At 37.4% G+C, this 144179-nt stretch overlaps 1 protein-coding gene across 3 annotated transcripts; it reads right to left on the reverse strand.

The window, feature by feature from the left end:
* Positions 1-5081: 5081 nt before the first annotated feature.
* On the reverse strand, positions 5082-83632 carry FBXL4 (F-box and leucine rich repeat protein 4). Of its 3 annotated transcripts, XM_033234667.1 has the most exons (10): positions 83436-83632; positions 63847-63964; positions 56693-56810; positions 55467-56050; positions 46413-46758; positions 38710-38954; positions 31696-31909; positions 12702-12773; positions 8017-8329; positions 5082-7041 (listed from the first exon to the last, which is right to left on the reverse strand). In XM_033234667.1, the coding sequence occupies exons 4-10, from the start codon at positions 55976-55978 to the stop codon at positions 6878-6880; spliced, it is 1866 nt and encodes a 621-aa protein (XP_033090558.1). In that variant the 5' UTR covers positions 55979-56050; positions 56693-56810; positions 63847-63964; positions 83436-83632; the 3' UTR covers positions 5082-6877. The 3 variants fall into 3 exon arrangements, with proteins under 3 accessions (XP_033090558.1, XP_033090559.1, XP_033090560.1); XM_033234668.1 differs by lacking the exon at positions 63847-63964 and having other exon boundaries at positions 6519-7041; XM_033234669.1 differs by lacking the exon at positions 56693-56810 and having other exon boundaries at positions 6532-7041; positions 83436-83591.
* Between the last annotated feature and the right edge of the window lie 60547 nt (positions 83633-144179).

The following is a 144179-nucleotide window of genomic DNA, read 5'->3' on the forward strand; positions in this document are numbered from 1 at the left end:
AAATTTCTACTTTTTTCTATTACTATATAATGGATGGTTAAAATAGTTTATGGACCAGCACAACATGTAAATATTCATTAAAGCACTTGACAGTTAAATCCTACATACAAATATTCATATTAAAATCATCAGCTGGAACAGCAGGCCCTTAAGGTATTCCCAATTACTAGACTACGAGTTGGATTTCACAGAATTTTATGATACTAGAAGTAAATGAAAATTCTAAAAATATAATACATTAATAAAAAAATGGACTTAGAAATTATGGGTCAAAATAAAAAGTAATCACGCTCAAAAATATTTTTAAAATCACATCACCAAAATATTAGTAACTTCCAATGATTCTTCTTAATAAATAAAAAATACTTTTAAAAGAAACAAAATTACAATGCATAATCTTTAATGAGAAGGTTAAAAGTGACCTTAGTGAATATTTTTCATAATATATCCTATAATGCTGTTAGTGGTATTTTCCAAACTGTGCTCTGAAAAACTAATTTCTAAGAGAAGTTGATAGGTATTCACAGAAGTCTGGCAAACAGTACAAATCTTAACTCACCTTCACAGTGTCTGTCCATTAGCCTTTTAAACTCCCTGAAGTTCAGCAGTAAAGAAACCTAAATGTCTTGATGCATAACCATTTTGGGAAATTGTACTGTGGTTGTTTGTATGCCTTTTCTATATCCAGCACCCTTACCTCAATCTGTGCCTAGCTCAAAGCTATCAATGTATTTTTGTTGTCAATATATATTGACTAAACAGTGTCATTCATTCCATCCTAGCTCACCAAAAGTAGTTTGGGCCTACGAACTGTGGAACGGAAGAATTATAGTAATGAAGGGATTGGTTTCTACAAAAGGCCAATACATGATGCTTTGGGAGTAAAAGGAGGAAAACGCTGTATCCAATTTTGGTTTAAGTAGCAAATCAAACTTCTAAGTAAGTAAATCTTAATTTGGAGGAATGATTGAGAAGGTGGAAATAAATAACAGTGTGAACTCAGTTTAGAATGTAGTTGCAGACTCCTGTAATCTTAGGGTTTAAAATGCACCCAAATTGATGTCATTTCACAGCACGTGGATGGATTGTTAAGAGTTCTATACACAGGCGATGGCTCCTCATCTAGGCTGATAATTTCATAGGAGCTCTGACACAAACCTATTTTCCCAAACCTTCCGTTATGTTCAGCGGTGTCCTGAAATGATCAATTTTGAAAGTGAACTAAAGAGATACTCAAACTTATTTTACTACTCTAAAGTACAGAATACAAACAACAGAAATCATCAGATATTGAACAGCATTTTTATGTAAATAAAATTAAAATATCTCAGTTGTCTGTACAGACAACTTCATTTGTAACAGAGACTTGTTTTATCTTTGGTATATTCTATTCTATCTGATATGACTATTTTGCTTTTAAATGTTTTCCTTAAAATTTTTATAACTAATACTTCACTAATTACTTTACCAAATACATAGATTAAAATATCCCTAAATGTCAATTTTAGCAGGACTACCTTTTTCCTTTCAAAATGTAGTTAAATATACCTTTAACAGTATTTATATGCACAAAATTTAAGCCAAATATTCAAGCTTACAGGCACAGACTTTGATTAAAGCAAATGACTCTTAACAGAATGTGAGTTATTGCCAAAAAATCACTCTAACAGCTATGGTTTTATACTCACAGCCTAAGCTTCTAGTAGTATGTTGTCAAAAAAAGGAAATGAGGTGATGATTGGCAGTTAATGGTCACTGACAAGATTTTAAGGGTAGTTATAAAGTTTCTCAGAAGTATCAATATCAAATGAGCTAAAGGGAGAAAAGTAGATGCAGCACTGATGTGTCAAAAATGACTTTGAAAATGAAAATTACTGTGTCTGTAACAGGTATCTTTTACTAGCTGAAAGAAACAAATGAAAAGTCAAACATTCACTACTAACATACATGGGGCCGGACACAGTGGCTTATGCCTGTAATCCCAGCACTACAGGAGGCCAAGGTGGGAGAATTACTTGAGCCCAGGAGTTCAAGACCAACACAGGCAACATGGCAAGACTGTGTCTCTATAAAAAACTTAAATATTAGCCAGGCGTGGTGGTGTCTGTAGTCCCAGGTACTCGGGAGGCCGAGATGGGAGGATGGCTTCAGCCTGGGAGATTGAGGCTGCAGTAAGCTGAGATCATGCCACTGCACTCCAGACTGGGGCAACAGAGTGAGACCCTGTCTCACATATGTAACACACACACATACATACATACGTATATACATACATACGTGGTAGCCAAGTGTAATTTTTACTGACTCTTTGGTTAGTGTCATTACACTTGCACATATGAGTTTCTAGTCTTCAGTTAATTCCTGGGAAATGCCAAAAAATAAAAATACTGCCACAGAGAAATTAGTTTTTCTTTTCTACATATTGGCTCAAAATTAAGCACCTGAATATTAATTGTCTACATTTTGTACTTTTAAGATCTTATTTCAAAACAATTTACACTGAGAGGATTATTTATGTTTTCAAACAGGATCAGGGATATCTTTATTTCTAGACTCTGGGAAGATAATTTACCTGAGCAAAATGCGAAGATAAATAATTATACAAAAATTTAAGTCAGTTGTCAAAGCTAACAATGCGTCATCTGGCTTCAAAATTTAATGAACACAGAGTCTACATAAATATCTTTCTTGTCTACATATCTTTCTTGTTATAGTAAACACTTTGTTTTCTCTAACAAAACACTGCTCTTCATTTTAAAACCTAAAAGGCAAAATAAGAAAGGTAACAGCAGATTAACAGGTTTGAATGTGGTTTATAAAATTTGGAACTGACAAACATGGATTAACTGACTCGAAAATACTCTGGAATAGGGGTAACAAATTTGGTCCACAGGCCAAATCCAGCCAGCTCATAAGAATAGTTTTACATTTTCTAATGGCTGAAAAAAATCTAATGGCTAACAGAGCAGTATTTTGTAACACACGGAATTGTGTAAAATTCAACTTTCAGTGCTCATGAAATTTTATTGGAACATGGCCACACTCATTCATTTAGCTATTGTCTATGATTGCTTTCACAATAGAATGGCAGAGTTGAGTAAGTGCAAAAGAGGCCTATGTGGTGCTGTCATCATTTTGCACTGCTCCTTGGCACACTAAAAATTGCAGTAATGCAGTTACCAACATTTTGAGTGCTACATATATTGTCATACCACAATATTTTAAAATTTATTACTAGTGCTTACCCGTAACATCAAAACAAGAGAAAAAAAGAAAAGTAGACTTGAAGTGACATTTTTAAGGCACATTAGTATATGGATTTTTAAAAATCAGATTAGACGTCAGAGCATGATGTTTAATAGGCAATGTCATTAGAGCTGTTCTTAAAGAATACTATATAGTGCAGTCAGGGGCGGTGGTTCATGCCTATAATCCAAGCACTTTGGGAGGCCAAGGTGGGTGGATCACTTGAGGTCAGGAGTTCATGACCAGCCTGGACAACATGATAAAACCCCATCTCTACTGAAAACACAAAAATTAGCTAGGCGTGGTGGCTTGTGACTGTAATCTCAGCTACTTGGGAGGCTGAGGCAGGAGAATCACTTGAACCTGCAGGGTGGAGGTTGCAGTGAGCTGAGATCGTGCCACTGCACTCCACCCTGGGCAACAGAACAAGATTCAGTCTCCAAAAAAAAAAAAATCAAAAATGAAGATAAAGTCGCAGCCAAAGTGATTCAGTTGTTAACCAAGCAAGGAAAACATTTTACTAACGATGACTAAATTGTGTTTGATTCCATCAGCTGAAGGAACGTGCCCAAAGTAAACTTGCTTAAGACTATTAAATTAGCCTTTTGGCAAGAACGGTTGCTTTAAGAATTGAGAACACTGGGAACAACATCAATAGTCAATAAAAAACAAGGCAAATGACCCTGAGTGGTTTTCCTTGGCTCTTGATGAGTCAACAGATGTTACTGATACTGCCTAGTTAGTGATTGCTTATTTGATAAGTCAATGCCAATGTTGAAGTGACTGAAATTAGTCTCTATAAATTATCTGTGTGGAACAATTACAAGCATGAATATTTTCTAAGAAGAAAACACAAATTTCATGCAACCTGAAGTAGAATCTGCTAAGATGTGTTACAACTGGTGGTGCTAAAATGTGTGAAGCAAAGATTTAAGTTTGTCAAATTTTTAAAGCCAGTGAAAAGGTAAGAAGGTATTTAAAATCTATGGTTATTTACTGTATTATTCATCAGCAGGTACTTTGTGGGATATATTTGACTCAACTTTGTATTACTGAACTACTAGTATCAATGGTGAACTTCATTTGCTCTCATAGTTTCTGACAGATTAAACATCAATGGTTCAGTTATCTTTTGTCAGATACAGAAGATGAATATTCCAATTTGCCCAACCACACTGGCATAACAGTGTTAATTCTATTATGAGCTTTTATGTTCAGGGCTGATATTGACATTTTTCTGAAAAATAAGACATGTCCTCAACCACTATTATGGAACACTGAATGGCTTTGGAATTTAGCTTTTGCTCAAGACTTAATAAAATTTTGAAATGAATTCAAGCCAAAATTACAAGGCAAAACAAGTGTTTACATGTGAAACATGTCAACAAAAGTCATTTTGATGACAACACTATTTGAATTACAAGTAACAACAAGCTGCTTTACACATTTCCTGTGCTGCTTTACACATTTCCTGTGCTATCAAAAGGTAAGACAACAAAGCGGGATCTCCATTCTCACACAAATTTGTAGCTCACACTATAGTTCCCGCAGTATTTTTTGGAGTTTGCAAGTGCAAAGGAAATTTCCATTTTTCAAAATCGATTTAACCCAGTGCAGTTGAGAAGCTTCTACCTAATCTTCAATTGGAAGTGATTAAGCTGCAATGTAATAACATGCTAAAAGGAAAATATCCAAAGAAGTTACCTTCGAAGTGATGAATATGCTCAACAAAAATCATATTCTCATGAATTAAGTATTTAACAATACCTATCTGCAAGGAATTTTCAGAAGTAAAATATGCAAAATCTTATTACAGATCAGCATTAACAAGTAAGTACTTATAATCAACTTTAATGACATGAAACATTAACTTTGATCCTCCCCCTAAATAAATTCTTTTCATTGGTAAACCCATAATACAAAAAGATAGTTCTCAATTATTGTTTTGAATTTTGTCAATAAAATTTTTGTGCAAATGTTATTTCTCTCCAGTTATTTAAGTACCTACATAACAATCTCAGTTTTACCTCTTAGCCCAGAAAGCCTAAAATATTTACTATCTGGCCCTTTATAGAAAAAGTTTCCTGACCTCTGCCCTAGACCCAGAAGCTACCCTGAACATTTAAAAGTACAGGTTGAATGCAATGCCTCAGAAGCCAGATGGCCCAGGTTTATATGTTGGCTCTGCCACTAGCAGCTTTAGGATCATGAGTAAATTCTTCAATCTTTTTTTGCCTCAGTTTCCTCATCTGTAAATGGGGGTAAGTAATGGCATTTATCTTACAGGGTTGTTGTGAGAATTGAATTAGTAAATGCAAAGCACAAGAAACAGTGCCAGGCACAAAGGAAGCATTATCCTCATATGACTACTGAACCCTTGACATGTAGCTAGTGCAACTGAAACAGTGAAGTTCTACTTGAATTCAATTAAAATTAATAAAAGAGCCACATTACTGGCTATTTCAGTGGCTCCAGTATTACCACAATTCTACAGGATCATGCTAGGGTGTGCGGATGCTGGAATATAACCATTTTGCACTGAGTAGGACAATGAATTTCGTTTACTACAGTTAATATTAGTTTTCTGTTCAAAACAGCTGTGCCTTTTCGTGCCACAAAATATTTTCTGCTTTCTCAGTAGCAGAATTAATTCATTTTTTAACAAAACACTGTATGTTTTTGTATAATTTGTATAATTATATATATATATATCCACATTTATGATTTTTTAATATATAAAGAAAATCCACATATTCAGAAACCTCAAAACTTTACCTTTTGCAAAATGTTAAGGCATCTGCTTCTAACAGTTGGAAAGCTTTTTTATTTAGTAGTTTACCTCTTATTCTTGATTATACCAAAATTTTTATATTGGCATTATCCAGTAGTGAAATAGACAAAAATATCAGAAGAAAAGTGGAAACACTACAATTTTCTTTAAGAGAAAGGGACTTGCTACATTGCCCAGGTTGGAGTGCAGTGGCTGTTCACAGGTGTAGTCATAAGTACACTAGAGTCTCAAAATCCCATCTCAAGTAATCCTCCTGCCTCCACCTCCTGTGCCACTAGGACTACAAGTGTGTGCCACCACACCTGGCTAGAAAAACTACAAATTTTCCAGTTGAACAATTAATTCAGAGAAATAACCAAACAGCTGGAAAAGCATGTCTCTTTCTCCAGCTAACTCTGACCATTTTGTACATACTGAACAAAACACTTGCCAGGTCACAGGCTTAATAAGACATCTTTATATGGAGGTGTAAAAAATTACCTTTTTTTTTTGCATAAATACCATGATACTTTATTGCTCAGTGTTCCTTTGAAAATAAGTTAGCATGTTTCCATGTTATTCTTTTATCAATCATATTATTGACTAAAGCATATCACTGATTAACATAAGGTAAAAATATCATCCACTCACATATTCTTGAAGAGAAGTGCTTGCAATATTTTATGAAAACATTTGTGCACATTTTTACTTGAGTTAATGGACAGTCCATTTCATATTTTTCTTTAAAATCTACAAATATCTTAATTCTTACCATTAAAACAACTAAAACCAAAACCCAAAACCAATCCCAAAATAAACCCCACCAAAGCACATTAATTTTATTACAGAACATATATTAAGTCACTGAGTAAAGCTCTTTTTTATGAACACTTTTGGAAAGCTTGCATTCAGTTCTAGCACAGCTCTGTTATCAATCTGCGAACAGAAGGACACATCAAGTAAAGAAAGATCTTTACAAGATTCCAGGAGTTTTCTTAAGGATGCTGGACTTACCATTCTTGTTCCTATTTAGGGAAAACAAAACAAAACAAAACAAAAGAACACCTTAAGTATAACATTTATATGAAGTGCTAACAATTAATCCATTCATGATTTATTGTTTGTAATGAACCTGAAATAATGCTTTACAAATTAAATCATTTTTTCAAACATAACTTCATATTGAAATCATTTTGTTAAAAAAAAATAAAAGTTGAATATTCCAGCCAATTTAGCATCTAGAACCTGAATCTTGCCAATATTCTACCCACTATCTTCATTCCTACCTCCTACCCCTTCAAATCAACTCCTCCAGACTTTCCTATTTCTGTCACCCCATTTCAAAATGGTTTTCACCATGCATTTGATGTAAAATGTGCAAGTGCGATGTGACTTCACAAAGTATCAATTGTGTGCACAATGATAACTACTGTGACACTGCTGGCACCCCTGGCTAAAAGTAAGAAGTAACAAAATTACATAGGGTTCCTTTCTGATGAATGTAGTAAGGATACAAGAAATTCCACAGTTGGAAAAGATTTTCAATAGATCTGCATGGGGTAGAACTATTCCTAAACACTAAAATTATCAGGGATAAAGATTTCACAATATTCCTTAATCAAGAATTTTAATTAAGAAACTTAAAAAAAAAGCTTGAATTCATTAAACAAATCAATTTCTTTTCTCTCCTTAATAAAAATAGAGAGCACAGCTCATGTAAATTCTCACTCTTCCAAGTAGACCAAGAATTAATGGTTAGAGTTTCTGATAGTTTCAACTATAAAATTCTGTTACTGTCCTCACTATTTTATTAAAGTACATATATACTTATTCCCTATATTAACTGATCTATCTTGCATTTCCTATCAAACCAAGTAGTCTTATCAGGACAAAATTTTTATTGAATCCAAAAATTTTCTTTTTCCTTACAAAAAGTCTGAGATTGGCTTTTATGTCAAGGAAACAGACATTTAAAACAAATTCATACATTGCATCCTTACCTAGTATGTCCAGCTGCTGTAACCTGGTACAATTACATGCCAATTCTTCAATGTCTGTGTCACATACAGATCTGTTAGCTGTAAGAAAGAGTTTTTGCAAGTGTGGGAGCTGGCGTGCCAGTCTGGTGAAGCACCCGGTGCTGCTCTGCAGAGTTGGGCACCAGCCGAGGTCAAGTTCCTCCAGAAGTGGACACCCAGAAGCCAGTTCTGCTATTCCATTCTCAGTAATATTCTTACATCTCCATAGATCCAGGGTCCGGAGTTTTTTACACTTGGCTCCTATCATGCTAGCTATCACATCATAGTCTTCAATCTGGAAATCAAATAATTCCAATCTTTTACGTGTTATGCTCAGACATGCAAACTGTTAAGAGTAAGTCAGATTCTTAATTATAACCTATTGCTTTGCTCCCATTTAAACAAATCCACATCCTTGTTAATACAGATCTGCCCACTCATCTCACGGATCTGCCACTGTTTTATAAAACAGCCAGGAGTACTCATTTATTTAAAAATCCATTTAAGAGAACTCCAGACAGAAGATGTTAATGAATTAAATCCCAAAGCAGTCTGAAGTCTTTGGTCTCTCACGAAGAATTAAAGGATTATGTGTTCTTCTTTTATGCCCACCATTTCAACCTTGCTGCTGCTACTCATTGACAGCATCTACTTTCTTCCATTTTATATATGGCTAATATACTTTGGCAGGTATATAAGAGTTCCCTGATGTGCATCTTGTAAGCTCTAAAACACTATGTGGAAATGCTGATAATACTAATAAGGATACTAGTTTTGGGTTAAATGAGGCATTTGGGGACTGCACATACAACATGAAAATAATGTAGATTACATATGTTAATCAACTGTCAGTTATTGGAGGTGTCCAGTGCTTACCTCGTGATTACAGGATAAGACTCTACTAATCAAGAATTAAACATTTCAGTTCTTGGGCTTTATATGCTTTAATAATGTTCCTTTAAATAGGTTATTTTAAGAGGTTCATTTGATTTTGTTAAAATCAGATATTAAAATTACCACAAGAAATCAAAAGGAAACAAAATAGTAAACAATTACAATGATTATTTCCTTTTGTTCTTTTAATTGTATTTTCAACAAACATTTATGCACCACTCAAGATGCTAGGACCAGCAGTAAACTGAAAAAAGGAGACACTGTCCACATTTTTGGGAAAGATACACAGACTAATTAAGTAAGGAAAAAATATATTCAAAGAGTGACATATGGTGGGAAAATAATAAAACAGAGTGATGTGAGAATGATCAGAGTGTAAGGGGTTGACAGAAGAGGTGGTAATTGCTGAAATCTCCAGGAATGAGGTTGATGCATTCGAGGAACAAAAATGAGATCCATATGGCCCAAGGGTGGTGAGGGAGAGGACGGGCTATGGAGGGCAGAGTCACGCAGTGGCCAGGCCATTTAGACCATGAAGGAGTTAGATTTTTCTTTCAAGTACTAAGGAAGTCAATGGAGGGTTCTAAGCAAAGGAGTGACATATTATTATTGACATAAAAACCGATGCAAAACCACCTCTGGCTTCTGTCTGGAGGATGGGCCGATGGTGGGGAGGGACAGAGGAGGAAGCTGATTGAGGAGGCCTGCAACAGTGTAAAGGACAGATGACAGGGGCTTGGATTAAGGTGGCAATGGTGGAACTGTAGAAATCTGATAGATTTGGGGCTGTATTTCTGAGGTGGAACCAAAGGCTGACAGATTAGATATAGGCGTAATGATTTCTAAGGTTCTGGATGTCAGTGTATGTATGGTGGAATCATGCTGAAGTCTACGAAAACAGGTTTGGGGGAACATATTTCCTTCAGCGAGTATACCTGAACAACACAAAACTGTGGGTTTGATAATCAGGGCAGCCAATTAGCTTATTTAGAAAAAAAAAAATTAAAAAACTTTCTGAAACCCATGATTCTGATTGTGCCCAATCTGTGCCTGGCCAATCTCAGCAGTGTTTGAACAAATTCTCTACCAGCAGAGAACACAGTGAGAAATTCCTTCAAGACTTTTTTGTTGTTGTGAAATTTTCACAGCACTACTCACGCCAAATTCAGGGCTGGGAAAATAAAAATGAAACTAAATACTTTTTACTGGAACAAAGGCAACCTATCCCTCCTTTATTAACTATAATTCCTTCTAAATTTTAGATATTATGCAGGACTCCTTTTTCCCCCAAAATAATAGACATATTTATTTTCTTATTCATTATCTAATTTTAAAAATAGGGCAAATGCCACAGAGGAACCATCAGCAAGAATTTAAGGGACCTGACTAGGATCACATAATTAGTAGGAAACTTAAGAAAATACCAGGCAGGTCTTACGATTCCTTAATTTAGGCAACTTTAAATCACTTCGATCAGCACTATATAATAGTGGAATTTAAACTTTTTAAAGTCATTTTTTAAAAGTAAAAAGAAATAGATAAATTTTGTCTCTTTCTCAATCAAGAGGAAAAATAAGTATTTCTAAGGAGTCCTAAAAAAATGTTTACGGCATTAACTAGAATATTCAGGTTTATTACAGGTGAGACACTACTCCTCAGAAGTTCTTGTCACTGCAAATCTAACTGGCACTTGTGGCACAAAGATTAGTTTCAGAAAAAAAGTGGCACAACTAATTTAGTATCTATATTAAACTCACTACAGAGAAAGTATGCCATGAGGCGAATACTCAGCAAAGGTATATAATAGACCACAATCACCATGGCAAAGTCAACACAGTGCTCTATGTGTGTATACTGTGAACAGTTGGCTTCATAAATATCACAAATCTAAAAATTGCTATTATATTGACAGTCAACAATAAAATGTAATATAGAAAAATGAGTGCAGTAGTCAGGCAAGGTTTGAAAACACTGGTTTTAGCAAAAGTAAACAGTTTGTTGTAGGACAAACCATTGTAAAACTCTAAGACCAGGCTGGAGTGCAGTGGTCTAACCATAGCTCACTGCAGCCTCGAACACCTGGGCTCAAGCAATCCTCCTACATCAGCCTCCAGAGTAGTTGGGACTATAGGTGTGAGCAACCATACCTGGCTTCATAATTTCATTAGGAATCTCCACTCCACTCCCAAATACACAGCCTTTAAAACTGATTATCCTTTAGAGCTAATTTTCCACAGGTCAACTCTGGAAAATGCTAACTTAAAATAATATAATTCCAACCATAAGCATATACATAATTCCAACAGTAAAGCGTCTATGGTCAGAGGCTTGATTTTCTAAGGAATGTTGCTCCAGTTTAAGGGGAGGTAAAGAACAAGCAGAATAAGGTATGTCTAAGCAAAGTTAAACGGTCCTTACCAATCTAAAGAGGACAGGCTAGCAATAAGGAAGATGCAAGTGGCAGTAACTGGCTGGTTTGTTGTGACAGAAATGGCCATCAAATGTCACTGGGCCCATCAAGAAGAGTCACTAGAGAGACCCACAGAAGCCTATCAAATGGCTTACTATGGAAAGAATTTGACCAGAAGTGAGGAAAATCTAGTGGGCTCCCAAGACTATTTCTAGAGACTGAGACGACCTGTGCCCATACTTGGGGTTTAATAAGACCTAACCACGGAATTTTAAAGACTATGGGGACATGGAGATAAATATGTCATCATAAGAGGCCTACTTAGTCTACACTGCCAAATCTTGGGGCATTTTTGAAGCCAGGCTGAGCTCTAAGAGGTGTTCAAATGGGACTTATTTTAGGTCAGGGACACTGTCTATTGACTCTAAGCCTAGCATACCAGAAGTTTTCTAGAATCTTGCAATCATTTTGCTTATTCAAGTCTTCCTACTAAGTGAATGCAAGGCAAAACTGGAATGGTCTGGGAATCTCCTAAACCTACATTGTTTTAGGGAACAGAGGACAAGTGAGGAGGAATGAATTCTTCCAGTTACACTGGAAGATTCACTTACGGCATGTGTGCACACAAACACACACACGCACATGCACACCTTCTCCACATAAGATTTCTATTGTCCTTTACATCTCAGTATTATTTAAAAGCTATGTAATTATGTGGTTAGATTAAAAGATTTAACTCTTCCCATGAGCTCTTTCAAGGGCACATAAAATCATATTTTAAATCTGGAAGGACTTTAAAGTTTATCTAGTCCAACAGTCCCTAGGCTTTTAGATTTCACAGACCAGTAAAATTTCTACACACAAAAAAGAGTTCCAACACAGGGTGTTAATCTTTCTGTTTTGACCAATAAGGACAGTAAAGCAAACACAAAAACAAACAGATAAAATAAACCTATCTATTATCATGAAAATTTCAAGAAAATTATCTCGGGATTTAAAAGCTAAAATAAGCTTAGTGAAAAACTTACTAAACTATTGGCATTTGGATATGACTAACATCTTAGTGTGTGAAGAAACCTAGAGAGGTGATTAGCTGTCGGAGACAGCATCTGGTTTGAGGCAGAACTATACTATATTCCACCACACTATACTTCTTTCCTTGTTCTCCTGGACAAATAACATCAGTGTTTCAAAGACATACTTTCCAATTTAAGAAAAATGTTTGAAAGCAAGGGACAAAGAGAACCATAAATCTGAAAACCTGTGGGTGTGTACGGGGTAGGGTGAGTCAGGATATATTTCACCCAAAGGAAGAAAAAGAGAACAAGTAACTGAGTAGTATAAAGAATTCTCAAACACTTACCATGACACAACTGCCCAAACTGAGGTGCTGAAGCTCTGAACAGAAGTTCAAAATGCTGAGCAGTGCTGTTTGCTGCCATTAGGGATCACATCAGAGGCAAATATGGAAAGTGAATGAAAGTGAAACAAAGAGAAGAGGTCAATTAGACATTAAAGGCTGTCACTGCTTTTCCTGAAATGCAGCTCAAAAGCTAGGTTACAGAGTCCACAAATGCCATTTAATGAGTCCCCAGAGGCTCCATCATTGATTGGCTTGGAGTCAAGGTAATCATTACTAGTCTCCATGTAAGTCGTCACTTTGTATATGGTTTTGGATGCCCTAAAAATACCTATATTCCCTATGACCTCTCAGTTCATTTCCCAAAGGTAAGCAATTTGAAAGTCTGGCTAAGATTGAACACCAAGACAAGCTAAACCACTCCTCCCTCCACAAACAGAAACAAAAAGACAAAAAACCCACAGCAGGCTGGTGACACTCCTGAAGAACAGCTGCAGCTCTGACATTCACTGATCAGCTGCAGCCTGATGGAACTGCCAATAGAGTCACCCCAAATCAGGATTGAGCTGGTGACTTTAATGTCAAAGGATTCTCTTTGCTGACAAGGATACCAACAACCATTGAGCACCTGTCAGTAGCAACATGCTGACTGAAATATATATAACATGCACTTTCTAGTCATGTTCCTGCCATTTAAGCCCATCTATCCTGTGCAATGAAAACGGTCTCACCACTAAAGAAACCCAAAGACTGCTACATAATCATGGCACTGTAAAATATTTTTTAAAACATGTCTGCCTTGAAAAATTGTGAAAAGCAAAAAATGCAAAATATTCAAATTTCTAATTTTTCTTTTATCAATTAAGGAGAAAACTATTCAAACTTACATGGCAAAATATCTTATACAATTTTAATGTATTTAAAAATTAAGATGTTATACAACTTCTGTAAAAATCTATTCCAAGTGTTCAGAAACTAAAAAGTATCAGTTGAGGGAGAGGTGAAGAATGTGTCAATGAAAATGTAAAACATTTGGTCAAACCCCAGATAAGATTCTCATTGAGAAAATAAAGTAATAAAATATTTCTCATAATGTAAGGTTACTCAAAGCAAAAATAATAATAGTTACAATAGGTCACAGAGGGCTATTATACTTAAGTCTAATTATTTCATCGTTGAGCATTTCTTTGAATTTAAACAAAAAAGTTTATATTGATTTTATACTTAAGTTTCAACATAACAACATTTGTAAAACAATCCCATGTAGCTCTCAGAATGGTAACATTAGAAAGAGTATATAAAGATAATTTAATTTTCAGGTTCTCCACAATACTCAGCCATGTGAACTTATTAACAGATAGGAACATAACATTAGGTTTGTTTGTTTGTTTCTTTTTTTAATTACAGGACCATATCCATATTAAAAGGTTGTTTTATAAGATTTACCCTTAAGTAAGATCCAGAGAATATTAGATTTTTTTAGAAAGAATCTCATAAATTTTTGTTGGTAAGAAATTTTAAATTAAAAAAAATACATACATACACACATACATGTAATTCACAGGACTTGTTTGGTAATTTATTTTTAAATTACTTCCTATGAAGAATCTCAAATACACAAATAAGTATAGGTCCCATGTAGCCACCACTCAGTTTTATCAACTCTTAACATTTCGACATTCTTTGCTTATCCGGCTACATTCTTGCTTGGCTCCATCCATTCACATACTTCCTCAGAGGTAACCTTTATCATGACGGTGTTTAAAACATGCTTGAAAGTATATAATTTTACAATACATTATGTATCCATAAGTAGCACATAATATTGTTCTACATGGTTTCTACATAAATGCTATTACAATGTCAATATACTTCTACATCTTCTTCATCAGTGTGAGGGACCTGTCCATGTTGATACATATAGCTCTAATCCACTAATTTTTAATGAAACTTGTTTGGTAATTTATTTTTAAATTACTTACTATGAAGAATCTCAAATATACAAACAAGTGTAGGGTCCAAAAGAACACCTATAATAACCATGTAGCCACCACTCAGTTTATCAACTCTTAATATTTTGTCTTCTTTGCTTATCTCACTACATTTTTGTATCCCTCCATCCATTCACGTACTTCCTCAGAGGTAACCTTTATTAAGACTTGGTGTTTAAAACATGCTTGAAAATATATAATTTTAGTATACATTATGCATCCATAAATAGCATATATTAACATTAGAAATTGTTGTATAATATTCCATTATGCAAATACATTACAGCATACACCCTCATTTGATTGATATTTAGTTGCTTACAATTTTCACCATTACAAACAGTGTTAGAATAAACATTCCTTTATGTGCTTCCTTGTGCATTTATAGAACAGTATTTCTCTAGAGTACATACCAGAAGGAGAATTTCCAGGTGTTTATGTATTCTTTGACTTTATTTGGCTTTGAAAAATAGCTCTTCTGAGTGCTTAAATCAACCTATTCTCCCATCAGTAGTGTAAGAGTGTTACGTCCCCACATCTTTATCAACATACGTAGACTTTTCATCCTTTTAAATGTCTGCCTGTCTGATGAGTACAGAATAGTATAATTTGCATTAGTCTGATTACCAGTGAGACTGAAGATCTTTTCATATGTTCATTGGCCATTCATATTTCCTGCTATGTAAATTGCTTCATCACATCCTTTGCTGATTTTTCTTTCCATTGGGTTGTTTCTTCCTTCTTGACTTTTGGAATTCTTTATTCATGCTGGATATACCAATCTTTCTCAGTTATATCAGCTATAAATACCTTCTCTGAGGCATGTCTTTTCACTGTTTACTGGATTTTCTGAGACATGAACATTTTAAATTTTAATATGACTATATTAAATGTGGCATTAATCCTTTTCCCCTTTATGTTTGTATTCTGTTGTTTTTTCCAAAAGTTCTTCTTTAGCTAAGGGAGAATCTAAGATTCTTCTTTTTTAAAATCAGAGTTTTAGTCTTTCTTTTTTGCACTTAGGTTTTTAACCCAACTACAATTGATTTTTATATGGTAGGATATCAAATTTCATTTTCCCCACGTTGTTCCAGTTTGATTTACTGAAGACTCCATTGTATCCACTGATTTGTAATGCTTTCTATCATATATAAGGTATCCATATATGCATGAGTCTACTTCTGGGTCATTTTGTTTCACTGGTCTATTTTCCATTCTCTGTACCAACATTTCTGTCTTAATTATTATAGTTCATAAGTCTTTAAATCTAGTATGGCAAATAGCCTTTCCTCATTCTTCAACCATCTCTTAGCTGCTGTTGGCCCTTTGCTCTTTCATGTGAACTTTAGAATCACCTTAAAGGTTTCAGTTTTTAACTTTTAGAAATAATACAAAAAGATTAATTTTTCTTAATCTCCTCTCCATGGTCATTAGTTAATTTACTAGCCTTTTATCAATTTCTGTGTCATATTTTTTTTTATATCTGATACTTCCTTACAGAATTTTTCTTTATGTTGAGAAATATTTTTAGTCGTTCTGAGTGTCTATGGGTCACAAAATCTTAACAACAAACATTTACTGAGTACTTATTAACATGTCAGACAGCATTGCTGTAAATTCTTTATATATATAAATCCTCACAACAATCCTATTAACTCATCCATTCATTTAATAAACTGTTATTGCATGCCTATTATGTGTTAGGCACTATTTAGGCACTTAGGATGTAACAGTGAACAGAAAAGTTAACAGCCTGTAAGGTAAATATCGTTATTTACTTATCCTATCATTATAAATGGGGAATCAGAGTGACAGAAAGTTAAATAACTTAGTTTAATATTTACCCCCAATCTTTTTTTTAAATAAATTTTATTCTGCATATTTGAGATTTGTCCTCAACCTTGAATGAAAGTTTAGCTAGACTTAGAATTTTAAGATGACAGTTACGTTCTTTCAATACTTTGAAAACATTACTCCATTGCTTATCAGTCTCTTACTTGATAAGAAGTCTATTGTCAATCTAATTGTTTTCCTCACCTGATATCTTTTCTCTCTGATAGCTCTTGTCCCTTTATTTTTGATCTCCTACAATTTCATCACAATCTGTCTAAAAATTTATTTTCATTTATTTTGTTTAAAACCCCAAGTGCCCATTTTGATTTGAAGACTCATATCTCTCTTCATGAAAGATGACGATTCTAAACATTTCTCTCTTCAAATATTACTCTACCATTCCTTCCATTTTTTTCTTCAGTAACTTCTATTCAATGAACACTGGAGTCTCCTAGTACCAGAGGTTAGAGTGGTTTGAAAAATATGTCCACATGTTACTCTATACGCTTTCCTTCCAGAGGTAGAGCTTAATTCTTCTCCCGTTGAGAGAGTGGGCTTAACTTAGCAACTCCCTTTTAACAAACAGTATATTGTAGAGGTGATATAGGTCACTTTGAATATTACATTTATGATAGTTAATTTTATGTATCAGCCTTACCAGGCCATGGGGTGCCCAGATATTTAGTTAAACATAATTCTGGGTATTTGTTTGTTTTTGAGACGGAGTCTCACTCTCTCCCCAGGCTGGAGTGCAGTGGCACAATCTCAGCTCACTGCAACCTCCGATTCCCTGGTTCAAGCGATTCTCCTGCCACAGAATCCCGAGTGGCTGGGATTACAGGCACGTTTCACCACACCCAGCTAATTTTTGTATTATTAGTAGAGACGGGGTTTCACCATGTTGGCCAGGATGGTCTCGATCTGCTGACCTCATGATCCACCCGCCTCGGCCTCTCATATTGCTGAAATTACAGGTGTGAGCCACTGTCCCCTGCCAATTCTGGGTGTTTCTGTGAGGTTGTTTTTGGATGAGATTAACATTTAAATCAGTAGACAGAATAAAGCACATTGCCCTATCTACTGTGGGTGGGCCTCATCTAATCAGTTGAAGACCTGAATAGAACAAACAGGCTGACCCTCCCTCAAATAAGAGAGAATTCTTCCAAATTCAGGAAAAAACCAATGTCTGATGGCCTTCAAACTGGGACACTGATTTCTTCCTGAATTTGGATGTAAACTGAAACGTCAGCTCTTCCTGGGTCTTAAGCCTGCCTGCCACCTGTCAGACTAGAACTATACTAGCTCTCCTGGGTCTCCAGCTTGCCAATTCGTCCTGCAGATTTTGAGACTCGCCAGCCTCATCATGATGTCAGCCAATTCCTTATAATAAATATCTTTACCTCCTATTGGTTCTGATTCGGAACCCTCCTAATACAGTTATAAAAAGGCTGTGGCTCCTGTCTTGGCTTCCTCCCTCCCAACTTGTTCCCTTGGAGGAAGCCAGCTGCCATGTCATGAGGACACTCAAGCAGCCTGTGGAGAGGCCTGTGTGGAGAGAACAGGGGCTTTTGGCCACAAGCTGAAGGGAAACTGTAGCAACATCACCCTGAGTTTGGAAGCTGAGCCACCAGCCATAGTCAAGCCTTGATATGACTGGAGCACCACATAACAACCTGGCTGCAACCTCCTTAGAGATCCTGAGCCAAAACTACCCAGCTAAACCACTCCCAGATTCCTGACCCACAGAAAACATGTGAGATAATACATGCAGGTTGTTTTAAGCCACTAATTTTGAAGCAATTGATATATAGCAATGGATAAATAACAGAGTCACTAGTATATAGTAGGCACAATCTCTACTAAAAATACAAAAACTAGCCGGGCGAGGTGGCGGGCGCCTGTAGTCCCAGCTACTCGGGAGGCTGAGGCAGGAGAATGGCGGGAACCCGGGAGGCGGAGCTTGCAGTGAGCTGAGATCTGGCCACTGCACTCCAGTCCGGGCGATAGAGCGAGACTCCGTCTCAAAAAAAAAAAAAAAAAAAAAAAAAAAAAAAAAAAAAATGAGTAGGATTGCCTTGCCTTAGGAGTGTGTGTATGTGTGTGTGTGTGACAGAGAGACTGAAATTGTGTGGGTGTGTATAAACCTTACAGCAGTTCCTGACATACCTTTTACAAATTTGAGTACATTCCTCAGACTTCTCTTCTAATTTAGCAATCCTGTGTCCAATTTAGAATTTATCCCATCTATTTATTAGTTCCTAGTAACTATTTGATAGATTTCTAATCAGTTTCTTTCACAACTATGTGTTCTTGTTTTAGTCTATTTATGTTTCAAAATTTCTAGTTCTTTTTCACAAGGTGCTTTCACTTATTTCTTTGAACTGCCATCTCCCAACCCCATCTTTTTTTATTCCTCCTTGTTTAAGGGTCTTGCACATTGCCCCCTTCTAGAACCAGGACTTCTGCTGAAGGTACACAGGTCCTGCTCTGCAGTGGCACTGTGGATACTGCAGGACCAGTAGAAGACTTAGCTCAGTTGTGACCAGAAGGCATAGCCAATGGCAGGTTACTATACACTTTTTGGTGTATCTACCCAGAACAAAATCTCTTCTTTCTCTAAGACTTCCATCCAAACTCCTGGGTAGGGTGGCTTGGAACACTGTCACCTAGCTGATTATCCCTAGACTGGGACAATAAGATTCTCATGATATAGTTTGAGATAAATTCCCTATAGAATCAGTACTTTCAATTAAAAGTAAGAGTAAGGCCAGGTGTGGTGGCTCATGCTTATAATCCTAACACTCTGGGAGACCAAGGAGGGAGGATAGCTTGAGTCCAGGATTTCAAAACCAGCCTGGGCAACATGGTGCGACCTCATCTCTATAAAAAGGTATAAATAAATAAAAATAAAAACATTAGCTAGGCATAGTGGCACATGCCTGTGGTCCCAGCTACTTGGGAGGCTGAGGTGGGAAGATTGCTTGAGACCTGGAAGTCAAGGCTGCAATAAGCTGCAATCATGCAACTGTACTCCAGCCTACGCGAATGAGCAAGAACTTGTCTGCAAAACAAACAAACAAAAAAAGTAGGGTAAGAGTAAGAAAAAAATATTTATTGTCAAGAATACTATATTAACCTGTCTGGACTGTTCCTCAGGGAAATCACAACTTTTGCTTATTGCGTATCTTAAAGATTGTAACTTTAAGGCACAGACCTAACAGCATATTGTCCTAACTCATTTTTGAACTAAAGTCTAATTATATATGTCTAGAAAACATTTGTGATGCATTATTTTCTCCGGGAGAATTTCAAGTAGATGCATTATTTTCTCTGGGAGAATTTCAAGTCATAGAAGAGGAATTCACAGCAAATATTTTACAGTAACTTATATCAGTCTGTACATTAAACTGGTAATTAAAAATCATTTAATATTAGAACTATCATTTTTAAAATCCTCAACTTGAAAAGGAACATAGAACAAGAGATTTATGTTGAATGATATAACTGACCTTTCTGAATAAGAGATATGAGATCAAACGCTGAGACCAAGATATTGCGAGATGGAGGTGATGGTAATGGAAAGAACGACAATGACCTTGGAAGAGATACTGTGAGAAATTAACAAGAAGTCAAATAGAGATAAATCAAAGGGCTGACAGGTAGCACTGAGGTGAGTAAGCACAGATTAACACAATTTCATGGCTTTCTCCAGCAAAACTCATCAGTGAAAGCCAGAGACTGTGGGAGTACCCAGGTTTAGAGAACATGCCTATGGAACCAGTTGACAACGTCTTTAAATCCAGTTAACCCATTTCCTCCGAAAATATCTTTAGAATATTCTTTCTCCATGCTATTAGTATTCAGAATTAAAATGTTGTTACTGATGTCAAAGCAAAGATAATAAACTACAGAGAAATTAACTCTTCATTTCCGGATATAAAAGGGCCTGATTTTGTAGAGAGCACCAACTCAATAGTTTAGAGCAGAAGTTGGCAAACTACTGTCCACAGGCCAAATCCAGTCTATTGCCTGTTTTTGTAAATAAAGTTTTATTGGAACACAGACATACCCACTCATTAATGTATTGTCGGTGACTGTTTTCACACTACAACAGCAGGATAGAGTAGCTGTGACAGAATCCATGAGGCCTGAGAGGCCTAAAGTATTTACTACCTAGCCCTTCACAGAAAAAGTTTGCCAATCTCTACTTAGGAGAACAAAACAATTCTATTATAATGAGTATATGCAGCACTGCTACATATCTAGGACACACAAATGGATGGATCAAAGCTGTATTATTAGGTGTACTGTGAAAATGGCACAGTATTTTATTTATTCAGAAATGAAAAGTGAATAATTATATGAACCTCTAATTCAAGACACAAAGTATCTTTCAGGTCCCCAAGTCTACATATTCTGTGGTTACGTCTTGAAAACTCATTCAATGGAAGTACAAGAGTAGTTCTATAAAACTAAAACATAATTAAAATAGCAGCTTTAATAATGTAAGGCTCATTTCAAATGAGTTTGTAATTTTCAAACAAAGGGCAACCTTACTTAAACAACTATGGCAAGGAATTCACTAAGGAGTGACTGGGTCCATAATTATTTCTTCTACAGAATTACCAAAACATACTCTAGGTGCACACTGTCATTTAGCAGTAGAATACATGTTCATAAAGAAAGATTTATTTTACATTCCACCTAAAATCTACGTATTAACCCTGTTCAGCAGCTTCAAAACCCAATGGATAACTTTAAGTAATAAATTCAACAACTCCCCACACATCCAGGTAAAGAAGCATGCGCTTCTCAACCTGGGACCAAACTGGAAGAGTAAACACATAATTAAATATTCAAGTGGGTTACATGACACTCAGCCATTTTGGATAGCGAAATGCCAAAGGTAAAGAAGTAAACAGCAAAATATTATAACAAATTATAACTGGAGAGAAAAGCAAGAGACAAGTTCAATGTGAACAGTTTTTATCAATGCAATTACGCAAGAACAACTGTAAAGCATGCTTACAGCATCGGGGTTCCAGACCATCCTCTACAACTCACAAAAAGACTGTAAAGGAATTAGTCCATAAACATTATACTCTGATGATTGTAACAGGAGGAAGACTGTTTCCCCCTACTTTCACAACCGCCTTCTTGTTTGTTTAGCAATTTTATTCCCCTTAGCGTCCTTTAGTGAAGCCTCCAAATACTCAAGACTACTACAATGATTACAATGACTATTCCTAAGAAAATGATTTCACTTTGGAAGACTGAGGTGGGCAGATAGATCTCTTGAGATCAGGAGTTTGAGACCTGGGAACATGGCAAAACCCCATCTCTACAAAAAATACAAAAATTAGCCTGGCACAGTGGTGCAAGCCTATAGTCCTAGATACTTGGGAGGTTGAGTTGGAAGGATCACTTGAACCTGGCAGGCAGAGGTTGCAGTGAGCTGAGATCATACCACTGCACTCTAGCCTGGGCGACAAGAGTGACACCCTGTCTCAAAGAAAAAAAAAAACAAGAATGATTTCGATTTCAAAAACAATTTAGTTAGTGACATGATGGATAACAGATGTGGAAGTTTGGTGTATGCAGATATGAAGTGCCATTCAGTTATAAAGAATATTATTAATGCCTTTACTTGTTACGAAGAAATTTATTAATAGATAAAAGGCATGAATTCAAATTTTCATTGACAGCTTTTTAAGAAATGCTATCCATAAACTTCATAACTTCCCACCCTCCAGACTTCTAAAGTGCTAATAAGCAAAAATACTTAATAAAAATAACTGATGTTTATTATACTCACATATAACTTTTAGATAGTCCAGATGTATAGCTTAGAATTATATTTATGCATACCTGTACATTTTATAATGTACTGAGAACCTTGTATAATTAATGTATGTAGTAATATGCTTGCTATTTTACATTAATGTAGGTTTTTAGCTGTTAAAACTAGTTTATGACCTTTTTTATTCAATGTTAAGAATTGTTGGCTATCTTTAATAAAGAATGTAACCCTTAATTATAACACTCAATACAGGACAGTAGGATTCCAAATTAGTATTCTCCATTCTAAAATATGATTCCTAGAAAGCATATTAATAAGGTCCAGGTAACAAGTGTACATATTACAAAGACTAGCTAAAATATAGACTAGTTATATAACATCATCAGAAACAAATGTACTTTCATTGATTATAATACATTTCAAACACATCAGAGCACTATCTCTGAGTAAGAAGGTGAAATTTTATAAAAGTATATTCACTAAATGAAAATGCATAAATTTGCATAACAAATATCTCCAAAGAAATCCTAAGAACACAACCACTCAATTACTGGAGTGTAAAATATATATATAAGTGTAAATCTTTCTCTAATTAAAAATTGTTTTGCTCCTCTTCCAATTTCAATAAACTTGGTGAAGAAGAATATAGAATAAAAATTGAAGGTCAGGTGCAGTGGCTCACGCCTATAATCCCAGCATTTTGGGAGGCTGAGATGGGCAGATTACTTGAAGTCAGGAGTTTGAGACCAGCCTGGCAAATACGGTGAAACCCCATCTCTACTAAAAATATAAAAATCAGCTGGGCATGGTGGCACATGCCTGTAGTCCCAGCTACTCGGGAGGCTGGGGAAGGAGAATCGCTTGAACCAGGGAGGCGGAGGTTGCAGTGAGCCAAGATCGCTCCACTGCACTACAGCCTGGGCGTCGCGAGACTCTGTCTCAAAAACAACAAAAAACAAAAACAAAAAAAAAAGTTGAAGTATTTTGAGAACTATTTAAAGTACTTGAAACTAAACATATGCAGAAATAATCACCATTTTAGAATATTTAAATTCAATTACTTTATCCAGATTTACTATGAACCATCTACTAGAAGTTATTCTTTTATACAGTTCAAATACACAATATGGTATAGATTATACACTGATACATAATCACAACTTGAAAACAATATTGTCTTTCACAACTTTAAGATCAACATTGTGGTGGGGAGTTAGAATTCTGACAGAACTCTAAAAAGAAAAGGCTAAATATCATAAATCATAAAAATTAATAAAGCTCCTTACACTGCCTTTGAGGAAAAAGAAGAAAGTTCTCTAAACCTAACTGTAGATGTTTAATAGCTACCCTAGACTACAGACTCAGAATTTTAGCTCTAACATACAAGTTTCAGTTTCAGGTTCAGATAATTTGTCAAATTCTTAAAATTCTTGTGTGTGATGAAACAAAATCTAAGACTAAATGTTCACACACCTTTGCCTTGCCCTGCAGTCTCATTTTGAAGCCTATTTTTATCACTGTATTGGATCTTTCCTACAATAATATAGTCGAATACATCTTTCCTCATAGATACTCAACTGATCAACTGATCAATCAACTGATCAATTTGTATAACAACCTATAATGGATGCAGAGATTTGCAGTCAAAAAGACATGGGACGGGGTGTGGTGGCTCATGCGTATAATTCCAGCACTTGGAAGGCTGAGGCAGGAGGATCACTTGAGCCCAGGAGGTTGAGACTAGCCTGAGTAACACAGTGAGATCCTATCTCTACAATAAAATAAAATAAAATAAAATAAAGACATGACAGTTTACAAATTTCAGTCCTGTAACTTTAATTTGGCTTTCCTCAGGACATGCCAACAGAGAGGATAGGCTAATCAGCCATCTCTAATGAATGGTGTCCTTTCCAGGTAGATTTCTTATACCTGGCTTATTGGTCACTGTCATGGTTGTGTTTGATAAGGAGTCTGCCCCCATTAAAAGATGATCTCCTCCACCACTGCACTCACAAGTTAGGCTTCTTGACTGTAACTCAACTACAACCCATTCATTCAGGGCACACATACCCCACCAAGTCGCCTATTCCCATTGAAAGTTCTATAAGGCCAATCAGGATACAGAAATATAGCCTACAGACACATACCAAGGACTCTAAGAAAGTTTGTTATATCTGTGATAAAAAAGTTTTATCTGTGATAATTACTTATTATCAGCTATTAAAACTACTGAATCTTGATTGTGTTTAAGAACAAAATAATTACTAATATCTTTCTGTTTTATATATTATCTAGCTATATTAACATTTCTGTTTTAAATAGACTGCATTTTAGACGACAACTAACAACAGCGTGCATTAGTTAATTTAGGTGACCGAAGCCGGTTCTTTCTATTTTAATTTCTCACCCTCGTCTTAGTTATCAGCACTGGCTCTGTAAGTGAGAAGCCACCCTCTTCATTTGCCAATAAGTTTGGTCTTATAGTCTGACTTGGTTAGTTGCCATGGCTCTTTTAAAAGAAGGCCATCCCTGCTCTACTTATCAAAATACAATAATGTATTGTTTAAATCAAATAAGAATGCAGTAAGGAGACCACCACATACACATGTCAGAAAACAAATTCACAGCACTAAATTAAATCGCACTCTTTCAAAAGACAGTTAATACATCTTTTGTAGAAAGCCCAACCGCTTTCATCAACAGTCAGGGTGGTGTGCAATTTTACTCATATATATGATCTGCCAAATAAACTGGCACAGAAAGAAAAAAATAGGAGAGTGTTAATATCCTACAGAAATAAAGATCAACTTCTTTTGTTGTCTTCTAGTTCATGAAGATAAAAGCAGAGGGGTCCTTGAAACTGTCGACACAGCCGAGCAGGCCAACTAAACAGATGCTGAACCATACTTACGGATTACTGTCATATACTAGTCCCCCACAATACCTATCATCAGTTTTTTCACTTCTTCAGATTCTTTCAATTTATGCTCTATCATTCTTGAAGTGAGGCAATCAAAACTGGATGCAGGTGTTCCATTTATAACTCCAACTTTTAAAAAACACTCCTGGTTTTCTAGTCTGCTGCTAAGCAACAGAAAAAATTCTTACTGAGCTACCTATCATGCCCCACTCTCACCCCTGACTCCAGATTTTTTTTTCCCCAAACAGAGGAAAGGTAAACAGAAACAGGTTCAAACTTCTAACACTAGTCCAGATTGTTTTAGTACATGTGTGGGACTTATCTTAAAGACACTCTCATGCACTGTGTTAAAAAGATTTTCTTATGCTATCCTATACAAGGTGTGTATTACTTTTCTAGGGCTGCTATAAAAAAGTATCATAGACTAGGTAGTTTAACCACCAGAAATTTACTTGCTTACAATTCTGGAGGCTAAAAATCTGAGAACTAGGTGTCAACAGAGTTGGTTTTCTCTAAGACTTCTCTTACTGGCTTGTAGCGGGTCATCTTCTTCCATTGTCTTCACACGGTCTTCCTTGTGTGTGTGTCCTAATCTCCTCTTCCTTAAGGACACCAGTCACATTGGATTAGGCTCCACCCTAATGACCTCATTTAACCTTAATCACCTCTTTAAAAACCCTGTCTCCAAATACAGTCGCATTCTTAAGTACTGGGGGGTAGGATTTCAAAGTACGAATTTTGGGGAGATATAATTCAGCCCATAATACAAGTATCTGAAAGTAGATTACAGATACATGCCCTTTCAGGGGCAAATTATGTCTTTCACTTATAATGCCCCAGGGTAAAGGGTTATTATGTTTTCAACTTATTTTCAAATGGTTCAATAAAACAATTATGTATTATAGTAAGGGAACCTGGGTGAAAGTACAAAAGAAATCATTTTTTTTCAATTTCTCTGTAAGTCTGAAATTATTTCAAAATAAGTTTTTTTCAAGTATCTAAAAATCTATTTAATGAGTCAGATTTATTTTATTTTTGAGACAGGGTCTTGCTCTGTCACTCAGGCTGGAGTGCAGTGGCACAATCACAGCTCAGTGTAGCCTTGACCTCCTGGGCTCAAGTGATCTGATCCTCCTACCTCAGTCTCCTGAGTGGGACTACAGGAGCATGTCCAGCTAATTTGTTAAATTTTCTGTAGCGATGGGGTCTCGCTATGTTGCTCAGGTTGGTCTTGAACTCCTGATCTCAAGTGATCCTTCTGCCTCAGCCTTCCAAAGCGCTGGGATTATAGGCATGAGCCCCTGAGCCCAGCTGGATGGGCTAGATTTTTACAGCTGTACTTTCACGAAAATACATTATCATGTATGGTTAAAGAAGTACTTGCAATCAATGTTTTATCATACATAATAAGAATCTTATGAATAGAGAAGAAAAGAACCAAAAAGACTGAACTTAACTCCTTTAAATCATTATAATACCTAATTATTTCCTTGCCACGGATGGTAGAAGAAACTAAGCACAACTAGAGTGTCTTTCCTGTCTAAGTTCCCATCTGTTGCAGAAAGTGCTGTCTATTCAACTCTAAAAGATGCACCAATTTCAGGAGGAAAAAAAATTACCCTATTTACCGACCCATTTCACTAGTAATTCTGGGATCACACGGTAAACAGGGCATAAATCTCACTCAATGGTAATTTCTTCTAGAAAGGTTTCCCAATGCAGATCATCCTCCAACTAAGGACAAGCCTGTGACAATGCTAGCATATATTTGGGCTTACTGTATACCTGTTCACTCTGTCTTTTATTAATGTAATAGTATCTTGTTCTTTACTAGACATGTATTTAATGCTCTGCATCTAATGAAATTCAACAAATACATGCCACTGACTCTGCACATAGCTTACTTAGTGAATTTTCTTTGCTAAATTAATAAGACATTTGTTATTTCTCTGATGAAGTCATTTTTCATTGTAATCCTAAACACATCTAAAGAAAGAAAAAGATCTCATGAAATAAATTAAGAAACCAAGCTGAACTATATTTTACTATCTTATAAGGCTAAAAATTCTGAATGACCACTGATGCAAGGAGGGACCACATCAGCATCCCAGAATTTACCTACCAGCATACAAGACAATTCTGACTCTGCCACTGTTCTACTCTCCTGACGTCTCATTCTTACTGAGTCATCAGACCTGCTGCATGCCTGGCTATGGCTAACCACTTAAGAACACATCACCTAGCTATCAACAACATATCATTTTACATGTCAAAATTATTTTGAGGATTATCTGTCTCAATGCTGCTCTCCATTACAGAATAATATTGAGAGTAGGCCTGTATAAACTATTTGCTTAAAGCAGTTAATTATGTATTGATTCTACAAACTTTCACTTAAATGTTTCTAAATGTAATTTGAATAACAAATTGTGATTTATAAATTCAGAACAACTAAGACTTCAAACTAAGCTTGTTCATAGTAAAAAGACAAAAAATCCATTTTCCTGCAGAAGATATTTATAAAATACAAACTTAATAGTTTGTATTTTATCATGGATTATAATGTTGTATATGTTAGTTACTATGCTGTATCTCCTTACCAACTACAAGTTAGAAATAATAAGTAGTAAAGAAAATCTTTGTTTTAGATAAATAGCCAAGCTATCAGAATAACTACTATTTATGCTTTTATATATCTTATGATTTTAACTACCACATCAAGGCCACAAGACCTGAGTTCAAATCCTGACTCTATGGCTTGTGCCAGTAGGCAATTTATTAATCTTTTGAGACCTTAATTTAATTATGTGTAAAGATGAGAATACCACCAACCCTATTCAGACTGGTATAAAGAAATAATAATGCAAAATGTCTAGGACAGCCAACAGAATATTTTCAGTAGGTTTTCCCAAACTTTGGGACTAAAAATCCAGGTCTCCAAAATCCTCAAAAGCTTTATTCACTATGCATATGGACTTGTCTAAATCTTGTAAAATGGCATAAATATACTATACTTACTAATGTAAATTATGTAAAGGCACATAAACTGTAACTGTATTGTATCATAAACTGGTCTCTGTGAGGTTAACATGCTATAATACAATCCATTATTTTGTCATACTAATTTTTGCTTATTTTAGAATTTTGTAGGGTTCAGAAAAACAGGGTTAAAGTGGTACTGGATAATTTGTAGCCCTTTTAAAACAAAATAACATCTCCCAGAAAACTACAATTGTTATCTTCTTTTTCTTTTCATGTATGTCCTTAGAGCAAGCAGAGGCATTTGCAATCAAGTACTGCTCCTTCTTCAAAACAGAGTCTAGAATATGAGAATATACTGCCAGTAAATATGTGGAACGTTTAAAGAGAGACCAGTCTCCTACATCTTGCCTTCTCATTCTCTGTTTGCTCTCATCCACCAACATCATTAGGTGCAAGGTGAAAGGTGTGTATCAAAGAAAGAAGGAGGTGACATAACACTTTGCTTAAGTGACAATGGAGGTGTTTACAGATTGATATGAATACCAGTGCTGTAGCTTCTGTTTGTTTTCAAAGAAACCAGCTGATTATTTTGCCATCTCTCCTTTTTCTGATTTACTTAGTGCCCATGTGGGACTCTGGTATAGATCTCAAGGATGAGGAGATAATAACAGAAGTGAGTGAAGTATAGGTAGAAAGCAATGAGTTGGGAAGCATTAAAAGTAAACACTGCCTGGGTAAGACTTTCTCAATTTCACATTTGCCATTTATATCACTAAAATAACAGCATCTTTAATTTTAAGTCAACCATACATCAATGAAAACTCAATTTTATAGTTTTTTTCTACATATTCAATGTCAGAAAAATTGTGTAGTATTTATGACATTTTACCAGATGGGCCAATAAAAAAATGTAATAGGAAGTAACAGAGGGTACAACCTAAATTTTATTTAATACATTCATACAATGATTTTACATCCATATTTAAGTAACTGAGGAAAACCAGAGCTTATGCTATCTAGACTTAGGTACATATGTATAAATTTCCACTCTTGAGATATGAAATCTTCTTAATCCTCACAAATCACACTTAAAAAATTCAGTCATATCTATCAGTCTGAGACAAATTCAAGAAAACTGTAGACTATTTAATAATTCTCTGACACTTAGATCACATTACTATATAACATTTCAAAAACATCTCATGGGATATATTTTCACAAGCTACCATAGATATAAGATGCCTAGCAAGTTAATTTTTTTTTGTTTTTACCCTATTTTTCTTCTCAAAGGCTCATTTAATAATTATGTGTGCTATATTTCTTATTAATCAGAAATTTTTAAATGGGGCATTTAAATCTTCCTTGCTCAGAGGATTTCAGTTTATAGTACACAGGCCCATAAAATAGTAAATGTGCCAATAAAAAGCAGGCATGGCATAATTTCAGAATGAACAGTCCTACCCAAGAAAAGATAGCTAACAATTTTATACCCACACAAATGGGGAGTCATTTCACCACAGACCAATGAAAACACAGGCTAGTATCATCTGGCATTCTGGGACAATAATTCTTTCATTTTACAAAGAACAAATCTGGAAATCTGAGACAATGTCTTCACCTAGATTACCAAGGTTATCGCTGGCAGGGCTAGAACTAGAATCAAAGTCTTTTTTCCACCATGCCAGGTCACCTGCCAAAGTCTAGCTAAATATTCTGCCCAAAATTGAGAACAATGCCATCTTAGTTCATTCGTTGTTGCTATAACAAAACACCTGAGGTTGGGTAGCTCATAAAGAAAAAGAGTTTATTTAGCTCACAGGTATGCAGGCTAGGAATTTCAAGGGGCATGGCACTGTCATCTGCTCGGCTTCTGGTAAGGGCTTTCCTGCTGTGTCTTAACATGGCAGAAGATCAAAGGGGAAGCAGACAGTGCAAAGAGGTCAAACACAAAGGGCATTCTCACTTTACAACAACCTGCTCTCTTGGGAACCAAACCATTCCCACCAGAACTAATGCAGTCTCCCAAGTCACTGGTATATCATTTTGGAAAGGTAATTTGGTTATCTTTATTCATTTACTTAACACATATTTACTGAACGGCCAATCTTTACCAAGTACTATTCTAGATTCTGGAAACACGGCAATGAAAAAGACCGACAAGTCTTCTACCATTATATCCTAATGTGAGAAGAATGAAAATAAGCAAGAAAACAAGTATCACGTCAGAGAGTGACAAGGATGTTAAAAAGGAAATAAAACTGAAGGAAACAAACTAGAAGGGGTGCTATATTTTATGAGTGTCCAGGAAGCTATCTCCAAAAAATACGCAAGTTGAACATTGAGCTAAAAAAATGGCAGCCATAATGAGCTAGACAAACATTTCAGATAGGCAAAAGAACAAAAGCCCTGAGCTGGGACCAGGTCAGAACATTCAAGGAATAGAAAGAAAGCCAGTATGTGTGGAGCAGAGGGAACAAATACATGACAGTGTGTACTACAGGGGCCTAGTCACATACTCTTTAACCTAGCAGTACCACCTCTAGGACTCTATCCAATAGCAGTAATAGTAAGTATGTGTAAAACCATGCACAGGCTGGTGGTGAAACCCCGTCTCTACTAAAAATACAAAAATTAGCTGGGCATGGTGGCAGGCGCCTATAATCCCAGATACTCAGGAGGCTGAGGCAGGAGAATCGCTTGAATGGGCCAGGTGGAGGTTGCAGTGAGCTGAAATCACACCATTGCACTCCAGTCTGGGTGACAGAGTGAGACTCTGTCTCAAAAAAAAAGAAAAAAAAGAAAAAAAAACTACACACAGAAGGATCTTAGTGCTAGGTAGTTTGTAAAAGGAAAACCACTGGAAAAATCAAACGTTGATCAACTAGTCTATTGATCATTTGGAGAATGTTAAATAGATTATGGTATAACATATGCTATTACAGTAAAAGAGTTAGATAATATATGCACTGACCTGGAAACATGTTCTACAGATATTATGTGAAAAAGCAAGTAGACTAATATATATGACATGATTCCATTTCTTAATGAGACTCATTAACTATGGTATTACAAATTTTAACCCCTAAGTCTGGGCAAGGATAAATACCACTTTGCTTCCCCCCGCTGCAAGCAAATGTCCTCTTGCACACTATCCTCCTACCTTTCTCTAATTCGTTCCCTGCCAGCATTTTGGCTGACCTCAACCAACTGTTTCTTTCTTTTCCTGGGAACATGAATAGCATCACGAAAATTTTAAGAGCACAGAGAAGAACATTTCCTTATAATTTCAAAACACATTAGGTTTGAAATAACTTCACAATGACTGAATCAGCTCTAATGATTTCAGAGTAGTCAGATGGCATCATAAACTTGATTTAAAAATTAAAAAAACCCACTATGAGTAATTAAAAAAAACTAAATATTCAGTGGGCTACTATAATAACAATGATGAAAATTATGAATTATTCTTACCTCTACTTTTGTTCGATAAAGAACAAGTCGTTTAAGGCTGCATAACTTGGCAATGTGGTTGAAAGCTTGAGGTGGTAGCTTATCACAGGAGGAGAGATTTAAGGCCTGTAGATTTGGACACATCTCAGAAATAACTTCTAAGCAAGTTTCATTAAGAAAGTGGCTGCAAGACAATTCAAGGCGTACTAATTCAGATCCGCAAACCTTCAGAAACCTGCAAAAACAACATTCCATGTGAATTTTATAAAACTAAAAGATATTTTTGCAAGAACTTTGCAATTTTAGCAACTCTAAGCAGATACATTTAAAAGGATAGATTTCTATTAGGGAAAATGTAAAATTTGTTTTGCTTAAATTCTTATTTACTGCATGCTGAAATATGAATGGTTAGGCTAAAAAAATCAACTTGAGAGGATAAAATGAATTCACATCATATAAAAAGTCAGCTAATGCTAAGTGGAAAATTAAGAAAGTATAAGATGTATTTTCCCTACTTACCTAAAATTCACATCTGAGTTGGTAAAGCCAAAAAAAAAAAAAAATCAAAACATAACAAAACTCTAATCTCTTGGGAGATATTTCCCCCTCAACAGTACCTATCCAATACTGGATAATATATTTTGAACACTGCACATAAAAGTGACAACTTTAATTAAGTAACCTCAAAACAAATCAGACTAGGCTCCTCTCAGAAAATGTCTATGTGGGTTTAACTAGAGCACTGTTACGGTCCTTGCAGCTGTTACTATTTAGCAGCTAGACTGCTTCATGTTGAAAACATTCAATTACAGCTTCACATAAAATATATATAAATCATCCAAGATGAAGGTCACAAAATGCTTTATCAGAGCAATTATCACAATATTTATCTCAGTTATATTATAGCTGGGGGAAAAATAGTCTTGTCCATGATCACCCCCTGAAAACAATCTAAAAGTAAACATGAATCTAGGAGTATTTGAATCCATGAAACTTTATCAACTAAGCAAACTGAACCCTCTTAACAGTGCACCAATTATGACTGTCCAGGTCTCTTGACATAATCTTCCCACCAGTGTCACATCAGCAATATACTGTTAGTCAATTTATGCCACGTCTTTATTCCTAAATGATTTAATGAGCTTACAAGTACACATACAAAATAAAATTGACTAAATCAGATTAGTTGTGTAAATAAATCACGTAACACTGGTTAAAAGATGTGGTTTTTTTGCATTGTTCTACTAGTTCCTAGCAGAGACCTTGGAAAAGGCATTTACCCAAATCTTAGCATTTCCTCAGCTGTAAATGCAGACTTGAAGTATGTAACAACATTCACCACACTGCCTAGTGGAATTGAAGCTGAAATACTATGCAAATGCAGTTTTTAAAGGTCAAAGCACCCCATAAACATTAAGTATAAGTTAAATCTTGGCCAATTCACATTTAAACAATAAAAAAATTCAGTTGCTGCAAATTTAAATATTGTAAATAACCCAGTAGCCCGCACATCTTATTTACACCTGAACACCCGTTTATTCTAAATTCAAACTTGTATTACTTAATTTTTGACATTTCATACAACTGCACACTCCTTCCTTAAAAGTCTGACACTCCTCACGTAACTGCCTCTCTTGGATCTCCTCCAACTCCTCTCACTGCTGCTTCCTTTGCTAGCTGTATTAGCTAAACTGCAGTTCGCATGAAGCACATTCATTCATTCATTCATTCAACAAATATGCACTGAGCTTCTACTATCATCCAGGTAGCAGTCTAGGCACTGGGGAGATAGCAGTGGACAAAACAAAATCCCTGCTCTCATGAAGCTTACTAATGTTTTGAAAAGAGAAGAAGATAACCAAATGCGTACAGTAAGTCGCAAATTCGTGAAAAGTGCCCAGGAGAAAATAAAAGCAGGGAAGCACAACAGAAAGTGTCAAGGATGGACAGAATAGTCAGAAAAGCTTCAGAGATGTGGTGAGTAAAACCCTGAAGGAAGCGAGAGGGTGACAAAGCAGGTATCTGGAGGAGGAGCATTCTAGGCAAAGGGAATGGCAGTCCAGGGCAGGATAACAAGCTGAGTGAAGAACAGTGAGATGGGGGATACAGGAGGCACAAAATGATGGAGAGATGAGTAGATCAGAGATGAGGGACAGTTCACATAGTGTATGTTACTATAAAGACTCTGGCTTTATACCAGAAAGCAAACTGTTAGCAGACAATAGGAAACTTCCCAAGTTGATTTCATGAATGATAGAATTTGAAAGCCAATGAGATAAAGTCTATACCTATACTACCTTTCTTTCTTTCTCTTTATCAAGAATCCTGTATTGCATATTTTTACTCTGAGATTATTTGATTAATACTCTCATATTATCTCTACTTAAATTTTCAAAATGTATACTACCTACCTTTTCATATCTACATCCCAAGAGGGCAGAGACAGTAGCAGACTCAATTAGCTGCACACAGCTCTTACTTCGTTCCTTAATGCTCCTCATGCAGGTTTTATTTTAATGCATAATTACATATATGTATTTATTCATCTCAACTGTGCCACTGATCATTTGAAAGGAGAACTCAGTTTGTTTATTTCCTGCAGTCAATTCATTCTACATTGTGCTCATAAAGTATTTTCTTACACTGAAGATTTTATGAGAGGACCTAAGTTCATATAAACAATCCCAGACTAGTCTCCTGCTATGAGAAAAGGAATCTCTGGAGAGAAAAATAAATTGCTTATCATTATGAGGTGAATTAATTTGTCCAGAACAATACAAGTACATAAGAAGTAATTTACTAAATGGTAACTTGCACCCTAAAATAATTAAGATCACATGAATGAACAATTTGAGTCTACTTATCACAAAATAAAAGGTAATAGTCCTCAGAAATTGCCTGAAGTATAAAAAGTAAGAGAAGAATGATATAAAATATCTATGCTTCTGAATTCCTAATCTCATGGTTTTTAGCTGACCCTCACCAAGTTTTCTAAAACAGTAAATTCAGGATAATCTTAATCCCAAATAACTTGGAACATTATTTAACATAGTGATCCAAAATAAAGCCATTGAAAACAAAACTTCTGCTTAATTGTATAGGGGTACTATCCAACAATGATAGAAAGAAGGGAAGGCCAGGCGCGGTGGCTCCAGCCTGTAATCCCAGCACTTTGGGAGGCCGAGACGGGCAGATCACGAGGTCAGGAGATCGAGACCATCCTGGCTAACATGGTGAAACCCGGTCTCTACTAAAAATACAAAAAAATATATTAGCTGGGCATGGTGGTGGGCGCCTGTAGTCCCAGCTACATGGGAGGCTGAGGCAGGAGAATGGCGTGAACCCAGGAAGCAGAGCTTGCAGTGAGTGGAGATCACGCCACTGCACTCCAGCCTGGGCAACAGAGCAAGACTGCAACTCAAAAAAAAAATAAGAGAAAAGAACATCTTAAAATGGTCCCTACTTTCTAGAGTTGACAATCTAAGACACAACTGTATAAAATATAGGCAGGCAACTGAATAAATATATTAGTAGAAAATAAGCTCTTCATATCATAAAACTTTAGCTCTATGTCAAAATACCTAATAAAGTTCTCGAATCTAGAAAGCATCCAAGAATGTTTCCTAAAGGAGTGAATATAAACTACTGAGAACAAGTAAGAGGGATTTAGAGTAAAAACCCACACATAACTGAGGGGGAGATCAAGGCCATTCAGCAACTATTTGAAGAAAAATGGTAGGGAAACAATGAACCTAAGGCTTTTTGAACAGAATGATACAATTAAGTTCTAAAGCACAAACAGGCAGGCAGGCAAAGGAACATCTAAGACTTCAGGGAACCATATTAGAAAAGCGGAATTATAATAGATGTGATTTTAATGAGTAATGATATGCATGAACAGCACTCAAAGTAGCAAATCACAAATCTGTAGCTAGATTAAGATTTTAATAACTGATTAAAAGTTTTAAGTTCTCTTTATTCCAATGTAACCTATTTCTCTGCTATGATGAATAATAAGAATTCCTAAAAAGTTATTTAAAATCCAGTTAAACGGTTCTGACTTGTAAGATAAGGCTTTTAAGCAACAAAAATAAACTGCATCAAACTTTTTCCCAAAGATTTGTTCAAAAAACAGCTCATCAACATTGGTCTCTAGTTTTTAAATGTGCTTTTCTTCTTTAAAATATTACAAATAAGTCTTCTTCATAGTAATGAGCATAAATAGGCCATACTTAATCATAGATTGCTCATTAATAATCAAGCCATGCATATTTATTATTTATTCTAGGAATGCTGCCTACAAGCCATAGTAACTATCAATTCAGCCGTCAAGTCATGGGGGCCAACAGTAATCAGTAGGGAAAACTCCAACACGCCCTGCCCAAGAAAAGGTTCTCTCTCCCTCTTACTTCAACTTTTTCTTTTCTTAATGGGAATAGTGACTACACTTAAAGGAATGCCATCAAGATTTATGATTTTACTTGCTGAAATACTACAGTAAAATATAAAAACTTAAATCTATATATGGCTTGTTCTGATTATTCAAACTGCTCTACAGCAACTACCCTGGGTGAGTTGAAAATGGAAGACAAATTGTGGGTTAGAAGTAGACAGAAACTCTAACTTTGCAAAAGATCTTTATGCATTACTAGTACAAAAATTTTTTAAATGGCATGGCTAAGTTTTCTTCTTATAACTGATGTTTCTTCTCATGCACTAGAAGCAGCTACATAAAGAAACTTAAAAATTGATTAATATTAGCTTTATATTTTACTCATTATCACAGTCATATGCAGCACTTTGCCAGTGAAGCTGGACTTCAGTCATTCATGACCAATGTTTTCTTTAATGTCTATACTTAGTTACTACCCTGTTATTCTGTTTATAAAAATAAATAAGGGATATGCTTATATGTTTATCTTAATATCTTTATCTTCTCTGTAGCCTGAAGGCAGGAACTATATTATGTATCTCATATGTCTCTGTATACGATCAACACCCACTGAAACTCCTTGCACACAACGGGTGAAAACAAACATTTAATAAATTCTTTTTTTTTTTCTGAGACGGAGTCTCGCTCTGTCACCCAGGCTGGAGTGCTGTGGCCGGATCTCAGCTCACTGCAAGCTCCGCCTCCCGGGTTCACGCCATTCTCCTGCCTCAGCCTCCCGGGTAGCTGGGACTACAGGCGCCGCCACCTCACCTGGCTAGTTTTTTGTAGTTTTTTTTGTAGAGACAGGGTTTCACCGTGTTAGCCAGGATGGTCTCGATCTCCTGACCTCGTGATCCGCCCGTCTCGGCCTCCCAAAGTGCTGGGATTACAGGTTTGAGCCACCGCGCCCGGCCTTAATAAATTCTTAATAATGGAAAACATTGGGAAAGAGCTATGAGGGTGATTAAAATACCCCAAAGGTCTATATAATGTAAAATAATGCTTACTGACACCACTTGTTCTATCTGTTCTCATATTCAATTAGTCTTGGTTTATGATAATGTATGCTCTAAATATTCACAGCCTTCATTAGCTTCAGTTCTTTCTTAGTCCTACTAGCAGAGAAAAGAATTTGAAATGTGTGTGTTTGGGGCAAGGGGAAGTAGAAAGGACTAAACTCTGTTTCACTGGACAGCTGCCAAATATCTAGCAATGAACCCCTTCCCCTGGCTCAATTTCTGGCAGAAAAGAAACTCAGTGCATCCACGGTTTCAACACGTGCTACTAGACATTACTGCTTGGTTTATTTTTCACTCTGATGCATAAACTATCAAGGTCAGTATTTGGAACACATTGTTACTATTTCAAACATCATTACTTCATTTAAATCTAATAATATCAAATCTTTATTTCTGGAACTGCATCTTTATTTTTATAACCTGAGTTAAGAGGAAACAAGGCTCTACATATGAATTTCTAATTCATAAACCAGTGTTCTAGAATGTATTCACTGGGGATATGTGTAGGGATTACTATAGTTCATTTTTCGTTTTTAAAAATAGAATACATGAGTATTCATTAATTAAAAATAACAGAAAATTTCTCTAAAGTTTCTACTCCTTCATTATTTAACTTCGTGAAAATGCTGGGATTGTATTTAACATACCATGACAAAAACCATGATCAAGGTTAGGAGAAAAACTCCTGTTTGTTGCCTAAGAAAAATGACTGTGGTATTACTAAATGAACATGCACTTGTGCAAGCTTTCAAATACTTAACAGGTGACATTTAATAGTAAGGAAACGAAATGCTTAAATAGAAAGGAGCAGAAACACCTGGGCAGGTCTGCAAGTGTGGTCGCCTATTTAGCATGCAATTGCATTTTCAACATAATTAGTTTAAATGAGCTTCTAAATCTGGGTGATGTATTGCACATGTAATTAAGATTTAATTAAAAATGTTCTATAATAAATTGTTTTCCATTTCTGACAAATCACATTAGAGAGGTAGATTTTGATTTGGAAATAGTTTTTAAAATGTGTTAATCATCTGTGCTGAAAATATGAGAAAGAAGAAAAGAAACAGGAGCCCTGAAGTAAACGGTATAGTTTCCCTTCATATTCATATAAAATTTAGCTGAAGGGGATAGTAAAACACTCTTTTTTTTTTTTTCTTTTTTTTGAGATGGAGTCTTGCTCTGTCATCCGGGCTGGAGTGCAGTGGCCGGATCTCAGCTCACTGCAAGCTCCGCCTCCCGGGTTTATGCCATTCTCCTGCCTCAGCCTCCCGAGTAGCTGGGACTACAGGCACCCGCCACCTCACCCGGCTAGTTTTTTGTATTTTTTAGTAGAGACGGGGTTTCACCGTGTTGACGGTGGTTCATCGAGGATGGTCTCGATCTCCTGACCTCGTGATCCGTCCGACACTCATTTTTTATAGGCAGCAGCATTCTAAACATGACACTCAAAATTTGTTTCCTTTTTATTTTTGTAATGTACATGTTACATAATTTCAAACTTTTATTATGAAAACCACTACATAGTAAGTATAGGCTGCTGCTGGGGAAAAACAAAAAAAAACTTCATCAAGCCTTTGTACTAACCTGCTAAATCCTGCAACAGAGATGAAGCCTCTATTGCCAGTCCAAGATAAATTAAGCCACTGGACAAGAGTGCATCGAGACTGTAGAAATTCCAAAGAAGTGTCATCTAGTTTTGCCCAGTATGGTTGCAGATTGAGATGGATGTATTGTAGAGGATCACAGCAATGCTGGCTCAGTAGTTTGCAAGTCTGTGCTAATCTACACAGGTCTGGTAGTGTAAGATGATTCAGAATCAGTTGAATAAGCTAAATAAGACAGAGAAACCAAGATCGTCAAGAATGAAAAGCAGTATCATTTTATGAAACACATAACATGATCTAATAAGGAATAAAATGTCATACATTTTATAACAATATTTTCATATAGTAAATAAAAACATTCAACGGAATTATCCAAAGAGAAGAAATCATGCACGCATTTGACTATAGTACATTTCAAGACTGTTCAAAGTATACTCAGCACATATTGCCTACTCATTTTCTTAGGTGCAAAGACACATTTTGGTAATCTATTGAATAATACAATTTGTCATACTCAACATCACTGAACAGCTACTACATGCCAGACACTGGGGACAGAAAAGAAAGAGTACCTATTCTCAGAGTGCTTACAGTCCAGTGGGGATTGGTAAGGACAATGATACATTTTAACAGTTTTGACAAAAAGAAACACAGAATGCTACTAAAGCCTAGCAGGCCTAGCTCCAAAGTGAAAGTGTACCTGTGCCAGGAACACTCAGCTTTATATATATATATATATAAAATATATACTGTTAAGTTCTGGAGTACATATGCAGAATGTGCAGGTTTGTTACATAGGTATACACGTGCCACGGTGGTTTGCTGCACCCATCAACCCATCACCTACAGTAGGTATTTCTCCTAATGTTATCCCTCCCCTAGCCCCCTAGCCCCCTAGCCCCTAACAGACCCCAGTGTGTGATGTTCGCCTCCCTGTGTCCAGGTGTTCTCATTGTTCAACTCCCACTTATGAGTGAGAACATGCAGTGCTTGGTTTTCTGTTCCTGTGTTAGTTTGCTGAGAATGATGGTTTCCAGCTTCATCCATGTCACTGCAAAGGACATGAACTCATCCTTCTTTATGGATGCATAGTATTCCATGGTGTATATGTGCCACATTTTCTTTATCCCGTCTATCATTGACGGGCATTTGAGTTGGTTCCAAGTCTTTGCTATTGTGAACAGTGCTGCAATAAATATACGTGTGCATGTGTCCTTATAGTAGAATGATTCATAATCCTTGGGGTATATACCCAGTAATGGGATTGCTGGGTCAAACAGTATTTCTAGTTCTAGATCCTTGAGAAATTGCCACACCGTCTTCCACAATGGTTGATTAATTTACATTCCCACCAACAGTGTAAAGGCGTTCCTATTTCTCCACATCCTCTCCAGCATCTGTTGTTTCCTGACTTTTTTTTTTTTATTTTAAATACACTTTATTGTGTAAGTTTTAAGTTTACATCATAATATTATGGGACAAATAGGGTAAAATGGTTGCTATAGTGATGGAAATTCACATATATTGTTGCATATACTTTTTTCTTGACAAGAGAAGTTAAATTTACTTATTTAACACAAATCTCTGATCCAATACAATTGTATTAACTATAATCCTCATGTTATACATTATATCTTTAGACTTGTTCATATGACATATCTGCTATTTTGCATGTTTCAACCTATAATACATATACCATATACTCATTTCCTCTGGCCAAATACCCCACTTCTAGTTGCTAATGTTTTATTTTATTTTATTTTTTTAAATTGCAAAAGTAAGATTTTTATTATTATTATACTTTAAGTTCTAGGGTACATGGGCATAACGTGCAGGTTTGTTACATATGTATACTTGTGCCACGTTGATGTGCTGCACCCATCAACTCGTCAGCACCCATCAACTTGTCATTTACATCAGGTATAACTCGCAATGCAATCCCTTCCCCCACCCCCATAATAGGCCCTGGTGTGTGATGTTCCCCTTCCCGAGTCCAAGTGATCTCATTGTTCAGTTCCCACCTATGAGTGAGAACATGCGTGGTTTGGTTTTCTGATCTTGCAATAGTTTGCTGAGAATGATGGTTTCCAGCTGCATCCATGTCCCTACAAAGGACACAAACTCATCCTTTTTTATGGCTGCATGGTATTCCATGGTATGTATGTGCCACATTTTCTTAATCCAGTCTGTCACAGATGGACATTTGGGTTGATTCCAAGTCTTTGCTATTGTGAATAGTGCCACAATAAACTTACATGTGCATGTGTCTTTATAGCAGCATGATTTATAATCCTTTGGGTATATACCCGGTAATGGGATGGCTGGGTCATACGGTACTTCTAGTTCTAGATCCTTGAGGAATCGCCATACTGTTTTCCATAATGGTTGAACTAGTTTACAATCCCACCAACAGTGTAAAAGTGTTCCTATTTCTCCACATCCTTTCCAGCACCTGTTGTTTCCTGACTTTTTAATGACTGCCATTCTAACTGGTGTGAGAGGGTATCTCATTGTGGTTTTGATTTGCATTTCTCTGATGGCCAGTGATGATGAGCATTTTTTCATGTGTCTGTTGGCTGTATGCATGTCTTCTTTTGAGAAATGTCTGTTCATATCCTTTGCCCCCTTTTTGATGGGGTTGTTTTTTTTCTTGTAAATTTGTTTAAGTTATTTGTAGGTTCTGGATATTAGCCCTTTGTCAGATGAGTAGATTGCAAAACTTTTCTCCCATTCTGTAGGTTGCCTGTTCACTCTGATGGTAGTTTCTTTTGCTGTGCAGAAGCTCTTTAGTTTAATTAGATCCCATTTGTCAATTTTGGCTTTTGCTGCCACTGCTTTTGGTGTTTTAGACATGAAGTCTTTGCCCATGCCTATGTCCTGAATGGTATTACCTAGGTTTTCTTCTAGGGTTTTTAAGGTATTAGGTCTAACATTTAAGTCTCTAATTCATCTTGAATTAATTTTCGTATAAGGAGTAAAGAAAGGATCCAGTTTCAGCTTTCTACTTATGGCTAGCCAATTTTTCCAGCACCATTTGACTTTTTAATGATCACCATTCTAACTGGCATGAGATGGTATATCATTGTGATTTTGATTTGCATTTCTCTAATGACCAGTGATGATTAACATTTTTTCTTATGTTTGTTGGCTGCATAAATGTCTTCTTTTGAGCAGTGTCTGTTCATATCCTTTGCCCACTTTTCGATGGGGTTGTTTTTCTCTTGAAATTTGTTTAACTTCTTTGTAGATTCTAGATATTAGCGTTTTGTCAGATGGATAGATTGCAAAAATTTTCTCCCATTCTGTAGGTTGCCTGATCACTCTGACAATAGTTTCTTATGCTGGAACATTCAGCTTTAACAAGTCAGGGGCAAACCAGGTGAAAAGAGAGTCTAGTGGTAAAGACTGTGTTATGAAAGCCTCACAGAGGAGCTTGGGTTTATCCTGAAAGCAATAAGGAGTCCTGAAGGGTTTTAAACTAGAGTGACATGTTCACATTTGTGTTTCAGAAAGAACACTGTGGGAGTGCTACTGGAAGCAAGGGGGCAGGAAGAGAAACCAGCCATGGGGCTAATACAGAATTCTAGGAAACAGGAAATAAGGGGTCTGCTTAAGGCAGCTGGCAGTGATGATGGAGTAGCAAACAGATACAAGAATTATTAAGAAGGCAGAATTCAAAAGATTGCTTTCTCTAATTAAAATTATCTTATTGAACTACTGCAAGATTCATTTTTTCTTAACAGTTGGGGGCTTCTAGTTTCAAAGAACTACTGCTTAAATAGCCTATTCTGAACTAAGAACTATAAAGAAAAAGACACTAAATATTTGCTAAATGTTAAACATCTTATTTAGATGAGAGAGGGGTTTTTTTAATTTAACGTATTTATCTAGCTAAATTTTTTGTTTTGCAATTAACCTAAATGCTCTTCTTCAATTTATTTTGTTATCTAGGCTCAGTATTAATTTCAGTCAGGATTTCACTGTTTTAAGTCAAAATATCACAAAACACAGAGTAACAACAATAAAATCTTTAAAATAAGTTTAAAGAGGATGTAGCCAGAATCTCCTTACTCCTGATGTTTCTTAGTAATTTTCTACCCAGTGACTCTCCAACCTGCTCCTTGGCTATTAATTCCCACTTGCCCATGCTGTTGAACCCAATCTCCCTCTCACACTGCAAAATCCCATTGTAGTGGTCCCTATACCTAGCACGATTGAATAATTTTTCTTTAACAAATCTCATCATCCAGATACACCTGTTGATGTGTAAAATATCACACGAACAAAAATCAACAATTTCAAGTAAAAAGTAAACCCAAACATTGAAGAAAGGTCTAAAATGAGAAGTTTCTGCCTCTCTACACTCAGTTCTAACCATCCCTCTCCCCGAAGATAAGCATTGTTAAGTTTTTCTGATCTCTTCCAAATAAATGTATACGAAATTCTGTTCTTGAATTTGCACTAAAACAATGATACTATATACACCATTCTGCAACTTGCTTTTCTCATGTAATTATATCTTGTAGATCTTTCTATATCTGCACATACAGACCCACCTCCTTCCATTTCATAGAAGTGACATAATTCAACTAGTTTCTCATTGATGCATTTCCTGCTTTTTTTCCTATTGCATATAATACTGCAATATCATTGTGTGTATGTACCACGCATGTATGTTCATCTTGGCAAACTTTGAAAATATATCCTTATAGTAAATTACATGCATTTAAAAGTTTTGATGGAAGTGGAAAATTGCCATTCAGAATGTTCACATCAATTTATATATCCACAAAAATTGTATGAAAGTACGCTTTTGTGGCCGGGGGCAGTGGCTCACACCTGTAATCCCAGCACTTTGGGAGGCCAAGATGGGCAGATCACGAGGTCAGGAGATGGAGACCATCCTGGCTAACATGGCGAAACCCCGTCTCTACTAAAAATACAAAAAAAATCAGCCGGGCATGGTGGCAGGTGCCTTTGGTCCCAGCTACTCAGGAGGCTGAGGCAGGAGAATGGCGTGAACCCAGGAGTTGGAGCTTGCAGTGAGCCGAGATTGCGCCACTGCACTCCAGTCTGGGTGAGAGAGCAAGACTCTGTCTCAAAAAAAAAAAAAAAAAGTAGCTTTTGCTTCTATCCTAGACAACACTGGTGTCAAAACTTGTTTATTCCAAAAGGCAAAAAAGGAAGAAAAGGTATAAAACTGTTTTTATTTCTGTTTCTTTTTTTTTTTAACGACATAAATATAACAGCTTCCCAGAGGAGCTGTCAATACATTTCCCTCTATCCTCTTGGCCTGTTCCTGGACTCTATTCTGTTCCATTTATCTATATGTTATTTCTCCCATATCAATAGTCTTCAAAATAAAATAACTACGTTTTTTAAAGTGTATGTGTTCGAATGCCGTGGATTGTTTGGCTGCAAATGAGAATCAGGACTAATACCCCTCTATCACTCTTTTCCAGAATTTTCATGAGTATTTTCATATTTTTAGGCAAACTTTTCAATTTAAAAAAATTCTGCCAGCATTTTAATTGGGACTTCATTGAATACACTAAGGAAAACTGATATTTTTATTTTATTATATTTTTCTACTCTAGGGCATGTTCTAATTTTTTAGCAAAAGTAAATTATCTGTAAAGTCTAAAGTAATTGTAACTCCCCTTGACTAATTTGACTGTATACTGGACCACCCTGAAGACCACTGGTTGAAGGGATAAAATGCAAATCTCTTGGTGAAACCCAGACAGCCCTCTATGATGCAGCAGAATAGACTCCACACTGCCAAAGACAGGGGGTCCCAATCACTGTCATCTATGTACATGGAGCTGTGCACTAAGGCAGCCCTGAGCCACCATCCAATTCCATCTCTTACAGTTTTCCCTATCAAAGCCTATGTTTTGGCCACACTGAAATACTGGAGTTCCCAAACAAGTCACACAGTTTCACTTCTCATCTTTGTACCTTCTCTTCCCTTTGCCTAAAGTGTCTTCTGGCCTTCATTCAAATTCTATGGGTCAAGCATTTTATCAGGTCTGGAAAAAATTCAATAAACTGTTTAAGATGTATTTGCTGAAATTAAACTTCTATTTTACAGTTTTTGCAAGTGGGTAAGAATCAAAGCAGCGATTCACTCTACTCCAGATGAACTGCTCCCACTGCTGCCACAACAGACCCTCCTCAGAGCCCTGAGGAGCAACACTGTCAGTATCTCATGCTCCTCTCGTTCCCCAAACCCAGCTTTTCCTTCATCTTTCCTCCCGCCTCCCAGTAAAGGCCAGTCTTGTCCAATCTGTGAAGCTTCCTTTCCATCACATGGGGTCTGGGTGGGATCCTGGTCCCATGGCTTAAAGACCAAATTACCTTGGACACTTAAATTCATCTTTATGTGGCAACTTTAGCTACTTCACAGGACGTGCCATGGCATTTTAACTGTAATATGTTGGAGAGGCATTATAGCTACTATTACTCTAACACATTCAAGAGGCTATCTTATTGTTTCATGAAAGTTAAGCTATTTGTGTTATTTCCATGAAATCTGAAATACCCATCAATTTGGAGGAGGGATATTTCAGTTGGTTAAAATTTGAGTCTATAAAGTTTTCTTAAAAAGAAAACTGATTATACATTTTTAGCCACACAGTAGTTTTCAGTGGGAGACAGAAATGCTTGGCCCTACTCTCACCCCTAGGAATATTTCGAAACTGGTGGGGAGAGGTTTTGGTGTCACAAGGTCCTGGAATGCTACTAGCACTTGACATCTGGGAGCCTGGGAGCTAAATATACCTCAGAAACACCCCAGTAGGGACACACTGAAAACAAGACTTCAGACTAAACACATAAAAAAGTATTAATAATTCCAGGCCGGGCGCGGTGGCTCACGCCTGTAATCCCAGCACCCTGGGAGGCCGAGGCGGGCGAATCACAAGGTCAAGAGATCGAGACCATCCTGGCTAACATGGTGAAACCCCGTCTCTACTAAAAATACAAAAATTAGCCAGGCGTGGTTGTGGGTGCCTGTAGTCCCAGCTACTTGGGAGACTGAGGCAGGAGAATGGCATGAACCCAGTAGGCGGAGGTTGCAGTGAGCCGAGATTATGCCACTGTACTCCAGCCTGTGCGACAGAGTGAGACTCCATCTCAAAAAAAAAAAAAAAAGTATTAATAATCCCAAGGTAAAAGCACTACCTGCCTAGATCAAAAATTGCAGTTAGGAGAACACAGAATAGAGTTAGTACAGAAAAAAAAAAAATGACACTAAGAGAAACTATGGATTAAATAGAATAAGCATTCATCTCACTATCTTAATATTCTTATTTTTAACAGCAAATCATCTTTAATATAACTAATACAAAGTTAAGCATGTATTACCCATACTTAAACTGTGTAATATGAATTAAAGTGGATTGTTACTTATTACTGATTTTTGTATTTGGTTATTATTAGCAATATGAAAATATATACTTAATAGTTTATCCAGAAACACTAAAGCCAAACCAAAACAAAAGTAGTGAAATTAGTTAAAACATGATTTTGTCTAGTTTTTCCAAAATCAAAATATACAACACATCAAATTATATATACCTTACCAATGCTCCATTACCAATACTCAGTAAACATTAATATCTAAAGATTAAAAATCTATAGTGTTTTATCCAATACTGCTGCTAAATATTATTGGCTTACCTCATAAGGTAGTTTATCAAAATATCCATTATTTGGCCCTTCCCTGAGGACAGCACTGCTAAACTTTTTGTTAAGATTGTCCATTCCACAACCATCCTTTTCTTCATAGGCATCGTCTTCTATATCATTCATGTCAATAAGTGAAGTCTTGAGAGAAAGCACTGGCTTGTCCTTCACACCATGTAGCACAACTGCATCTAATTCAGTGTAATAATCCAGAAGAGAACTATTTACTTCCAGTCGTATAAGATTTGTGGGAAAATTTATCTGCTTAATACAAGGTTTAAACTGGCGAGCTTGGGAAGCATTCAACTTCGTAGGTCTCTCTGACCAAAGAATCTCCCATCTGCCAAAAAAAGAAACTTCCCTATAATACAGTTTAGAATGAGATCTACTGGTCCCTTAAGGTTATAGCCCCATGCCCAATATGTCACAGTGTGAAACAAAGTAATCAAAATAAATAGAATCCAATATAAGTATTGTTCCCAAGATATAAAAAACTTTAAAAAACCAAATGCCACAGACCTTATTACTTAATTTATTTTTATAAGTCCCCAAACAGTCCTTTTTTTATAGATTTCACATTGGTCAGTTTAAAAACTGGAACATGTAGTTAGAGGTAGCTGAACAACATTCCATTTTACAAGATAAGTAAACCCAAAGTAAGAATAAAACACACGAAGATGAAGCTCTCCTGTGTACACGGCTTAAACCAACTGCAGAAACTAAACTGATCATTTTGCTTCACAAAGGTCTCCTACTCCAGCTTTTCCATTTCTGTCACTAGCCTCATATAAATGCAAAATTTTCATATTCTTTTTCTCTTTATTTTATCAAATCATGAAGTTTCATCAAATTTTTCAAGAAAGTGTTTCTTATATATGCCCTTCTCCTGAATTTCCATTTTTGCCATCTTTAAGTTATTCTTATATCCTTAGTATCTAGCAAATATCTAAACACATAAAAGGGGAATAACATTCTCCTATTCCTCCAAATGAACTCCTGCTTCCCAGCCAGATTAATCATTATTTTCCATGCAATAAACTTATTTCCACCTTTATGTCTTTGCTCGTGTTATCTTCCTCCCCATGAAATGCCCAACCTACTATTATCTGCCTATCTATTCTTCAAGGCCTAACTTATCTCCATATAAGTCTTCTTATAGAACTATTTTCCAAAATTAAAGATTCTTCATAATCATAGTATCATCAGGTACTTAATATACTCATATGTCAGTTAACTATTTCTCTAATATTGTTTCTAATAGAGAAGAGAAAATTAGAAACATTTAAAAATACTTCAATTATCATCCTTTCTCTATTCCTAATTATTTACTGTGGCTAGTAAAATTTTTTAATAAAGATTTTACATCAAAGAATAAGAATATTTTTAAGTCTCTCAATATACACTACAAATTGCTTTCAAAAAAGCTTATGCCAATAGTACATAAGAATGATCACTGAAAGCATTAAAAATAATCTCTAGTTTGATTGTGAGCCATATTTCCTTATGATGTAATTTGTAATTCACTGATTACTAATGACACTTAATTTTTTTATATACTCATTAATTACATGATATTTTTTTCCACCAATAAATTGTTCGTTTATTTTCCTGGCCCAATGACCTACTGAGATCTAAGTAAAAACTGATAATGGCAAAGCATAGAGGAAACTGAAAAAAAAAAAAAAAAAGAATTTGAAATTCAAGGGAGAAATCAGAGCCAAAACTATAGAAGCCATCAACATATAGGTACTCCAACTGTTTTTAGGCCCAAGAAAGGACCAAGAAAAGCATATAGCCACAATCTTGGAAGAATGGAGAGGGAAGTATGGCAATTTCCACCTCCAGGAATAAAAGCAAGCTCCAAAGGAATTCTAATAAACATATAACGAAGGGAATCAGGAACCACAGAACAGGGAACTTTAACAGTAGGGACTTTTATTAAAGTGTCTAGAATGTTTAAAATCCCATACTTGCTATTTTTGCTGATTCTCTCCTGAAATGTAGGAATAAAATGCCTCAAACATAAATAGCCTGTGAGTACTTGTATTCAGAGGCAACAATAAAGTAGCAATGGAGAACTTAGTTACACCCTATAACCAATCTTGCAAGGCAGGGAAAGAGTTCCAAAGAATAGAGCAGGCTGTGGCAGGTTTATGAGGAAAGAGAAGCAGGTGGGTATCTTCTTCCAGTGACAAGGCAGAAAAACAAACCTGGAGTGCCAACCTGAACCTAAGAAGTGTCCCTAGAGATTAGCTTGTAAAATCAAAGGTTCCTAACAAAGGAATTGATTTGAATAACTCTAATGTAAATATATGCAGTAAAACAGAGCTAGTCATATAGGTGCTGGGGAACAGAAGCATGAAACATCTAAAACAACGCTGGTGAGAAAATTCAAATTTTGGTCTTACTCTTTTGTCACTACTGCAAATTGACACCAGACAATGCTGGAGGAACATCTCCAAGAAACAAGGACCCCTCAAGACCCTGTGAAATAACCACCTATACTGGTTTACAGCACATGTGAACCAAACCAATCTTTTTGTTTAGTTTCAATGGGGAGTTTTGTGAGGCCTAAGAAAAACACTGAAAATATAATATAGAAATAACCTCTGCCAAGTTCTTAGCAATAAATAAATATGCACACAATACAAGTCTTCATGTATAATTTGAAATGCATTATAATGTAAATCAAATTAAAAAATTATAAATATAAGTATAAAGACATTGATTAGAACATAAATATTCCATTTTAATAATGTATTAATCTACAAAACTCCTCTCTAGCTACGCTGCAGAACACGCAAAATATACAGGGTTGAGATGATGCTTTAAACCGACTTCCTTAACATTTCTAGCATGTTTAAACTTATTAGGATTAATGTTATTTTAGTATCATTCTTGCTTCTGACTTCTATATAGCATGAAGATTATTTAGTTACACATATATCAGAAGCTGCAAAAATTATACTTAAAGTAGAATATCAGGATCGTACCTGTCTTTAGAAAGATTTAAAAATATGTCTAAATATTAAAAATTTGCAAGTAAATCATTAGCTTTTATATTTTACTTTTATTTTTCTTGATAACCTAAAAAGCAACAAGAAAAAAAAGACAAAAATTATTTCTAGGTCTGTGGACACTTGAATTAATATTAACTATGAGACCAATACAAACAGATTTTCTGCTCTCTGCATTAAAGTTTTTGTTTAAAATTCCCCAGCAGAGCTAAAATGTATCATTTCAAAGTTAAAAAGAGAAAGGTATCTATCTTACCCAACAAGAGAATATTCTAATTTCTTTTTATTCTGGAAAACTAAAGCCAGAATAATAAAAACTAGTCAGTGACAACAAGAAAACAAACATAAACACATGCACATGTACACAGGGGTACACACACATACACACGCACAAACACACACACATTCTGGAGAAAGCCCGACTCTTTTAATTCTCTAGCCCCAGGGCAGAGTTGATATGATTAAACTCCTTTAAGTCATGGCCTTTGTAATATGTACATTTACATGTTTAGTATTATGTTCATACACTGTATTTATCTACTGGACAAATCTGACAAACTCTAATGTACTCTTTAAGTATTTTAAATCTCGAGTATCACATGTGCAAATTTCAGCCTAGAATGTCTTTGAGACTAGGCTTACAGTCTGCATCTGGAGCACTCAATTCTGGGATGGTAACCAGCACAGTCCATTTTTAATGTTTTCTGTTGATTGTACTGGATGACTACTATGTGTCCAGTGCTCAGAAACAATAAACCATTCTCTCTATGACTGTTGACTTGCTGTTATACCACTGAGAAACCTTCTCCAGGGCAACCAGGAAGCAGTGGGTAGATGAGAGGAAGAGAGATGTTTCATTAATGGAAACCAAAGAAAGCAAGTTTTCTAACCTGTATTGAGGCTTGAAGCCAGACAGATGAGTACAAAAAGGTTCCCTGCAACCAAAATTTATCCTAGCTAGTAAGTATATCTAGTAGCCAGCAAAGAAAGTTATCTTGCCAACCCTGTTCCATTTCACTAGCTGAAAGTAAAGGAATAGTATAGGAAAACAGAAATAAAAGTAAAAAGTATTCTGACAGGTCTATCTATTCACTCCCTGCCTCCCAGACCATTTCTAATTGGAAACTAATAAACTAGCATGTACTTAAAAAAAAAAAAAAATTAACTAGCGAAGAACTTGGTCAATTCTGAGTTAAATGACAAAATCATGTTTCTTGGCCCACAGAGTCGAAAGGACCAGGTCATGACAAATTTGTGAAATCGTTACTTAAGCAACTCGATTTGGTAGCAAATTCTATGAAAGCCTCTTTTTTTCTCCCTGCTTTCTTATTTCAATATTATATAGTTGGAGTGCTTTGTACACTGAAAAAAAAATTCTACATCATTAAATTTCATTCCCAAATAACTTTATCCCAATTGGTTTCTTTAATCTGACCTCTATTTGTCATCATCTTCTTCCCCTTTTCCTTGTCTCTCTCTTCCAAATGGTAACCCTGACCTAGCCTACTTTCTGAGTCTTACATAGGCATCCATTAAGATATTATTCAGAGGACTAGGGCACTCTAAAATCTGCAACCTCCACCTTCTGGTTTCAAGCGATTCTCCTGCCTCAGTCTCCTGAGTAGCTGGAATTACAGGCGCCCACCACCATGCCTGGCTAATTTTTGTATTTTTAGTAGAGATGGGGTTTCACTATGTTGGCCAGGCTGGTCTCGAACTCCTGACCTTGTGATCCACCCACCTCGGCCTCCCAAAGTGCTGGGATTACAGGCATGAGCCACCATGCCCGGCCTTTTTCTTTTCCTCTTAATAAGGTATTAGGCAAGAAATGAAAAGACTTTAAGATCTGGTAGAACTGCCTGTAACTTTTCCACTTCATTTACTGAACAAAGAAATGCAATCACATGAAATAGGAAAAGACTGGTTTTAAATTTTAAATGTTCTGGGACTAAAAGTAGTTAATTTCCTGCAAATTCCTGAGCTACTCCAACACACTCTTGTTTGTTAACTTCTAAAGGGGGATATAAAATTAAAATAATAGGCAGTGCAGCCCAGTGGTTCCCAAACAGTAGTACAAGATGGAGTTTTCCATCACTAAATGTGAGAATGCACATTTAGTATGTACCTATCACACATATATGTTCTTATAAAATTGAAAAAAATCTTTATTCAAGATTCTGATCATGCTAATTTCTTGGTACAAACTGAGTTGCTTAAGTAATCATTTCACGAATTTGTCATGATCTGGTCCTTTCGACTTTGTTGGCGAAGAAACATGATTTTGTCATTTAACTCAGAATTGATCATGCTCATCACTGGTTAATTTTTTTTTTAAACAGATGCATAAACTTTTATGAAATGATGGTGATGATAGATAAAATTGGTATTTTGTCTTTTCACTGTACATTAATTTAGCACAGTAAATAATCTGACAAGTCTATGAGTTCCCTAATGTTTATGATCATTATTATGTTACTAGTTTATTGTGACTGACTCCCCCCACCTGAACTCCATTCACCTGCACACCCCCCATCTCATCAGTTCTATGTGCCACCCTGCACATGGGCTTGCTTTGCTCCTAAGGGTTTACACCTACAACCTTCTTCACAAAACTACCTTGGGCTTCATCTAGGGAGTGACATGTTGCCTGGAAGTTTGGCAGTCCCCATTCCCACCCTTCCAGCCCATAGTCAAAGTCTGGTTGGTGCAGGAGTACGAGAGCCCAGCTCTCTAGCAACTTTGCCTCCCAGCAGACTGGGACTTCACACGATATTGCATCCTTGCTTGACTTTTTCCCATCGTGCTTTCTCTACTTCCTTACTAGCTTCTCCCACAGTTTTTTCATAATAAATTGCATAGGAATAGTCGCCTCAAGATATTCTTCTGGGAAGCTGGATCCAAAATATCTATAAAATCTCAAAGTCTAGAAACCACGAGTTTAAATCTTAAGAATGTCACTCCCGTGTCTGTATTCGCCAATAGCTTATTCTCTGCATTCTTGGACTTTTCTCACTTCTTCAAACACCATGATCTTAGCTCACGATCTCACCTTCAAATGTGCTGTCATCTCTCCTCCTTTCCTATCCACACTGGAGCCTCACTTAACCCTCAGGTCGCAGGTAAGTCACTTCCCCAGGGAAGCCTTCTCTGAGCCCCTAGTTTAGGTTCTCCCCTCTGCCAATACATGTTCTTCATGGTCCTCTTCTAGGCTGGCCTGTAAGCTCAAAAAAGAGCCATCTCTGTCTGACTCTCTACTTGGTTCCTAGCAGTGAACTAGCAGAGAGGGTGTTCAATAAATGTTTCTGATTGTATAAAAAAATTCACCCAAATGTTAACAGTTACTGAATTTGGGCAAAAGAATTACAGATATTTTTTCATATATATTTTCCTTTTTTTGTATTTTCTAGCTTCTTTCTAAACAATGAAACAGCTATTGATTTCATAATCAGTAAAATTTAAAAAGGCTTTTTCATATACCTTAATAATATATTGGTCACCTTTTTTTCTCTTAAAATGTAATGATATTTTCAGTAGACTAAAGCTGAAAATAAGTAAAGAAAATTAGAGATACATGTATAAATAGAGTTTTAACTTTAATCACAATCACACACCAATAACTCTCAGTAACCCAAGAGCATGATTTATACTTAAAATTAGTTATGCAGCTGTTAAGTTTTACACTGGAGAAAACACATTACATGTTCCATTGATCTGATCCCTAAATCTTTTCAGATTCTTGGAAAAAAGTGGATAACTTTGTAAGAAGATTGACAGAGTCCTAATAAAACAATTCTCATGTAAGAAAAGATCCTGCCATGCACGGTGGCTCACGTCTATAATCCCAGCACTTTGGGAGGCCGAGGCGGGCGGATCACCTGAGGTCAAGAGTTCGAGACCAGCCTGCCCAACATGGTGAAACCCCATCTCTACTAAAACTATAAAAATTAGCCAGGCATGGTGGCACACACCTGTAATCCCGGCTATTCAGGCGGCTGAGGCAGGAGAATCTCGTGAACTCAGGAGGCAGAGGTTGCAGTGAGCCGAGACCATGCCACTATACTCTAAGCTGGGTGACAGAGAGAGAGACCCTGTCTCAAAACAAAACAAAACAAAAGATCCTACCCCAGTAATACTTTTTTCTTCTTCTTAGGGAGAAAAAAAAAATCTGATTTTAATTAAAGTATGCTGGCTTTCTGAGTTTAAAAAATGACTAATAACATTATTTGCAATGAATTATTAGGTAGTTCTGGGGAAAAAAAGTTAAGATTATACCAGCAATCTTCAAGTTGAGCTGTACTCTGTATGCTTTCTGGCAGGCCCTGGAAGTGTTCCCTTAGAGATGAGGGGACAGAGACATCAGAGGAGCAGCATGTTACAGAGGTAGCAGCTGACCCCTGCCTACCTCCTCCTGCACTGGCAGCTGGCCATCCTACAGTTGAACAGGTGTCCTGATCTGCTCTCAGGCTAGAATAAGCTCCTGAGAGCGGGGATTTTTATTTATGTTGTTCATTGCTCACTGACACATCTCTAATACCTAGAACAACACCTAGCACATGGTAGACACTAAAATATTTAATGAATGAGTGATTTAATAAAGTGATATAAAGTCCTAGAAACTGCTAAGATTCATAAGTAATAGAAAAAATCGGCAAATAATATGATCAGATAGTTAAAGGAAAAAGAAATATAAATGGCTTTTAAACATATGAAAAGACTTCAGCCTCAGAGATAATAAAAGAATTTTAACAGTTAACATGAGATAACATTTTTCACCTATTAAATTGCAAAAATATTGAAATTTATTAACATACTCTATAGGCGAGGCTTTGGCAAAACACTCATGTACATGCCCTGCTAGTGGGAATATAAATAGTACAGACCCTTTGGAGAGGAATTTGGCATTATATATCAAAATTACAACTGTTAAAAATTAAAATTAAATGTAATTAAAAATAAATTGTTAAAATGCAAAAACAAATGTTAAACATTACAAAATTATCAAATTATCCTTGGTTGAGTAACCTTCTTCTGGGAAATTTATCCCACAGATATACTTGCACACATGTGAAGTGACTTATGATAAGGTAATTCCCTGCATTAATGTTTATAACAGCAAAAGACTAGAAACAACTAAGTGCCCATCAATGGGGGACTAGTTAATAAGTTGGGGTTCATACACACTATGCATTACTTGCAACTGCAGGAAAAATGAGGACGCTCTCTTTGTACTTACATGAAAAGAACCAATATATACTACTATGTGAAACAAACAAGGTACAGTACAATGTGATAAATATGCTTACTTTTATGCATAAAAAAATTATATTTGTATTTGCTTGTATCTGCACAAAGAAATTCTGGAAAGATACAAAATGAGCTGATAAAAGTGGTTTATTTGAGGGCAGAATGGGTCCTAGGCACATGGAGAACAGGGTATGTGCAAGACTGCATTATATTAATATTTTTTTAAATTAGGAGGTTGAATGACAAAAATGAGAGCCAAGGAGCTGCTATGCGCAAAATAGGCTTGTAGGGAGAATGCATGAATTACTTAAAGCAACACTGATTTTTAAATGAATATGCTTGTTGCAAAAATATTCAACTAACATTAAACCAAATCCCCTAAGGACCTCCTCTGAAGTATCACTCACAGGCCTATTGTGAGTTGTTGAAAAGATTTAAAAGTAGTAACATGATGCCGGTTTGAAAATATTTTCAAAGTCATATTTCATACTAACATCTCAGAATGGTCCCTATGAGTTCAAATTGTGTGTTTTGGTTTTGGTAAATTTTATGAGACGCAAATAGCATAAGCCATGAATATTATAGTGTGAGGTATTGCAGATATAAAGCCTGCATTAAATCTTTATATGAGTGATCTCTCTTCCCCATCAGAAAACTAAGGAATATTTTCAAAATCAAATCCATGTAAATCACTAAAAAGAATGCTTGCAATAAAAAAGATACCCAATATTAAAACAACCAAAACCTTTCTACTATATAACTTAGGTCATTAAAAAATTAGTCTTACCTTACTTCAGTTGGTGGATTTGGGGAATAAGGATTTGCAGAACAAGCGAGAATTCTGATGACTGCTCCAGGATGATAGGTTTCTAGAACATGAACAGCTGTAGGATACACCTGTTGTTCAAAAGTAAGTTCCACATAGTCCTGGCTCTGAAAATTAGGTGGCGTCCTCTTGAATGGCAAGGAAGCACTAGGACACTGATCCCACCATGTCCCATAAGTTCGAAACACAGCTGTCTGAGTAAAGTCACCAGAACTTGGGAATACATTTGGTACGCCAGCCAAATTCCACATAGTATAGGACATACTATTCTCACTTCCATAATGGGAACTGAAATCCACTACTTCTTTGGCATACTGGACCACCTCCGCATTGAGAGGGGAAGTCCGGCTGTTTGATTCTATAGTTCTATGGCTGTTCATCATCTCTCCTCTTGTAGCTGTCCTGGCTCGGCGCCGAAGGCATATATAATAAAACATAGTCAGAACTGTTAACATGGGAAAGACCGGTGACATCTAGATGTGAATTCTGAAGCTTCAAAAGGTCAGGTGTCCTCAGTAAGACGCATGAACTCTTTGAAGGATGTTCTAAAAAAATGAATGGCTTCGTGAAGTAAAATAATTTAAATAAGCCGAAAAATGCATGGATAAGGTAACAAACAGGCTCTACTCTCAATGTAATTTCCCAGAATGAAACTAAAAAAACAAGTTTTAAAATACAAATGTGAAGTCTGGTATAAATAAATGTTCTAATGTATTTTTAAGAAGCCTAAATATTGTTATGTATACAATACGGGAAGCAAAACTATATTATAAGGCAATGGAAGATATATAATCCAAAAAGCCGTATTTTATACAAAATTATCCATCACTCAAGAAATACTAAGTCTTTGAATCTGAAATTAAAATTATTTAAATTATATGGTGAACCACTAAAATACTGCTATAAATTCAAAAGAATCTTAGGCATTGCTGTAATTTTACATGTTAACGAATAATTCCCTACTGTTAATTATTACTCTCTTCCAAACATACTAAATTCAGATTTCACATTATGGGAATATAGTTTTTTTGGTGCTGTCAGTTAATCCAGATGAACTAAATTAACTGCCGTACACATCACAGATCACCAGACAGTGTTTAATTTATAACTCTTAGCATTATTTGTTAGGGCAGTCCACGGCTGGCTGGCATCTGGTTTGTTGCCAGCTACTCTTAGAAATCACTCACCCCGGATAGAATGGCCACAGGATACACATGGGAAATGCAAAAGTTGGCATTCATCCATGTACCCTGAAATTTGCATGCTGACTTCAGGTACAAATGCTGACATGTGACATTCTTTTACCTGTAAGACAAGAGTTTTGGAAAATATTTTTATGTCCAAGTTTCAAAGTCAAAATATCCAAAAATATGATTATAAGTAAACAGTCAGTTATTCAACCTTTCAAATCAAACAGGCCACATGTTTCTATTTTGTACACAATTTTAAATAACGTAAAATAATGTATTTTTTAAATGTTATGCTAAAATATAATAAAGATTTAATAATGAACACTATAGAGAGGTTGCAAACTCACAGCTTTTGTTTCAAAATATGTTTGCATACATATTTTACTGAGGCCAAACAGTGTTTTTCAAAAATTTGATCTAGTTTGTAACCTTTAACAACCAACAAGACCCCAAGAGGCATGAGCTCAGTGGCCACTCTTGTTCCCAGCCAGCTTAACTCATTTACAACATGGGCTGGAGCCCATCCTCATTGAGTAAGTAAACTTTTGTTGACAAAAACAAGGAACTATTAAACAAACTTATTTTTGTACCTATAAAGTCTTGAGTTTAACTTCTAAGAAAGGAGATGTACCAACTTTTCTTTCTTTTTTTTTTTTTGAGTCAGAGTCTTGCTCTTGTCGCCCAGGCTGGAGTGCTGTGGCACGATCTCCGCTCACTGCAACCTCTGCCTCCTGGTTTCAAGCGATTTTCATGACTCAGCCTCCCAAGTAGCTGGGACTACAGGCATACGACACTACGTCCAGCTAATTTTTTGAGTTTTTAGTAAACACAGGGTTTCAACACGTTGGCAAGGCTGATTTGAACTCCTGACCTCATGTGATCCGCCTGCCTCGGCCTCCCAAAGTGCTGGGATTACAGGCATGAGCCACCATGCCCGGTTCCAACTTTTCTTTAATAGAGTGATGTACTAGTCTTCCAAAACTTTAGCACTAAGATTATAAAACATTATTTGCACTAAATGTCCCTTCCACTCAAAAACCTCCAATGCCTTTTTCTTACCTACAAGATATAATCTAAATTCTTTGGTTTGGTATTTTAAGGCTCTCTGCAAGCTGGACCAATCTCTTTTTGTCTAACCCACCAAACCCAATCAAGTTCTAACTAAGCTTCGTATTTTACATTAAGTCTCGCTTCCTCTATCATTTCTTAACCACTTTTTTCCACATCAGTAGCCTTACTTCCTGACACCTACTGGCACTGCATTTCTGTAAGACATACATACCTTAGTTCCACTAGGGTTTATATTAGGAGTAAGTCTCTTGAAGGAGGGAATCTAGCCAAAGATCTTTATTTCTCAAAGTACACAGTACATAATAGGCACAAAATACTTGACATGTTGATAGAAAGGTGATAAGCAAGCTAAAAAATTATAAAAATCCAAAATAATTTTAAATTGTATAACACCATCCCTTTGCATCTCATTCCCACACAGATCCAAACACACTGAAATGCTTAAAAATACAAGCACTGAAATGCTACTTAAAGAACTGAACTTGAAACAAGTGCAGAGAATCCACAGTTGTAAGAAACTAAGAAGAAAGTCAGCTGGGCGTGGTGGCTCACACCTGTAATCCCAGCACTTTGAGAGGCCGAGGCAGGTGGATCACCTGAGGTTGGGAGTTTGAGACCAGCCTGACGAAAATGGAGAAACCCATTTTCCACTGAAAATATAAAATTAGCCGGGCATGGTGGCACATGCCTGTAATTCCAGCTACTCAGGAGGGTACAGCAGGAGAATTGCTTGAACCCAGGCTGTGAAGGTTGCAGTGAGCCAAGATCGCGCCATTGCACTCCAGCCTGGACAACAACAGCAAAACTCTGTCTCAAAAAAAAAAAAAAAAGTCAATGAGCAGAAAAAAGAAAGCCAATGAGCAGAGGTCAGGGGCTGAAGCTAACATGACTCATGGAACCAGTGATAGGCCATAATGGTTACAAGGGGGCTCCCTAACACCCAATGAGAGACGTTATTTCAAGACACCGGTCACAGTTGGAAGGACCTTCATAAAGCCAAAACTCTGAAAGGATCACCCTATCCATGAAACCGGGACTATAAAAACTTAGCTCACTGGCGAGGAAGCCCAAGTAGGCATGACATCAACATCAACTAAGGCAATGGGGGGAAAGTCACCAGAGGAAATCAGAACCATATTAGGCATGAACCACACACACAGTGTGGGACTAAATTCACACAACCTTCCTGGTTTAGAATCCCACCCTATCCTCATGCCAAAAACTGAAAAAAGAAAAGTAGTCCTGAACTGGTGAAACTTTAGGACCTGGTAAGAGCAAATGTGAAAACTCCTTGCAGGAATGCTTCCAAAGCACAGAACAGACTAAACCTTTACTAATGATGCATCACAGTAATAAGTTACAGACCAGAATAGAAAATGAACCATGATGAGAGATAGTCAGTGGACTCACCAAATAGAGGGATTTACAGCACAAGAACAAGAAATAATGGAAAAACCAGAATAAGACTTTTTCCAAAGAAGGGCAACAAAACATATATTAAAATAAATAGGCTGGGCATGATAGCTCATGCCTGTAATCCCAACACTTTGGTAGGCCGAGGTGGGAGAATCACTTGAGCCCAGTCGGGTAGAAGTTGCAGTGAGCCAGGATTGTACCACTGCACTCCAGCCTGGTTGACAAAGCCAGACCTTGTCTCAAACAAACAAATAAATAAATAAATAAGGTGTTTCTGTAGCATACACTTATTGGATGTATTCATGAGTCAATGAACCAGATTTACCTCAGGACATATTATACCAAATACTGAAGTATGTCATGTTATAATTGGGGGAAAAAATAACTACCTGTTATATTACTTCTTTATTCAAACATTTCACCTACCATGAGTATAAATCTGTCAAATTAAAAAAATATATATTTAAGGCTGAGGCTGGAGGATCACTTCAAGGCTGTAATGAGTCATGATCGTGTCACTGCACTTCAGCCTGGGCCACAGAGCAAGACCCTGTCTCAAAAACAAACAAACAGACAACTTTTTGCAACTCAAGTCTCAATCCTTAACATAAAAATTTGAAATGGCACAAATCTTTCTTTTACCATATACACTTTATTTCAAAATAGGGCTGCAGATAAATTAAGAATCATTTTTCAAAGAAGTTACTTGAGTCTCCTCTTTTCAAAAAGAAAAAATTAACAAATAAGTTAAAATGCAAAAATAAAATTTAGGAAATAAAGAACAACGTATAACACATATTCAAATCAATTGACAAATCAGCTAATTTGGAAGACTATGGATGTGTTATTCCTGGAAACTATCAAAGGAAGCACAGAAAACCATTTGCCACAGTGGATGAATAAGTTGACTGCTTAATCTTTGGACATCATGTCTCACTCCACGGTCTATAAATTGCTTCAACTAAGATCCTCCCACTTTCTTTATAAAACTGTGTTTATCAAAAAGTAAAACAGTTTTTTAAAACCAAAGAAATATCTGCAAAATAAGATATCATCATTCATGTGAATTTTCACAAGCATTTTTGGCAAAAAGATTTTAGACAAATTGTGAAAGTCATATTCTGTTTGACATACCAAGCCACAAACTTTGAAACTGTTTCCCAGCTTTTACCATTGTAGATTATAAGATAATATCAAAAGCAGCAAGACTGTCATATGGGCAATATTATGTTTAAGCTGTGTTAAAGTTAAGCAAAATTTTGCATTGAGGCAACATATGTAAAAGTGAGTTATAAACTGTAAATATATGTATTATATGTTCAAACTTCTTCAATACAGAAATGTAAAATGGATGCTTTAGTTTTTTCCAACTATGGATAAAAATAATATTTAATGCTAATCTTTTCAGGAAATAAAGTTAAAAATGGCAAAAGAAATTTTTAAAGGAAGGAAATGCAGTGTATGATATACTGAAAAAGCAAATATATTTATTCTTTTTCCAGCAGTGCTATTCGGAAAATGTTATAGAAGTTAAAACCTGTTTTTGAAAATAAGCAAGGCATAGAAATAAAAAAGACAAATGTATAAACCCATTGCTAACGTCCTTCATTGATTCTAAACTCCTTTCCAATCTACTAAGATGACACATAAAAGTGTTTTAGGGGTGGGGAAGAACATATGGAGAAGAAAGGATAGCTCTCTCTACTTTTCCCTGGGAAATGAAGCTGAAAAAGGGAATGAAGCCATTGTCTCAGGACTCATGTGGGGAGCAACGACCAATGCAGAAGTCCAAATTGTCCAGGCGCTGTCTGGACTTCTGCCAAGGCATGGAGGCAATTTGTGGTAACCAATGAATATCCCAGTGGGCAATGAACCAAGTGTAAAAGATACAATAACTCTATTTTATGAGGAGAATGGGATTCAAAGATAAAATTTTTTTCCCACCTGGTGCAAATAAATAAATATTAGTCAGGAACACTTTAATTTGTCCAAAAGAGTGATTATAAAATGGACCTTCTGGGAGACATTTTCTTTTCTTGTTCATTCAAAAAGCTATTTTAATTTTAAAGACTCACAACATATAAAAATATTATTTTCCATTTAGAGTAAGTCAGAATTAGGATGATCTTCATTTCATTTGTTGCTTAATCCAATCACTGATAAACAATGACTGTAAGTGAGAAATTTTCTACACTGAACATTTATACTAGCACAATCAAGGAATACCAAAACAACAGCCATTTTAACTTATATCATGAGACTTTCGTACTCCTTGGGAAACAACTTGCTTTTATACGACATGACTTTTTTATAATACAACCTAGGTTTCAACCACATCATCCATATTATAAAATGCTTAACAAAGTTAAATAACACAATTACAGAGAAAGCAGTAACAGTGGAAAAGAGAAATTAAGAGGTATAGACAAGGGAGAACATATGTTTACTACTGAGATTTGAAGTGAGATGGGGAATCGATGAGGCGGAGAGAAGCAGGATGGCAGGAGCTGCCGAGAAGTCGGTTTGTACTTCGAAGGGAAAAGGAGGAAGGAAAAGGACGGTTAATAAAATAACAAAAGGAGCGATCAGAATGAACTAGAGCCAGGATAGTGTAAAGGCTGGGTTCACAGTGAGATGAAAACCTGAAAACAACTTTAAAACTCAAAAGAGGATTCTCAACTTATACTAAAGTGAAAAAACATGGAAAAAGACAAAAAGGACAGGCAATAAGGCACACGCATACATAGAAGGCAAATTGTAACAATATTTACTTGCAAAAGAGCCCAGAGAGACATGTCAATGAAGTCATAGAAAAAAAAAAAAGAGTAAGTTTAGACAGCTTTGCTACATAGTACCAAAATGTAATTAGAATGCTCAATGTGGTAATGACTCAAGAAAAAAGGCCAACCCTTAAATGCTTATTATTTCTGAATCCTGCTGAAACCGATCAAGACACACTATTTTGAGGAAGGACTTTTCTGCTTGAATCTAGAAATCAAAACATAGGGGAATGAAAGAAAGCATTAATGGAAAAAGAGGGGAATGACACGTGAATTTGATGCAGCATCTGAAATTCCTATCAGTTCTCTTTCCTGGCCAGCCCCCTCTAGCCTCTTATACCAACTTGTGCTCTTATGCCCCCTCTTGCCTCTGGTAACTTCTCAGTCTCCTCCCAGGTTTTCTTCTTCCTAATTATTCTCATATACACAGAAGTACCATTAAAGGAAGGCTGTCTTTTTGATAACATGATATACAAGAACATTCAATCTAACTTTGAGCCCGTCTTCCCCTTCCCTTTCATGTCCACACCCACCACCCTTGCTGTAGACCCATCAGAACCTCCATCATGCCCTCAGCAGCACTCCTGCTTTCATGCCTCAGCATCCTGAAATCTTTAACTGAGGATGGATGGCTCTGGAATGCCCACTCTCTTCCACTGATTAGCACTCTCTTACTCAACCTTCAAGGTCAGGTTCATACTTTATCTACCATGCACCTTTCCTCTGCTCTTCTATGTTCGTATTATTTGCTATTCCTTACATGCTGAAATATTTCTTTACCTGAATAGACTATGAATCCCTCAAGTTTGGAGAACATGCCTTAATTATAACTATACCCTTAAGGCCTAGCACACGCCAATATATGCTCAATAAACATGTGTTGTTTTACGGAGATTAGAAGAGTAGATGGCATAAGAGAATTAAAATAAGTAAGTTTAAAATAAACACAGAAATGAAACCAGCGATTCTTCATGATAAGGCACATGTAAACCAAAAAATGATGCAAGAAATGTTCCATATCTTGATACAGAGAAAAAGAGAAAGGAAATGGGTAATAAAAACTGAAACGCAACAGGTAAGAATCAAATGTATGAACTTCTTTGAAGCCATCCAAGAAGGAATAGTACATATATTGAAATTTTACTGTTCAAAGAGAATGAAAAAAGTGGCAACTTCTATTAGTACAAAAGCAGCTTCTGAATACATAAGAGTCTTGACTCTGGTCACAAAGAAACTCTGATTGAAATTAAAGGAAGATTCATCAAAGAGATGATTAGAGAGGTAAAAGAAAGCTATTTCCTCAAATACAATGATGTTTTTGCACTCCAAATCTATGTTAAAATGGTACGTTGATTATGGAGAACTGGAAAAACTATGGCTGAAACAGAATTTCTTAAAGAGATAACCTACGAGTTAAGACAAAAGAGACGGAGAATCGCTTGAACCCAGGAGGCAGAAGTTGCAGTGAGCAAAGATCGCACCACTGCACTCCAGCCTGGGCGACAGAGCGAGACTCTATCTCAAAAAAAAAAAAAAGAGAGAGAGAGAGAAGAGACAGGCTGTAATATAAGAGCAAAGGGAACAAGACAGCTTAATATTGTTCTGGTATTAGATGGATGTAAAGGAGCAAAGGCCAAGCATTGGAAAAACTCCTCTTTTTCTTCATCATAATTATTGATATTCTAATTGTACTAGATCTTAAAAAACTAACACTGAAAAAATGTAATAGTGTCAGCATGGAAATTACTCGGGATGGTATCTTAAGGCTTTATGTGCCTCTCTCTTCCTCTAAATAAATTCTTGCCCAGTTAAAACATTTTTATTATGACTGTATTTTTTAAATCAATAAGGCCCTAATGTAGAAAAAATAGGTGGAGTTCTTACCTGAAACATATGGATCAAGAGGAAGACTGGAGATTCCTATCCAGCTTCAAAGCTTCTTGAAAATCCAAGCAAATGAAGCAAATGGAGAAGGCAAGGGAACCAGGCCAGGACGAAAAATCTAAAAGAAGAGCAAAAATCTTAAAAACCAGAGGTAAATAGTACCACTCTCTTCAAGGAATCAAGGTAGATCTCAAAAATCAAGGAAATGATGCAAAAAGTCTGGAACACAGTAGACTCTGCAAAATCCTCTGCTGAGTTAATGAATAAATGGCAGGAACTAAGCAAGAGGTAACCAAGAAGTCAAGTAGGAACGAATCTACTGGAAAACAAGAGATAAGATTCAGAACAAATTTAAACTACGAATTGATAAAGGTTAGTTCTACAGAATGTGTTCTTCCTTTCCTAGAGTTTCTTTAACAAGCATATCCAAACTTCTGAAATATTTCATAATCGATCTTTAGTAGCAAGAAAAGCAGAAATCTTTTTTTTTTTTTTTTTTTAAGTAGAGCTATAGGATGAGTGGAATTTTTTGTTGTTGTTGTTGTTTCTGATATAATGGATCTGGAAACCCTCTTCCTGCCCAAGATGCTATCTCAGAGTGACAAGAAAGGATATGTTTCTAATTACACAGGTACGATGATACAACATAACTCAGAAATACATTCCACTGTTATATTACCTATATATTACCTTTTTCTTCAGGGTTTAATGATGGGTAAGAATAAGCCATCTGAATGAGAAGAACTGTGAATCTGGAATAACCCTATATCTTTAGCAGATACACAATGCATATTTAACTGAAATATTAAAAATTGGAGATATCTGGTTGAGGATAAATTTAAGGAACTTACTGAAGAAAGAAAAAATGATATTTTGTTTATTAAAGTTATACTAATTATGTGAATTTACTTTAGCCAAATATTAGCCATATATTTTTGTATATTAACATAGAGAACATTTTACCTAGAAAAAAATATACTGGATTTACACCCTGCCTAACAAAAATCCAAGGACAATACGTCTGTCATAGCTTGCCATTATAGTTAAAATAGCAACTAACTAAAATGGTTTAATACTGTTAACTTTAGTATAAAATGTACCCCACTTTAAGCATGTAATTTGATGAGTTTTGACAATGACAGAAACCAACATAACCACCACCAAAACCAAGAGACAGAATATTACCCCAGCCTAAAAGGTTCCCTGGTCAATCACCTATCCACAACCTGCGCCAGGCAAAAACTGATCTGCTTTCTGTCACTATAAACCAGATTGTCCTTTATTCCAGAATTATAAGAAAGTGAAATAATATAGTATGTACAGTTGACCCTTAAACAACACAGGTTTGGCCGGGCGCGGTGGCTCAAGCCTGTAATCCCAGCACTTTGGGAGGCCGAGACGGGTGGATCACGAGGTCAGGAGATCGAGACCATCCTGGCTAACACGGTGAAACCCCGTCTCTACTAAAAAATACAAAAAACTAGGCCGGGCGCGGTGGCTCAAGCCTGTAATCCCAGCACTTTGGGAGGCCGAGACGGGCGGATCACGAGGTCAGGAGATCGAGACCATCCTGGCTAACACGGTGAAACCCCGTCTCTACTAAAAAAAAAATACAAAAAATTAGCCGGGCGAGATGGCGGGCGCCTGTAGTCCCAGCTACTGGGGAGGCTGAGGCGAGAGAATGGCGTAAACCTGGGAGGCGGAGCTTGCAGTGAGCTGAGATCCGGCCACTGCACTCCAGCCTGGGCGACAGAGCGAGACTCCGTCTCAACAAAAAAAAAAAAAAAAAAAAAAAAAAACTAGCCAGGCGAGGTGGCGGGCGCCTGCAGTCCCAGCTACTCGGGAGGCTGAGGCAGGAGAATGGCGTGAACTCGGGAGGCGGAGCTTGCAGTGAGCTGAGATCCGGCCACTGCACTCCAGCCCGGGCGACAGAGCGAGACTCCGTCTCAAAAAAAAAAAAACAAAAACAAAAATAAAACAAACAAACAAAAAAACAACAACACAGGTTTGAACTGTGTGGGTCCACTTATATGTGCTTTTCTTCTGTCTCTGCGACCTCTGAAACAGCAAGACTGACCCATCCTCTTCCTCCCTCTCAGCCTATTTAACATGACGACAATGAGGATGAAGACCTTTATGATGACCCATTTCCACTTAATGAAAAGTAAATATATTTTCTCTTTCTTATGATTTTCTTAATATTTTCTTTCTCTAGCCTATTTCATTGTAAGAGTACAGTATACAATACATATAACATATATTAACCAACTGTATATGTTATCAGTAAGGCTTCCAGTCAACCATAGGCTATTCAGTGGTATTTAAGCTTATGGGGAGTAAAAAATTATAGCTAGATCAACTGCATGGGGGATCGGCACCCCTAACCTTCATGTTGTTTGAGGATCAACTGTATTATTTTATATCTAGCTTATTTTATTCCGCCTGTCTTTCAGATATACCCATGATGCTATGTGTATGAGTAATTCAGTTCCTTTTTATTCTGAATCAAATCCTATTATACAGTTGACCCTTGAACAATGTATGGGATTGGGGCACTGACCCCCTGTGCAGTAAAAAATCTCAATATAGGCTGGCATAGAGGCTCATGCCTATAATCCCAGCACTCTGGGAAGCTGAGGCAGGTGGATCACCAGAGGTCAGGAGTTTGAGACCGGCCTGGCCAATATGGAAAAACACTGTCTCTACTAAAAATAAGTTTTAAAAAATCTGAGTATAACTTTTGACTCACCCAAAACTTTACTAATAGCCTACTGTCGACCAGAAGGCTTACCAATAACATAAACAGTTGATTAACATATTTTGTAAGTTATATAATGTATTCTTACCATAAAGTAAGCTAGAGAAAAGGAAGTATTGTTAAGAAAATCATAAGAGAAAATATATTGACTACTCATTAAGTGAAAGTGAATTACCACAAAGGTCTTCAGTCTGATCTTCATGTTGAGTAGGCTGAGGAGGGAGGAGGAAGAGGAGGGGTAGACCTTGCTATTCAGACTACAGAGGTGAAAGTGATGGAGGAGATATAAAAAGAGGCAGGAGAGGCAGGCACATTTGGTACAACTTTATGGAAATATACTATAATTTCTGCCTGATTTTTTGCTTTTTCATTTCTCTAAAAATATCTCTATACAGTATCAATCCTTCTACCGTTTGCTTTAGTTGCAGTGTCCATGTCATAGAAGGGTCCATGTTGTAAAAGAAGTCAAAACCGTCCAGAATAATTGGAACTTTCTGCCAGATTGTCTAATGTCAATTTGTTTTCTGGCACTGCTTCTTTTATGTCTTCTTCCTCATCATCTGGCACTAATTCAGAAACACTCGTATCCACCAAGTCGTTTTCTGTTAACTCCTCGGGTGTGGAGTCTGTTAGCTCTTGAATTTCTCTAAGATCCATATTTTGAAACCCTTCATCCTCCTCCCCCTACACCTTTTTTTTTTTTTTTTTTTTTTGCCATATCTACAATCTCTTTCATGATTTCCTTGATTGGTTCTGTCATATATCCTGTGAAGTCATGTACACTATCGGTACAGTTTTCTTTAATTTTCTTATTGTTTGAGTCTTGATGGCCTTCACAGTTTTTTCTGTAACAATGGCATATTCATGGTGCAATCCTTCCGAACATACAGGTTCTCTCTGTTGAGGTTCTCATCCACAGAGTTGACAGTTCTTTCCATAGAGTACCATGTATAATAAGCCTTAACGCTCCTTATGACCCCCTGATCTGCAGGCTGAATTAGGGACATTGCATGTGGGGACAAGTGGAATACTTCGACATCTTCAGTGTTAAACTCGTGGAGTTCTGGGTGGCCAGGGACCTTGTCTGATACCAAAAGAACTTTAAAAGGCAGTCCCTTATAGCAAGGTATTAATACCTCCTGACTTCAGGGAGAAAGCATTGATGAAATCAATCAAGAAAAAGAATTCTCACTGTCCAGGCCTTCTTGTTACATAACCAAAGGACTGGTAAGTGGCATTTATCTTTTCCGTTTAAGGCTGGGGGTTAGTAGCTTTACAAATAAGGGGAATCTTGATCGTAAACGCAGATGCATTTGCACAAAACACCAGAGTTACTCTGTCCTCTGCCCTAAATCTTGGTGCTTGCTTTCCTTCTTAAACAAATGTCTTTTGTGGCTTTTTTTCCCCCCAGAATAGGGCACTTTGTCTGCATTTAAAACCTGACTGAGGCTGGGTGCAGTGGCTCATGCACTTTGGGAGGCCAAGGCAGAAGGATGACTTGAGACCAGGAGTTCAAGACCAGCCTAAGCAACACAGGGAGATCCTGCCTCTACAAAAATAAAAAAATTGCCAAGTATGGTGGTGTGCACCTGTAATCCTAGCTACCTGGGAGGACTGCTTCCACCTCAGGAGGCTGGGGCTGCAGGAAGCTGTGATCATGCCATTGCACTCAAGCCTGGGTGACAGAGCAAGATCCTGTCTCAAAAAAAAAAAGACAAGACAAGACAAGATGGAAGGAAGACAAGTCAAGAAGGATGGATGGGATTGGGCGCCAAGATGGCCGAATAGGAACAGCTCCAGCCTCCAGCTCCCAGCGTGAGCGACAGAGAAGATGGGTGATTTCTGCATTTCCAACTGAGGTACCAGGTTCCTCTCACTGGGGCATGTCAGACAGTCAGTGCAAGACAGTGGGTGCAGCCCAATGAGTGAGAGCAAAAGCAGGGCAAGGCATCCCCTCACCTGGGAAGCGCAAGGGGGAAGGGAATTCCCTTTCCTAGCCAAGGGAAACCGTGACACACAACACCTGGAAAATCAGGTCACTCCCACCCTAATACTGTGCTTTACCAAGTTCTTAGCAAACGGCACACCAGGAGATTATATCCCACACCTGGCTCAGAGGGTCCCACCCTCATTGCTAGCACAGCAGTCTGAAATCTAACTGCAAGGTGGCAGCGAGGCTGGGGGAGTGGCACCCACCATTGCTGAAGCTTAAGTAGGTAAACAAAGCTGCCGAGAAGCTCAAACTGGATGGAACCCACCGCAGCTCAAGGAGGCTTGCCTGCCTCTGTAGACTCCATCTCTGGGGACAGGGCATAGCTAAACAAAAAGCAGCAGAAACCTCTGCAGATGTAAATGTCCCTGTCTGACAGCTTTGAAGAGAGTAGTGATTCTTCCAACACCGAGGCTGAGATCTCAGAACTGACAGACTGCCTGCTCAAGTGGGTCCCTGATCCCCGAGTAACCTAACTGGGAGACATCCCCCACTAGTGGCAGACTGACACCTCACACCTCACACAGACAGGTACACCTCTGAGACGAAGCTTCCAGAGGAACAATCAGACAGCAACACTTGTTGTTCGGCAATATTCTCTCTTCTGCAGCCTCTGCTGCTGATACCCAGGCAAACAGGGTCTGGAGTGGACCTCAAGCAAACTCCAACAGACCTGCAGCCAAGGGGTCCTGACTGTTAGAAGGAAAACTAACAAACAGAAAGGACATCCACACCAAAACCCCATCTGTATGTCCCCATCATCAAAGACCAAAGGTAGTTAAAACCACAAAGATGGAGAAAAAGCAGTGCAGAAAACTTGAAAATTCAAAAAATCACAGCGCCTCTCCCCCTCCAAAGAAATGTAGCTCCTCGCCAGCAAAGGAACAAAGCTGGATGGAGAATGACTTTGACAAGTTGAGAGAAGAAGGCTTCAGTCGATCAAACTTCTCAGAGCTAAAGGAGGAACTATGAACCCAGGGCAAAGAAACTAAAAACCTTGAAAAAAGATTTTACGAATGGATAACTAGAATAACCAATGCAGGCCGGGCGCGGTGGCTCAAGCCTGTAATCCCAGCACTTTGGGAGGCCGAGACGGGCGGATCACGAGGTCAGGAGATCGAGACCATCCTGGCTAATACGGTGAAACCCCGTCTCTACTAAAAATACAAAAAAAAACTAGCCGGGCGAGGTGGCGGGCGCCTGTAGTCCCAGCTACTCGGGAGGCTGAGGCAGGAGAATGGCGGAAACCCGGGAGGCGGAGCTTGCAGTGAGCTGAGATCTGGCCACTGCACTCCAGTCCGGGCGACAGAGCGAGACTCCGCCTCAAAAAAAAAAAAAAAAAAGAATAACCAATGTAGAGAAGTCCATAAACGACCTGATAGAGATGAAAACCATGACATGAGAACTACGTGACAAATGCACAAGCTTCAGTAACCGACTCGATCAACTGGAAGAAAGAGTATCAGTGATTGAAGATCAAATGAATGAAATGAAGCGAGAAGAGAAGTTTAGAAAAAAAAGAGTAAAAAGAAAAGAACAAAGCTTCCAAGAAATATGGGATTATGTGAAAAGACCAAATCTACGTCTGATTGGTGTACCTAGAAAGTGACGGTGAGAATGGAACCAAGTTGGAAAACACTCTGCAGGATATTATCCAGGAGAACTTCCCCAACCTAGCAAGGCAGGCCAACATTCAAATTCAGGAAATACAGAGAACGCCACAAAGATACTCCTCAAGAAGAGCAACTCCAAGACACATAATTGTCAGATTCACCAAAGTTGAAATGAAGGAAAAAATCTTAAGGGCAGCCAGAGAGAAAGGTCAGGTTACCCACAAAGGGAAGCACATCAGACTAACAGCAGATCTCTCGGCAGAAACTCTACAAGCCAGAAGAGAGTGGGGGCCAATATTCGACATTCTTAAAGAAAAGAATTTTCAACCCAGAATTTCATATCCAGCCAAACTAAGTTTCATCAGTGAAGGAGAAATAAAATCCTTTATAGACAAGGAAATGCTGAGAGATTTTGTCACCACCGGGCCTGCCCTACAAGAGCTCCTGAAGGAAACACTAAACATGAAAAGGAACAACCCTGAACCAGCCATTGCAAAAACATACCAAATTGTAAAGATGATCTATGCTAGGAAGAAACTGCATCAACTAACGAGCAAAATAACCAGCTAACATCATAATGACAGAATCAAGTTCACACACAATAATATTAACCTTAAATGTAAATGGGCTAAATGTCCAATTAAAAGACACAGACTGGCAAACTGGATAAAGAGTCAAGACCCATCAGTTGGCTATATTCAGGAGACCCATCTCACATGCAGAGACACACATAGGCTCAAAATAAAGGGATGGAGGAAGATCTACCAAGCAAATGAAAAGCAGAAAAAGGCAGGGGTTGCAATCCTAGTCTCTGATAAAACAGACTCTAAACCATCAAAGATAAAAAGAGACAAAGAAGGCCATTACATAATGGTAAGGGATCAACTGAACAAGAAAAGCTAACTATCCTAAATATATGTGCACCCAATACAGGAGCACCCAGATTCATAAAGCAAGTCCTTAGAGACTTACAAAGAGACTTAGACTCCCATACCATAATAATGGGAGACTTTAACACCCCACTGTCAACATTAGACAGATCAACGAGACAGAAAGTTAACAAGGATATCCAGGAATTGAACTCAACTCTGCACCAAGCAGACCTAATAGACATCTACAGAACTCTCCACCCCAAATCAACAAAATATACATTCTTCTCAGCACCACATTGCACTTATTCCAAAACTGACCACATAGTTGGAAGTAAAGCACTCCTCAGCAAATAAACAAGAACAGAAATTATAACAAACTGTCTCTCAGACCACAGTGCCATCAAACTAGGACTCAGGACTAAGAAACTCAATCAAAACCACTCAACTACATGGAAACTGAACAACCTACTCCTGAATGACTACTGGGTACATAACAAAATGAAGGCAGAAATAAAGATGTTCTTTGTAACCAATGAGAACAAAGACACAACATACCAGAATCTCTGGGTCACATTTAAAGCAGTGTGTGAAGGAAATTTATAGCACTAAATGCCCACAAGAGAAAGCAGGAAAGATCTAAAATTGACACCCTAACATCACAGTTAAAAGAACTAGAGAAGCAAGAGCAAATACATTCAAAAGCTAGCAGAAGGCAAGAAATAACTAAGATCATAGCAGAACTGAAGGAGATAGAGACACAAAAAACCCTTCAAAAAATCAATAAATCCAGAAGCTGGTTTTTTGAAAAGATCAACAAAATTGACAGACCACTAGCAAGACTAATAAAGAAGAAAAGAGAGAAGAATCAAATAGACACAATAAAAAATGATAAAGGGGATATCACCACCAACACCACAGAAATACAAACTACCATCAGAAAATACTATAAACACCTCTACACAAATATACTAGAAAACCTAGAAGAAATGGACAAATTCCTGGACACATACACTCTCCCAAGACTAAACCAGGAAGAAGTTGAATCCCTGAATAGACCAATAGCAGGCTCTGAAGTTGAGGCAATAATTAATAGCCTACCAACGAAAAAAAGTCCAGGACCAGACGGATTCACAACCGAATTCTACCAGAGTTACAAGGAGGAGCTGGTACCATTCCTTCTGAAACTATTCCAATCAATAGAAAAAGAGTGAATCCTCCCTAACCCATTTTATAAGGCCAACATCATCCTGATACCAAAGCCTGGCAGAGACACAACAAAAAAAGAGAATTTTAGATCAATATTCCTGATGAACATCGATGAAAAATCCTCAATAAAATACTGGGAAACCGAATCCAGCAGCACATCAAAAAGCTTTTCCACCATGATCAAGTGGGCTTCATCCCTGGGATGTAAGGCTGGTTCAACATACGCAAATCAATAAACATAATCCAGCATATAAACAGAACCAAAGACAAAAACCACATGATTATCTCAATAGATGCAGAAAAGGGCTTTGACAAAATTCAACAGCCCTTCAGGCTAAAAACTCTCAATAAATTTGGTATTGATGGAACATATCTCAAAATAATAAGAGCTATTTATGACAAACCCACAGCCAATATCATAGTGAATGGGCAAAAACTGGAAGCATTCCCCTTAAAAACTGGCACAAGACAGGATGCCCTCTCTCACCACTCCTATTCAACATAGTGTTGGAAGTTCTGGCCAGGGAAATCAGGCAAGAGAAAGAAATAAAGGGTATTCAATTAGGAAAAAGAAGTCAAACTGTCCCTGTTTGCAGATGACATGATTGTATATTTAGAAAACCCCATGGTCTCAGCTGAAAATCTTCCTAAGCTGATAAGCAACTTCAGCAAAGTCTCAGGATACAAAATCAATGTGCAAAAATCACAAGCATTCATATACACCAGTAACAGACAGAGAGCCAAATCATGAATGAACTCCCATTCACAATAGCTTCAAAGAGAATAAAATACCTGGGAATCCAACTTACAAGGGATGTGAAGGACCCCTTCAAGGAGAACTACAAACCACTGCTCAATGAAATAAAAGAGGACACAAACAAATGGAAGAACATACCATGCTCATGGATAGGAAGAATCAATATCATTAAAATGGTCATACTACCCAAGGTAATTTATAGATTCAATGCCTCCCCATTAAGCTACCAATGACTTTCTTCACAGAATTGGAAAAAACTACTTTAAAGTTCATATGGAACCAAAAAAGAGCCCGCATTGCCAAGAAAATTCTAAGTCAAAAGAACGAAGCTGGAGACATCACGCTACCTGACTTCAAACTGTATTACAAGGCTACAGTAACCAAAACAGCACGGCACTGGTACCAAAACAGAGATATAGACCAATGGAACAGAACAGAGCCCTCAGAAATAATACCACACATCTACAACCATCTTATCTTTGACAAACCTGAGAAAAACAAGAAATGGGAAAAGGATTCCCTATTTAATAAATGGTGCTGGGAAAACTGGCTAGCCATATGTAGAAAGCTGAAACTGGATCCCTTCCTTACTCCTTATACAAAAATTAATTCAAGATGGATTAGAGACTTAAATGTTAGACCTAAAACCATAAAAACCCTAGAAGAAAACTTAGGCAATACCATTCAGGACATAGGCATAGGCAAGGACTTCATGTTGAAAACACCAAAAGCAATGGCAACAAAAGCCAAAATTGACAAATGGGATCTAATTAAACTAAAGAGCTTCTGCATAGCAAAAGAAACTACCATCAGAGTGAACAGGCAACCTACAGAATGGGAGAATTTTTTTGCAATCTACTCATCTGAGAAGGGCTAATATCCAGAACCTACAAAGAACTCAAACAAATTTACAAGAAAAAAACAAACAACCCCATCAAAAAGTGGGCAAAGGATATGAACAGACACTTCTCAAAAGAAGACATTTATGCAGCCAACAGATACATGAAAAAATGCTCATCATCACTCACCTTCAGAGAAACGCAAATCGAAACCACAATGAGATGTCATCTCACACCAGTTAGAATGGCAATCATTAAAAAGTCAGGAAACAACAGGTGCTGGAGAGGATGTGGAGAAATAGGAACACTTTTACACTGTTTGTGGGACTGTAAACTAGTTCAACCATTGTGGAAGACAGTGTGGCAATTCCTCAAGGATCTAGAACTAGAAATACCATTTGACCCAGCCATCCCATTACTGGGTATATACCCAAAGGATTATAAATCATGCTGCTATAAAGACACACGCACAGGTATGTTTACTGCGGCACCATTCACAATAGCAAAAACTTGGAACCAACCCAAATGTTCATCAACGACAGACTGGATTAAGAAAATATGGCATATATACACCATGGAATACTATGCAGCCATAAGAAAGGATGAGTTCATGTCCTTTGCAGGGACATGGATGTAGCTGGAAACCATCATTCTCAGCAAACTATTGCAATAACAGAAAACCAAACACCGCATGTTCTCACTCATAGGTGGGAACTGAACAATGAGATTACTTGGACACAGGAAGGGGAACATCACACACCAGGGCCTGTTGTAGGGTGCGGGGAGAGGGAAGGGATAGCATTATGAGATATACCTAATGTAAATGACGAGTTAATGGGTACAGCACACCAACATGGCACATGCATACATATGTAACATACCTGCACGTTGTGCACATGTACCCCAGAACATAAAGTATAATTAAAAAAAAAAAGAAGGATGGATGGATGGATGGATGGAAGGGTGGAAATGAAACGAAATGAAATAAAACAAACAAAACAAGAGAGAAAGAACCCCATTTAAGCAGATAGCCTTTCTCCTCAATTATTTTAATGGTATCTGGGAAATCATCTGCTGCCTCTTGAACAGTAGCAACTGCCTTTCCTGTTATCTTAACATTTGTAAAGTCAAACTTCTTTCTACAATTATCAAACCATCCTTTGCTGGCATTAAATTCTCTAGCTTTAGATCCTTCACCTTCCTTTTGCTTTAAGCTGTCATACATTAACTTCACTTTCTCTCAAAATATATTAGAGTCTACAAGTATGCCTTTCTTATAGCAATTCTTCACCCACATAAGAGCTGCATTTTCAATATGAGATAAAGTGGTATTTCACAAAAAGTGCAAGGTTTTGCATCTGCTGATATAACTGTAGCAACAGCTATATAAATTCTCTTTTCTTTTTTTACAGTGGTCCTTTTGCTGGATTCATTTGTCTTGAAATGACAGGTAACCATAGCTGCAGACTGTAATCTATGGTACATAACAAGCAATTCAGTTTTTGCTTGTAATGTCATGACTTCTCTCTGTTTCTTGGAAACACTCCCAGCATTACCAGTGGCACTTTCTAAGAGTCCCATGGTGTTATTCAAATTTTATGGTATTACACTAAGCACAGTGAAAAATACATGAGAATCAGAAAGAAATCACTTCTTACTGTAATACACAATTTACTAGAGAGACAAACTGCTCATGTGTAGATGATTAGCTTCACACAGCACTGGAAGCTGATAGCTGCAATATTTGAGCTCACTGCAATAGCAACTGGAGGTGATTATGAAATTATTACAGTAGTATAGTATGTACTACATCTAACTTTATGCAGTTATGATTTAATATTGAATTTACATTTGTTTACATTTCTCTCAACTGCAAATGGAAGCATGTACATTCTGTAAGTGTGATGACCTTTTGATAAATTTTAACTTTTTATAATATATTTGTGTGCTATTCATGGCAATAAATTATAAAATAGACTAGTATCTACAAATATTTTATGTATTCGTGAAATACCCTTTTTTTATATATATTTCCAGGCTATGCAATCTGCAAGTTTTTTCAAATTGTTGCAAACCTCCAAAATTTTTCTATATTTATTGGGAAAAAACTACATATAAGCAAATACCTTCACAGTTCAAACCCATGTTGTTCAAGGGTCAGCTACATAGGCGTATCAATTCAGTTGTTGTGAACCATTTGGGTTGTTTCTAGTACCAAATTATTTCCAAAGTGGCTGTAGCATTTTACATTCTGACATCAACATATGAGAGTTCCAGTTGCTCCACATCCTCATCAATAGTTAATACGGTCTATCTTCATCCACTCTAGTAGGTGGGTGGTGATACCCTGTGGTTTTAATTTGAACTTCTCAATTGATTAATGACATGGAACATCTTTTCATGTGCTTATTTGCCATCTGTATCTTCTTTAGTGCCGTGTCTATTTTCTAATCCATTTTTTTTGTTGTTGTTTTCTTATTATGGAGTTTTAAGAGTTCTTTATATGCACTGGATACACATTCTTTGTTAGACGTTTTTGCAAATGTTTTCTCCCAGTCTGTGCTTGCCCTTTCATCTACTTGATAATATCTTTTTTTCTCTTACAGGATACCGGTACATGTCCTAGCAAACATATTACTGAAGAGCAAGATCAAGTACAGTTTCAAAAGAGTAAACCCTGAGAAAGTATTTCATCTTAGACCTGGGAAGTATTTACTCTTAGGGGAAGATCTGGGAAGAGTTAATTACAAACGAATCAAATTTTAAGACACCAAATTAGATTCTGCAAACATTTCTAGTGGGAATGCAAAATCATATAGCCACTTTGAAAAACAGTTTGGCAGTTTATTATAAAGTTACATCCACCCTTACCAAGGTATTTACTCAAGGTATTTACTCAAGTGTACTGAAAACCTACATTCAACCAAAAACCTGTATACAAACGTTTATAGCAGGTTTATTCATAATTGTTCCAACTTGGAAACATCTAAGATGTCCTTGACAGATGAATGGACAGTGTTATATCCATACAATGAGTTACTACTCAGAAAAAAAAAAAATAACTACCAATCCAGGCAATATATAGATGAATCTTAAAATGCATTTTGTTAAGTGACAGAGGTCTGATGCAAAAACTACAAATTGTATGATTTCATTTATGTGATACTTTGGAAAAGGCACATAGGAAAGGCAGATAGATCAGTGATTGCCCAGGGTTAAGGGAAGAAAGAGAAATTGACTATAGTAACTATGAAGGGGTCATACAAGGAATTTTTAGGATGATGTAACTGTTCTGTGTGCTTTTGCTTTCAGTCAAAACAAGTCAAGTTGTAAACCTGATACCCTAGTATTGATGTGTTTATGCACATGCTATCAAAAAAAAAAAAAAGTTAAGTACTACTTGGCATGCTCTGCCCACTTATTCTGCCCAGGGCAAAGCCTGCTCACACAGCCCCAACCACTCATCTTGCCTTAGGAAACTACCTGTCTGGAAAAGAGAATAGTGATCTTCATGACATGAAATATTTCAGACCAGGAACAAGATGGTCAACATAGATCTGCATTTATATGTCTGAATAGAATTAACCATTTTAAAGACAGGGAAACAAGCAATTACAGCAAATGGCATTCAATAAAAGTTAATGCCAAAATTAGACAACAGTTTTTTTAAAAAATCATTATTTAGTGTAAATTAATAGGTTATAGGATCCATAAAATAAGTACAAACTAACTTAAAAATTTTCTCAGAAATTAAAAGGTGGTGACTGAAATAAACTGAAAATTAAAAGAGACAAATAAATGACCTAGCGCACATATACAAGAAATCTAACATCTATATAAGATAAAGACTGAAGCTGATTTAAATTCAAGGAAATTCTAAAGGAAAAAAAATGGCTCATAACTCTTATTCACATAGAAATAACAAAATAAAATTAAAAAGATTCTAGATATGCAAGTATACTTCCCATAACTCTTCCTGAAACTATTACTTAAAAATGTATCCCAGTAAAAAAAAAACCAGAATTAAATATTTCAAAAATAGGGAAGACATACTATTCAAGTAACCAGTGATCTTATAGTTAAACCTAAGTGATACAATACTGGTAAAATTTTAAAAACTGGTTAGAGAAAAAAAAAAAACCAGAACTACTGATATGTTTTGCATCTGTGTCTGCATGCTGAAATGTAATCCCCAGTGCTGGAGGTGGGGCCTGGAAGGAGGTATCTGGATCATAGGAGTGGTTTCTAATGGTTTAGCACTATGCCCCTAGTGGTGTTCTCATAAGAGTTCTGAAGAGATCTTTTTGTTTCAAAGTGTGTACAGCATCCCCCACTCTTTCTTCCTCCTGCTCCTGTCACATAAGACCCTTGCTCCTGCTTTGCCTGCCACAATGATTGTAGTTTCCTGAGGCCTCCGCAAAAGCCTAGTAGAAGCCAGCATCATGCTTCCTGTAAGCCTGTGGAACTGTGAGCCAATTAAACCTCTTTACTTTAGTAAATTGCCCAGTCTCAGGTATTTCTTTATAGCAATGTGGGAACAGAATAATACAACTATAGAAAAGAAATCAAATCAATAAAACCAAGAATGTAAAGAAGGCAAGAGATCAAGGTCTCAACTTATTAATGGGAAGAATGAGGGCAAAAAAAAGTGTCATTTATAGACGGTTTCAGAATTTCCAAACTTGCAGGACAGGGGAAAAAAAGTTAATATGACTAGGTTAAATTGTCCTATTAAGAGATAAATGCAATTTTGTACAAGGTAACCTTGTGATGGAACCCTTGTATATTTTGACTGCAGTGATGTTCATAGGAAATCTACATAAAATTACTTACGACTAAACAGGCACAGGGATGGGTGCATGTAAAACTGGTGAAATCTGAATAAGGTTGTATCAATGTCAATTTCCTGAGTATAATATTGTACTATAGTTATGCAAGGTGTTACCATAGGTGGAAACTGGGTGAATATACACAAGATCTACATCTCTCTGTATTATTTCTTACAACTGTATATGAATCTACAATGATCTTTTTAAAAAGTTTTATAAAATGTAAAACAAACAAACAAAAAGGACAAACTTCCAGGTCAGGCACAGTGGCTCACACCTACAACCCCAGCACTTTGGGAGCCAAGGCGGGTGAATCACTTGAGCCCAGGAGTTTTGAGACCAGCCTGGGCAACATGGTGAAGCCCCATCTCTACAAATAACACAAAAATTAGCCAGGTATGGTGGTGTGCACCTGCAGTCCCAGCTACTTGGGAGGCTGAGGCAGGAGGATCACTTGAGTCCAGGAGATGGAGGTTGCAGTGAGCCAAAATTACACCATTGCACTCCAGCATGGGTGACAGAGCAAGATTCTGTCTCAAAAAAAAAAAAAAAAAAAAAAAAGACAAACTTCCAAATTGGAAAGGGGGAAGATTTCAGGGAGAAATAAAAGTCCAGCTCAGTTACATGAATGTTTGATGCTTATGAAAGGCAAGTAAAGCAAAATGTTGTAAAATTACTGAAAATAAACATATGGGCAAAAAAGACCTATCGGGTACACACAAAACTGACAGAGGGGCAAGAGTCACATAAGACAATGTAGACTCCCAGGCAAAAATCATTAAACAGGGCAAAAAAGATACTTTATATTTTTTAAGATAAAATCCACTAAGAACAATTACACATATTATCTTGAAGGCTGAATTCAACCAAAATCATAATCACAGTAAATATCTAACATACTTTGCTTACTGATTTGTTGGCTTTGAGAAAACAACAAATTAAGGATATAGTATCTTACAACAAATGTGTAAAGTCAAATAACAGGGAAAGGATAGTTTATCAAATAAATGTTTTAGGAAAATGTCCAGCAATTTGGAAAAATAAATTTGCGATAGCAATGGCATAGCAACCATTTTTAAAAATCTAAATCTATGATAACAGAATGTGTACAAAGAGCATTTTAATAATCTTGGGGTGGAAACCCAGAGGCCATAAAGGAAAACAACAGCAGAACTGGCAACATAAATAATAAAGACCTTTATACAGCAAAAGCCCCAAGAAACACTAAAAAATAGACTATGACAAAATACTAGCAAATGGTGAACCAAATCATTAATAGCCACAATATGTAAAGAGCTATTACAAATCAATTAGAAAAGAGGAACATTTCAACAGAAACCTAAGCAAAGGATATGATCATGCAAGTAAAAATGAATACAAATGACCAACAAACATACAGATAGTCAACCCCATCAATAAGCAAAGAAATGCAACACTAAAACAATAAAACAGTATTTTTCATCCACAAAATTACTGAATATAAAAAAAATCATTTCATCTTAGCAAGTCTCTCAAGTTTCTGCATGTCATATAAGCAGAGGCACTGATGGCCTTTATTTTTCATCTTTTCAATGGTGTTCACACAGCAAATAGCCTTGGCAGATAAAGAGATGTCTCCCTCTGGTACAGAGGGCAGGTTTGTTTACCATGCAGGAAAATAAAGATAATGTCTCCCTCTCTGGCAAAGATCAGACACGCTTATTTGCAGCCCACTATGAAAGATTCAGGTTCCCTAAACTAAGGATTCCTCTCTTGTAACACAACCTACTTCACCTGCTAGTGTCACTGGGCTCTTGTCACATCACCCTGTGGAAATCAGGGCTCCAGCAAATCAGCATAAGATGATCCTCTGGCTACCGTTACTGTTGTGCTTTGTCTCTCAGTCAGGAGTCTCATATTTTCTGCCAGTTTCCATGAAACTGTTAGCTTGCAAGTAGGGTATGATCTCAGATCCTTGACAATTATTCGCAATGTGATGTGGCAAAAGCAGCATTTTAACAAATTGTCTAAATTTACTCTTACCAACAACTTTTGAGGAGTACTTTGGCAGAATCTCTCATAATTTAACACTTATGTGTAGCCTCTGACCTAATTCCATATCTTAGGGAATAAACTAACATGCAAATATGACAATATACAGAATAAACACAAAAATGATCCTCGCAGTTCTGTTTGTAATAAATTTGGAATAATGCCAACAGGGGATTGGCTAAATAACTTTTGGGTTATTCCTACAATGAAATACCAAAAAGACTTACAAAAAAGACAAGATACTATTATATGCACTGACACAGAAGGATGTTCATCCATTAAGTGGAAGCTATAGAAGATTATACATGGTACACTGCCATTTATGAAACAAAAGTAGACTTAAATCTATTATTTTTAAAATCTGCAAGCAGTGATTAGGGAACAACGTTACTGGGTAGGTGGGCACACAGCACTTTCACTTTCTCCTTTGAGGATTTCTGTATTGCTTGATCTTTTTTAAAGAATGTATGCATTTATTTCATGAGCTAATAAGGTTTTAAGTGTCCACAGTAACAACATCTTAAAATTTATTATATTTGAGATATCCAGTTGGGATAGTAAAATACAAATGGATATGAGGATGTCCCAGGGAACACTTCAGCCATTTATCTCTCAGATAACCATTTTTTTCTCTTAGAAACCAGGTACAGAACATCCTAAATCATAGGTGATGGGGAGAGGCACACTACAGTTACTATGATACAGTGCAAAGTCAAAAGGCATGCAGATTTTTAATCAGGCTACTTCTCCATGTAACTGTAAGGAGCAACTCTAACCGCAAGTTCTGAGTGAACAACAGGAGGGATTTATTTACTAACAGTTAATGATCCAACTGACCATGGAAAAAGCAAGCTAAAATAAACGAATCTCAATAACTGGCAGGAAAATTTTAAAGAGGCAAGAGGTAAAGAAAGGGAATCAACTTGCCCCCACTAAATGTGTTCATTTCAAAAATATTTAGTGATGTCTACAATATGCCAGGCATCGTTCCAATCCCTAAACATTAAAACACATTATAAACCTAGAGCAATAAGAGCGTCACAGAAGCCAGGATCACCACAGGGAGCCAAAGAACACTGCACGACCGTTCAGAAAGTCCCAAGAATACACGAGAATTTAGGGCCTATGGTATTTATAGGACTGATCAGCAGGGAAAAATAGAATTCAACAAATGATGATGCAGTCAGTAACAAAATTATAAAGTTAGAGCCTTCTTATCTCACACTAAGTATGAATAAGATCATTAACAATACTAGAAGAAAACGGAGGTGGATATTTATATATAATTCATGGAGATAAAGGCCTTTTTTAAAGGACGTTGAAGTTAGATCCGCGAAGTTAAGATCGAGAATGTCAACCACAGCAAAATTAAGAGGATGAGACTAACACAGTAAAGAAAGAAGGGGTAGTTTTTGTTAACTGACCATATGTGCAAGCACCATATGTACCATTGTGCAGAGTACTATAATTGCATTATTTCATCATTGCGTGAGTAAAGAAATTATCCATCTTACAGTGAGCTGATTTATCTGATTTTCAAGTCAGTAACAGAAGGGAAGAGTTTGAAAACGCAGAGTTCAGAAAAGCCAACTTTTGGGACAGAAGTTAAAAACAAAGTTAGTACTCAGAACACAAGTACGGAAAGAAGAATCCAATTCAAGGAACTTTTAGAGTGCCTACTAGAGCATAATGCACATTTCCCCCAAGTCCTTAATCTGATAAAGGACTATTGGAGCGTTCATGACTCTGGATAAATCTCTCTCTACTCAACCAGCAGATACAATATGCGATATAGGATAATGGAGGCAGGAAGTGAGCCTGAAAGAAAAAAATATATACCTATACCTGAACTTAAGAAACCGAGGAGTGCACGCAAGCAGCAGCAAAGGCAGCTTGTGTCTGCGAACAGACCCTGTCCACAGAGATCCCTGCACCTGGTGGTAGTGTGCCCTTCGGAGCATAAAGCCAGCCGGGCATCAAGCCGACGCAATTACCTGACTACAAGCTTATACCATCTTCACCTTCTATAATAGTTATTTGTATACTGTATTTCAATCTGTGAATGCATCTCGAAGCTTTGTGGCAGTGATCACTGGGAAATCAAGGAAATCCAAAACCACCCGTTATAAATATGTTGACAAGGAGGCCAAGTAGATGGTCATCATCACACTCTAGGGGCACCCCTAAACCTAAACATCGAAACAAGGTTGTAGCCGGGCACCTTGTAGCAGTCCTGAAGAAAGAAAACACAGGCCTGGTTAGGCAAAAACCATCGGATGTCAGAGGGAAATCAAGGGAGCAGGCACAGGAGTCACAAGCACAGGCTTGTGTGTGGCCGACGCGTGGCTGACGGGGCAGCACAGAGCGCGGGTGTGGGCGACCCGCAGTCCCCCCTGGTGTAAACAACCCTGAGCCGCGCACACTTCCGGACGACGCCTCACAGCCTGCAGGCAGACTGTAGCGTAGAAATAGCCCGAAGCACGTCAGCAGTTCTCAGGGGCCCCAGCAAGCCCCGCAAGCGTGAAGCGGGGGCGCAGGGGAGCGGGCGGGGAGGGGCCGGCAGCGGGGGCCCCTGCCAGGCGTCCAGACTCCCCAAAGCGCGGAGCTGCGCCTTGGCTCGGCCCCGGCCCCGCCCCAGTGCCGAAGGAAGAAGACAGAGACCCTCGGGAGGGAGAAATAAAGGAAGGGCCGTACCCTGCAGGGTCCGGGAGAGGCGCGCGCAGCGGGCTCCACCAGCGACCAGGCAGTGCGAGAAGGCCTGGGTGCGGGGGCGGCTCCCCGGCTCTCTGGCCGCTGCACAAACACCGCAACCCAGGCCAGCGCGACCCGGAAGGAAGACGCTGAGGCCGCGAGGAGGGCAGGGGCGGGGAGGTGGGGCGGGGCCGAGGAGGCAGGGCGGGGCCTGGAGGGAGGCGGGTCGAGCCAGAAGTAAAGACGGGCGTTTCTCCGGTGAGAGGTGCTTTGGGTCCTATGGACAGCCGGCTCCCAGGCCAGGGGGAGGAGGGGGAGGAGCTTCCTGCTGGCTTTCCCGCTCCACTGGGGCTTAAGTGTAAAGGGCCTAGATAATATACAGTGGGCAGTGGCTACAAATCCTCTTCGGAATAATCTCCTCCAAGTACTGGCTCGCCTTGTGTAGTGTAGTCCTGCTAGGACTTCTTCAGTCCAGATTTGGTGGATCAGGTGATACGTAGGTAATACGGCTGGTACGCATACGCAGAGGAAAAGTATAATATACATTATATGCACTCTAAAGGTATAATTCACCTAGTTTACAAACCTCCTCTGCCCTGTATACAAATCCTGCCTGCAGGCTCATTTCCATACCAACGTTCAGAAGCCTCTGACCATTACCTCTGATGAAGAAGATGGTCTGGCAGTCTCTCTTACTCATTTTGATTTATTTTTGGTAGATTCAGTATGGCCCTTTTTTTTTTTTTTTTAACGGAGTCTCGCTCTGTTGCCAGGCTGGAGTGCAGTGGCGCGATCTTGGCTCACTGCAACCTCCACCTCCCAGGTTCAAGATTCTCCTGCCTCAGCCTCCCGAGTAGCTGGGACTACAAGGGCGCGCCACCACGCCCAGCTAATATTTTGTATTTTTAGTAGAGACGGGGTTTCACCACACTGGCTAGGATGGTCTTGATCTCCTGACCTTGTGATCCGCCCACCTCAGCCTCCTAAAGTGCTGGGATTACAGGCGTGAGCCACCACGCCCGGCTTTGGCACTTTTTTTTAGTTTGCATCATGTTTGTCTTGTTACAAAATATCCACTAAGATGGAAAATAGTAAAATGTTGAACTACACATTATTTGCTGTCTGAATGCTCCTAATGAGGCAAAACAGTAAGGATATTTACTTATATATAAACAGAATCAATACACGATATGCAGTATATATTGTATACGAAAAAATTAAAATTTTTATTTTCTTCAACTTTTTGATGCACAATAGCTGTACGTATTTTCATGGTACACGTGATAATTTGATTCATTTCTGTAATCAAATCAGCATAACTGGGTTACTCACCCCCTTAAATATTTATCTTTTCTTTGTGCTAGGAACATTCAAATTATTCTCTTCTAGCTATTTTGACATGTGCTATTGATTAATGTTAACTATAGTCATCCTACTGATCTATGGAACACCAGGTCTTATTTCTTCTAAGTGTATGTTTCTTCTAAGTGTATGTTTATCTCCCTTTGTTCCGTGACGGCCCGCCCCCCCCCAATACTTCTCACTCTCTGAGATCCACTTTCCGAACTCCCACATATGAGTGAGAACATGCATTCTTTGTTTTTCCGTGCTTGGCTTATTTCACTCATCATAATGACCTCCAGTTCTATCCATGTTGCTGCAAATAAAAGAATTTTGTGGAGGGTTTTATGGCTGAATAATATTCCATTGTGTATATGTACCCCATTTTCTTTATCCATTCATCTGCTGCATGGACACTTAGGTCCTAAATCTTGGCTATTGTAAATAGTGCTGCAATAAACATAGAAGTGCAGATATCTCTTCGATATATGTATGTCCTTTCTGTTGGATCTATACCCAGTAGTGGAATTGCTGGATCATATAGTAGTTCTATTTTTAGTTTTCTGAAGAATCTTCATACAGTTTTTCACAGTGACTCTAGTAATATGCATTCCCACCAACAGCGCACACTGGTTGCCCTTTCTCCACATTCTCACCAGCATCTCTTGTTCCCTGTTTTTTTGTTTTGTTTTGTTTTGTTTGATAAAAGCCATTATCGCTGGGGCAATATAGCTCATTGTTTTGATTTGCATTTATCTGATGATTAGTGACACGGAGCATTTTTTCATATACCTGTTGGCCATTTGTATGTCTTCTTTTGAGAAATGCCTGTTCAGATCTTTTGCCCATTTTTTAAATTAGATTGTTTTTGTTTTTGTTTTTGCTTTCCTATTGAGTTGTTTGAGCTTCTTATATAAAATATTCTGGTTATTAATCCCTTGCTAATTAAATAGTTTGCAAATATTTTCTCCCATTCTGTGGGTTGTCTCTTCACTTGATTTTTTCCTTTGCTATGCAGAAGCTTTTTAGCTTGATGTTATCCCATTTGTCTGTCTTCACTTTTGTTGCCTATGCATTTGAGATCTTAACCAAAAAGATAAGATCTTGCCCAGACTTATGTCATGGAGCCTTTTCCCTATGTTTTCTTCTAGAAGTTTCATAGTTTTGAGTCTTAAATTTAAGCCTTTAATCCATTTTAAGTTGACTTTTCTATATGGTGAGAGATAAGTTTCTAATTTTATTTTACTGCATGTGGACATTAGTTTTTCCCAACACTATTGAACAGACTGTCCTTTCTCCATTGTGTGTTCTTGGCACCTTTTGTTAAAAAGCAATTGACCATAGATGTGTGGCTTTATTTCTGGCCTCTATATTCTGTTCCATTGGTTAATTTTTCCATTTTTATGCCACTACCATGCTGTTTCGATTGCAATAGCTTTGTAAAATATTTTGAAGTGAGGTATTGTGATGACTTCAGCTTTGTTCTTTTTGCTCAACATTGTTTTCTCTATCCAGGATTTTCTGTGGTTCCATACAAATTTTAGGATTTTTTGTTCTATTTCTGAGAAGAACGTCATTGATATATTGTTAGAGATTGCATTGAATATGTAGATTGCATATGGGCATTTTAACTGTTCCTCCAATCCATAAACACAGAATATCTTTCCATTTTTTGCATCTTCTCTAATTTCTTTCACCAGGGTCTTATAGTTTGAGTATACAGATCTTTCACCTCCTTGGTTAAATTTATTCCTAAGTACTTTATTTTATGGGTTGTTTTTGTAGCCATTGTAAGTGGGATTGTTTTCTTGATTTTTTTTCAAATAGTGTGCTTTTTGTGTATAGAAATGCTACTGATTTTTGTATGTTGATTTTATATCCTGCAAACTTACTAAATTTATTAGTTATAACAGCTTTTTTAGTGGAGTATTTAGGGTTTTCTAGATATAAGGTCATGTCATCTGCAAACAAGGACCATTTAACTTCTATACAATTTTGATGCCTTATTTTTTTTTCTTACCTAACTGCTCTGGCTAGGACTGCCAGTACTATGTTGAATAGAAGTGAGAAAGAGGACATCCTTGTCTTGTTCCAGTTCTTAGAAGAAAAGCATTCAACTTTTGTCTATTCAGTATATTAGCTGTTGTGGGCTTGTCATATATGGCCTTTACTGTATTGAAGTACATTCCTTTTATACCTAATTCACTGAGCTTTTATCAGAGAAAAATAATGGATTTTGTCAAATGTTTTTCTGTATTGAAATGATCAATGTGGTTTTTGTCCTTCATTCTGTTAAAGTGTTGTATCACATTTATTAATTTGCTTTATGTTGAATCATTCTTGCATGTCTGCTATGAATCCTACTTGACCATGGTTAGTGATCTCTTTTGTTGAAGATTTTTACATTTATATTCATCAGGGGTACTGGCTTATAAGCTTTCTTTTTTTGTTATGTCCTTGCCTGATTTTGCTATCAGGGCAATGCCTGCCCCATAGAAGGACCTTGGCAGTATTTCCTCCTCTTCAATTTTTTGGAAGAGTTTGAGAAGAATTAGAATTTGTTATTTAAATGTTTGATAGAAGTAAAGTCAACATGTCCTGGGCTTTTCTTTAATAGGAAACCTTTTATACTAATTCAATCTGCCACTCACTATTCACAATAGCAAAGACTTGGAATCAACCCAAATGTCCATCAGTGACAGACTGGATTAAGAAAATGTGGCACATATACACCATGGAATACTACGCAGCCATAAAAAAGGATGAGTTTGTGTCCTTTGTAGGGACATGGATGCAGCTGGAAACCATCATTCTCAGCAAACTATCGCAAGATCAGAAAACCAAACACCGCATGTTCTCACTCATAGGTGGGAACTGAACAATGAGATCACTTGGACTCGGGAAGGGGAACATCACCCTCCAGGGCCTATTATGGTCACGGGGGAGAGGGGAGGGATTGCATTGGGAGTTATACCTGATGTAAATGATGAGTTGATGGGTGCTGATGAGTTGATGGGTGCAGCACACCAACATGGCACAAGTATACATATGTAACAAACCTGCACGTTATGCACATGTACCCTAGAACTTAAAGTATAATTAAAAAAAAAAAGTTCAATCCACCACTTGTTACTGATCTGTTTACATTTTCTATAGCTTCATGATTCGGTACTGGTAGGTTGTATGTGTCCAGAAATGTTTCCCTTTTGTCTGGGTTACCAAATTTGTTGGCATAGCATTGTTCCTAATAGTTTCTTCTGATCTTTATATTCCTCTGGTATCAGTTGTAATGTCTCCTTTTTTATCTCTGATTTTATTTATTTGGGTCATTTCTCATTTTTTCTTAGTCTGACTAAAGGTTTGTTGATTTTGCTTATCTTTTAAAAAAATCTAATATGATAATTTGAATGAGATCCTGGAACAGAAAATGAAGGTTAGTAGAAAAACTAGTGAAATGAGAATGAAGAGTAGAATTTATTTAATAATAATACACCAATACTGGTTTCTTAGTTATAATAAACATACTATTGTAACATGAGCTTTTAACAATAAAGGAAAACTAGATGAGTGATATATGGGAACCCTGTATTATCACTACAACTCTTTTGTAAATGTCAGTCTATTCACTGGAACTTTTCTGTAAATCTAAATCTATTATAAAATTAAAACTGGATTAAAAAATAAATATAATAAGTAAATAAGACTGATCTGTTTAGCGTTGCTGGTGAGACTTCATTGAGTTGATAAGCATCAACTCAGTGCTCAAATTCAGTCTAACAGTGGTTTCTTAATCCTAGATAACTTCTAAAGTTTTTATTTAAGTATAAAGTTTATTCAGAAAATAACACAAAAGATGAGTGTACACACCCTTGTATTCACCATTCAGATAAAAAAAAAAATCACCAGTACTCAGAAACCTCCCAGATTCTCTCTTAAATCTCTTCCTCTTTCTCCTGCCCAAAGGTAACCATTGTCCTGAATTCTAACACCAGAGATTAATTTTCCTAAGTTTTGACCTTTAGGTAGATGGGATCATACATTACACACTCTTCTGAGTCTGGCTTCTTTCTCACAATATTAGTTTTGTAAGGGTTATTCATGTTGTCAAGTGTAGTGATAGTTTCTTGAGTTTCTATTATATAAATATACCATAATTTATTTATCTGTTCTACTCTTGATAAACATTGAGCTGTTTTTAGTTTTGATTATTGTAAGCAATACTGCTATTAACATTCTTGTTCTTATCTTTTGGGTGCATATCCGTTGCATTTCCCTCCATACATTTTCATCTCTTCAATGTTTAAGAGATGTGGAATTTGGTGCCATTATTTATTTAGTTTTTTTGTTCACCTTTGTTTGTAATGGCACTTTAAGTGCTGCTTAGAAATAAAAAGTTCTTATTTAAAGAAAGGAAAAGCCGAGGAGAATGTTAGATTTCTGTGACTAGATGGAATTTTGGTCATCAGTGCTCAATCTACCCTTCCTCCAACCTTCACATCTCAAGAGCCATGTTGTTGTCATGCTTTGTTTGCTGGGCAGGAGAACCAAGTGAGGCCAAAAAAAAAAAAAAGGGGGCGATGCTTATCAGTTAGTGATGGCCCTGATTTAATGGGTGAACTAATGCCTAGTATTAAATGGAATGTTGTTTGGAAATGAATAGCTTCCCACGCTGTAACAGCACTATTACAAATAAAGAAAGTCCCAACAAGGCTTAATTGTGCATAAAGTCACCAACTCAGCAAGCTGGTTATGATCTATTCTATGTGAGCTTCAAAAGTTGCAATGTTCTACTCAGATGGGGAGGCGGGCAAAAAAGCAGCAGGTTCAAAACTCTTCTTTGTCCCTAACTCTTGAAACACTCACTATCATACCCTTGACTATTTTCAAATAATTTTTCTTTATCTTAAAATAAAATGTCTACCAATTATTAACTTTCAGGACTGTAAGTATGCGTGACAGTGTCAGAGGGTAGAGAATCAGAACGTTGCAGAGGGCCAAAAATGTCTTCACAATAAGTTCCCTTTGATTTTCTATCATTGATTTCTAAGAAAGTTCTTCTCTCAAGTCAAGATCTCTCAGAAAATGCAACTCCATACATTTTCTACATAAGTCAGCTAAAATAATTTATCCTTCTGTGAAATCTTAGGTTAACTAGTTTGTTGGAAAGCGGAATTCAGTCAATCATATTAGTTCAAGATTTTTAATATCCTAGTGGCCAAAGAGCATGAACAGTAGCCAATAGGACTAATTTTGGAGTCTAATTTTTTCTTTAACCTCTTATAGTCCATATAAAGGTTTCAATTAATATTAATCTGCCACAATATTAATCTAGAAGCAGTCACAGTTATTAAAAAGAAAATCATGATTTTATTTCATTTATTTATTTATTTGTTTACTTTTTGAGATGAAGGCTCACTCTGTCACCCAAGCTGGAGTGCAATGGCATGATCTCGGCTTACTGCAACATCTGCCTCCCAGGTTCAAGTGATTCTCCTGTCTCAGCCTCCCAAGCAGCGTGCACCACCACACCCAGCTAATTATTTGTATTTTTAGTAGAGACAGGGTTTCACCATGTTAGTCAGGTTGGTCTCAGACTCCTGACCTCAAGTGATCTACCCGCCTCTGCCTCTCAAAGTTCTGGGATTACAGGTATGAGCCACCGCACAAAACCTATTTATTTATTTTTGAGACAGAGTCTCGCTCTGTCGCCCAGGCTGGAGTGCAGTGGCACGATCTCAGCTCACTGCAGCCTCTGCCTCCTGGGTTCAAGCGATTCTCATGCCTCAGTCTCCCGAGTAACTGGGATTACAGCCGTGCACTACCACACTTCACTAATTTTTGTATTTTCAGTAGTGATGGGATTTTACCGTGTTGGCCAGGCAGGTCTCAAACTCCTGGCCTCAAGTAATCTGCCTGTCTGGGCCTCCCAAAGTGCTGGGATTACAGGGGTGAGGCACCACACCCGACCCAAAAACTAGAATTTTAAAAAGAAGCCCAAATCCATGGAGTCCAAATGCTTTTTTTTAATAGATGAGGAAACTGAGGCTTAGAGAGACAAAATGAATTCCCCAAATCAGAGTGACAGAGCTGTCAATGAAATCTAGTTCTGTGACTTTAAATTCAAAAATTTGGGTTTTTCTTATGATATCATATTTCTTTACACTTCAATAAACTTAATTGAATATGCTCCCATATTAGCATAACCTTGAAGTAGCTGAATATAATAGAAGGAAAAATTGAACTTGGAATTAGGAAGACCTGCTATCCAGCTCTGCCATTTTAGTAGTTCTGTGATCCTAGATAAGTTGCAACTTCTCTGAATTTTCTCGCTTTATGAAACGTTCCTAACTCACAGGTACTGGAGAGATTTAAAAGAGATCATATATATGAAAGTACTTTGTGAGCTACAAGGTAGTATGCAAATGTGTGAATTTTATTAATATTTATTAAAACACGTGGAAGATCAGTAATTGAGCCTTTCCAACACAAAATGTCAGATGAGAACCTTCAAGTTCATTCTAGTCTAACCCTTTTAATTGTCACCAGAAGAAAGAAAAGCCTAGAAAGACTGGATGACTTACCCAAAGATTTGTGACAAGTTGCTTGCAAAGTGAAGACTTGAATGTAGGTCTCTTAACTTGCAGCTTCCACTGAACAATTTCTAATATCCTTAATAAGTGAATATCAATTACAAGGTTCTTTAAAATGATATGATAAAACTTAAAACTGAATTCACACAGGCCTACAAGCAATATTTTGAAATATATTTGAAAAACAAAAGCCTCAGTAATTTGCTCTGTTTGTGCTGTTTTGATTTGATTTGTCCCTTTTACTGTAGCCTGGGTTATATACTTAAAACCTTAGCATTAATCAAGATTGTCAGTGGTCAGGAGTAATGCAGGAGAAATACTACCTAGAGAAAAAGGACCAAAGAGCCCTCTTCCTGAGGTAACTTTACACCTACCAACAGCTAGGAAAATGAAGCTTACCGCCAGGGCCTTGGGTAAGCTCAACTGAGGCTGCAATTCCTTTCCTCCCTACTTTTTCCTTTTTTAAGTGGAGATACTTTCGAAAGAGCTTTTGTGTATCTGTCTTAGGCAGGTGCCTGTGGTCTGTTCATACAGTGACATGCTAATCTATAGAAATTTAAAGTGCATCTTTAAATATCATCCTTTGTGATACTATAACTCTTAAGGGGTTTCTTGGCCAGATTCTTCAGTGCCTTGTTGGGAAAAATTCCTCCGTTTCAGGAGGAGTCATTTAAAAAGAAATAAATAAATGATTTTTAAAATATGCTTTCCCTTTTTTTCTTTTGGTTATACGTTGGTAGAAGGTCTCTAGAATTTTGAGGTGAAAATGCCTTTGCCTCTTTAATGTGCTGATCAAAAATGTGACCAAGCATTAGAGAAATGCAAATCAAAACCACAACGAGATGCCATCTCATGCCAGTTAGAATGGCGATCATTAAAAAGTCAGGAAACAACAGATGCTGGAGAGGATGTGGAGAAGTAGGAACACTTTTACACTGTTGGTAGGAGTGTAAATTAGTTCAAACATTGTGGAAGACAGTGTGGCGATTCCTCAAGGATGTAGAACCAGAAATACCATTTGACCCAGCAATCCCATTACTGAGTACATAACCAAACGATTATAAATCATTCTACTATGAAGACACATGCACATGTATGTTTATTGCAGCACTATTCACAATAGCAAAGACTTGGAACCAACCCAAATGTCCATCATTGATAGACTGGATAAAGAAAATGTGGGCCGGGCGCGGTGGCTCAAGCCTGTAATCCCAGCACTTTGGGAGGCCGAGACGGGCGGATCAAGAGGTCAGGAGATCGAGACCATCCTGGCTAACACGGTGAAACCCCGTCTCTACTAAAAATACAAAAAACTAGCCGGGCGTGGTGGCGGGCGCCTGTAGTCCCAGCTACTCCGGAGGCTGAGGCAGGAGAATGGCGTCAATCCGGGAGGCCGAGCTTGCAGTGAGCTGAGATCCGGCCACTGCACTCCAGCCCGGGCGACAGAGCGAGACTCCGCCTCAAAAAAAAAAAAAAAAAAAAAAAAAAAAAAAGAAAATGTGGCACATATACACCATGGAATGCTATGCAGCCATAAAAAGATGAGTTCATGTCCTTTGCAGGGACATGGATGAAACTGGAAACCATGATTCTCAGCAAGCTAACACAGAAACAGGAAACCAAACACCACATGTTCTCACCCATAAGTGGGAGTTGAACAATGAGAACACCTGGACACAGGGAGGGGAACATCACACACTGGGGCCTGTCAGGGGGTGGTGGGGTTGGCAGGGAATAGTGTTAGGAGAAATAGCTAATATAGATGATGGGTTGATGGGTGCAGCAAACCTCCATGGCGTGTGTATACCTATACAACAAACCTGCACATTATGCACATGTACCCCAGAACTTCAAGTGTAATAATAATAATAATAAAGTGACCAAGGACAAAGCTCCTTATTATACATCATTCTCTTACTATTTTTTTCTTGCTTATAATTTCAGCCTTTAATGATGAGAGATTTGATTGCTTTAGAGTAGTGGTCTTTCCTTCAAAACAGATGACTCACAAAGCAAGCCACTAGGAGTACAAGAGGATGATAATCCAGGAAGGGCTGCAGGCAGCATTTTTCCTTCCTCCTGGCTCCTGGCCTCTTGCCCTTTGAAAGTGCTTGTGGCTGCCAGGGCAGTATAAACAAATTGGAGCTGGATCAGACAAGATTTAATGATGGTCGGTGTGGTCGATCCATTATAGAACCAAGCACTTTATTTACTATTTACTAAGTAGATTGCTATTCATATAGTGTTGGACCATTTTATAGGATGAGAGGTCTTGAACTAATTTCATATTTTTATGTTCTATTTCCCTAAAAATGAATACTCTTCCATAGCCATTAGTGCAGCTAGAAGGGAATCCTAATGCAATTACTTAAAAAGAAAACTCTTTAGGGGACTAACACAAGTATTTGAAACTCAAAAGTATAGAGTTTTGAGCTGCTTTCTTTGAAGGTAGCATTTTGATGGCAGGAGAGGCCATTTTTTGGTAATAACAGTATTAGTATTTTATTCAATCACTAATAAGAATTTATGTTTACTTAAACTACAAGTTAGGTCTTACATATAAATTGTGTTTGGTAGGATATTCTATTCCAATTTGTGCCTCCAACTGCCTCAGACATGTATCTAAGCAGGCATTCTTTTACATAAAATGCCTGACAAATACCATTTGCAGTAAAAGTAGGAAAATCCTACAGGCCAATACTTCTCAAACTTTAATGTGCTTATGAATCTTCTGGAGATCATGTTAAAATGCAGGTTCTGATTCTGGGTGGGGCCTGAGTTCTAAATTAATAACAAGCTCCCAGGTGATACAGATGTCACCGAATCCAGAACTACACCTGAGTAGAAAGTTGTAGGCCATTTTACTTGCAGAATATTTTATCTGAACTATGAAGACTGACCATGAACAGGTACTAAAATTACAAAGCAATGCCTTAACTTTAGCTGGAGACACAAGCCAAGCAAATGGATAGAATCTTGTTAAACATCTGTGTTGACTCCTTTAGACAGTTTTTGGATTTCCTTGGGAATGGGGAGAGGTATTCCATATTCTATTTTCATTTTACTGTAAAGGCAGGTGCAAGATAAAAAACCTAGGAGGTGATGGCACAAGCGGGCATCCCTTTCATTTCAGAAGACTAAATACCTAGCCCTTCTTGCAAGTAACTGAGCAACCCAATAACCAATATCAGCAGAATTTGGGAGACAGAATTTTGGCATGTACCAAGAATACATGAGCTTGATCAGTTTCACTTTCTATATGTAAAAATTCTAAACCAGTAGTGTCACGTCTGCAGCTGCTGTTGCATTTCGGCCCAACTTTGTTTTCACCAAGTGTGAGTGCAGCACAATGCCACAGAAATGAGGGCATAAGAAAAACATCAGATTTATTATTCATAGCAACAGCTCCAAGTCCAGACGGCTCCAAAGTAAATCTGAGCAAGGACTTGCTGTGACTTTGTGACCAAAGACTTAATGTTCTCATATCCTTAGTGGGCTCTGGCACTTTATCAAACCTGTAATATTGACTAACTACCAGTAATTGCTGATTTATGGGCAAACTTTTCTCAGCCTTGTTTTCTTCAGGACTCTAACAGACCTTCATCTTCTGAAAATACGTTGAATCAGTAAGTTCATGTTCTCTTTGAGCTTTGCTGTTTTTATATCTAAATAGAGGACATCTTGCTCTTTTACCTGTTGCTGTCAATAAGACCTTGTAATACTTTACTTGCCTTAAGTTATCTGTTTGGAAAAAACAGCCACACTTCTATGCATTCACAGAGGGCAATTAATGAGAATAAGGCACGTGGGGAATAAATTTTGTTGTTCTATAATTTTCAAAAGCTCTTTACTTAAGTGCAATAAAATAACAATACAACTAAGAATGATTTCTAAAGAGCATCTAGTCCTTGGTGACAAATAGGTTTCACTTCCAGTGCCATATGATAGAGAAATGTCAGGAGATGTGCCTTTTATTTTCTAATCCAGATCTAATACCAACCAAAACTTCTATTCCATGTTCTTCTTTTCTTTTTTCTTTTCTTTCCTTTTCTTTTCATTATCTGGCACCCTCTATGTAAGATAAAAGTATCAACCAGGCACCAAAATTAAATCTGAGGAAGGATTATACCAAGAGCCTAGGACAACTCTACCAACTTCACCTTACCTTCAAACTTCTCCTACCTCTTGTTTTATCATTAATCAGCACGAGGGGCTCCCCAGAACACATCCATGGCAACTGTTGTTCTCCAGCATATTCAAAGGGACACGTATTGCCCTTGGGTGCTTTGTGACTCATTCCACACTCACGAATGACCACGTTATCACAAACTTAAATCATGATATAGAATGTTTGTTGCCAATCCACAACTCACAATAGTTGGACACATAGCCATGTCTCAGGTTCTCATCTATATCCTTTTCCAGGAAAACTTCTGTCAGGTGTCTCCTCCATCACTTTTCACCCTTCATTAGCATTAGGAGGGAAGCAGAGGTTGGTGACAGCATCATCTGGGACCTTACAACAACTTGGAACTGTCCAAGCATAGAAATACATGTTTTCCTACTTATTTCTGGATTCAGGAGAGTGTTAACTGCAGCCAAGATGTCTAGAAGTGATTTAGGTCTCTCTCTGGCATTGGCTGAATTACTTCACTTTCTAGATATTTTGTCAAGTGTGGATAATGGTATCTGCTCTTAAATGTGGTTAATCAAAGAAAATCTGCAAAAGAACTATGCTCTCTCCACAGGAAAAGTTCTAGTCTATATCAAACAAGAGATTATTAAGACATTGATATTTTCAAGCTGAGTTAAGTGTAATTGAATTTTCCACAGTAAATGTACATGTTTAGTGATTCTGTTATTCGTGGGCTGATTCTTGATATGTTAATGAAGACCAATGTATAGTTTTCTTGATTAACCCATGGCTTAGGACTTGTTACTTCAAGCACCAAACAAGGTTCAGATTTTTTAAAGCATTACATCCAATATATCAATTAATCATCTTAGGAATTAGTGTAAAACTAGCACAGATCCCTGTTTATGGAAAGAGGTGGTTATGTTAGTTGGAATGCTGCAACTGAAAAAAAAATTCTCAAATATCAAATAATTGATATAAATATATTTGAATGGAAGATGTATATTATATTGTTAGTGAGATATAATTCATAAATGTGTACATGTTCTAAATAACTACTTTATGTGGTTTATCTCACTTCCAAAATAGACACTATTCCATATATCTAGCAAATATTTTGAGATAGCAAAATGCTAACACATTTTCCAAATTAAAGTAGGAACTATAGTAAAGTATTGAAATTTCTTTCTTGCTCTTTCTTATAATATTTGCTATCACTTTTGATGTTCAAATTTTCACGTTTAGCTGCTACTAGGGTTTGTTAATTTGTAATCAGACCTGAATAATTAGCATAAACTTCCAGTTACTATCCAAATTAAACACTAGATGTGTGTCATAACTTGCCATCACTCAAATTCCTTGGTTTTCCCAGGTAGGCCCTTCAGACCCTTTGCAAATTTATACACAAAGTTAAGTCCAAATAGTGAGAACCATAATTTATAGAAATGCTGAAGGAAATGATATATCAATATATATTGCATGAAATATACATGTGCACACACACACATACATATACACGAACACACACCCCTAGTCTCAAGTCAAGGCCTCTCATCAGTTTAAAATACCTAAAGCTTATCATAATATATAACATATAAACCTTTTTATAATATTTTATCATTCCTTTTCAGTTAGAAATTTAACTCAACAAATTTGTTTTGATGATTTATTATGTGAAAGGCACTATGCTAAATGTTGTAGGAGAAATAAAGACTAACAAGGACCTCACTATCAAGCCAAGGACATAATCCATGTGTACAAATAATCCACAAGAAGAGGGTTTAAAAGTATCATGAATAAAATTCTATGGGAGCATAAAATAAGACAAGACTGCCACTAGGACCAGCTTTTTAAAAGAGTTGGCATATTGAACTGAGCTTAAAAAAAATAGGTACAATTTCTAGGATTTCCCAACAAAGACAGTAGCATGAACAAAAGCATGCAGGGGTACTGTTGTTTGAATTTTGTCCCCTCCAAAACTCATGTTGAAATTTAATTGCCATTGTAACAGTATTAAGAGGTGGGACCCCTAAGAGGTGATTAGGCCATGAGGACTCTACCCTTATGGATGGGATTGGTGTCATTATCACAGGATGACTTCGGTCCTCTCTTGGCCCTTCCTCCTTCCACCATGAGATGACACAGCAAGAAGGCCCTCACCAGATGCTAGCACCTTGATATTGTACTTCTCAGCCTCCAGAGCTGTCAGTCAATACATTTCTCTTCATTATAAATTACCCAGTCTTAGGTGTTCTATTGTAGCAGCAAAAAACAGACTAAGACAAAGGTGAAAAAAGGCTGGAAGTATATTGGGATTGGTGATGAGAGAGGGATTATGGAAAAAACAGTAAAGCATCTCCTTCCTCAAAGTGTTCTATCCAGAATTTCACCTGCTTTCATCAAGACTGTGAAGATAGCTTTTGAGTACAGATTGGTATGTGAAGAAATTCTAAATCAGAAAGTGATTTTCTAAGGAGTACATACAAAATAATTTTAATTCTTTAAATTGCCCAGGACAACTGAGGATTGCATTCACTAACATTATAAATTTTCACTGGGAGTATACAGAGTACTCAAATAAATGGAAAAGCGAGTCATCTGGTAATGCTTTGTTGGTAATCATCTGACAAGCTCAGTATACAGAGAAGATGGCTGGGAAGGCATAAGAGGTCACTGGGGTAAGAGTCTCTCAGCTGAGAATGCAAGTGCAGGCACTAGGCATTACTCTATACTCCAGTTGAAACCCACTAGGGAGGGGGAGTAGCAGTTTTAGATTTAAAAAATAATTGAGAAAATAATCCTAAAATGGAGGGGCCTGTCTCAATTACCTTGAGTAATTGAATTGCTACCATTATTCATTCAATTATTCAGGTGATGGGTGATCTGTAAACCAATCTGAATGTTTCTTCTCGCCTTACTCCTCACATTCAACTGGTCTCTAAGTCTCACCCTTATGCCTTTTAAATATTACTTGGATCTGACCCTTCTGACCTCTAACTTATTTCCCTTCTGTTATAGCTGCTATCCCTGCCTTCATGCTTTCTTCCTTCTAATCTATGCCTCACATTGCTGTCAGAGTTGTATTTATAAAGTACAAAATGGGTTGGTGCAAAAGTAATTGTGCTTCTTGCAATGAAAAGTAATTGCAAACCCACGATTCCTTTTGCACCAGCCTAATACACAAATGGTTCAAACTCTTCAATAGCCTCCCACTATCTACAAGATCTGGCCCCAAATTCTATATATGGTACATAATATGCATGACACATTGTTCTCCGCTCCCTGCCTCTGTCTCTAGATTCACCTCTACCTAGTCATCCTGTGATGAGCCATATAGAATTATCATGAAAATAAACCCATCCTCCAGAATTTACCATTCAACAACTTTATGCAATGGAAATTTTCAAGGCAGATCTTCACTGGATTAACGAAGAGGACCTCTGTGTGCCTCAAGGTATTTTCAAGCAAAAGAAAAAAAGTTAAAAAAAAAAAAACCCTCAATCCAAACCTTCTAAATTCACTTTGAAAAAGCTTACCTAGTGTAATTCCACAGGAAAAAATCTTTCAAATGGAGTATTTTAAATATTTGAAATCTATATCTTATTATAAATATTTGTTTTATGTATTTATAAATATTTGCTTCTAGTTAACAAGTATATTTTGTATTTTCCTTGCATTTGCTTCTGTGATTAACACTGGTATTTTTATAGTATGAACAGAACCAGAACTCTAATTTGTAAGACTGCATAAATAGGATAAAAAGAATTTGCCTAAGCATGACTTGACTTCTAACTATTGTACAAGAACCAATTATGCTGTCAGAAGTGGCCTATACACAAGCTTAGAAATGAAAAGGGAACCAAGAGACTATTAAAAGAACTCCAAGAAAATACTTTGCACAACTCCATATTAATAAAATCTTAAAGAAATGAACAGTAGTCTAAGAAAATATAAATTACCAAAATTGGCCCTTGAAGAGGTAGAAAACCTAAATAAATCAATTTTTATGGAAAAAATAAAGTTGTCACAGAACTACTCCTCAAAAATGTGCAGGACCCAGATGGTTTTACAGATGAATTATTTCAAACTTTCCAGGAACAAATTGTTTCTATGCTATATAAACTGGTCCAGAACATAGATAAAGAAAGAAACTGTCTCTATTCTTTATATGAAGTCAGCATCCATCTAACAAAGAAAGCACAAACTTCAGAACAATTGCCCTTAAAAGAACTGACTCAAAACTCTTAAACAAAAGATATGCTTAATTACTTTAAATATGTTTAAATGTTAGAGAATGGCCTAGTAAATTAATTTCAGAAATGCAAGGTTAATTAGATAGTAGAAAATTTATTAATAGATCAAAAGAGAAAAATTGTGTCATCATCCTGTGATACAAAAAGGACAGTTATTTTGATAAACTTGAACTAGGAAAATGCATGCATATTCCACGTTTGCCATAACTATCATCTACTTTTTAAATGGGTATGAAGTGGTTAAACAATAAAACCCTGAGACTCACTCCACAAAGCGTCATAAACTCCAAACATTCCGTACAGTGGAGGAATTTGTTTTGGTCTAATTCTACCTATTCCTTTCTTTCAGAAATGGAGAATGGGTTGCAAAGTGCTTGCCACAGCACTGCCCTGGAGCAGAGAGGGTACAGATTACAGGGAGACAAGGTAGCGAGCAGTGAATACTGCACAGGTATAAAAACCCCACTCCTAGGAAAACAAGCAGCTACAGCAGGCATTTTGCTGAACATGTTGTCGGGGAGAAATACAGCTGATAAAGAAGCAAATACTGATGGAAAGGCTGCCCATGCTTGGGAATTGACAATAACAGCTCTGGTATGAAGAGGTGATCTGTAACACACAGACTATATAGAACCTGAACAGTGTGGGATACAGAAAAAAAATCAATAAGCCAGTTCAATACGAGAAGAGAAGTCAACCAGAACAGGACAGAAACCATTACCTTAGCTACACCTGGAACCACACTGGGTATGCACTGGAGTTTTGAATATTTATTGATAGTTAAGTTCATTGTACAACCTGTAGGGTAAGGAAGGAGGAGTGTGCTTGTCATGTTACAAAAGTCCATGAAGACCTAAGGGCCTGCAGAATATTCAGCCACTTTTTACGGAGAGTCTACTAAACTGTGTTTTATCCCCCCTCGAAAACTGGCATGAGATATGCCTTCAGCTTCAAGCAAAACAACTCTGCCACTTTAGCAACTGCAGATTGGAGAAGAACTTGATATAGGAACCAAAGGCAACCTAATGGTCGAGCCAAAACCTGTTTAAACGGAGCATTCCTTCTTGACTGGTGGCAAATCCACACAATCATTTCTTATGAGAACAAAGATGTCCTGAGCAAGGGTGAGCTGCAGTTCTGCTTATTGACAGAGCAAGCCCAGATTTGAAATATAAGGATATGCTTTTCGGTATAATTATTGTACACCTCCATAGGTGTATGCCTTCCCTCACACTGCCCTTTTTAGCATCTCCTGGTACTTTCTGTACCCATCCTTGCTCTTAGAGGAAAACAGGCACAACATCTACATGGATTCTCTTTAAAAAATAAAAAAGTCAAAGCAGAAGAAAGAACAATAATCCCTAGATAGTTGTGAGTGGCATGAGAATGTGTCATGTAAAGGTAGCATGGAATAAACAGATAAGTGGGAGAGTAGGATAATGGATGGTGAAAGTTCAGGATCAGAGAGAGAAAGAACAAGAGAGAGAGAGACAGAGAGATAGATCTTGAATAAAAGACTGAGAAGCTCCTAGGAATTTCAGGCTAAACAGTAGAAGAGGAGGAGGATGATTTAAGATGAGTTTCTGTGTACTAAGTATCTCATCCTTCAAATTTTGAGACAGACTCAAATAAAGACCAGAATTCTTGACTGGGCCACATATATCCAAATGCAGCATGTATTTAAATGTTTATGGATGTTTCCATTAGGGTCTGAGAGCGTTAAGCATTGGGATATAATAACAAAAGCACAATTCTAGTCCCAGTCTTCCTGCTCTAGACCTGGCTCTGACATCGATATATCTTGGGCAAGTTACTCAGTTCTCTGGCCTTCAGTTTATTCATTTGTAAAATGACCAGTCTCAGCTGGATGATCAGTGCAGAATTGTAGTCCCTTACTACTCTAAAATCCATATTACATTGATAGTAGAATACCTTTGTAATGCTGACATGAGGAGCTGGATTTACTAATAGGAAGTGCTCTGGCCAGATTTTATTATTTGAAATAATGCATCATGGATATAGCCAGATATGGGCGACAATAAGATAGATACAAATATGGTTTTGTTGTACCCTCTTCTAACCAGTATTTCAAGCTTAAATAAAAATGTAACTAATGAATGGAAAAATAGTGAATTTAATTTATATTACTTTGAAATGTATATTGTAGCCAATTTTAAGGGGTAGTGTGTAAAACATATACACATGCATACATATACACACGTATGTCCTGAATTTGTTGCCTCAAAAACAGAACTCTAGGTAAGCATTCACACAGGTCTCCTCCAGTCACTCCAGAGGCACTGACTGCTCTCCACCATCCACACATTTTGCCATTCCACACAGAAGGAGGGAGATAGATTCAAACGTGTACAGAATTTTAAAAAATAATTTTCCTTTCTGTAGTTCCTCTTATGAACTACACGTCGGTAGAGTATTTTATTAATTACGCTGAGAATTATGCTATTTCAAATACTGCTAGGGTGGATTTCTATTGTTTTTGCCTAACACTCACTCACCTTTTTCTAGTGACACCACCTGAACTTTCTTTTCTTTAAATTTATTTAAAAAAAATTTTTTGAGACAGGTTCTTGTTCTGTCACCCAGGCTGGAGTGCAGTGGCACCCTCATGGCTCACTGAAGCCTCAAACTCCCAGGCCCAAGTGATCCTCCCACTTCAGCCTCCCAAAGAGCTGAAACCACAGGTTTGTACCACCATGCCCGACTAATTTCTTTATTATTATTATTATTTTTTTTTTTTTGTAGAGATGGGGTTTTCCTATGTTGTCCAGGTTGGTCTTGAATTCCTAGGCTCAAATGATCTTCCCTACTCAGCCTCCCAAAGTACTAGGATTACAGGCATGAGCCACCACACCTGGCCCACCTGCACTTTCTTTAGGGAAAATCCACTGAAGAAATTCAGATGGGCTGACCCCATCCCAATAGCTCTGGGCTGGCCACTTGAATTAGGATTGGCCCAGCAGAGCACCATGTCCCCCTGCCCAGTGACTGGTTCATCAGAGTCAGTGAGTGTTAGATGTAGGTCTCTTGAAGAAGTTATTGGGAAACAGATGCTGTTTTTTTCACTGGAATTCTTAAACAGGAGGATATAAACATTGAATTGGAAGTGACCACCATATGGAGAGAGTCAATCTGAGAATAAAGTCCAATGAGGAGCCTGGAGAATGAGATCCAATTAGGTCCCCCAATTTATCTGCAATATCTGATAGTCAATCAACTCTCCTTCCTGAGACCCTCTCTTCTTTGACTTCACATCATATATATAGCCAAATATAGTTACAGTATTGGAGATATATAGTTTATAATGATATATAATAGTATACTACATGTATTATATATTATATATAACATAATATATAAAATTGATATAATCTGTTGTATTATTATATATGTGATATATAATTTAATGATACATATTATATATAATTATATATTGATTATATGTAATAATATATATCATTATATATATATTTAGACCTTGGATAGAGAATTATATATCATATGGCCTAAATTTAAGTATTCTCCAAGGTTTTTCATCAGGTTTTATTCTCATTCTATTCTCTTTTGGTAAGATCATCTTCCATTTAATTCAATGAACATTCACTGTGTTTCTGCTCTGTTAAGCATGAAAGTTTAAAAAAAAGAAAACCTACATAAGCAGTTACCAATGTGGAGAAGCAATGGAAAGGTATTCCAGGCAGAGAGGAGAGTATGCACAAACACTAAGAGATGTGAAATACTTTGATACATGTGAGGAACCACGAAGAGCCCAAAGTAGTTAAAGACTGGGTGGGAAATGACAGATTTCAGCTGACAAGTTGATCATTTTAGCCTCTTTTCATCATAGAGGGTAGAGCAGTTTGTCCTTTGGGGAATAATTATTCTGAATTTGGATTTGGTTTCCCTACCCACCTTCGACACTTGATGCCTTTGCCATAAACTCTTTTCATTGACTCATTGAATACATTATAATCCTCATTTCCTTCTACAAAACATTTTCTCCAACCAAGAAACTCACTTCATATTAATAGAGTTGATATGAGCCACTAGCACTGCCCCATTATCCTAAAAAGCCTGCCTGTATGGAACAAAGCATGGTCTATTGAGGACTTGGATATGTCCCAGCTGGTTGTACTTTTGAGGATAATGCCCAAAGCAGATGTCACTTTCTAATGTTTTCACTCTTTGATCTCCTGACTCTCCCCTAAATTAGATGAAAATTATGGCATTAAACTAATAGATGATGAAAATAGTTTATAATGTAACAAACATAAATTTGACTGAAAAGATATTTGAAATCTAATTACGTGATTACTTTTGAAAAAAATAATTTGTGGGTTTGCGTGCATATGTATGTGTACCAAGAGTCAAAAAAACTAATATAATTATGGTTTATTACAGTAAGAAGATACAGATAAAGATCAATAAAGGGAAAAAAGACATAGGGCAAAGTTCAGGAAACACCAGGCACAAGCTTCTAGGTATCCCCTCCCAGTGGAGTTGCACAAAGACACACTAATTCTCCCAGCAACAATCGGTGACAACATATATGAAGTGTTGTCAAACAAGCAACTCAACTGAGTCTTGGGTTCCGCATTTTTACTGGGGTCAGTCATTGTCTTAGTCTGTTCAGGCTGCTATCACAAAATGCCATAAAGTGAGTGGCTTCTTGTCTTAGTCCATTTTGTGTTGTTATAACAGAATACCGGGGGCTGGGTAATTTATTTGAAAAAAAAAAATAGGTTTCTCTAGCTCATGATTGTGGTGGCTGGAAAGTTCAGGTGCCAGCCTCTGCTCAGCTTTTGGTGATGGCCATGTGCTATATCAAGACGTGGTGGGTAAGCAGAAAGGCAAGTGGAATGTGCAAAGAGAGACAAAACAAGTCACTTCATAACAACTCATTCTTGAGAAAAGGAATCCAGTCCTGAGAGAGTGAGAACTCACTTACTTCAAAGATTAACAGGCATTAATCTATTCCCATGACCCAAACACCTTCCACTAGGCTCTACCTCCCAACACTGCCACACTGGCAATTAAACTTCAGCATGACTTTTGGTGGGGACAAACCATAGCACTTTTAAACAACAGAAATTTATTTCTCACAGTTCAGGAGGCTGGGAAGGTCAAGATCAGGGCACTAGTAGATTCAGTATCTGGAGAAGGGCCATTTTCTGGTTTATAATATCTTCATAGACAGTACCTTCTCACTCTAATCTCAATGGCAGAAAGGGGCAAGGGAGTGCTCTGGGGTTCCTTTTATATGAGGGCACTAATCCTATTCGTGAGGGTTCCACTGGCATGATCAAATCACCTCAAAATGCCCCACCTCCAAATATATCACATTAGGAATTAAGTTTCCACATATAGATCATTTAGTCTATTGCAGTCTTGTAGGCGTGCAGTGACATATGACTGATCTCAGGTATTCAGACCCCACCACCTGCCCAGAGCAAAAAACAGGTATAAGCACTAGTGAATTTTCAAAAGAGTAATTTGGGAGGGTCTGAGCTCCTGAGCCACTCGTGGGGACCCAGCAAATGATCTGTGGCTGTGGTGACCGAGGACAGGAACAGAGGTGGTGATGACGTGGAGGTGGAGAGGGAGCTGCTTGACCTAGCCCACTCTATTTCAAAAGAAAAGTTTATAAACTCTGATGATTGATTAATATAATACAGTGTATTAAGAAGTAAAAAACAAAAGTTAAAGATGACTCCTGTGTTTCAATTTTTAATTCCTGTCTAAAGTATCAAAGGCACATGATTGGAGTACCATGGGTAAATAATATTATTCATCCTAATAAGAAACTTCTCTTTGAATTTTTAGTGTATGATTAAATTATTTTCTTCCATTTGGCACAAGATTCTCATTATACTTAGAATCGTTATCCCCATTGGGAAAAGAAGTTTTCTTACCCAGAATTAAGCTGATTGCCAAATTACCATTTGTGCTGACAATGTGTAAGTGTCATAGCTTTTGTTTCTAAGTTACTCTTGCTCCCTGATGAATGATGATTTAGTTTGTGTAACTGTTTAACGCACCAAGTTTTAAAGCCTAGTTGTAATTTTTAGTTCAAGATGTTTGACCTTTTATCCACATTTAAATATCTGAAAAACACTTGGAAACCTCAGCTGAAAGATCAAACAAAATTCTGTCACCAAGGTTCCTGACCTTTCTTCATTTCTTAGAAAAGGAATTAAGACTTCAGGCTTTCTTAATACACATTTGAAACCAAGTTCATTGATTGAGGGCTTTCTGTTCTGCATTTGTCTCCTTGGCTGCAGCTAATGTCAGTGTGAAATCTGTGGCCCTCCATCTATTATTTTCTCTTTTTTTCTCCAACTTCTAGTTCAAGTGACTTCCAGTGGAGTAAATGAGTGAAAAAAATACAAGTCCAGATTCTGTATAGGTCTGAGTATGTAAAATGGTCAGGATCTTAAATTAAAATGCTAAAATAACAATAATCCTAAAACTGACTACTAGACAGAGGGTTTACTTGAATCTCGAACCTCATTCTTGTTTTCATTTGATAAAACTGAATATTTTCTATTTCTTCATGTATTCGCTGAATGATTGATTGTTGAGGCTTACTCTGTGCCAGGTACTCAGTATACCTCAGTGAACAAAACTCAGACTTTTCACTCATGAAGCTTACACTAGGGTGGTGATATAAAATAAACATGACAAATAAGTACGTCTATGGTAGGTGAGGAGGTGATTGGTGCTCTGAGAAGAAGAAAATGTAGAGCAGGGTAGGAAGGAATAAAGAGAGTAGGGTGGGGTGGAGGTGCTGCTGTTTTAAAGGTGGAGATCAAGCCAACCTCCTGGAGGTGAGAAAGGAGAACAAACCTGAAGGATGTGAAGGAAATGCCAGAAAGAAAGAGCATTCCAGGCAGAGGGAACAGCAAGTGCAAAGACTCTACTGTGGGTTGTTGCCTCGAATGTTCCAGAAACAGGAAGCCAGTGTGAGTGGAATGGAGCAGGCCAGGAGGATAGTGGAAGGAGAGGCAGTCAGGGCAGCACCATGGAGGGTCGGATCAGCAGGGCTTTGGGAGTCTTTGTAGGGACTCTGGCTCTACTCTTTGAATAGTCTGTTTTTATGTTAATGACTTTCTTTTGTTTGTTTATCAGAGGATGTAGGCTGTTGCAAGCATAGGCAATTATTAGGTACTCAGACATGCCTGTTGACAAACCCAAGACCCCATTTAACAGATTAAATAGAATCATACCTGTACATTGATGGGAAAGTATCATCATTATTGATTTGCTGGTCATTCTCTCTCCAGATTGAATTTGTCCAGGATAGGAATGGAAACTTGGTTATCTCTGTATCACTAGTGCCTGATAGGACATAAACATAGTGCCTCATATTTTATCACTTTAGTTTTTGCTGTCTCATGTCATTCATATATTACATCACATATGTTATTCTTTTCTTGTGGAGTATGTACTTCCTGAAGTCCAAGATTATCTACATTAGTGACCATAGCTATTCAATCTTCTTTTTTTTTCATTGTCAGATGAATTTTCTGCTACTTAAGCTTATATTTTCAGCATCCCTCCGAGCCATGCATGTCTATTTCTACCTCTATGCCTTTGCACATTCCTCTTGCACTACATTTTGTACCTATTTTTTGATGGCAAAATCCTCTCCCTTGCTAAGGTCTACCTCAAGGCTCATCCATCTCCAATGATGTTTTTCCCAACATCACCTACCCTTTTTTGTGCATTTACTCAGTGCCTTCCATTTTATCACTTTAGTTTTTGCTGTCTTATGTCATTCCTTTATCATATCACACACATTATTCTTTTCTTGTGTAGTACGTGCTTCCTGAAGTCCAAGATTATCTACATTAGTGATCATTTGCAAAGTGTTTATGTCCAAGCAGGCACTAATTTTACAGAGATAACTAAGTTTCCATTCCTATCCTGGAGGGATCCGATCTGGAGAGAGAATGACTGGCAAATCAGTAATGATGACACTATGCCATCTATGTACAGCCATGATTCTGATAGTGACAACACCCTGAACAGAGAGGAAAAAGGAACCAGTATGTATTAAATGCCAGTTACTGAGGATATTCTCACATGTTACCTCATTTAATCCCTGCAGATAGAGGTTACAAACCTCATTTTAGAATATGAGGAAATTGAGGTCCAGAGAGGTAAAGTGGCTTGTCCATGATTGCTAAGATGGATATAATCAGTCCTGGGAAGTAAGTAGGTAGGCCTTTGATTTTTGCTTAGCTACACAATTCTTCCACTTTCCTATTATCCTTTACCAGTTCAAAGAACACAGCAACTAAGAAATATGTTTTATGTCATCCAAATAAAATAGCAATTTATTTCATTTGTCTTAATGTTGCCTTTCAAATATCAGAGGATATCTATGGTATAGATACATTTCTTTATTTTATAAACTTCAATCTTTTCTCTCTTCAGACATTGATATAAAAAAAGAAATCTAATTTTAGCCCTATTTTTCTCTTATAGTTTATATTATCTGTTTGTTTAAAGATCAGTTGTGAAACAAAACTGTCAAGTTCAAATTCTAACTCTGCCTTTTATTCATTATAAGTAACTCAGTTTAGCGGTTTTAGGTCACTTCCTTTGTAAAATAGAGATGCCAATATGAGGACTCTGCCAGAATTAATATTTTTAAACATCTGCTACGATGTAACTGAAAAATACCATTCTAGTGAGCAGAATTACAGACTTCTTTGCAGGCATACAAAAGACTAGAGGATACATGCTTTAATTGATTAGGTGGTTTCTCAAGTAACTTATGGAAATAAATAAAGACCATTGGTAAGAGAACAAACAAAGGCTCTATATTCAGGACTTGCTATAACATATCGAAGGAGTCAGCCACCATCACTTGCATTTTGGCAAAGATTCACAGGCAGGCAGAAGAATGGGAAAGCTTTATAGTTGAGAAAAACAATAACAACAACAACAAAATTTTAGGTATGCTCTGATTGGAGGTTGTTGGCATGGGGAAGCTGTAGGTAGACTAACTAAAAGTGGGATATCCCACGTGATTGGTTAAGGGTTCAAATTTGGCTTTCTCTGGTTGGTCCTAAGTTGGGAGCAAGAAGAAAAACTATAAAGCTGTCTGTTACTAATCAAATCCTGGCCATTTGGGGCCAATTGTTACAAAGGTTATTATTTGGCTTCCAGAATCAATTGCTAGAGATGGTGGTCTTACTTCCTACAAATCTGACTTACAGCAGACTGGCTTCCATGCTGGTTATTGCAGATAATGAGTTAGTTTCCTGGAGTGATTGCTGCACACTGTGGGCCAGAGTTCTATTTTTATGCACAACCTGGCTATTGCCTGTTTGTACATTCAGTCTCCCATTGTAGATCTATCAACAGTTGACTTAGCAGGTCTGTATGATTTACAAAACTTTATGTGTGCTAATGTATTGTTATTTTTAAATTTTGTTCTGTAATAACTGGAACTCAAGGTGCTATACATGAAACTATATAGAACTTCTGAAAAATGAAATAACTTTTAAAATTCTCTGTGACAAAAATCATAGCCACCAACACAGGAAAGGTAACTCAGGTATGTGTAGAGAGAGTCATAAGAATCCTACCAACATTGTAGTGTTAGTAACTATTCTTTTGGCCACTTCACATGAAGGTGGCCAAAAACACAAGTGGAAATTTGTTCTTCACTGGATAATTCCTGACTAGTGATGCTTCTCTCCCCTATGCCCAGTTCTCATTGTCGGGGTGAGGTGAGGCTTTCTCCTGGCTCTAGGGGGTAGTCCCAGGCCTAAGTCAAGCAGTATATCATATTTCATGACCACAGTGGTTGGTTCAAATAAACTCATGACTTAACCTGGTCCAAAAAAGTAAATTTCAGGATTTTTAATGAGAATGCTGGAACTAACACTCTCACATTTTCCTGTTGGGCATGAGCCAGGAAGACTGTAACCCCAGGGACATTCGGCAGCCATCTTGCATAAATGAAAAGAATGTAAGTTTGAGAATAAGATCAACATAAATAAAGCATAGACCAGCACTAAAGAAAGAGGAATCAGAGAGCAACTGATGACATCATTTGAATCTGAGTATTTTCTATTTATAGCTTCGTAGTCTTTTCTTAATTATAAAATGAAACTTAGCAAAGCATAAAGACAATATAAAGTGGGCTAAAGTAGCAAAAATAATCTCAATGCTCATAATCCTATCATCCAAAGGTGACCAAGGTAACATTTTAGAGGCCAGAATTTCGATAGGCAGAGTCAATTGGATGAAGACACTCATAGTTGGAAAATGAAGGCTGTGTTTGGGGCATAAACCAAAAGAGTAACACCATGTCATACTTATCATCAATAGCAATAGACAGAGATTACCATGCAAGATGAAACCATTTCTTCAGCAAAAGCCCTGTGACAAAGATGGTTATTTCTTTAAGGAGCAGCTTTAACCACAAACCAAAAGACAGGGTTTGGTTTGACTATGGACCGTGTAAGAAAAATAGCTGGTCTAGTCCAAGTTCGACTAGACAAATTCACACATGGAATCTCACTGTCAATGAAAAACTGCAAAGTCGATAGCTGAAGCCAAAGCAAATGCCATTGATCTGAAACAGTATGACCTTGGGAAGCTTTCCATCAAGAAATGTACTTCTCAGCCTATACGGAAAGTGAAATAGGTAGCCATGTATATAGTGTGATTTCAGGACTACAAGTTTTCATTTGATCAGAAAAGTGCTTTCACTTTGGACCTTTTATATTCCCTTCTGCTTAAGCCTAAATCTCCCAACCCAGAGAAATTCTAGTGAGTTAGAGAACAAAGCCTAGTGCGTTTTTTATCCTCTAAAAGAAATGAAATTTGACTGAGCCAGTGTTATATAAATGAGCCAGAGACAGGTCCTGTTTATTAGCCTAGAATGACTCCAATGTTACTTCCTCACAGTAGGCTGGAACCATTAGCCCAAAAACCACCAACAGCAAACCCAAATTCCCTCACATCCATTAAATATAGTCCAAATAAACATATTTTTAGCCATTCAGAGTCTACCTACTTACATACTCCATGAAACTGCACCCAACATCTGCTCGCCATAGATAAGACAAAGCCTGTAGCTATAAAATATGCCAAAACTCTGTTGCCTTTCAGAGTTCGCTACCTAGAAACACCCCACCTTGTTGCTGAGCAACATCACCTAGACATGGAAGCCCCCTCTCTGATTTTCCCCTCTCCCTTGTGAGTTTCCCTGCCCTATACCCCTTTTAGGTGGTGGCCTCTTGCTGCTGTTACTGGAAGGTCTCTCGCTAGAAGGGACTTCCCCTCTCATGCAGCCCTATCAAGGCACTACCCAGTAACTTTATTCTGTGTTACTACTTCTCATGATCCCATCTCTTTCTTGTTCAACCCCCAAATCTCTGAACTTACCAGAGCCAGCTGAGTCCAGACTTTCTTAATTCATTTGTGTCATCTTGTACAGAAGAAATATGTTCTCAAAACCTTGTTAATGAAATAAATTTCATTGTACATTAATCTTAATATACTTCTCCTGCTTATCCAAGTTCTGAACTGACTGAGAGATAAAAGAGCCAAGGGGATAACGTTCAAATTTCCGATGGAACTACCGTAGACCATGGCTTTCCTGTGGGCTTCCTAATGCTGCACCCAGAATTAGGCAGATTTACACACTCAGTGTCAGGAGGAGCTGAAGATCCAAACTTCCCACTCCAGGGGCAGATCAGAGCTCATGCTTTCTCCAGGCAGATGTACCCCAAAGTGACAGTCAGAGAAAAGGTTAGTCTTTTCCCAAGTGCACCAGGCCCAGAAACCACTGAGTGTTGGGGACAACATAGGCCAAGGGTTTCCTAATAGACGGCCCCCTATGCACATGGAAGGAAGCAGGAGCATTAGGAATAACTGCTATCCCCTAACAATTATATTCTCTTTTGTGATTACAATTTATCATAAAATGGAAATGTTTCTACGGACAAAGTTCAAATCCAAGATGATATGATTTTACTTAAGAACCACCAAACTTTTGTGATCATATTTTAAAGGAGGGATGCTATTATTCCTTCTGATAAAATGCATATTTAAATACTCAAATTATATCAGTGAAGACTACTAAACATATTTTTATGTTTTGAAAAATAATACACAAGCCAAAAAATACATCAGCTTAACTGAATGAAACACAATGGCCTGAAAAACCTTTTGTTTCCATGAAAATTTCATATCGTATTCTATGCTAGGAAAACAAACCACAGTTTTAGGTTTGTTTAGAACCTTTTCCAATGATTGTAGTTACTTCTGGCTTTTGAAAATGAACAGTTCCATTGCAGTTCAGAGAATGAAGAGGCACCAAACTCCAGCAGTGGTGACAGCCTAAAATATAGCAACAAAGGAGAGGAGAGCATGTGTGGGAACACATCGCCCTAAGTGTCTCCCAGGCAAGTTGTCATATGATGTTTATCAAGTGACAACCTCAATTACAAATTCTATAAGCTCACATATCTGCCTGGCATGCTTCTGTATTATGAGGTATACTTGTAAATATCAACCAGGCTGAAATGAAGCCTATAAAACTTAAGTCACAGGAAACAAGAAGGGAAAAGTTTTGAGCACATGAGAACAAGGGGTTATGTAAGGGTGCTGTGGCTTTAACTGTAAGCTCTGAAACCCTGAGCGTGTTGTGACACTGTTGTGACATTTAAGAAGAGTTACACCAGACAATTTAGATTTCACTGTGACATATGCTGTATAAATTCTTTAATGTTTAGCTTATCTTGCACTAAACAGCAGAAGAATACTTAGTAAGTGCAAGTAGGTCAACATCACTTTAATTTGCATTATCAGTTCAGAAGAACATTTTACACTATATGTGTTGTGATAAAACACTGTGTCATTTCTGTCACCCAATGCAGAGTATTTTTAGGTCTTTGCACATTATGTGTAGAGATATTTGGTATTGCCTTTAATGTAACTTGCCATCTGTGTTCTAGTTTCTAAGCATTGGCAGAAGCGAGCTAAAAGCATTGGCCAAACTTCAAGGGGTTAAGATTTTTGCTAACAAATATGGACTATTTGATATGAAAACCATCATTGTTTGATATGTCAAATAAAACATTTGTCAATCAAAAGTCTTTAAGCACTGGGCTATGTGACATTTACTCTTTTATAAACCAACAAAGTCCCTGGTGGCATGCCTTTTTTCCTCTCATTTAAATAGTGGTAGGAGAACAAATCATACTTCAGGGCAAGTTGATAACTGCCAGTCACGATTCCTGCCTTGTTTACTATAATGAGGAGGGTAATAAATGCATCTGACCATTTCGGCTGGCATTTGCATAGATGAATGATTTGTCCAGTCAGTCGCTCTCCAGTGATTTGGGTCTTTTTGTCAGCACAAAGAGCATTCAGTCTCTCTGGAATTTACAGCAGCCAAGCTCTCATTAGCAAACATCCTTTACCATGAATGATTCAAATAATTACCACTGAAATAATAAACTGTTTCACAAAAACATTTTATTTGATGGCTCCAAACATCAACTTTTCTGAATTGTTGACATTCAAATAAGCCAGAGAGCTTCATTGTTAAGGAACAATGGCACTCTTGTTAAAGGGTGGGCATTGTTTTACCTCCAATAGACCTTTAAACTTGGCTGGCTATCAAATGCGTCCCTCAAACTGCCAGCCAACATTGTGGGTAATCAGAGGGCATGTACCAGATGGAGCAGTTAAAACTTTACATATTCAAACTCCAGGAAATATTCTTTAGATTTTCTTTTGAGGTTGCAAACCTAGAACTCCAGATTAATTAGCAGCTGCTACTTTGTATCTTTTTTGCACCTATTGGAGCCAAATAATATTAAGTGTCCTCACTTATACTGAGCTACTCAAGTGTGAGTTCTTTGCTGTAATGGTATTCTATGTGTATAATTAAGTGTTATTTGATATAGTTTTAGAGTTCGAACAAATGAGCAAGCAACAATTATACCTTATTATGATCTTCTCTAGTGCATAGCCATAGGGTTGCTCTCAGTGCATTACCAAATTCATAGCACCAGCCAGGCAGCAGTTCCTGTTATCAACTTTTTTCACCCTCTGCGCCATGCATAATTTAGAGAGTTTTATTAATTTTGAAGTGGTTTAATGTATGCGCATGTTCTAAAGATCTAGGTAGATTGTATGACTAAGTTTAGCTTTCATAGAGCAATTGTTTATGCATGTAAATGTCTGAAAAATATTTTGCCTCAAATCTTAAAAAGCTATGGTTTCATTTAAATAGATTAACTGGCACATTGCACCTTCTTCCTTACCTGCAAGGAAAAATTCAGGAAGGGAACGAGTGGAATATATTTCTGTGCTTTGCAAATTTCCTCATTACTTTGCTTTCACTTTCAAATTAAGACATGTTATATATAGCAAGAATGGAAAACTGTCAACAATACTGAAATACCTTGATGTTCATATGAAATTACAACACGATACAGGAAAATGATGATTGTTGGTAAGCACAATTTTAAAATGTTAACTTTGCAGACTATCTTAAAGATATTAATAATACCAAGTAGATTATATAGACCCAATAGGCTCATTCCCATAGAAGTCAAGAATGTCAAAATTACCCTTTAAGATGTGCCTGATGCAGACGGCCACTTAAAACAGCAAGCAATTCCTGAAGCTTCCATTTCTATCTCACAAAGATAGATGCAAATTAGAAACAAAATTTGTCAAACTTAAAATAATTTACTTTCCTTTATTGGGACATTGTGTCCAAATTCTCAAGTTCCTCCTTTGCTACTAGCTCAGAGCCTTTTACTCCAAATGGTCGGTGGCTTTTTTGTTTTTCCTTCCGGATGCTGCCTGTCCTGGCTGGTAATCACGGGCAAGACTACAGAGGCCATTTTTCATTTCGCTATTTGGTTTGTCAAATCAAAGGTCAAGAGATGATGAAGAAACCCCAAAATAGCCCAGGATTGGCAGATTTTCCCCTAAGTTTTCTAAGAGAATATGGTGCTTATGAAAGTGAGGGAATAAAGAACTGGCTATAGCCATAAATCATGCAGGCAAGAGCTTTCTAAGTTTTGCACGGTTTCACCGCCTAGTGCCCAGAGGCCCAGAAAAGAAAAGCGAGGCGTCCTACCATTAATAGTGCCATCCCCACGGTCTCAGGGCTGGGGGCATGTGAGGCCAGCTTTCTGACATCACCTCATCGTTCGTGATTGGAGACGTTGACAAAGAATAAGTACAGCCTTAACTCTTTAGCTGTGATCCTTTTCAGACATGACTTGATATACTAGGAATATAGAATCACAGAATATCAGTGCCAAAAGTGACATCAGGATCACACTAAGCAGCAGAACTTGTACTCAAATTGGGTCTCTTGACAGCTCAGGCAGAGGTCACTCTCTTAGTTAGACCATCGTGATATGCCCCAAAGGCCCAAACCTTATTTGTGATTACCTTTTTCGTTACAAGTTTACCCAGACAGGCATATGCTCTATACATGTACCGACTTTCTTTAGTCTTAATAAAAATGATGACACATGTCATCAGCTGACAAAAGTAACTCTTGGCCAACAGGCCTTTTCATGGCAATGTCACTCTAGGTGCATGGACAAGAATCACACATGGTAGTGTTGTTAGTTCTTCCCCAAAGTCCTTCAGGTTTAAAGCAGAGGTTCTGTTTGTCTAACAAATATTCCAGAAACTGCTACTATCAAGTTGCTAAGATGTTTTTAACCCCAGATCTTCAACTCATGTAGAAAAAGTATTGTCTTCAGTTCCATTTGGAGGGGAGAGGAGATAGACCAGCAGTTCCTTGTGAAACAGTTAACGCAGTCTCTTGAGTTGTCTCAGAATATTGATGTGTTTGATGTTGTGGTTTGGTTGTAAGATTTAGGCATATATTTTGTCTTTAATAAGCGCTTTGATAATATTGAATTTTGCATTAAGCTGTGTTATGGGGCTGAATTGTGTCCCCCAAAATTCATATGTTGAATCCCCAGTATTTATTCACTGGAGTACAAATGCAGAATGTGACTGTATTTGGAGACAGAACCTTTAAAGAGATGATTATGTTAAAGTGAGGCTGTTAAAATGGGCTTTAATCCAATCTGTCTGGTGTCCTTATAAGAATAAGAAATTCAAACACAAAAGGAGAGATATCAGGGATATGAGTGTGCAGATTTAAAAAACCATGTGAAGAGGCAGCAAGAGGGGAGGTAGGTATCTGTAAGCCTGGGAGAGAGGTCTCAGGGGAAACCAACCATGCTGACAACCTAATCTTAGACTTCTATCCTCCAGGATGCTGAGAAAATCAATTTCAGTTGCTTAAGCCATCCAGCCTTTTGTTATGGCAGCCCTAGCAAACTAATACAAGCTTCTTAAATGTATAACTTTCTCTAACCTCTGAAATAACCCTTGTTGGGTTCTCTACCTGAAATGTGCTTTCTCTCCCTCTTCCTCTCCCTTTGCCTGGCTAGCTCCTACTCATCGTTCACATCTCAGTTTAGACAGTGCCTCCTCCAGGAAGACTCCCTCCACTACATAGCCTAAGCCCAGTACCCTTCCTATGACAATAGCTTGTCATAACACTTATATGGTGCTAAGCAGGAAATCTGAATTTACACTCTTGTAAGCAGCAGCCAAGCATAATAGGTTTGGCATTTGACCTTGCTTTGCCCCATTTCAATGGAAAAAATGCAATGTTACAACTCTCAGTGACATTGTCAGCTTGCTCCTCCATAAGGAAAGCAAAAAAATTCCAAGTACATGTGTGCTGCACTAGCTTTGGTAAAGTTTTTTTTTTTAGTTAGGATTGGTTAAAAAAAAAAAAAAAGAGTATAAACCAAAGAGAGTTAGGGTAGGCAAGAGAAGTTTCAACCAAAATGTTGGCATAATGTAAACCTGCAAGTGGGAACAATGTAAATGAGGGAAATTTGGTGAAGCTTTCTGTTAGAATACATACACAATGGAAAATCACCAACTTTAGAAATAGAATAAATAGTAATATAAAAGCAGAATTAATGAAGTCCTGGACTTACACACTTAACCTTGCAAGATTCCATGCCATACTGACTGTTGATCTACTAGAGGCACATATATATATATATACACACACACATATATACACACACACAGAAATACATACATACACAGAGACATGTGCTCACTCACATATCCATGTACACATGTACATGTACATGTACATACATGTGCACACACAGCTGAGGGAGAGGCTAACTGGACACTCCCAAGAAGAAGCTGTTGCTCATCAACATTTTATCTAGTAATATGTATTTGTTTTGTTCAGCCTTGATTAGCTGCTTTGAGGCTACTTTTTCATATCCAATCTGTTGTGGAAAATCTCCCAATCGGGCAGCACTTAAACAAAGCAAGAAATTCATCTACTAGAACTACCTCTCTACCCTAGAGTTCCTGGTGCGTAGTAACTGATTCTGCTGCATTCACGGTGCCTATTGGCATGGAACTCTGAACTTAGAAAATGTTCAATAAATACTGTCTTTGAAGTGAAATGAACTAAATGAAGGAGAAAAAAAGAGTACAATCAAGAGAGAGAGGAAGACAAGAGCAAGCTTTCTTGTTTTTGTTCATTCTTCTACTACTTGCTTTAAACCCAACAGGTTCTAGTATTTACATTCATTCCCTTAGTACCTGATCTTCTCCTAAATGACCATGTTTATAGTATTTCTTTTTCATTTGGAAAGATATGGGTTTGCATACAACTTTTCAGAGTTGGAACGGCAAAGTCTGCCTTTCCTAGCTTACTAAATAAATTTACAACTACATCCGTTCTGATAACTTCTGTTTGACTCTAAATAGTCATCATGAAATAATTATAGATGCTTTCTTCTGTTATGTGAAATAATTGCCTCTCTCCCACCCCCACCCCCGAACTTATTCACTAAGCTCTAATCATCAGAAAAAATTTATTTATGCAAGGAAACAGCAAGTTATTCACTCAGCTCATTTTATTCACCATTGTCTTCTGATTTGTTCACACTACTTAATTTAGCACGTCAAGGTGAAACGATTAGTTTATCTCACCTTGACACAGCTATAGTCCACTGACAAAACACGTTTGTGACATTCTTGTTGGATACTTTCTCTCTAGTAATAGCTATCTCCTGAATTACCATTGGTTGGTATTTCCAAGTCAGAATAAGTATGTGACCAGCAGGTAAATCTGGCTGATAATAAATCAGAACAAATAAGGGCATCAAATAAAACACATTCCCTTAGGACCACTATGCATGATAAGGCATTGTTTCAGATCAACATCTGCTTTTACTCTTCATGATGATAAGAAAAGCCCAATTAACACCCACAGTTTAAAAAGATGCAACTTTTTATTTATCTAAGACTCTACTGCTAAAAATCTTGCCAGATTTACAATTCTAAAGACAACAGCTTTTTGTAAATGTGTTTTATTTGCAGTTATAATATCTATAGTTAAATCAGTTCATTAAAAATAGAGTTGTAAACTATCTCCCAAGCTGCCATATTTGAGGGTTTAAAACAACAACAAAAAAAGATTTAGATTATATTCTTACACTGCATTTAAGTAGAACTGTGAAGTCATCTAGTATATAAAACAATGTCCTTAGATAGGAAATCATTGTTAATTAAGATGGAGGTTAGGACCATATAATTTTATATTACACAACTAGTCACTCAACTCACTGTCCCTAAAGCACTTTACCATGGTGGGATTCACTACACTTAGCTTTTAAAGAGTTGTTACCTGTCTGGGTCTCAGGGCAAATGAGCAACAGTATATAGTCAATGAAAAAACTGACACCTTCTTAAGACCAGAAATAACTACATAACACGCTAGCCGCAAAACCTTCCGTCTGGGTGATAGCAGGCTCTATTTTGCCTTTTGAATTATATTATTTCTTACAGCCCTATTGGCTTCATTCTTTTCACAAGAAAGCTAAGGAACTTTTTTCTTTTAATAAAAGCTGAAAAGATCCTAGATTTTCCCAGAGGCTGTGTTATGTGTGAGGGTGCCCAGACAGGGGCAGGAGCGCTGGACTGAGAGCTGGGACATCTGGATCCCACTTTGCTAATTGTGATTGGAGTTTGCCTCTTAATCGCTCTCTACTTTTATGTCTTCATTGTTAAAATAGGAATACTAATAGACGCCCTGCCTGCATAGTTGTTATGAAAATCAAATGAACTAATAAATGGGAGAGTGCTTTGGAAAAGTTAAAAGTGCCACTCAAGCATTAGTTATTCCTATTTGGCTTTCATATTCTTCGGAAGCCCCATTTATAATAAGGCTTTCCTGGAAAAGTAGCTGTTTCTTGAAATCCCATGAAAGCTTTCTCTTTGTATTATCTCTTACGGGTTCCTTCGGAAGTTCAGCAAGTTTCTCTCTTCCCTACTGTGCTGTGCATACATTGCCCAGAGCGATTCCAGAGCCAGCCCTGAAATGGGCAGCCTGCTCTGCACATGGTCTGCTCAGTGAGGACTGGTGCTATGGTGTTGAAATTAAAAACACATATGCTGTTTATGGTGTTTTTCTGATACATTTTCAATAGATAATTTTGAATTGACAGATGCACAAAGAAAAAAATGTAAACTATCCTTAATCCTACTACCCAAACACAAACATTGTTAACATTTTGATATACCTCATGTATATCCTTCTGGCTTCTTTCCCATGTATATAGAGCATACACTGTTTATTTGACAATATATGTGTTATTATGAACTGAATGTTTATGTACTCTCCCCAGATTCAAATGTTGAAGCCCTAAGACCCAGTGTATTTGGAGATAGGACCTGCGGAAGGTAGTTAATATTCAATGAGGTCAAAAGGGCAGGGCCCTAACCTGATAGGACTAATGTTTTCATAAGAAGAGATACCAGAGAACTCCCCACCACATCCCCTCCCAAGCCATGTGAGGTCACAGCAAGAAGACAGCTATCTTCGAGCCAGGCAGACAGCCCTCACCAGGAACCAGATCAGCTGACACTTTGATCTTGGACTTCCAGCCTCCAGAACTACCAGAAATAAATTTCTGTTGTTTAAGCCACCCAATCAATGGTATTTGTTATGCCAGCCCAGCCCAAGCAGACTAATACACACATATTAATACACTTCCACATCATTTAGGTATTTTTAATTAATACATTGGGAACATTTCTCCATGCATTGACGATTCTACGATGTGATTTGAATGACTTTAAAATATGGCAAAATATGGATACAACCTAATTTTTTAAAATAATTCTCTACTGTTGGACATTTAGATGATTATAATTTTGGGCTATTTTAGTAATGCTGTGATAAGCATCCTTGGATATTTATCTCTTTGTATAGCTTTCATTCCTCAAAGTAGAAGTGTGGGATTAAAAGAATGAATACTTTTAGAGCTTTTTATATTTATTAAAATGTCCTCCAGAAAGACTGTATGACTTCACACTCCTACCAATAGCTATTTGAGGTTGCCTATTTTCAAGAACTCTCACCAACAACAGGCACTATCAGTGTAAATGATATCTATCAGTTTGAAGGCAAAAAGGTATCTCATTGCTATGTTAATTTGTATTTTTAATTACTAAGCTATTGAATTATTCATATATGTTTGTTTGGGATTTATTCTGTACGGATGGAAAGGAAAGAATCTCCCTCTTAACATATTATTACAATTACAATTTTATTAATAAAATTTTAATTTTCTAATATGTTAGATACTTACTTTGTTTTATGAGACACACCAAATGTAATCACCAATCCTGTGACTTTCAACAACACACTGACATAACCTCTCTCCTTTGCCTTTCATAATTCTGAGAAAACCCAAGAAATATAAAAATTTTTAATGTTTTATGGAAGCCAGAATTTAAAAATTTAAAAATAAGTAAGTTGAATTTTATTACCTGAGTGTTGTTTTCTCTAGCCTTAATTGTCTGTTACTCTTCATCATGGCACACAATAGATGAAAAATAAATATTTGTAACATGACTGATTGGATTAATAGGGGAATCATCTACTGTTTTCTCATTTCAAGTAGAAACAAATAACAGCCAACTCTATTCTAAGCCACTTTAAATTAATGACTATCATCCCCTCCATATCTATCCCTCAAGTAATCCTCCTTTACATTCTCCTCTGTAATGTTAAACTTGACTTTTTTCCTCCAAGATCTCCTGAAAGATCACATTACTAACAAACAATGAGTGGCTAAAGGTTCCAGGGATTGTTCTTCCAATTCTCTAACTCAATGACCAAGTCTTTGGCTCAGTTTCAAGTAACAAGGGGGAAAATTAGGGAAAGGGCGTATGGTTCACAATTTCTCCAAGTCAGGTGGAGAACAAGTGCCATGTAAAGCTCTCTATTTATTCTTTCGTTTAATCAGCAATTGATACAGAAAATTTGCCATAAATTGGCTTTGGAAAATTCATTATTTTTCAGCATATTACCCCAGGAAGCTTTTTGATCTTTATTTTGTTTGTGACTAACCTTGATCTACCCTTCACTTTTGTCCATTCCCAGTGAAAATATATTTTTATAAAATTAGCATTTATTTTTTGGTCATTTGTAAAGAAGAAAGTACCGAGAGATCTGTCATAACATTTTTGATACAGTTAAAAAAGAGTTAAAAGAAATTTCCTTCAAAAAGACCAGTACAAAAGTACTCCTACATGTACTAGGCTTTCAGATGCCTCAAATATTTTCATGAATGAAAGCCCTTTTGGTTATTTTCATTATAGAAGAAATTCTCTTATGGAAAATTCAAACTAACAAAGGAAGCTCAGATTGCAGTTCTAACATTTTTTAGCAGAGTTGACCAAACATGAGTCCTAAATTGACGTATTATGAAACACAATAAATAAGGTTTCAAAGGCTGGCTTAACACTGCAAAGCTTTTTTGAAACAGACCTCTCCTTTATGTATCTATCTTTCTGGGAGTTCATGGATCATGAGAGGATGTGGAATTTGGAGGCCTCTGGTTATTCTTACATAGTCACAGCTATTGGGGAGCTGAGCAGTGAGAGTCAGTCACTTCCCGTAGAATCATCTGCAGTAAATTGTCCTCATTGCCAGCTTGGAAGTGGAAGAGGCTTTATATTGCCTGACCTGGCAGAGTTATTAAAAGACTACACTGGCATTGTGAAAGGTTAATTGCTAATAGATAAACAGTTCAACTCAAACAATTTCTGTTGAATTCTTACTTTGTCCAAGGCACAAAGATGGTAGTGTTGACAGCTGTAGCATGGGTGGGCGTGATGGTGATGGAAGTTGAGGTGGTGGTATGTGTGCGTCTGTGAGGGGGAGAGAGTTACAAAAAGGAATGACCTAGTCCCTGACCTCAAGTATGGTCAGTGCTCTAATGGAGGCATGCCCAAAGGCTGTGGGAGCAAAGGGGCAGGAGATGTCTATTCTAAAAGATGAGGAAGAGGCATGGATTACCCAGGGGTTCAATGGTTCTCGTTTCAGGGTACAAGAGATCAAATTAAACTCAGTGGAGTGGATCAAGAGGCAGAGGACAGTTTTAGAAAGAAAGAGGTCTTGTAGGTAGCCAAAGGAGTACAGCTAAGACAGATTAAGAATTAGTCAAGGAGAGAGACAGACAGACAGAAGAAGAACAAGAATCTGGGCCAGTCCAAGACATTCATGTAGGTAGATTATTATACCTTAGAACCTGAAAGGAGTTACGTCTAAACTCCTGGAGAATGTTTGCTCTAAACTAGAATGTTTGGAGAATGTTTGCTCTAAACTAGAGTGTAAGCTCCATGGGGGTAGCCAATTTTTCTGTTTTCTTTATTGCCCCCATCCCCGCAAAAGAACCTGGCACTAGTAAGCCACGAAAGTATCAGCAGAAAGAATATACGAACATATGGGATGGAAGACTTCTAGAGCCAGAAGGGAAGCCTGTGTTTCAGAAGCTGGGGTTTGAGGAAATGCCTCCCCTCCTCCCCTCAAGATGTCAGGTGGTAGCATAAATTGTGGACAGTAAACTGAAAAATGTGAAAGATGTAATAAGATATTAATTAGAAATATTTTTTATTCCCCTGGAATTGGCATCTAGAACACAAGACTGAAACTAAAGATGAATCAATTACCTCATATTATAAAGAGATCAGAAAACAATTAAAAACAAATGCCTCCTCAGAGCTTATTAAGAGTTGGCCAAACAACAGGGAGGGAGAATTCAAAGGAATTACTGGAGTCATAAGTCATCAACTCAACTGGGAACACTGTGGGTTTTCTTTCTATTTCCTCTTTCCTAACAGTTTCCAAATTAGGAAGAAGGCTTTAAGAGGATTGCTAGTAGAGATTCTCTGTCAAAAGAAGAGACTGGCCTCTCACTCTCTGGTTGAACATGTACTTATGTTACTTGCAGTGCCTTTTTGAGTAGAAAGAACAGGGAGAAATGGCAAGGTGAGGAGAAGACTATACAAGTGGTCTTACTCCCACCATTTGGTCTGGCAAAGATGACTGAGTTCTCCATGAGTCAAATGGACACAAAGGACATAATTAGCTGAACTTAAGGTAGCTGAACTTAAGTCAAGAGGGAGAGGACCATGTCCTTGATTCCAATGTCCATTGGAATCAAGACACAGTGGGATGTATTCCTAGAGACGAAAGTAGGGGCATTGGAAGAGATGAGCCAAGTGAGGGTCAAAAGTCAGGGCACTGTGCAGTGGGAGATGCAACATCACTGCAAAGTTTCCTAAAGAGCAAAAACCCTCATTGTTGAACACCTGGAACACCTTCATCTCATGAGAGACACATGATGTGGATACCTGCCACCCAGAGGGTCATTCCTGGCCAGGAAAGAAGAGACAGCTGAGAGGCCCATGGCTATACCCAGGTAAATAAGAGATTCTGTTCCCTTTCCATTGTCCTCCTTCCTGTGCAAACCTGTGAGAGGAAAAGGAGACCCAGTCAGAGAAGAAGCCAAGTTCCTCTATCAAAGCTAGGCTGATGCTGGGGAGGGAAGAAGAAGTGAACACTAAATTAGATGTGAGACTGAAGTTTCAATTAGAATGGACTTTTTAATTGAAAGAGACTGTTGATAACGTTCTTATGGAATGATGAGAAAGGGAAATTTTTCAGATTGGAGTTAAAAGCTGTGATTTGAAAGGGGAAGTGATTATGTTTCTACTCTATCAATACCAGATTGCTCTGCAATTGATTGTAGGTATAACCATGGTCTCTTCTCACTGAAGAATCAGTGAGGCTCTCAGCTAGGAGGCTAGGGTAGTGTTGCTATTCTAATGCTGCCCAAAAGCCTATTTTTCATTATAATGATTCTGCCTCATCTATTTGACACGTCAATGGTTCATCGAACAAATATTTATTGAACATATACTACTACGAACAAGGCATTGGTCTAGGCACTGGATAGGCAAAGGCAAATAAGACAGCCACTACCTCTGCCTTGCATCACAGTTCCACACTAGAACTTGCTGGGCTGGCAATTTCTTTGTATAGAAAATTATACACTAATTGCACTAAGATTGCTCTTTCAATGCCTACAATGGTTCAAAGTCTAGGTTTTAAAATGCAAAGACTTTTTGCCTTATAGACATTGGGGCATTTGTACTGATTTTTAAAATTCCATTTTGCAACTACATAGTTCCCAGCAATGACAATAGGCTGGATTAGGGCTTGGCACACTTAAAAGGGCCATATATAGAAGGTAGGAAATACTTTAGGTCTTTCAGGCCAAGCAGTCTCTGTCACAACTACTCAGCTCTGCCTGTGTACCATGAAAGTGGCCAGAGGCAATATGAATAAATGGATGTAGATGTGTTCTACTCAAATATTACTTATGGCCACTAAAATGTGAAGTTCACGTGGTTTTCATATGCTGCGAAATATTATTCCCTTTTGGAATAATTTTCAACCATTAAAGAATGTACAAACCATTCGTAGCTTGTGGGCTGTAAAAGAGTAGATAGACAATTGGATCTGGCTTACAAACCATAATCTGCTGGTCCTTTGACTAGAAACATGACTCTTTATATGCAAATTTATTTGCAAATGCCTCCTACAAAATCCTGTTTTTTGTTAGATTTATGAGTTTCTCGTGTCCATGAATGTCTGTGGTGCCCATGACAAGAATGGAATTACAACTCTTCAGGTTTTAGGTTTTACGTTTTCTGTGTTGACTGTGATTTGGAAGAGTCTCTTGCCCATTACTCAGAAGTTCCTCCTCTGTGGAATATCTCCCTCTGTGGTTATTGCTTGGATTAAAAGTGATCTCCTCACATGAGTGTTCTGCTGTTTCAAGCTAGAAGGCATTTCCTGGAGTAAGCCATGTTCCTTCCCACCTCTAGGCTTTGCCTGTACTGTTCTTTGACCTGAAATTTTCCCCTAGTGGCTACACCCTTCCTTTACAAGGCTAACTCCTTGGGGGATCTGTAATCCATTTAAATGTCAATTTCTCAGAGAAACATCAGACTATAATTATTTTTGTAATGTTTTGATTGACAGCTGCCTTCTCTTCTAGACGGTAGCCTTCCCAAGGGTAAGCATCCGTGGCTCTTCAGCTCACCATTGCCTTCCAGTGCCGGGTGTGGTACTAGATATAGAGTCACAGTCTGGTAGTCAGGAGGGCCAGGGAGTTAGACTGCTTGTTAAAGCACTGGTATCAGCATCTTCTGACTGTGTCACCTCCCTAAGCCTGTCTATTCATCTATAAAGTGGGATTAAAAGTATACTGACTCTATAGAGTTATTACGAAATTTAATGAGATAATATGAATATAGTGTGTGGCTTAGTGTCTGAGATACAAGTTATTATTTATAAAATGATCAATTGTTTTCATGATTGCCATTCAGTGAATATTTGCTGAATTGAATTAATAATGAGAGCCATTAATATTGGGTGCCTACTCTGTGACAAGCACTATTGAAACAGCTTTACATGCACTATTTCATTTCATCTTTTCTACCACCCAAAGAGGAGGGTACTACTCTCAACTCTATTTTGCTGATAAGGGAGCTGAAGTACAAAGAGGTTAAGTAACCTGGTGCTCAGTCACACTGTAATTAAATATGTAATTAAAAAGTGAAGGAGTTTCTCAGATTATGACATACATTATTGGTTTCCAATGGGTTTGTTATAAATGCTTTTTTATCTTTCATACTCTCTTTTCTGGCCAAAACAAAATCGTCAGCAAACAGCATAACCTTATATGAAAACATTTATTTTATACAGGCACTAAAAATAGATAATTTTAAAAAGCATGATCAAACTGATATACCCTCTTCTGTGGTCACATATATTATTTTCCATAATTCAATAAATATGGCATTTGCATCAAGGTCATTTTGTTATTTGTCTAAATTTGGACACAGGCATATTTAGAAGATACCTTAAAATCTGCCAACCTTGAAGTGCATAAACACCACAGCATTGATGTAAATATAAGTCAGCTAAAATATATCAAAGTAGGAATTCTAGGAAAAGGCTGATTGAGGAAAAAATTATAGGCATCTATATTTGGCTATATTCACACCGACCTATGTAAATATGTAACTGTCAACTTATATTCATAAATATTTAATTCAGCAATATTATGAATTTGTATTCTTACCTGTGAGTAGATCTGACATATTGCTCACCCACTAATTTAACTTTTAAAAAAATTCTTCGCGGTGGCTCAAGCCTGTAATCCCAGCACTTTGGGAGGCTGAGACGGGCGGATCACGAGGTCAGGAGATCGAAACCATCCTGGCTAACACGGTGAAACCCCGTCTCTACTAAAAATACAAAAAATTAGCCGGGCGAGGTGGCGGGCACCTGTAGTCCCAGCTACTCAGGAGGCTGAGGCAGGAGAATGGCGTAAACCTGGGAGGCGGAGCTTGCAGTGAGCTGAGATCCGGCCACTGCACTCCAGACCGGGCGACAGAGCAAGACTCCGTTTCAAAAAAAAATAAAAAATAAAAAATAAAAATTAAAAAAATAAAAAAATTCTTTAGGCAAGTAGCCCACTTAAAGCATTTTATCCAGAAAGCAATAATTTTTCCAGTTACTTTAACAATGCACTGAATTTCTTTCAAAGGTAAAGTACATAGAGAGATTCAATAGGCAGAAAGGTTACAAGCGCAAGGCTCTTGAGTTATACTCACCTGAATTCAATCCTAACATGACTTAGTCAAGATATTTAAACTGCCTGAGCCTCAGTGTTTCCATCTGTAAATGGGATAATAATAGTATTTACCTCATAGGGCTGTCGTAAATGTTAGGCTGATATCTGTGATAGGCTCAATACAGGCTAAGGATTATAATTGTTAATTTACATTTAAAAAAAAACATTTCTGGGCTGGGCACAGTGGTGCATGCCTGTAATCCCAGCACTTTGGGAGGCTGAGGCGGGTGGATCACTTGAGATTGGGAGTTCAAGAGCAGCCTGGCCAACATGATGAAACCCCATCTCTACTAAAAATACAAAAATTAGCCAGGCATGGTTGCGGGCACCTGTAATCGCAGCTACTCGAGAGGCTGAGGCAGGAGAATCGCTTGAACCCAGGAAGCAGAGGTTGCAGTGAGCCAAGATCATGCCACCACACTCCAGCCTGGGCGACAATGTGAGACTCTGTCTCAAAAACAAACAAACAAACAAACACTTCCAAATATGTTTACGGGCTTCTGAATAGCACTTGGTAGATGTTTAAAATATCATTGTTAAATTGAAATGAAATTCAAAAGGTAAAGTGTTTAGTACTGAACAGCACAGTCTTCGTATTGGTTGCCACTCAATCTTTCCCAAACACATCAAAGTGTAGGTGCATAAGACTCACCTGGGGAATCTTTTTAAAAATTAAGATTCTGGTGCTCTGAATCTTCTGAATCAGTCAGTAGGTAGGGTGTTAGGCTATACGTGCGTATTTTTAAAAGCCCTTACAGGGATTCTGATGGATAGTCAGATTTTGAAACATTACCTCAAATGCACTTTCAATTCAGTAAAAAATTTCCCCAGCATTTCTGTTAGCCAGATGAGCCTTCAATAGACGGTAACCCCATCCCAAGTGTTCCTGGATAAAGAATGTCCACACTGCAGCATCTATAGCCTCATTCCAGAAGTGTCCTTTTTTTTAACTCTCTAAAGCTTTGGCCAATATGAGGAAGTCCCAGAACAGCATGAGAGAAACCAGAGGGAAGAGTACCTGACCCTGAGTGTTTTCCAAGGTGTTGGTGCCTCCACACCAGTGATCAGTTGCTCCTCACCACCAGAGAGAGGGAACGAGCGGCATAGAGATAAGATAAAGCGAAACTCTCTCACATCCTCATTGGATTTCTATTCTTCTGTATGTCCCTGTGCTATCCAATACAAATCAAAAGCAGTCAATACATACTCATTGACTAATTATCATAAGCTTAGAGTCTACCTCCCATCATATCAGCAAAATACATATCACCTATGGGATGTGAATTTTGCAAGTGAGGTTTAATTAATATGGATCTTCATTGAATCCTGTGAAAAACTGTATACATTTTATTTTCTCCTGCCTTCATGTCTCCTCTTTTTGTAACCATGTGTTTCAATCGCCTCTCACGTGTTCTCCTTGGTGAAAATGCCCTATTCTCTCCTGCTCTCTAACACCTTCAGGCCTGCCATAGAGTCACATGCTATGGGATATAAATAACTGAAAAACATTCATCTCTGTGGTGGCAGAGAAGCTGCTGCCACATTTTTTTTCCTGGAAACCTGCCTTTGGTGTGACAGTATTCTACAGCAGTTTGAAACATTTTCACAAAACATTTCTGAGTGAAGCAGGGAGAGGGGATGAGGAAGTTAAGATACTGCTGTGGCCTTCACACATCAGTTTATAACTTGCCTAAATATTTATTTATCATCATGTCAACAGGGCTTAAACATGAGCCAATAATTCATTTCAATCCAGATCTGTATTCTCTGAAGGATTCTTTTTAGGAAAAAAAATTGCTCTGTGCTTCTAAACTTTTACTCTTTTATCACTGGGAAGATATCTATTATTTACTTAACTTAGTGGGTTTTTTTTTTTTTAAGAAACTGTGACAAAGATGTAAATTCCAACTGAGCAGGCAGAGTGTGTCTTTGCCCACAATTTTATCTCCCTGCTTAGCACAATGAGTGGCAATAGTAGGGGCTTCAAAACATATATATTTTGGCACATGCCTGTAGTCTCAGCTACTCAGGAGGCTGAGGTGGGAGAATGGCTTCAGCCCAGGATTTCGACATTGCAATGAGTTATGATCGCACCCACTACACTCCAGCCTGAGCAACAGAATGAGACCCAGTCTCTTAAAAAAAAGAAACAATAATAATATAATATAAATATAATATAGTATCATCAATGAAGACTCACTTTAGAAAGGAGGTGTTCCATGGTGACAGATCTATGCAAACATATCCCCAAAGACCAAGAAAGCTGAGAAGCTGAAGAAAGAGGCTGACAATTCTGGTTTCTCAAACATAAACATTTAATAGGGACTTACCAACAGACACGATGTCTCAGTGGCTGGGAGACATCCTGTTTTTGGTGAAATGTGTGCAGCTGGTCGTGTTGCATACTTTCTTTTGAAACTCATGATCACTGGGGAGTAAACATCTTCATGAAGAGTTGTCCATGCTACAGGTATTGTTTCTTTAGGAGGGGTTATCTATGCTATGAGCATGGTTTGAAGACCTTGCTGCAGAATACCGTGGCATGCAGGGATGAAACATCAATCATCATGGCAGTTCTGCTTCCAGATGGTATCACCTGTTGGTGTTGGACAACCAGGCAACAGGCGGTTTTCCTACAGGAGGTTTGGAGGCTAAAGAAGACAGAGAGGCCTTTGGAAGACCATTCTGGGGGAGAAAGAATGCCAGATAGATGAGAAATTCTTTTCTGCCAGCATATATGCACATACACACTTGGCAGGGGGTAGGGGGAGAAAAAGAGAGAGAGCCCATAATGAGATAAAGAGGATAATATGGTATTTGTCAATGAAAGGAATTATGTCCCCCTTCCCCCCTTGCCCGTGACATCAAGGGGAGTATAGATAATGTATATGTGCTTCAAATAGAAGTTCCTGGAGTGGCTCCCCCATTGCTCTAAGGATGAAGTCTTAGCATGGTTTGTAAGGCCTCACATGATCCAGCTCCTGCCTACTTGTCTAACTTCAGTCTCATCCCACCATTCTATTCTAGCCATATTGAATTTCTTTCACAGTCTCTTGCCTATGGGCCTTGGCATATGCTGTACCATCTGCCAGGAACATGTTCCACCTCTTCACTGGCCAGTTCCCTTTTATCTTTGAGGTATCTGCTTAAGGGTCATTTCTTCCAAGAAGTCTTCCCAGGCCTTTGGGTTGGGTTCCCTCCCAATGTTTCCCCATTATGGCACCTCCTATATTGCACTGTAACTGCTTGAATAGTTGCCTCTGCTGAGACTGTGAGCTCCAGGGGACGGTGACCATGCCTATGTTGTTTATCACTGCGTCTTCAGCATTAAGCACGGTCCAACACACAGTCAATAAATGTTTGTTAAATGAAAGAAAAAAAGAAGAGGGGAAGGGAAGATATCTGTAGCCTGAGCTGACTCAGTTGCTGTTGTCTTGGCTTTCCTGGCTCTTCTGTAAGACACACTGAGTGGAGTCCCAGGAGATGTGAGAAGGCAAACACTGAAGCAACTGAGTCCAAAATTATGTTTAGGAAAGAAAAGAAAAAATAAATAAAGGAGGTCAATAGGTTTTCAAAAACAAAGATTGTTTGCAGTTAATATACTCATTAGTAGTTATATTTGCTATTAAGGAATTCTTATTAATTAAAATTGTCATTTAATATTAGATAACGTTCCATTTTTCAATTTTATCTTGACTTATGAGGAAAGAGGAATATGCCAACCAACATAATTCCACACAACCTATTTTCTTGGAAATTCATAACACAGATAACTTGATTTAGGTATACAGAAATAATCAAATAGAGTTTTTAATTAATTTTAAGATTAATGTTTTGAACATGGAGCTCATTCAATTCAGGAACCATTACTTCTGATCTTCACCACCTGTAATCCTGTCCTGAATCCTTACATGCTCAGAATTATGTCCATACAAAGAACATTTGTTATCCTGGTTAAAAATGGCAGGAGGAGGGAATCCAGTCACAGAAAAGTAATCCATCTCACCACGTGTTTCCTGACTGCCTTCATTTTTTCATTCCTATACAATGCGGAGTTGGGTTGTGGCTCTCCTACAAATAGGCTTTCAGTTCCACTGAGGGAATGCAATGGTCTGTAGTCCACAGAAATGGCAATGAGAGATCAGGTAAGAGCCCTGCATGTCCTGAGTGTGTAAGAGTCCCATCTGACTTCAATACCTCCCTGCTACCTGGGTGGAGTTATTCATTTGAATTTTGGTTCCTCTGTTTTTCAATCTATAATGGGAAAATGTTTAATAATTTCTTGCAATTTACTCATCTTATTTTAAACTCTTATGTAACCTGAATACTTGATATTAAAGTATAACCATTTTGTGTTTTTCTATCATATAATTGATCGAGGGCTTTGCCAATAAAAACTGTTTGTTCAGAGATTAAAGAAAAAGAGAAACCTGACAAGGAGCATTAATTTGATGAGGAAATCTAGTTCCACAATTATCTATTTTTTATTATCAACTGCTTCCTCACAGGGAAAGAGTTATGTCCAGTAACTCTTTTGAATATCACCAGGGCACCTAACACATAGATATCTGACAAATATTCATTGATACATTACTCTAAGCATACTAGGCACTAATCAAATATTCTTTATCAACCTATGACAATTTTCATCTCTGGTATAAGAGGTGGCCAATAAGGTTTAATTGATATAGAAATCACAAAGTTAAATCTCAAAAATCATATAAAGTTTCAAGAAATTGAAGGATGGAATAAAAGTAGGTATTAAACCGATGCTAGTAAAACATTAAATGTCATATCTTTGAAATTACCTTGTTTCTTAATTAGAATTCTTCAAGCATATCAATTGAACTTGTCTTCACTGAGAACCACACCCTAGGCAAATTCAAAGCATGGAAGGGAATTATTTTCTAGTTAATGAAGCATGTAAGTTTATTTCAATATTCAAGGTTGTGATGGGTGAAATGTGAACTGAGAAGTTTTCCTTTTTATCATGGGTCATGGTATAATGGCAGTACTTACTTTATGAAATAAATGTTCAATTACCATAAAACAAATGGAAGGTCATTATATTTTACTTGGTTTTTGTATGCAGTGTGTGAATTTTGTTTCCTTACAAATTAACATGCGGTAATACTTTGTATATGTAGTTAATCCAGGGAACCCAACCTTACCTTTTCCGCATTATGAACTTCATGGGCTCTATTCTAGCAATGATAACTTAAGACTTTCTCATCTCTGAACCTTTGCATAAACCATTCTCTCTGCATAAAATGGCTTTTTCCTTTCCTCTGCCAATCTATGAATTATTTTTCTGCCAAGACATTTCAAAAACTCATCTCTCCTAATATGCTGTCCATGTCACTTTATTTAATCATTTATAATTGTACATATATGAAGGTTGGTGTCTTAGTTCATTTTATTTTGCTCTAACATAAGACCTGAGACAGGATAATTTATAATAAACAGGAATTTATTGGCTCACAGTTCTGGAGGCTGGGAAGTCCAAGATCAAGATGCTGGCATCTTGCAGCAAGGGCTTTCTTGTTGCATCATCCCATGTCAAAGATAAGAGGGCAAGAGGGGGCTGAACATGCCCTTTTACAAGGGCACCATACCCACCCATGAGGGTGGAGCCTTCGTGGCTAATCACCTCTAAAAGGTCCCACCTTTTAATACTATTACAATGGAAATTAAATTTCAACATGAGTTTTAGAGGAGACAAACATTAAAACCATAGCAGTTGCATCAGTCACCTTAATTGGCTAGATAATCCCAATAACAAGTGAATCATTTATCTTTTCCTGGGATAAAATTGCTAGTCTCAGCTCTCTGCCGTATTTGTTTATGGCGAAGTGGGGAGCAAGAGGAAGGACTAGTTAGGATAGTTGCAAAGTGTGTGGCTCAGTGCTAGCTTATCACCCTAGGAAGAGAGTTTGCATTATACGTCAATATTAGCTTTTAACTTTAGCTGTTCTTTGTCATCGTATGTCTATTTCATTTGTATTTGCCTGTCTCCATCATTAAATTCTATTTATTTTACCCATTTATGGTGAGTCTTTTGAAACCAACAATATTAGAATTATTATGTGTTTCTGTGAGTAGTGAGAATACGTTGGTTGATGATGCCACAGTGACAAATTCAATTGCCTTCAGGGCCCAAGCAAGTTATATAAATGTGCAAAGAGATACAGTGTTAGACAGGGATCAGAGCCTATGTAAACTGGAGGTGCCTGCCCAGCCTAGGGGCATTCAAATGCAAAAATTCACAACACCCCTGCCAGTCCAATTTGGCCTTCCACTCACTAGTGTGCAACCCCTGATGCCCTTATTTCTTGCTCTTAGCCTGTGAGAGATATTGGTGGTGACAGGGTGATTAGCTACATTTTGTTGGTGAAGGAATTGAAACACAGAATAGTAACTCTACAAAAGTCACACAGGAAATTAGCTTCATGCCTATGTCTTGTTCAAAGAGAATAGATTATAAAAAGGTAAAATGGAAAGCACGACCTAAAACCTGAAAGTGAATAAGCAAGATTCTTTCTGTTACAGAAAAATATTTTTTAGTATTTGGAAGCAGTTTACTTGAACATATAATAAGTTTTAAAAGCATAATTAAATCAGTCTCCTTTAATATGATTTGTGTGTGTATGCACATATGTGTGTATATATATACACATACATACACACATATTTTATGATTAGATTATAATTAATTTGGGAATGTGGTATCTCATCATTCCTAAAAGATTTTTTACTAATATATAAATTACCTTGCATTATAGAAAACCTAATTTTCAGGAGGAGAATTGTTCCTTTCCTAGATGTCCTACAGGTTTTTGCCCCCAAGATTATGCTTTATTTACTATTATTACTATTAGCTTTGAGGGGAAGAGAATGTTGGGTAACAGATCCTAGAATCCTCTTGTAATGTGAATGCTTTGAAATTTTTATTCACTTCTACCACAAGCTGAGAAGTAGGCAAAAAATATTCTGCAAATCAAGCCCGTTAAAATTTCACTGCAAAGCATGGACTTGACTGACTGCAAGTGGAGCTGTCAGCTCATACAGGCGTCACTGTCAAAGGGCCGTGTCATCTGTCAGTGTCGGTTCCAGCTCACTGTTCCACATAGAGGGAATGCACTGTTGCCTCCCAATTGATAACACGCTGCCAGAAGCATGTTACTTTCTCATCCGTCTTCTTGTAGCTGTCAAAAATGGAATCCATTAATTAGTTTGTTCTTGTGAATTTTAGTTGTTCTGAAGACATGTAAATTTCAACGTAAGACAAATAAAAATCCCAACCCAAACCATGATGCCAATAAGAGCTCAAAATCCCAAAGTGGCAACTATTACTGACAGTGGCAAAAACTGACCAGCTAAACTCTGCCTTAAGTGAATATAATGATGTGGCTAGTTTCTCATCCCTTTTAATGAGAGCAAGCTTCCCAAGGCAGCAGAGGGAGAAAGGGAGAGTTAGAGAATCAGGCAGGGGAGACGCCCTGAACACGACTCTAACTAGTCAGGCAGTTTGACACAACTTAGAGAGCCTGGTTGCTGCTGCTACTGCATGATTGCCTTTTTGTATTTTATTCCTCTCCAGTGGATTTCAAAAAAAGTTTGATGGGCTTTATTTTCCTCATTTTGGGGGTCCCACAAAGCACAGGCAGTTCTGTAAATCCTGTATATGTGAGACTGGGCACCTCATGTGTAATTCACTTCAGCACTCCAGTCTATAGTATATGTAGGATTTGAAGGAATGTTCTAGAAGAAACTTGAAGCAAATACTTTGAACAACCTTTATGTCTGATACAGTATATTGCAAACATAATTATGGTTTAGCTCAACCCAATTTTTTCCCTTTCCATCTTTTCAAGTGAGTGATAAAGGATTGCATTGGCACTAACTTATTCTATTCTATAAGCATTTATTAGGTGACTATTTTGTGTAGCTCACTATGCTAGGCACTCTGGGAAATACAAAAGTGATTAAAATACAGCTTTTGCCCTCTACAAGTGCCAACTTTAAAGGGAGAGGCAGGCACATACACAAAGAGCCCTGAGGTACCAAATAATGAACCACGGCAGAAAGGAAAGAGAGATGCGCTTCATCCCAGGGAATTTGAGAAGGGTTCCTGGAGCAAGCAATGCTTGAGCAAGGCTTTGAAGGAAGGGTTGGTCTTCACACAGCTGTTGCTATGGTTTGAATATTTGTGCTTCCCTGAAATTCATAAGTTGAAATCTAATCTCCAAGGTGATGGTATTAGGAGGTAAAGGCCCTTGGGAGGCAATTAAATCATGAGAGCAGAGTCCTTATGACTGGGATTAGTGCCTTTATAAAAACAGGCCTGAGAAAGCTGGCTTGCCTCTCCCACCATGTGAACACACAGCAAGAAGGTGTCATCTATGAGGAAGCAGGCCTGCAACAGACATCAAATCTGCCAGTGCCTTGATCTTGGACTTCCCCATCTGCAGAACTAGGAGAAATGAATTTCTGTTGTTTATAAGCCGTCTAGACTATGGTATTTTATTATAGCAGATGGACAAACTAAAATAGCTATAATACCCCACCTTTTTCCCCTTTCATATCATGTATAAAGGAGAAAGTGTGGAGCAAAGAAGTTACCCTGTAAATGACCAAGGAGATAGAACTTCCACAGATGGAGATGAGCAGGGAAGAGCTTTCCATTCAGAGATGCCTGTATGAGGGCTAATTCAGCACAGTGCAGGGAGGGTTCTGGGATAGAGACATCCTCCCAAGCACTGTACATTTTACCAAAGCCAACAAATAAAACACCCCTTTCCTGAAACATGTAGGGGAAAGCAGTTTATTAACACTGTTGCAGGAATACATCTAATGATTTGTAGCATAATTAAATGGTAAATACAACCAGAAGGATCTTTCTGAAGTTTTAAAAATTGTTTACAGGTTTATGCAATGCCAGCTGGCATATAATATAGAATGGAAAAGTATTAGAAATAATGAAAAGTAATTAAAGTACTAGAATTATAAAAAGTAAGATAAAAAATAATTTAGCAGAATCTTTTTTAAGATATTCAAAACATTTAAGGAATTTGTGATTCTTTTCTAGTCAATAGCATAGTAGTTTAGGGTTATTTTAAGCCCCAGGAGGGAAAGGACTTCGTTTTGCTCTTTGCTGAATCCATATAACCCTGAAGAGTTCGTGGCTCATAATAGGAACTCAATCAGCATTTGTCGAATGTACTTCTGGCAAAACCTATCAACTGCAGCTTAGCTGAGTCTTAGAAGTGGAACAAACACTGCTGTGCTCAGGCTCATTCTGCATCATACGTGAAGGATAACTTTAGTTTGGGCTGAAGTTTTACTAGAAGGATAAGGGCTTTGTATTTTAAAATATGGACATTTGTCAGCTAATTTGGTCATGGTTATTTCTTACAATTTGATCAAAATTGATTTAAAAGGAAAGAAAACAAATTGATAGCTTAGAAAAATGCACTATCAGTAAAGGAATGTTGCTAATGCTAAAAATGTTTGAAGTGCTTATATTTCTTTCTATGAAATGCTAATAGTAAGGTTTACCTAGAACAAAGTGAGATTGTCAACTATCTGATTTATTCATTCTCCCTAACTAGCCAACCTAAATAATTCAGTCAGCAAAGTGTATTTGGCACGAAAAAACTAGTTTGACTGCCTTCGCATCTAAACAAACCAGATAACCATAACCTCTAAACTTCACCTTGGGATATTTGGGCCCAATCTCTGTGTCAACAAGCTAAAGATGTTAACTAGTTGCTTCATTGGTAACTGCAGGTAGTTTGCTTATATGCTTTAATAAACAGGAGTGAATGTGGTAACCTCTCTGGACTGAATCACTGAGGAAGAAACACAGAAACACTTGAGGAGTAACTGAAAAGAGCATAGCACAGATGTAGGTAGGAGTAATGTTCAAACCATGCAACAACTGACCCCTAAGAATGGACACTAGCTGCAGCTATGGTCCAGAGTCTGAGAAGAACCCTTCTGGGTCAGGCACTGCTGGATAGTGAGGGAGACCAAGGCAGCAAGCTGGAAGCACTGGGTATAGGAGGGTGGGTAGTGCTTGTGGCAGCAGACATTTAACACTGGTACAAAAATATTTTGATCTCTTAACAGTAAGTACAAACAAACCAGTGTATACTGGTTGAAAATTACTTCCTCAATATGGACATAAAATCTGGTTTTCATCCATGAGGAGCTGCTCTTAGTGCTCAAGTGTTCAAGCCCGTTCATAAGAACATTCCAGCTGGACTGAACAGTGGGTCAAGCAACCAAAGGGGAGTGTCCGGGAAATTAACGGCTCTCTGGGTGTCTGTTGATAGATCCAGTGTGATCTCTTGTTGAGCTTCGGTTGGATCAAATGATGCCTATTGGGGGCTGTTAGCACGTGTCACAGAGAGAGATCAAAAGGTTTCATTTAACCAATGGGGATGTCAGACTTTAACTTCTAGCACACACCTCTGACACAATAGTACTTGTCACATCAAAATTCAGTTCACTTAACTCAAGTTCTATATGTGTACAATAAAAACTGAAATTGACTGGGTTATTTGGCTATTCTAATTCCTTACAGTCAGCAGCAATACCTTGCTTCCCTCAGACTAACACTTCTCTCTTTCCCTCTCTACAATTCCACCCCCTACACCCAACCTTCTCTGAACAAATGTTTATTAAAACTCAGTATGTGCCAGGCATTGTGCTAGGTACAGGAAACAATATTAACAAGAAGTCATTTTAATGCTTACCTGCACACCATTAATTCAGTTAAAGTCTATGGCAACATCTTTCCACCCAAAGCAAGCTACTCTCACTATGTGCATGAGGGGCAGTTTCCACAGGAGATGGATCCTATCGGGGCCTGAGGTAACTGCAGGAAGAGTGATTCTTAAAGGAATGGTATTTTCAATGAGGAAATGTCATCACCAATACAGTGGGTGAAAGTCTGGCAAGTTACACTGAAGGTACTGAAGGCTTCCTTTCACACACACCTGTTTCAGTGGCCCAGCTAAGAATGGGCCACTGGCATGGTCTTATCCACACAAGCGCCATCTGAAGAGCTGATCTCAGATGTCCCCACATATCAAAAGCCAAACCATCTAATTCCATCAGAGTTGAGTATCAGACAACAGTGGGCTATATTTACCTGCTAAAAATCTTTTTTAAAAATGAACACACTTGTGGATGTTAGAAACCCATGAATGCCATTTTTCAGTAGACGAATTTCTTAGAAGTACCTGATTGCTCATTTAATTTTTAAAATAATGAACATATTTATTCTTGGCTATGAACTCCTGCCATAAAATAAGACAGCAGCTTAGTTATCTATAAATAATACAGCAAGGTCTGTTAAACTAATTTCTGTATGTAAGATTTCCCCTTCTAATTGAATGCTTTTCTCTTTAATTAGTCAGTTTCTTGTGACCTTTAAATTCAGTTGGAAAAGTTAATCCTCTGGTTAATCTGGACCAATTGGTTTCTGAAACACCATTCAGTGACAAACCATTATTTCTAGCTCAGCTTTTAATTGGTTAGCATGTTATTGCTGCAAGATCCAGTAGCTGTCAGATTTGTCTGCTAGCCAGTCTGAGCTTTCTGGACATATTCCAAGTCATTAAAGCAACATCTCCTGTTCAAGCCAGGGATATTTATCCTACACCCAAGCCTGATGCTCTCTCCTGCCCTTATTTAATTAAGGCTTAAGGATTGTTGGAGGGTGTCCTGATGAAGACTGGGGACAAGTACACTTTTGAGAAAAAAAAAAATCTGAGATTCCTTATGTTAAATGCTATTTTTGAATGATTGGGTGAAATCATTATACAAATCACAATTTAGCACTGATGCAAACTATGTTTTTGTTAGATATTTTATCACTTTTACCACAGCTTTGAAATTTTCTCATATTAAAAGGTCCAAGGGAACCCAACTACATCATGGAATTAGAATAACACTAATCAAATATCAAATCCATGAATAACTTATTGAAATTATTTCACTTTTATGAAGAATAGACCTTGTGTTTCCTTTTTAATCGTCCTATTCATATCTGAAAAGTCACACTGTCTCAGACACTAATAGGAGATGAATATCCTATATCATCCATGTATATTTTTCCAACTATGTACACAGAGACTGTGCTGCCTAAGAGCTTGCCATCAAAATCCTGACTAAGCTTTCTCCTGACTAACCTAAGTAACCTTGGTTAAGTTCCTCAAGTTCTCTAGCTTCCGTTGCCTCTTTGATAAGAAAACAGTAAAATACTATTTGTATTATAGTTTCATAGGTGGTAATTATTAATCACAAAATGAATATGAAATGCTTTGAAAACACTGATATTCATGAAGTCCAAGTCTTATGAAGATTAAATCATCACACTAAAGGAGCTCCTTGAGTGACAGGCAGAATCAGGTTTATTCACTTTTAAATGGGAGAATCTGTGTCCTCTTGAGATCTTTCTCCCCTCAATTCCACCCAATCCATTCCCAACTCACCCTCTTCTAGAGTGGCTAGTGGCACAGAGTTCCTGCTTCAGAATTCTTGCCTGCTCCTCACAATCTTTGCCCTCAATTTTCCTGATCATCAAGGGGTGCATGGTAGGCCGCATGCATCTCCTCACTCCTGATGTTTCCAGGTGGAAATGTTCCACGAGTAAAGCTCTCCTGATCCCCTTCCCTCTTCTCACTTAGTCAACCCTTTGGTTGGCAGAGTAAGTTACTCAATTGGTAAATGTGGAAAGAATGAATTGGATATGCTTGGCTCAAAGCTTCCCTCATTGTCTCAGTACTATTTGTTATCTGTGGGTTTGTGGAGTTTACCAGTCACCCAGCAGGTAATTCTGATGCTAAGCGTTACAAAGCCTATTTGTCTGCATATATGAGCTGTATTCTCCACTGTAAGCTACATCAGTTTGGTCTTCTCTCTCCCTTTCTTTTATATTTTATTTCTTGGTTGATTCCAAACTTAGGTGAAGATAAGGGGTACTACTTTTTTAACCCACCTCAGACCCTCCAAACTTACAAACCTATATTTTTATTCTTTACATCCCACCCACCGAGCTCCAGATCCATATACCAATTGTTTTTAAGGATTTCTGTCCATATATTTCATTAGTATACAAAACACAGGTAAAAAAACATCTAAACTAAACTCAATTACTAAATTAAACTGAACTCTTTACCTTTTACCTAAATCTGCTCCTTGTTTTTCAGACACCTTACCAGAACCCTGGGAGCCATCATAAATTCTTCTCCATGTATCCAACCCATCACTAAGTCTTGGTAATTTTGCCTCCTCAATCCAGTCTTACCTCTTTATCTCAGATGCTTCTGCCCTAATTCAAGCCCAGCTGCTCAGTGCCTGCTCCTCACACACTGGAGTGACCTTTTAAAAATGCAAGTTGCTCCACTCTTAAAGCCTTTCCTCAGCATCACTTCCAATTTTGAATAAAATCTGCACTCATTCCTGTGGGCTATGCGATCAGCTCCTGTCCATGTAAGTCTCCCACCCTCTCCTAGTGTACTCCCTGGCTCACTCTGCTCGAGTCACACCAGCCTCCTTGCTCTTCCTGAGTTCTCTAAGCTCTTTCCCTCCTGATACTCTGTACTTGCTTTCACTCTGGAATGCCCTCCCCATTTCTTCACAAGACTAGTTCCCTTACAACATCTAGCTCTCTGCTCAACATCATCTCTTCAGAAGGAACCTCTCTGGCCATTCATCTAACCTAGCCCTCATCCTCAGGCTAATGCTGTCATGCTTTATTTTTTTTTCTTATCACTTGTCATGAACTGGCATCGTTGGTAAAATTATTTACATTAGAGTATAACTCAATAAGGACAGGGATTTTCTCTGCCTTTGCACTGCGATAACTCCAGCACCTAAAATAGTGTTTGGCGGCATAAATGGCACTCAACAAACACAGGTGGAAAAAAAAATTGAATGAACTATTTCAATTAATCTTCCCACCTCAAGTTACAAACCCCTCTAACCCTTTTATCATGCTGCAGTCAATACCCTCTCTAGGGAACAAATATGACTATGTGTGTAAATCCTAACTGAGAGCTCCTTGGCATGTGACGCAAGACTCTTTGTGAACTGGCCTCTGGCTGCCCCTCTGGGCTCACCTCCTTCCACTACTCTGGACATTTGCTCTGCTTCAGTCACTCTGATCTACCTGCCACCTCCGACAAGGCACACTCTTATATTTTCCCAACTTTAAAATAAATGTATCATTCCTCTGTCAGGAATAGTCCCCCATCTAACTAACATATTCCTATTTATCCTTCAGAACTCAAAGCATCACCATCCCCTCCTCTGTAAAGCTGTTTCTTGCTCTGTTCCCCCTCATCCCTGCTAGTTGATCATTCTCTTCTTTAACCATGTAGAACTTAGAACACAGCTTTAATATTTCACCTATCACATTGGATTGCAACTGTGCATTTGCATGTCTTGAGACAAGTATATCGAGGGCAAGGATGTGAGTGGCATAACTGCAACACTTAGGATAATATATGGCACATGGTGGGGGTTTAATAAGGGTTATTGAATGAATAAATGAGTGAGTGTCCAATAGCAAAACCACTGGGACACTGAGTGCAATGGGCTTGTCTTCTTTTATGTCCTGTTTCCTTTCAGCTCCCAATCTCTGGACTGACCCAGTATGGACATTTTAACATATTGATTCTTTCAACCCACGAGCATGGAATGCTTTTCCATTTGTTTGTGCCATCTATGATTTCTTTCAGAAGCGTTTCGCAGACCTTCTTGTAGAGATCTTTCACCTCCTTGGTTAAATGCGTTTCTTTTTTTTTTTTGAAATGGAGTCTCACTCTGTGGCCCAGGCTGGAATGCAGTGGCATGATCTCGGCTCACTGCAAGCATCGCCTCGTGGGTTCACACCATTCTTCTGCCTCAGCCTCCCAAGTAGCTGGGACTACAGGCACCCGCCACCACGCCTGGCTAATTTTTGTATTTTTAGTAGAGACGGGGTTTCACCGTAACCAGGATGGTCTCGATCTCCTGCACTCATGATCCACCCGCCTTGGCCTCCCAAAGTGCTAGGATTACAGGCATGAGCCACTGCACCTGGCCTGTTAAATGTGTTTCTGGATATTTTATTTTTGTGTGTGTGTGGCTATTGTAGATGGAATTGCATTCTTGATTTTGTTCTCAGCTTGAATGTTATTAGTGTTTAGAAATGCTACTAATTTTTGTACACTGATTTTTGTACCCTGAAACTTTGCTATAGTCATTTAGTATCAGTCTTTAGATGGAATATTTAGGGTTTTCTAGGTATATGATTATACAGCCAACATCCCTTCATAACAAAAATCCTCAACAAACTAGCATCAAAGGAGCATACTTCAAAATACTAAAAGCCATCTATGACAACCCTACAGTCAACATCATACTGAACGGGCAAAACCAAAAGCATTTCCCTTAAGAAATGGAACAAGACAAGTGGTGAGGTCCACTCTCACCACTTTTATTCAACATGGTACTACAACTCCTAGCCAGGGCAATCAGGCAAGAGAAAGAAATAAAAGGCATCCAATTAGGATAAGAGGAAGCCAAATTATCCCTCTTTGCTATATATGATTCTATACCTAGGAAATACAAATTGTTTTGATAATCTAGACCAATTTGACAAAACATTTCTTTATCTAAGGGACCTTGCGATACAATGATCCTATTAAAAATTAGTGAAGTTGTTTTCTGAAACCCATTCCACTGCTGTGCACTCAACTTTAATTTTGTCTTTTCTAAAGCATTGGATGAAGTGACGAATAACTTCATTAGCATAGGTAGTTGTGGCTACATTGTTTATCAACAATCCCTTATAAAGAGAGACAGACATATCCAGTAGTGCTGAGATGAAAGAGGCATTAACTTGTGATTGTTCTGTGAAAACAAATCATTTGACAGTAATATGTATTGTAATAGTTTGGAATGTCATTTAAAATAATCCATTCACATTCAACTAGAGATAGAAAATAACCTGGAATATAAGGCAAGTAACAGCTCACCTTAAAAATTTGACACAAATATACAGTTAGATATAAGAAATAAGTTCTAATGTTTGATAGGAGACTACACTGACTATACTTAACAGCAATATTATGTATATTTCAAAGTAACTAGAAAGGAAACTTGAAATGACACCAACACATAAAAATGATAAACACTCAAGGTGATGGATACTCCAAATACCCTGACTTGATCATTAAATTCTATGCATGTAACCAATACCCCTATGTACCCATAGATATGTAAATGATTATATATCAACAAAAAGGAAAAAACAAAGAGCAATATTTAAAAAAAAAAACTACCAAAAAGACATTTCTTATTCTGGTACTTCTATAGGATGGAGGAGATGCCTTAAAATACAGGGGAAAGAATAATAGTGGAAATACCAATGAGCTACCAAATCTATACAAGAATAGATTAAAATGAGAAAAATCTAGGGATCTTTAAGGGTTAAGGTATAGTATGTAAAATCACTGTGAATGCAGTAAGAAATAACGCATTGTTTTTTCTCTATCTTCTCATTTTTATCACTTATTAATAGAATTGTGACAAAAAAAAGGATAGATCCTTATTAACTCTTTGCCTGGAAAGGAATAATTTCTAGGCATGACCTATCTGCCAGTTAAAATCAATTAAGTACCAAGAGAGTCATCAATTGGCCCAGGGCTGAAATCTATTGTAAAACTTCCTGGAAAATTGGAACCAAAAAAATGCTAATTTCTCACTATAGAGGGGAAGTAGCTTTTAATTGGATCAGGTTATTATTTATCTCCTGGATTTTAAAGACTGACCAGAACAGTAAGTACCTCCAATAAATTTCAACCCAATCAATGTGACTCAAAGATTAGAAAACTCTGCCATTCTTTTCCCTGACAGGTAGCAAAGATCAGTGAACTAAGAGACGGCTGGTGTCAGGAGTACGAAGAGTGTTCGTGAGACAGTACCTGCAGGGAAGCCTCGCAAAAATTACAGAACTTCTCTGGGCTTCCACTTTCTCTATTCAAAAAATAATATTTTGTAGAGACAGAATTTATATGATGACTTTGACAGGTCTATAACACGCATAAACACACATATGTATACATATATGTGTGTGTGCATTTTTTAACTTCTCTCCTCAGGTCCTAATTTCATTAGAAGATTGGTGACAAATAACACAAAAGGATAAGTATATTCTTTCTAATGTCTCCTTCCTTCTTTCAGGGGAGAACTAGGCATAAAGCTGATCACCATTTTCTTTCTTTTTC

This window comes from Trachypithecus francoisi, unplaced genomic scaffold (assembly GCF_009764315.1).
Source record: "Trachypithecus francoisi isolate TF-2019V2 unplaced genomic scaffold, Tfra_2.0 Lachesis_group15, whole genome shotgun sequence".
NCBI classification, from domain to species: domain Eukaryota; kingdom Metazoa; phylum Chordata; class Mammalia; order Primates; family Cercopithecidae; genus Trachypithecus; species Trachypithecus francoisi.

Coding starts and splice junctions, on each gene's coding strand:
- FBXL4 (XM_033234667.1), bottom strand. CDS start 55,978: ATGTCACCGGTCTTTCCCATGTTAACAGTTCTGACTATGTTTTATTAT. Junction 46,759..55,466: donor AATCCACCAACTGAAGTAAG/GTAAGACTAATT, acceptor TTTTTTTGGCAG/ATGGGAGATTCTTTGGTCAG. Junction 31,910..38,709: donor TCTGTTGCAGGATTTAGCAG/GTTAGTACAAAG, acceptor TTGTTTTTGCAG/GTTTCTGAAGGTTTGCGGAT.